The sequence below is a fragment of the Chiloscyllium plagiosum genome, unplaced genomic scaffold, assembly GCF_037043375.1.
Source record: "Chiloscyllium plagiosum isolate Xiang-an unplaced genomic scaffold, Cpla_swu_hap1 HiC_scaffold_22, whole genome shotgun sequence".
Taxonomy (NCBI): Eukaryota; Metazoa; Chordata; class Chondrichthyes; order Orectolobiformes; family Hemiscylliidae; genus Chiloscyllium; species Chiloscyllium plagiosum.
In genome coordinates this window covers 15,404,150-15,548,328 of record NW_028270160.1, presented here as the reverse complement: position 1 = coordinate 15,548,328, position 144,179 = coordinate 15,404,150, and the positions used below count along the sequence as shown (strand labels likewise).

Below are 144,179 nucleotides of genomic sequence, written 5' to 3'. Positions count from 1 at the left end.
AAAAATGCTCTGGCTCCCCCAAGTACTGATAGATCTCATTAGTAACAGACAGCTGTGCATGTGCAAATGAGCTGAACACCTCTTTGTCTGCTGGGCACATATTGTGGTCAATGTCATCAAAGAGCAGTGCGTAAGACTTGCATCCAAACTGTGACACCTATAAAACACAGACTTTCAGAGCCTATTGCAGCAGACTAAAAACAACAAATGGACTTTTTTAAAGATGCATGGAATACAACAAGATCAGTTTTTAAAAAGTTTACTTTTCTGTTTGAAGTGCAATAAAAACATCGATGTTTTAAAACTGGCAAGGCACCCATCCCAGAAGGTGCCATCTCAAACGGGGCTGGGGTGGGTGGGTGGAGCATTTAAATGAGATAAAGAAAAAGGGAAAAAAAAAATCACATCAACTAAAGCAACTTATAAAGACTTCGGAGCACTGAGTCGCAATTCTAACACACTTCATAGAATCTCTAAATTGTGCAGCCCGGAACAGGGTCCATTAAATCTGTTCCACCAAAAACTATACTACCCTACAATATGGGTCTCGTGTAGGAAAGTAGGACTAACCTTCAAACATTGTGACATTTCAAGTATTCAGTCAAGTATTTTTTAAATGTTTGAGGTTTCTCACCTTAACTACCCTCTCAGCCACCACTCTGGTGAAAGAGGTCTTTTCCCTCAAATCCTCTCTGAACCTCTTGTCTTGCACTTTAAAATTACTCCCTCTTGCTTTTGACCATTTGACGAAGGCGAATAGTTGCTTTCTACTCACCCAGCCCACACCCCTCAATCTAGGTCCCTCTCAGCCTTCTCTGCTCCAAAGAAAGCAACCTGAACTTATCCTGTCTTTCTTCATAGCTGAAGTGCTCCATCCAGGCAATAGCTGATGAATTTCCTTCACATCCCCTCTAGCGCAATCCATTCTATCTATCAAGTGGTGACCAGAACTGCACACAATACACCAGCTATGCTGCAACAGAGTTCTGCATAGCTCCAGTATGATCTGGGTTCTTTTAATCTATGCCACAACTGGAAGTCAAAATGATCCACATACCTCAACCATCCTATTAACCTGTCCTGCTCAAGGATCTATGGATCCCTCTTCCTCTGAGCTTCCTAGTGTCTTGATATTCATTGAGTAATCCCTCACCATGAGGATTTTTCCAAAAATGTCTCACCCCAGATTTATCAGGGTCAGGTTCCATCTGCCATTGATCTGTCCATTTCACCATCTATATTCTCCTGTAACCAAACACCTTTCCTCCTCACTATCAAACCTACAACCAATCTTAGTATCATCCATTAACTTACTTAGCAACTCCCTTACATTCACATCCACATTTATAAATATCACAAATAAGGGACTCAGCACCAACCCATGGCACACCGGACTCCAGTCACACTAGTAATGCATAGCAAGAATTTACTCCACTCTCCACCAACTGTCTTCTGCTACCGCAAGGAAAACCAACCGTCAGACACACAAGAGAAAACCATAAACAGAAAAGATGAGTACAAGTCCAGGTGAAAGAAGCATCATTGAAAATGCCTAACAGTCAAGGTTGAATGGATACACCTGAACAGACTAAGAGGAAAAGCAGGTAAACAAATGAATGCGAAGAGCATAGAGACACAGGTAAGGGAGAAGAAAAGAAAGAAAGTTGAGCATTACAGCATATGAGAAAGAGAGAGAGAAGTGCCAACGCCAGCTCTAATACACTCCCTTCAATGGCTTAAACAGCTCAAACAATATTCCAGTGGCTTACGTGCATAATTTATCAGTGTTGCACTGTGTTAGAAATAGGGTAAAAGTGTTGTTTTTGCAGATATAGAAAAAGCATACAGAAAAGGGGTACAGCAAGCGAACTACTAACTCTGCAGGTATCGAGGGAAGAGTATCTCTACTTTTCAGTGCATAATTATGGATAATTAAGTACCAACTTTAATGTAGATTTATTAAAGAAAATAATTCCTTTACCATAATGTTTAAAACAACAGTTTCAGCAAAAAGCTAAGATTACTGGAACATATAAGCAAGCATGAAAAAGATACATTGTTAAGATGTACGTACAAGAATGGAATGTATCTATGGATAATGAAAGAAGTTACAAAGGGGAATATTGAGATAAGAGTTTAGCCTTATGACAGCACGTGCAAGGGGGAAATTGCCAACTTGGAAAGAAAGGGGCAATGGGTGTGGAGGCGAAATAGTGAGAGAGATTGGATAATTAGGATTTGGAGAGATGACCTCACTCAGCTCAAAAGGGTATAACTGTACACTAACCCAAGTTCTAATTTGCTTTCATTTGCTTATGCAATTGAAGCCCTTCCTTGCAAGTTTGGAATAAATTGTCTTGTTTCCAGTTTTGGTGGTCTCATCTAAATTTTATTGAATTTTGTTTCTAACGACTGGAACAAAATTACTATCCACTATGTACACATCAGCAGGACATACCACAGTTTTGTATTCAACCAGCAGTTCATGTCTCTCTCCTCCTCACTGCCATCCTACCCACCACCCCCAACCCTCAGGTGAGCATTAGAGATCCATGACACAAGATAAATCTATAAAATTCTCAAATATTTGTGTGAATTACCAACTTGTGCCAAAGTTATTATAATCACTCACTTCAAGAATTAAAAAAAAGGTTAGAAAAATACTCACCTGATCCAATTTACGCTTCAGGGTAGCAACTTCTTTCTGATTTGAGAATGTGATATCAAGACCAGGTGATATGGCATAGACAAACTCAATATCATGTTCTTTTGCAGCAGATATTAACTGCATCAATTGTTCTGGAACAGATGAGATCACATTATGGACAAGCAACAAGACAGGAAATAATCTCAATGCTAGAAAGGAGACAACAATGCAGAGCCAACTGAGTAGACGTATAAAAGCCTTTATAAAGCATATGCTGGCAAATGCTCAGATTCCACTGGTAGTGATGGGTAAAGGCAATACAATTTCCACCCTCATCCACTTTTGGACAGAAAAGATATAATCCCAACATCAAACAAATACGGCAGTTTGCAAAGGATGGTCAGGTTAGCTTTTTGGAAATCTCTTTTTAGACATTAAATGGTCTCAGAACAGGAGAATTATATCCATGTTTTACAATGTTGCTGTAGAATTCACTACTTGACCAAATTAATGATATAACAAACATGAAGGACTGCTGACATTCTGTCTGTAGTTTGCTCAATGGTGTCATGACAGAGAACCCTTAATTGCTGCTTTCATATTAGTTACCAATATACAGATTAAGTTTAACTCATAGCACAAATCTGTAACCTTAGCTCAAAACAGGTGACCTACCTCCTCAAATCCTAGACATTAAATATCACCTCCTCTGTACTGGTTTCACTGTAACACATGGCAACTTCATTGTAACTGTTACCAAACCTGAACTCTTTTTAATAGTCAATTAAATAAATATTGATACAGAAGCCAAAAAGACAAGTCATTCACACTTTGATGGACAGTATTACTTTGAAATTTCACTATTGCACATAAAGCTGTTTTCATAAAACTGTTGCTTGTTACTATAAGACAAGTACAGCCTAAATAAGAAGTTAAAACTGGTGGATTGTCTTGGTCAAATATGTTCTTTTGAGTGCCAGTTTTAAGAATTTACTCCCGTAATGCTCATAATGGGGAGCGATGTCAAAATGGAATGTCAGATTTTTGAAGAGTTATGTGGATAGAGTGCAAAAATGAAGATGTGATCCAAAGTCACTCAGCAGATTACTGAGAGAAACAATAGGCTCAAGCCATTATGCGGTCTATTGCAGCCTTTTCTTATATTGCTCATGCCTTCAGCAATATCTTCAAACTAAAAAGATAACTCCTGTTTTTATTAAAAAGAGCTAACATGCAAAGATGTGGCAGCAATTCTGGGAACACCACACTATAGGGCTCACCTGCTTCTTCAACAGAGTACATTTCCCGCCAGAACATCCTGTGCTTGTAATCATCCTTTGGTGCATACAGATAGGTGTTCAAGCCCCACTTGCGCATTCTGTTGAATGAGGTGACCAACATTAGATGTACAAATGAAACTCCCTCATCAAAAGCACCCAAAGCGAAGAGTACTGAACACAAACTGGGTTACAACCACTGATGACAGGAAAGATTGGAAAAACCCAAGATATTCACTCCTAACAGTGGCAATTTAGAAGGGATTATTGTGTAACTATTGAAAGAGGAAAGTAGTAAGTTCAAAACATGCTAGCCAAAATTAGGAGAAACACAAACGTAACACAAGCTCAAAAAGTAAACTAGCAAATTTAGGACACTTAAGATATTCATGCAGGAAAGTGGTCAAATTTCAAATTAATTTCCCAGTAACCAAAATAGGTGAAAGTTTTAGAATCAAGTTAGATAGGTTTAAATGGAGCAAGTAGCTTTTATCATTCATCTTGTATTATCAAAGCATAGATTTGGTTAAGACATCTAGAAGGGAAAGCAAGTTCTCTTAAAGGTTCTATTCTAACACTATTCGGAGATGCCGGTGTTGGACTGGGGCGTACAAAGTTAAAAATCACACAACACCAGGTTATAGTCTAACAGGTTTAATTGGAAGCACACCAGCTTTCGGAGCGACGCTCCTTTATCAGGTGATTGTGATGAAATGCCGTTCAAACACTATTTTGAGAATTCTTGAACAGTCACCTATTAAGCTTATTTAGCTATGTGCAATTAGAAGGCTACGTGGGCACTTATACTGGAAACCTTACCTTCGGAACAGTTCCTTCCTCTGTTCCATGCTCCAAGGACGGCCATAAAATCCTAAGAAAAAGCAAAACTGGACATCAAAATGAATTCAATTATTTAAGATAATTCAACTTAATTTGATTAATAGAAGTCCCCAAAAGATTGAAACTCTCAGTAACAGTTTTAAATCGTAATCAGGAAGGAAAAAGTACAAAGCAAAATAAAGCTGTCACATTACAGAATTGTGACAGGGTGCTACGATGGCTCAGTGGTTAGCATTGCTGCCTCTCAGCATCAGGGACGTATGTTTGATTCCAACCTCCAGAGACTTGTGGAGTTTGCAGATTCTCCAGCATCTGCGTGGGTTTCCTACAGTTGCTCCAGTTTCCTCCCACAGCCCAAAGATGTGCATGCTAAATTGCCCATAGAGTTCAGGGATGTGTAGACCAGGTGCATTAGTTAGGGGAAATGTATAGTATGTTAGGGGAATGGGTCTGGGTCGGATATTCTTTGGAGGGTTGATGTGGACCTGTTGGGCCAAATGGCCCATTTCTGCACTGTAGGGATTCTATGATTATGGTGAAAACTTTTACATGATTGTACAAGCTCAGCAAGAACCACAAAATAGAAGTATCAATACATTTGCCATCGTACTTTATTTTCAAATCCACCTTCAGAAAATTGATGCTTCGGTGCACTAATGTCATAGCCCAAAAGGTTAGTTACTAAATAGAACAATTTTCAAAAACATTTTCATGAGCATTTTGCTGTAATGTTACACACAAAGCATTTGGCTCCTAACCCAACAATTAAATCTTGTTTAATAACCTGGATTGTCAGGACTGCCATCTTTCAGATGAAGACTGAGTGCCTCAGTTCAACAAGTGTCTTGTCCAAGTCACTAAGTGTGATGGAATACTTTTCACTTGCATGCATGAATCCAGCTCCAACAGCTTACAGGATAAAGCATCCCATTCACTACATTAAACAACCCCACGCTCCATTTCAATAGTGGCAGCCATGTGCTACCATTTAAAAAGATAGTGCTATAACTTTGGTAGCACCTTTGAACCTCTATCACCAGGTGGGACAGAGGGTGCTGAAACATGGGCATACCATCACCAAGCCACACGTGGATCTGCATGGACATTTCTTCATTGCCGCTGGGTTAAAGCCTTGGGACACCCTTCCTAAAATCACTTATCAAATACTTTGACTAAAGTGGCCAGAAAGTTCTAATGATGCGGAATTTGCAGGTTCACTGTCTATTACTGACATGGTTGCAAAGGTTTACTGCATATTCTCAAACCTTTGAAGGGGGCAGGCAGGTTGATATGATGCTCAATAAAACACATGATGTACCTGTCTCTTTATTCAGTACCCTTACTTACAAAAAAGGTAATAAAAGTAATTCTAGACTTTTATAAAACACTTTTTGAAGAAGGGCTTATGCCCGAAACGTCGATTCTCCTGCTCCTCGGATGCTGCCTGGCCTGCTGTGTTTTTCCAGCATCACATTTTTCAACTCTGGTCTCCAGCATCTGCAGTCCTCACTTTCTCCTCCTTTACAAAATACTTGTTAGGCCTTGCATAAATATGCACAATTTAACCACCACAGTTCAGAAAGTACATCAATGCCTTGGTCAAAGTACAGAGCGGGTGTCCCAGGGTTAAGCACTTGGCTCCAATGAAGCAGTGCGAGATGCTGGGTTTGTTCTCCCAAAGAGGAGAGATATCAAGGAGACTTAAAGGTAGAGGTATACAAACTATCGGTAAACAGGTATCATAACCTAACATGACAAAAAACTAACAGAAAGTTAAGAGAAATCTTTAGGGCGTGATATGGTGCAGAATGTTTTCCAAAAGGATGGTGGACAGAGATGGCAACTGACTATGAACTTAATCAGAACTAATTTGCAAAGTTATGATGGTGAGGCTGGAATGTGGAGTGAAACTGGACAGCTCTTTCAAAGAATGAGTCAGGTGACTTCCTTTTATGCTGATTTGATATGATTAGTAATTGATACTGTCACTGGAATATCTAGACAGGATTTTCAGCTGCATTTTGTACACATTACAACCTGATTTAAACAATGATCATCCACAAATATCCCTAAAGACAGAAGTCATTATTTTGTCAATCAATTAAAACACCAAGTTCAACGTCACCATTCAGGAAGTCACCAATGACCCGTTAAGTTTATGTTTTGAATCCTGTCACAAATAGGAAAAAGGGACGCACAGCACGCACAAATTGCCTATGTTCAAATTACTCCATTCTTACGTGTATTTTATACTTTAAATGAAAACTACTATTACTTCCCCAACTGTCAAAAGGAAAAATGCTGAAATTTTAGTTAATAGCAGCCTTTCAGTCACATCTGCTTCATCGAACTTTGTCACTTGAGGGAAGAAAACATTTCTCTATGCTTCTGCAAAATAAGTCAAATATCCAATAGAAAAATAATTAGCATCTTAATATCACTGAATGACTCAGTGGCAACATGAAAAATTATAGTTCACAGAATCCTAAGTTCCTAACTGTACACTGGATAGATTTGTACCTGATGAGATACTCTGGTGTTAGATGTCAACAGTGTGTTGAATTAGTGATCGAGTGGTGGAAATCTATTCCACTTCTGCACTCAAACAATACAAAAGCAACTGCCCTGTTTATCAAACACTTGAGAGATGCAACTTGCCCAAGTTTGGGAAAGAAAGCAATAGATAAAACAAATCAACCCAATCTCTCCAGCTTTGTTACATGTTGTGAACATAGAAAGATTATCCTACATCATAATACAGAGAAACCTCGATTATCCAGCATTTGAGTATTGTATTATCCGGCAAGAGAGAAAATTCAAACCTTTTTGCCCCAATCTAAGTATTTCCACTTCTAAATCAAGTTTCAGTACTGACATTTGTGATGTGTTCTTTATTCCCCCCATTAAATATGCACCTGAAGTTAGAAAGGTATGGAGAGACTTGATCGAAACAAAAGGTCCGGAGAGGTCTTCGATAGGGTGGACATGAAAAAGATACTTCCTCTAGGAAGTGATCTAGAACAAGAATTCGCCATTTGAGCAAGGATAAGTCATAATTTCTCAGGGTCATGAGTATTTGGAACTTGCCAAAGGCAGCAGCAGCAGAATTCTTGAGCACTTTTAAGGCAGAGGTAGATGGATTCTTGATGAGCCCTAATCCTATTGAATGTCAACCTCTACTACCTTCACCCGTTTGTTACTACAGAATATCAAATCCAAAATTTCTTCCATAAATACTGGGAAGAGCAACCTCCAACAGTTTTATAGTTTGCAACGCTAATGGGGAATACCATGAAACGGTCAGGTTCCTGCTACAAGGAAGGAGGAAACTGAATTGATGTTCCAATCACAGTACTGGGCATGATTCACAAAATAACTAAGTGGCCACAAACAGTTTTGTACTAGTAAGCAGAAAAGGAAAATAAACTTATAAAACATGACAGCAATTGAATACATGACTCCAACTCAGGATAAAGGCAGCTCAATAGGTTGATTATTTCTCTCAATGAAATAAACTACAGTAATCATGGTGTAATCACGAAAATGTTTGATAGACAAGACAAAAAAATGTTGCCAATTATTTATGATTTCTCACCTTTAAAGCCTAATCGAACAGATTTTGGCAATGTGACAATGTCACTGGACAAGCAATTCAAACGTCCAGTTTAATATTCTGGGGACATGGGTTCAAATCCTAACATGGCAGATAAATTTGAATTCTATAAAAATCTGCAATTCAAAAACTAGCCTGATGGATTTTTGTTTAAATATAAACCTGGTTCACTCGTGTCCTGTGCCTGATCTGCCTGACACATGATCCCCAAAGTGGTTGATTCATAATTGCCCTCTGAAATGGTCCTGCAAGCCATTCAGTTCAAGGGCAAATAGGGATGGACTCAGAGAAGCACTATGTAAGGAAAAAAAAAAGCCCAAGATGATGGCTGCCTGTAATAAATTCAACAGAAGCTTCAAAAATATTTAGAGGAAGTGTTTTCACCTTTTAAGTCAGCGTATTTTACGCCAAGAAAGTTTTGGAAGTGAATTTTCCTCAGAAATACAGAAGTAGAGATTCTTTTGGCATTCTACATTCAACCACACCAAGAACAAAAACAAACAAACAAACAAACAAACAAACAATCTGCAGTCAGAATTGAGAGTTTTGCTTCCACACGAAAGTCTTAGGAGTATTTAATTTACAGGCAGGATAATAGTTTGTCCAATAAAATATAAATCAAAATTAGCAACTGGCAGATTATTTGAGGTAAAGCAGTCAACCAAGAGGGAGCCAGCATTCTTGCCAATGCCAGCACAGAAAACAGGTATATCCCTATGGGATGGGGGGGGGGGCGCGAGAGTGGGAATAAAACAGACGAAAAATGTATCATTTCAGATCACATTTGTATGTCACAGCAACACTCCAAATAATTCACACAATGAGCATTACCAACAATAAAATAGTTTGAAGTCAAATGGCTCAATTGAGGAACATTTTATGTGATAGCTTCTGTTAGCAACAGGATTAGTTCGCATTAGGTAAAATCAGTAGTTGAGTTTTACTTTCAAAGTATAGCTGAACTAATACAGCAAATAAACATAGAACAATTTGAATAGCTTTACATGCAACAACACACACTATATGGCTTTTTGTCAATTGAAGCGGTCAATGGAATTACAGTCTTGTCACCTATATCCGCTGGTCTACAGAAAGTCCCCAGGTTACGAACGCCTGACATACGAATATTCTGTACTTATGAACCGACCTCCTGCTTCTAATTTTTAAAACATTATTTTCAAAAATCTGAGTTACGTATATGTTTCATCCTAACGAACAGGTGGACTAATTAGACCATATCTATTCTGACTTAGGCACAAATTTGGATTACGAACAGCGGAAAAAACGGAACTGTCATAACCAGGCGATTTCCTGTATTTAGAATAGCAATTGTATTATGGGAGTTCACAGACATAAATATTATGCTGTTTGGGATTTTTGATGTCATGAAATAAATTGGCAATGGTGACCCATCGAGTCAGCATAACTATCACAATGCAGGACAAGAGCCTGAAGCAACAAATCAAACAGTATAATTCGAGTATTTGATTACTAAGGCCATGATTTGTAGAATGAATATCAAATGGAATTGGCATAAAGGTTTTGAAAGGAAAACCAACTACTAATACATGCTAATTTAAAAATCAGGAATCCTTGCAGCTCATTTTACTGACAACTGTCATTGCAAGCCCGTGCATTCCAATTCCATTACTAAGCGATCACTACCCATGACAATATAATTGAACTACATAACACGCATAATTTGAATTGACCTATGATCTTTACAGAGGGCTGAAATTAAGATGTCAAGCCCGCTCAATGATTCCTGATGAAGGGCTTTTGCCCGAAACGTCGATTTTGCTGCTCGTTGGATGCTGCCTGAATTGCTGTGCTCTTCCAGCACCACTGATCTAGAATCTGGTTTCCAGCATCTGCAGTCATTGTTTTTACCCCGCTCAATGATTAGCCTATTCTACAGTACACAATATCACAATTTTTGTCGCCTGTCAAAACAAAATGCAAACAGCAATGAAAGCATTTTTTTTTAAAAAAACTACAAATGCAACGGGTATATTGGATCAAATTTGATCCATTCTACAATTCTACCTGCACAACCGTAAGCACAATTAAAAGCTATTCTCAGTCGACACTACAAAAACTTTAAAGATAAAGTATGCAAAACTTTAGAACTCCTCGAATGCTGCCTGAACTGCTGTGCTTTTCCAGCACCACGCTAATCTAGACTCTGGTTTCCAGCATCTGCAGTCATTGTTTTTACCCCACTGAAACATGGCTCATGTTTCTACCAACAGATTTGATATAGAGGGAAGAAACACAAAAAGGCTAAAAGTCAGAATTTCACTGAATGGGTTATGATGCAAAGTTAAGGAACGACACAGGAAAAATTCTCTCCCTCCATCTTTTCATTTTACACTATCGTGCAAGTTTTTTCAAAAATTAATTAAAGAGACATGGAGAACTGAACTACCGATATTTGCTTAAAAACTACACGACGAAGAAAGATAGAGTCATACAGATTGGAAGCAAACCCTTCAGTCCAACTCATCTGCGATGATCACCACTTCCTCTGGCAGGTCATTCCATACATGCACCACCCTCTGCATGAAAATGCTACACCTCAGGTCCTTTTAAATCTTTCCCCTCTCATCTTAAATCTATGTCTTCTGGTTTTGGGCACGCCCCATCCAAGCGCAGAAACTTTGGCTATTCAGGTTATGCATGCACCTTATGGTTTTAAAACCTCTACTCAGGCAAACGCTCCAGGTTAAAAAACATCCAGGCCTATTCAGCGTCTCCCTTGAGGTCAAACCCTCTAGTCCCAGCAACATCATGGTAAATCTTTTCTGAACCCTCTCTAATTTAATATCCTTCTTAAATGCAGGGCGACCAGAACTGTACACACTACTCAAAGAGTGGTCTCAACCACAATATGACATCCCAATTCCTATAATTAATCATCTGAGGAATGTAGGCAAGCATGCTAAATGTCTTTTTCATCATGGTCTACCTGTGATGCAGCTTTTAAAAATTTGTGTACCTGAACCCCTAGATTTCTCTGTTCAGCTCTACCATTAACATCACTCCTGCCTTTGTTTTACCCAAATGCAATACCTCACAATTATCTAAATTAAACTCTACCTGCCATTCAGCCCAGCAAACAGTTCAATAACTTTGCCTTATTTTCCTGTCAAAATTCAGAATGTACGGTGAAAGCAGAGACACTGAAACGGAGACAATTTGAAACCACAATGACAATTTTTAAAAATAAGCTCGTGAGGCAGGATATACTAAAACTGATTGCTCTCAGTAGTGGCTTGGACTTGATAGACTAAATGACCATGACTCAATTATTCTGACTCAAATTGCTAAGATCTGACAACTTTAAAAATCACAATATTTCATCAAACCACTGAAATATTCAAATAAACAATCCGCAAATCAGAGGGTCAATGACAGTACAAAATAAATTTGCTTCAAACAGATTAAAAACATTCCGAAATATTTATTAAAACATCCTGAGAAAGGAAATTTGAGATCCAACAGTATACCTGATTTTAAATGATATAACCTATATTTTGCAATAAGACTATAGTTTTTTGCAGTTTAAAAAAATCTAGATCTCAAAACAGAACATTAGCTCCTGGGCCTTTTGTTTTTACTGTTAGTCAAATACTATTGGCTCAAGACTTCAGAGCAGACATCTTGTGAGCTGTCCTGTCTCTTCCCCGTCATCACTGAAGCAGAACTTTGTCGTCACAGCAAGGGAACTTCAAACAAAATGTCTGCCTCTGAGCTGCTAAAAGCCTAATAATCTGGAAGTGGCTAACACAAGGGAAAGATTTGCTAATCAGCACAGAGATAACAAGATTATCTGAGAATTCAGTCCAAAGTTTTTCCCTTTTAATTCTACAGTCAAATGTTCAGTGTCTAAACTAACGCGTAATTTTATGCCAAATTGTTCTCATATTTCTACAAGAAACTACTCCTTCAAATATCAACATATTTGTGTTGGTTTAATTTCACAGAATGACCAAAGGTGCAAAAAACTTTTATATACTTAATTTTATTGATGAATAACCCAATACATTAAAATTAGGATTGCTTCCTATCACTGTGAGATATGTGGCAAAATCTTCCTTTGTACATAGATCCAATAACCTAAAATGTCTATTTTATTTCACCGTAGTACAGCATTATTCCATTCAACAATATCTAACAGAACAAGCAATACAAAATTTAGCCCAAACACAAGGAGACTTTTCACAGGAAAAGATGCATCAAAAGTTACAACTCAAATGAAAACAACTTTTTCCACACAGGGGGTGGTACTTGTTGGAATGAGCTGCCAGAGGAAGTGGTGGAGGCTGGTACAATTGCAACATTTAAGAGGCATTTGAACAGGTAGATGAATAGGAAGGGTTTGGAGGGATATGGGGCGGGTGCTGGCAAGTGGGACTAGATTGGGTTGGGATATCTGGTCGGCATGGACAGGTTGGACCAAATGGTCTGTTTCCATGCTGTACATCTCTATTACTCTACAGCAATAAAACTCTCTCTTGCAGGAGCACAATAGAAAATTACTATGCATTTCATTACTACCATAAAATTGATAAAAAAAGTGTTTGCCCATGCTGACTCAGCAAGATCAACCTGTGACTTAAAATACAGGTCTGCAAATTATGCATTATTAATTTGGTTTTGGCCAAATGGTGTCACCCTCTACTTCCCCTAGATCACAAGTGAGGAGTTCCCCATTAAATGTGGGACATGCACGATTATAGTCAGGTTCAGTAGCCCTACTAGCATTTTAGCATCCACCAACGATGACTTACTGTGCTCACAATTAAAAAGAGATCTTTGAACTTTTCTTTCTCTTTGACCTTGGAAGTGGCGATATCAAGTTAAAAGACTTACCCAAGTTAGTACATGCAAAAAAAGGAAGACCTGCAGGGCTACGTGAGTCTAACGCAGGTAGTACGTGCCTCAAAAATAATATTCATTTCCCCCGGGGTCGGGGAATGCAGGATAAGAATAAAAGCATACTGATCAATACTGAAAAGAAAGTGAGATACGCACAACTGCATATCACGCCAGTCAATTAACCCCAAGCATTGACGATGAACAGCTTATGCTCGAAACGACGACTCTTTCTCGGATGTTGCCTGACCTGCTGTGCTTTTCTAGCGCCACCCTTCTAGAGTCTGATCTCCAGCATCTGTAGTCCTCACTTTCTCCTAATTAACCCCCGACAACGGAGTTAAGAGAAATGGAGCAGACATCACCTTGCCCAGGGACAGGACCATTATTATGATGTCACAAGTAACCACCGCCCTACCCTCGCATCAAAGAAAACAGCTTAACACCAAAACAAATCGCACTTTCGACACCATGTCGAAGAAATTTTGAAAACTATTAATGCCTTCCATCCAGTTAGCGGTAAAACACAGCTAGCATCAAGACACAGAGCGGGTGTCGACCCTTACCTTCCACGACGCCGCAGAGGAATTTCTTCTTCTCACCACCGACAGGATCAGGCCGTTGGGGCAGAGGGCGGTTATCAAGCCCGCCATTGGCCGTGACCGGCTCTTGGGGAGCCGGCTCGGTAGAGGCGGCCACTGCATCGCCAGCCGGGCTGGAGTGGCTGGTCTCGGAGTCTGGAGGCCCGGGTGCCGATGCGGGAGCTGGGCTGGAGTCGGTGGGGGGTACAGAATCGGTGTCGCCCTCCTCCGGCCCTACGGCCACCTTCTCTTTCTGCACCATCGACAGCTCGGGATGAGCGGATCCGCGCATCAAACTCAGGCAATTCCCTACACTGCGCCTGCCCACGCAAACAACAGTGTAACTTTAAAAATAAAAATAAACTTCGAAATATGCTTATATATGAAGTAATATTATCCCGTTCTATTATCGATATTAATTTTTTTCTCTTCAGACGCTCGCAACTCTTTGCCTTCCGCCCCTTGTTGTCCCGCAAAGCACGCTGGGACTACCCCGTCCTCCGCATGCGCAGTACCGTCAACTGCCCCGCCTCAACACAAAAACTACTATATTTTTTCAGTCGGAGCTTCGCCTTTTAACGTTCCTGCTACGTTCACCCCGAAAACCTCCAGGGTTGTTGTTTATCTTAATGTTTTACTGTGGCTCATTGTCTCCGGTGAGGGTTGAATGATCAGACTGCGCATGTGCGTCATCGCTAGCGCCTCGAAGTCGTGATAGAAAATTGATTCTTTCCCCAAAGTGATTAGAGATTAATACATTCCTGTTGCTTTCATCCAGTCGTCCATGTCTGTTTTCTATATTCCTCTCCAGTTTTTAAAAAAATCGATAATTTTGTTGTCCTGAACAGGATGCTGGGAATTGGGTGTGATTCTACTGCGCAAGTGCGGAAACCGCCTGAAACCAGTGTCAACCGGTTTATTAAAACGCCCATTTTTATTCGCAAACACTTCTTCATTTTTCGCAAAAAATGCTTTACAATTCATCAATTGCCTTCTTTTTAGTAATAATTCTTGGTTGTGATTTTCTGAGCGTCTGAAAGCCAATTGTTTCGAGATCCGCGTATATTAACGTTCTTTTTTAATGAAAGTGGTGTTTGTCGCTTTGAAATAGTACGCAAGCGCGGCAATCGGGGCGTCAACAATCTATTGCGCATGCGCTTCAGTCTCATTCTCCTCGGGGGGAGTCGGGTATGTGCTGTTGAACGAATCCGGAATTCATTGTGCGCATGTGCACGGAGTCCAACGGTGCCTCCAGTGACCTATATATGAAACCGAGGGAGGGGGAAATGCTCAGTTGTTATTTAACTTGCTCCTTCGGCAATTACCATAGCAACTGATCTCTCCTTTTTACTCCTCCAGTCACGAACTTGCTGTGCTTTGCATTAAGTCATGTGGAAGTCCGTTTCCCGTTTTCAAAGGGCAATGTATTCGGCGGCGGGAGGGGGTGTTATAATATAAACAAACTTTATGCAAGAACTCGAATCGATGGATAAAATGAAACTATTTAATCATCGTTTTATATCTTTTTGTAATTGTAATCATAATCATTTGTATTTTACAAAGCAAACGTTTTTCGTTGGCAGAGATTGGAAGTTTTCCTGTCCTTGAGTTATTTGCTAAGTAATGTTTACTCCCAGATGTAATTTTATTTAATAACTTTATTATGATTAATGGTGTACATTTACTGAACTGTGCAACTTTTGTAGAGGAATAAAACGGGAAATATATTAAAGCATCTCCCGTTCTTCTTACCTCTCCTCCCCACCACCTAAAATAGTTCGAAGACATAATATTGAGGTGCAAAACCTAACCAACCATGGAATTTTTTAAAGTGAATAAATCCCCAACGTTAGATGGAATGTATCAATGTGGGGAGACCCAAGATTTTTAAGGCTGTATTTCTAAAGCAGTCAGTGGATGCTGGAAAGTTCTGAATTCAAAAGCAGGCTGATGAGATGTCTGCATTCAAAAACTAGAAAAAAATGCTTAAGTCTGATTCAAATTCGATGTAGGATGTGGAATTAATTTTGAAAAGTAAATTGACGATTAGCAATCAAATAGCTTTTTGATGGGGAAGATCCTGCCTTCCTGACATAGAATTATAGAGATGTACAGCAGGATACAGACCCTTCTGCTGACCAGATATCCCAACTCAATCTAGTCCCACCTGCCAGCACCTGGCCCATATCCCTCCAAACCCTTCCTATTCATATACCCATCCAGATGCCTTTTAAATGTTGCAATCATACTAGCCTCCACCACTTCCTCTGGCAGCTTATTCCATACACGTACCACCCCCAGTGAAAAATTAGCCTCTTAGGTCTCTTTTATATCTTTCCCCTCTCACCCTAAACCTATGCCCTCTAGTTCTGGACTCTGCCACCACCAAAGTCCTGTATAATTGTCTATTTATCCTATCCATGCCCCTCATTATTTTATAAACCTCTATAAGGTGACCCCTCAGCCTCCGACGCTCCAGGGTAAACAGTCCTAACCTAATCAACCTCTCCCTATAGCTCAAATCCTCCAACCCTGGCAACATCCTTGTAAATCTTTTATGAACTCTTTCAAATTTCACAACATCTTTCCAATAGGAAGGAGACCAGAAATGCACACAATATTCCAACATGGCCTAACCAATGTCCTGTACAGCCGCAACATGACCTCCCAACTCCTGCACTCAATACCCTGACCAACAAAAGAAAGCATACCAAATGCCTTCTTCACTATCCTATCTACCTACACTCCACTTTCAAGGAACTATGAACCTGCACTCCAAGGTCTCTTTGTTCAGCAACACTCCCTAGGACCTTACCATTAAGTCCTGCTAAGATTTGCTTTCCCAAAATGCAGCACCTCACATTTTTCTGGAATAAACTCCATCTGCTATTGGCCCAGCTGATCAAGATCCCATGTAATCTAAAGTGACCTTCACTGTCCACTACACCTCCAATTTTGGTGTCATCAGCAAACTTATTAACTATACCTCTTATGCTCACATCCGAGTCATTTAGATAAATGATGAAAAGTAGTGGACCCAGCATCGATCCTTATGGCACTCCACTGGACACAGGCCTCCAATCTGAAAAACAACCCTCCACCACCACCCTCTATCTTCTACCTTTGAGCCAGTTCTGTATCTAAATGACACGATCTCCCTGTATTCCATGAGATCTAACCTTGCTCACCAGTCTCCCATGGGGAACCTTGTCGAACGCCTTACTGAAGTCTATATAAATCTACCACTCTGCCCTCATCAATTCTCTTCGTTACTTCTTCAACAAACTTAATCAAGTTTGTGAGACATGATTTTCATCTTTGAGGAAAGTTACAATCGAAGAAACTAGTAAATCCCACAGTTGTGCTTAAACTTCAACTTTAAAAAATAATCATTTGAGAAAGTCACACATAAAAGATTAAAACTCAAAGCATTTGAGATTCAGAGAAAGTATTGTCTAAGAGTAAGGAGAAAACCTGTTCATATATAAGTTCCTTTTCTCTTACAACGTTTGGATGTCACAAATGCTTAAAAGCCAAACAAATACTTTTTGCATGCCACCGTTATTGTGGGACAGAAGACTAACAAGTGTTTAGAAAACAACAGATTTACACTTTGGTAGAAAGAGCAGATGTCCAGAGTATTTTTTAATGGTGTGAGATTATAAATTGCAAATATGGGGACCTAGGCTTCCTCATTAGCAAGGCTCTGAAAGCTAACATATCAATGAAGCAGGCAACTAGGTAGGCTAATGTTATGTTAGCATTTATTGCAAAAGCATTTGAATACAGGAGGAGTTGATGCTTGCTTAAAGTCTACAAAGCCTTGATTAGGCCACAATTGGAGTATTGAATGTGGTTTTGATCTCCTTATCCTAGGAAGGATGTAATTGCTGTCGCAAAGGTTAGCCAGACCTGTTCCTGGGATAGTGGAATTGTCCTATGAAGAGAGATTGGACAAACTAGGGCTGTATTTTCTACAGTTTTGAAGACTAAGAGATGATCTTGTTGAAACCTACAAAATACTTGAAGAGACAGATGCAGATAGTATATTTTGATTGGTCGGGAGTCAAGCACCAAGGGGCACAATTTCAGAATAAGGGGAAAATCATTGAGAAGAGAGAAGAAGAGAATTTTATTTACTCAAATGGTGGTGAATCTTTTGATTTCTCTATCCCATAGGGCTATGGAAGCTCAGTTATTGAATATGTCCAAACAAGAGATTGATAGATTTCTAAATACCAGTTACAGGTTGTTCTGCTATAATATGCATTTTGTTAACATGAATTCGCTATAACATAATGCACAAATTGGGACACTGTTTCTAAAGCATGAATCTTTAAAATGTGTATTGGTTATAACGCGAATCCAGTCGTTATAATGGTGCTGCTATTACAGGATTTTCTTATAACATGATTGCACGAGAACGGAACAACCGCTTTATAGCAAGTGTTGCTGAACAACGAGACCTTGGAGTGCAGGTTCATAGTTTCTTGCAAGTAGAGTTGCAGGTAGATATCAAAGTGAAGAAGGCTTTTGGTATGCTTTCCTTTATTGGTCAGAGTATTGAGTACAGGAGTTGGGAGGTCATGTTGAGGCTGTACAGGACATTGGTCAGGCCACTTTTGGAATATTGCATGCAATTCTGGTCTCCTTCCTATTGGAATGATGTGAAACTTAAAAGGGTTCAGAAAAAATTTTCAAGGATGTTGCCAGGGTTGGAGGATTTGAGCTATAGGGAGAGGTTGAATAGGCTGGGGCTGTTTTCCCTGGAGCGTCGGAGGCTGAGGGGTGACCTCATAGAGGTTTATAAAATCATGACTGGCATGGATAGGGTAAATAGTCAAGGTTTATAACTGACTGAGCGTAAAGGGATATGATGTCAGAAAAACTCATTGAAGCAGATGATCATCTTTGACTATGTTGAATGCTCGAGAGGGTTTCTCAGACTTAATGGCCTACTCATGCTCCTTTGTTCCTATGAGGTTAGACCTCTCTCAAGGTCAAATACAGAACCAAGGGAAGGCCATTTGCTGTTTTGCTTTTGCGTAACCAATGTCCTGTACAGCCTCAACATGACCTCCCAACTTCTGTACTCAGTACTCTGACCAATAAAGGAAAGCATATCAAAAGCCTTCTTCACTATGCTATCTACCTGTAAATCTACTTGTTTTGCTGTTCGTTGAGATAATGGCTGATCTGCAACCTAATTGTTGATGCCTGCTTTTGGTCCATTGCTTAACAAAAATCTATTAATTTCAGTTTTCTAATTTCACTTCTGAAAATTTCGACTCTCATTTTGAACTTATCTCCTAATCGAAGCAATAGATTCTCCCTATCTAGTATATTTATTTGTTCCTCTTGGTACCATCAAAACCTCAATTGTTAACATTCTGAATTCCAGCAAGTACAAATCTAGTTTGTGAAATCTGCTCTCATGAGTTAACCTTTTGAGCTTGGTAAATCTAAGCTGTACTCCCTTCCTGAAGTCTACTATCTTGAACTCACAGTAATTCCACGTGTGGTCCAATGAGAATGATCTGAGCAAAGTAAAATGAAAAGAAAGGTGAAATTTCAGATCATCAAGTTAATTTAACAGTTGATAATTAGTCTTGAAACTTGCACAGTGGAAGTTTAAGAAGATCCATGGGATGTGAATAAACTCAACAGACCCAACCAAAACAAAACAGCATTCAGCAAAGAATGTTAAAAAAATACAGTGGCAACAACTTGTATCCATTTAAACATCCCTAGGATGCATCATAAGAACACTATCAAATAATCAACACTGGTTCAAAGAAGAAATTAATAAAATGAAGGAACAAAAAACAAGACTGTTTTAAGGAGCATCTCAAAGGAGGATAGAGAAGCAGAAAAAATCATAGTCATACAACACGGAAATAGACCCTTCGGTCCAACTTTCCCATGCCGACCCAACACCCCATACCAAACTAGTCCCATTTGCTTCTGTTTGGCTCATATCCCTCTGATCTTGTCCTATTCATGTACCTGCCCAAATGTCTTTTAAATGTTGTAACTGTATCTGCATCCTCTGGCAGTTCATTCCACATATGAATCTCTTCAGATTCCTTTTAAATCTTTACCCTCTCACCTTAAACCTAAGCTTTCTAGTTTTGAACTCCTTGAGGGAAAAGAGCTTATTTATGCCCCTCATGATTTTATAAACCTTGATAAAGTCAACCTTTGACCTCCTATTCTCAAGGGAAAAAGACCTAGTATGTCCAGCCTCTTCTGATAACTCAAACCCTCCAGTCCTGGTAACATCCTTGTCAGTCTTTCTTGCAACCTTTCCAATTTAATATAGCAGGTTGACCAGAACTGTACACAGTACTCCAAAAGTGAACTCACCAACATTCTATACAGCTGCAATATGACCTCCCAACTCCTATACTCAGTGCTCTGACCAATGAAGGCAAGCATGCCAAACTCCTCCTTCACCACCCTGTCTACCTGTGATGCCACTTTCAAGGAACTATGTACCTGAATCCCAAGGATTCTCTGTTGGACAACTCTACCAACAGTCCTACCATGAACTCCCAACAGTCTTGCCCTTGTTCATCTTACCAAAATGCAACACTTTGCACTTACCTAAATTAAACTCCATCTCCCATTTCTCATCCTAGCTGATCAAGGTCCCGCTGCACTCTTAGATAACCATCTTCACTGTCTACTGTACCACCAATTTTGGTGGCATTCGCAAATTTACTAACCATGCCTCCTAAATCCTCATCCAAATCATTTATATAAATGACAAACAACAGTGGATCGAGCATCAATCCTTGTGGAACACCACTGGTCAAAGGCCTCCAGTCTGAAAAACAATCCTCCACCACTACCCTCTGTCTCCTACCATCAAGCCAATTTTGAATCCAATTGACAAGTTTTCCCTGAATCCCATGTGATCTAACTTTACTAAGCAGTCTACCATGTGGAATCATGTCAAAGGATTTACTAAAGTCCATGTAAACAATGTCTACAGCTCTGCCCTCATCTGTCTTCTTGATCACGTCTTAAAAAATCTCAGTCAAGTTTGTGAGACACAATTTCCCACAAGCAAAGCCATGCCTACTATCCCTAATCAGTCCTTGCTTCTCCAAATGCATAAATCCTGTCTGTCAGAATTCCCTCCAACAACTGCCCACCACTGGCTTCTTCTTGCAGCTTTTCTTAAATAAAGACATAGCATTAGCTATCCTCCAGTCTTCTGGCACTTCACCCGTGGCTGTAGATATTACAAATATTTCTGCTGGAGGACCCACAATTTCTTCCTTTGTTTCTCACAAAGTCCTGGGAAGCACTTGATCATGTCCCAGAGTTTTATCCACCTTTATGCTTTAAAGCCCTCTAGCATCTCCTCTTCTGTAATGTGGTCTGTTTTCAAGGTATAATGTTTATTTCACTGAGTTCCCTCACTTCCATGTCTTCTCCAAAGTAAATACTGACACAAAATATTCATTTTATATCTTTTCCCATCTTCTGTTAACGTCGTTTGCCTTTAAAGGCCCCTATTCTCTGCACAGTTGCTCTTTGGCCCTTTTTTTTAATAGATATTTTTATTAGAAATTTAACATTTTTACAAGTTTACAAAAATAAACAAAAGTCTCAAATACAAACATTGATATGCAATTAAATCAAATATACAATAGCCAAAATTTAACAAAAGAAAAAAATACCGAAAAAGAAAAAAAAACTCAGCTGTCTACTAATCTAACCTAAAAACTAACCAGAGTGTATATTTAAGTCTCTTACATGCTCGGAATGTGTTAACATCAAATGTAAAAAAACCCGTATTCGTGCGGGATTCCTCTCCCAAGGGGCCCCGGACCAGCCAGGTTTGTAATCTCAATTAAATAAAAGCCCTTGTTAGGATAGCCGAAATATCTGTATTTATGTAATTCAAGAAGAGCTGCCATATTTTATAAAATAATTCAGTCTTTCGGTGCACCATATTTGTAAGGAAGTCAAGGGGAATACATTCCATAATTAATCTGTGCCAATTTGAAAGTCCGGGAGGCCCTCAGCCACCCAGTTCACCAAAGTATTTTTCCTTGCACAGAAAGAGAGAATAGAAAATAGTCTCTTCCCGTACATGTCCAGGGAGGGAAAGTTCGAAAAGCCCAAAAGGAGAGATACAGGGTCCACTTTAATTTCCGTTCCTAAAATTTCTGTCAGGGTACTTGCTACTTTAGTCCAATATCTACGGATCTTATGACAGGTCCATAGGCAATGCCCACCTCTATTTTACATTTGGGACACATTGGAGATGCTCCTGCCTTAAATTTTGCCAATCGAACCGGTGCTATATGGGCCCTATGAAGTAGCTTCAGCTGGATAGCCTGGGTTCTGTTACAGATAGTAATTCTTCTAGCATTTTCCCAAATATCATTCCATGTTTCTATAGAGATTTCTAGTCACAAATCCTGATCCCATGTACTCTTTGGCCCTTAATGTACTTGTAGAATCCCTTAGAGTCTAGAGTCATAGGGATGTACAACATGGAAGCAGACTATTCAGTCCTACCCATCCATGCTGACCAGATATCCCAACCTAATCTAGTCTTATTTGCCAGCACTTGGCCCACATCCTTTTAAATACTTCCTATTCATATACCCATCCAGATGCCTTTTAAATGCTGTAATTGTACCAGCCTCCTCCACTTCTCTGGCAGCTCATCCCATACACACACCACCCTCTGTGTGAAAAAAATTGCCCCTTAGGTCCCTTTTAGATCTTTCCCCTTTCACTCCATACCTATGCCCTCCAGTTCTGGACTCCCCCGCCTCAGGGAAAATACCTTGTTTATTTATCCTATCCATGCCCTTCATGATTTTATAAACCTCTATGAGGTCATCCCTCAGCCTCTGACACTACAGGGAAAACAGCCCCAGCCTGTTCAGCCTCTCCCTTTAGCTCAAATCCTCCAACCCTGGTAATATCCTCGTAAATCTTTTCTGAACACTTCCAGGTTTCACAGCATCCTTCTGATAGGAAGGAAGCCAGAATTGCACCAATATCCCAAAAGTGGCCTAATCAACATGACCTCCCAACTCTTATACTCAATGCTCTGACCAACAAAAGAAATCATACCAAATACCCTCTTCACTATCCTTTGGATTCTCCTTAACTTTATCTGCCGAGGCAATCTCATATTCCCTTTTGCCCTCCTGATCTCCCTCTTAAGTGTATCTCTCCTGCCAGTATACTCCTCAAGAGATTCACTTGATCCCAGCTGTCTATACCTGACATATGCCTCCTTTATCTTGACCAGAGCCTTAATATCTCTAATCATCCATTGTTCTCTACTCCTACTAGCCTTGCCCTTCACTCTAATAGGAGTATACTATCTCTGAACTCTCATTATCTCACTTTTGAAAGCCTCCCATTTGCCAGTTGTCCCGTTACCTGTGAACGGTCCACCCCAGTTGACTTTTGGAAGCTCCTATCTAATACTGTCAAAATTGACCTTGCTCCAATTTAGAACTTTAATCAAGGCCTACTCTTTCCCAAATGATTAGAATTATGATCACTGGTCCCAAAGTGCTCTCCACTAACACTTCAGTCACTTTCCCTGCCTTATTTCCCAAGAGAAGGTCAGGTCTTGCTCCTTCTCTAGTAGGTACATATACATATTGATAAAGAAAATTTTGTTGAACACACTTTAGAAATTCCTTCCCATCCAAGCCCTGAATACTTTGGCAGTGCTAATCTATGGTTTGGAGAGTTAAAGTCCCCTACTACTACAACCCGATTATTCTTACACATATCCGAGATCTTGAAAAAAAAGTTTCAAGAGGGAACTTTTAATTCATTCATAGGACTCTGGCATTACAAATCCTAATTGTCCTTCAAAAACTGGTGGATCTGTCACTTCCTTTTACTGATGCAGTATGTGGTGATACATTTCCAAGTTTCTGGTGTCAATCATAATCCAAGGTGAAGGACGGGAAAAATTTCTGGCTGTAAGAGCTGCTCCTTTTTTGGGGGGGTATTTTAGGTGTTGGAGGTGATTTCCTCGAATTCCAGGAGCAGCAATTTCTGTTTTATATGCTGTTGCATTGTTTTGGAACTTTGGAAAAAAAAAGTCAAAACAACAGCAGTTTAAAAGGGAGAAGGACAGACAAAGGAAGCACATGATGAGGACAGTGCAGGAAAGAGAGAGAGAGAGAGAAAACCTGCACAGTTGCCGCCTTTGCTGTTTGAATTCGTGTATCGCTGGACATCGGAGTGCATCTGGGAAAATTAACAAACAGTGAAATTCACAACTAATCTTGGAGGAACTGTTGGGCGAAGTTCACAGTACAGAATCAGATAAGTTAATTGTTGTTTTAAGTCTGTCCAATAGAAAGGCTGCAGTAGTGGGTACAGTGGATTCTTTCTTGACTATATGTTTTTGGAGGTAAGTCACTTAATTAAACTTAAAATATAAGCCATAGCTATTAATTTAACCTGGGGCAGTGTTTGAAGAGGAATAAGACGGTGTTATTTTCTGGGTCTGTAGATTGTGAAGGGGCAAAAATGGCCTTTGCAGAGATATGTACTTCTTGTCAGATGTGGGAGTTTAAAGAGAGTTTAAGGGTTACTGTGGATTATATCTGCTGTTGGATGCAAATCTTATCAGATTGAGTGGATCGGTTGGAGAGACAAATAGAAGCGATGGTAAATTTGCAACAGCTACAGTATGTGATGGCTGGCAGTTATAGAAAGGGGGGAAAGTCTCAGATACAGTCACATAGATGAGTTAACTCCAGGAAGGGGAAGAGAGGTAGGCAGCTAGAGCTGGAGTCTTTTGTGGATATACCCGTTTCAAACAGTTATGCTGTTTTGGAAAATGTAGGGGGTGATTGATTCTCAGGGGAACGTAGCACAAACAGCCAAGTTTCTGGTATTGAGACTGGCTCTAATGCAACGAGGGGTACGTCGGCTTCCAAGAGATCAATTGTGTTAGGGGATTCTGTAGTCCGAGGTACAGACAGACGTTTCTGTGGCCAGCAGAGAAAAAGCAGAATGGTGTGTTGATTCCATGGTGCCAGGATCAAGGATGTCTCAGAGAGGGTGCAAAATGTTCTCACAGGCGAGAGGGGCCAGCAGGAGATCATTGTCCACATTGGAACCAACGACATTGCAAGGGAAAAGGTTGAGACTCTGAAGGGAGATTACAGAGTGTTAGGTAGAATTTTAAAAAGGAGGTCCTCAAGGGTAGTAATATCTGGATTACTCCCAGTGATACGAGCTAGTGAGGGCAGGAATAGGAGGATAGAGCAGATGAATGCATGGCTGAGGAGCTAGTGTATGGGAGAAGGATTCACATTTTTGGATCATTGGAATCTCTTTTGGGGTAGAAGTGACCTGTACAAGAAGGACGGATTGCACCTAAATTGGAAGGGGACTAATATACTGGCAGGGAAATTTGCTAGAACTGCTTGGGAGGATTTAAACTAGTAAGGTGGGGGGGGGTGGGACCCAGGGAGATAGTGAGGAAAGAGATTGATCTGAGATGGGTACAGCTAAGAACAGAAATCAGTCAAACAGTCAGGACAGGCAGGGACAAGGTAGAACTAATAAATTAAACTGCATTTATTTCAATGCAAGGGGCCTAACAGGGAAGGCAGATGAAGTCAGAGCATGGTTAGGAACATGAGACTGGGATATCATAGCAATTATGGAAACATGGCTCAGGGATGGGCAGGACTGGCAGCTTAATGTTCCAGGATACAAATGCTACAGGAAGGATAGAAAGGGAGGCAAAAGAGGAGGGGGAGTGGCATTTTTGATAAGGGATAGCATCACAGCTGTGCTGAGGGAGGATATTCCCGGAAATACATCCAGGGAAGTTATTTGGGTGGAAATGAGAAATAAGAAAGGGATGATCACCTTATTGGGATTGTATTATAGACCCCCCAATAGTCAGAGGGAAATTGAGAAACAAACTTGTAAGGAGATCTCAGCTATCTGTAAGAATAATAGGGTGATTATGGTAGAGGATTTTAACTTTCCAAACATCAACTGGGACTGCCATAGTGTTAAAGGTTTAGATGGAGAGGAATTTCTTAAGTGTGTACAGGACAATTTTCTGATTCAGTGTGTGGATGTACCTACTAGAGAAGGTGCAAAACTTGACCTACTCTTGGGAAATAAGGCAGGGCACGTGACTGAGGTGTCATTGGGAGAGCACTTTGGGACCAGCGACCATAATTCTATTTGTTTTAAAATAGTGATGGAAAAGGATAGACCAGATCTAAAAGTTGAAGTTCTAAATTGGAGAAAGGCCAATTTTGACAGTATTAGGCAAGAACTTTCAAAAGCTAACTGGAGGCAGATGTTCACAGGTAAAGGGACGGCTGGAAAATGGGAAGCCTTCAGAAATGAGATAACAAGAATCCAGAGAAAGTATATTCCTGTCAGGGTGAAAGGGAAGGCTGGTAACTATAGGGAATGCTGGATGACTAAAGCAATTGAGGGTTTGATTAAGAAAAAGAAGGAAGCATATGTCAGGTACAGACAGGATAGAACGAATGAATCCTGAGAAGAGTATAAAGAAAGTAGGAGTATACTTAAGAGGGAAATCAGGAGGGCAAAACGGGGACATGAGATAGCTTTGGCAAATAGAATTAAGGAGAATCCAAAGGGGTTTTACAAATATATTAAAGTCAAAAGGGTAACTAGGGAGAGAATAGGGCCCCTCAAAGATCAGCAAGGCAGCCTTCGTGTGGAGCCACAGAAAATGGGGGAGATACTAAATGAATATTTTGCATCAGTATTTACTGTGGAAAAGGATTTGGAAGATATAGACTGTAGGGAAATAGATGGTGACATCTTGCAAAATGTCCAGATTACAGAGGAGGAAGTGCTGGATGTCTTGAAATGGTTAAAGGTGGATAAATCTCCAGGATGGGCAAAGTCTTTTCCCTGGGGTTGGGGTGTCCAGAACTAGAGGGCATAGGTTTAGGGTGAGTGGGGAAAGATATAAAAGAGACCTATGGAGCAACTTTTTCACACAGAGGGTGGTACGTGTATAGAATGAGCTGCCAGAGGATGTGATGGAGGCTGGTACAATTGCAACATTTAAGAGGCATTTGGATGGGTCTATGAATAGGAAGGGTTTGAAGGGATATGGGCCGGGTGCTGGCAGGTGAGACTAGATTAGGATATCTGGTTGGCATGGACGGTTTGGACCGAAAGGTCTGTTTCCATGCTGTACATCTCTATGATCTGATCAGGAGTACCCGAGAACTCTGTGGGAAGCTAGAGAAGTGATTGCTGGGCCTCTTGCTGAGATATTTGTATCATCGATAGTCACAGGTGAGGTGCCGGAAGACTGGAGGTTGGCAAACGTGGTGCCACTGTTTAAGAAGAGTGGTAAGGACAAGCCAGGGAAATATAGCCCAGTGAGCCTGACGTTGGTGGTGGGCAAGTTGTTGGAGGGAATTCTGAGGGACAGGATGTACATGTATTTGGAAAAGCAAGGACTGATTAGGGATAGTCAACACGGCTTTGTGTGTGGGAAATCATGTCTCACAAACTTGATTGAGTTTTTTGAGGAAGTAACAAAGAAGATTGATGAGGGCAGAGCAGTAGATGTGATCTATATGGACTTCAGTAAGGCGTTCGACAAGGTTCCCCATGATTAGCAAGGTTAGATCTAATGGAATCCAGGGAGAACGAGCCATTTGGATACAGAACTGGCTCAAAGGTAGAAGACAGAGGGTGTTGGTGGAGGGTTGTTTTTCAGACTGGAGACCTGTGATGAGTGGAGTGCCACAAGGATCGGTGCTGGGTCCTCTACTTTTTGTCATTTACATAAATGATTTGGATGCGAGCATAAGAGGTACAGTTAGTAAGTTTGCAGATCACACCAAAATTAGAGGTGTAGTGGACAGTGAAGAGGGTTACCTCAGATTACAACAGGATCTGGACCAGATGGGCCAATGGGCAGAGAAGTGGCAGATGGAGTTTAATTCAGATAAAAGTGAGGTGCTGCATTTTGGGAAAGCAAATCTTAGCAGGACTTATCCACTGAATGGTAAGGTCCTAGGGAGTGTTGCTGAACTAAGAGACCTTGGAGTGCAGGTTCATAGTTCCTTGAAAGTGGAGTCGCAGGTAGATAGGATAGTGAAGAAGGCGTTTGGTATGCTTTCCTTTATTGGTCAGAGTATTGAGTACAGGAGTTGGGAGGTCATGTTGCGGCTGTACAGGACATTGGTTAGGCCACTGTTGGAATATTGGGTGCAATTCTGGTCTCCTTCCTATCGGAAAGATGTTGTGAAACTTGAAAGGGTTCAGAAAAGATTTACAAGGATGTTGCCAAGGTTGGAGGATCTGAGCTGCAGGGAGAGGCTGAACAGGCTGGGGCTGTTTTCCCTGGAGCGTCGGAGGCTGAGGGGGGACCTTATAGAGGTTTACAAAATTATGAGGGGCATGGATAGGATAAATAGACAAAGTCTTTTCCCTGGGATCGGGGAGTCCTGAACTAGAGGGCATAGGTTAAGGGTGAGAGGGGAAAGATATAAAAGAGACCTAAGGGGCAACTTTTTCACGCAGAGGGTGGTATGTATATGGAATGCGCTGCCAGAGGATGTGGTGGAGGCTGGTACAATTGCAACATTTAAGAGGCATTTGGATGGGTATATGAATAGGAAGGGTTTGGAGGGATATGGGCCGGGTGCTGGCAGGTGGGACTAGATTGGGTTGGGATACCTGGTCGGCATGGATGGGTTGGACTGAAGGGTCTGTTTCCATGCTGTACATCTCTATGACTCTATTTGAATGTTTTTTGAGCTGCATTATCCACACAGGTGGAAGATATTCAAACCCAGTTCATTTTTATGTCTTGTAGATAGTGGAGAGTTCTAGGAAGTCAGGAGATAAAATGGTTCACTGCAGAATGCCCAGCTTCAAGTCAGATTTTCTTATCATAGCATTTATATGTTTGATCCAATGAAGTTTATGGTAAGCGGTGACCTCCAGATTTAAATGATGGAGAATTTGATGATCGTATTGCTATTGAATGTCAAGAAAAGGTGATTAGACGAAGTGATTTGTTAGAGAGGATCATTTCCCGATATTTGTGTGACATGAATCTGTTAAACCCCTTGCAATAACAGCAAAATTCTGTAGATGCTGGAAATCTCAAACAAACAGAAAATGGAGGAAAAACTCACTAGGTCTGGCACCATCTGTGGAGAGAGATTCAGAGATACATTTTGAGTCCAATATGACACTTCTTGAGAAATCTCTTTGAGACGTTTTACTCTGTTAGAAGTACAAGATAAATGCAAGTTCTTGTCGTGCTGTTGCAGCAATGGAGAAATTACTATTAAATAACATGAGACAGAATTGTTGTGACTTTTAACGTGTGAATTGTCTCACTTTAAGCATAAGAATTGCTGGGCAGTGGATTGAGATTTGGAGAGAAATGAGTTTGGATGTTGAAGATGTTAAGTTTTTAGTCAAATGTGCTGCATCATAAAATGAAGAATATTGGATAATGAATGGAAGCCATAGTTCAAGGGGACCAAAGGGATGTCAGTGCTGGAATGATTTTGCTTTCTGGTAACAGTAAATCAGAGTGATTGAGGTTGTATCTAATTATGTCTTGGAGATATCATAACACAGCTTTCACCATGAGATCAGGACTTCTAGAAGGTAACAACAGAAGATTTAATTTTGCTTTACAACAAACTAACAAGTAGGATGTCTGAAAAAAATGGTCTAGTTGGAACCCGAGGGTGTTTTTGGGAAATTATCTGAACGTTTTAAGACAGTCGCAAGTTGGGAGAGGGATACAGACTGCAAGGTGACTTGTTGAATTTAAATTAATTTCCTAAATTGGACAGGATTTTCCATCAGGTTTAGAAGTGAAAGGATAATATATCCAAGTATATACAAGTCTCTGCTCAAGTAGGTTCCATGTGGAAAGGTAGAAGTTCCTGAACCAGTGCAATCATTAAGATGGTTCAGGGCATAGAATTAAATGTAATCCATGTGTTTGGTTAATTATCTACTCAACTGCACAGAATCATTAAATAAGTTGGGTGGAATCAATCTCAGAACATATTGTGTGAAGTCTGTGGAACAATTAGCTCTGAAAGACAGCACTGTATTGTTTCTTGCTTTCTTATTCCTTTGTTGATCACTAAATGGCAAATTGCATTTCCTTTAGGGACAGAAACACCTTTGAGAGCAAATATCAGTGGAGTTTTTCACCACAATCCCCATTTAGTTTTAACATCCCTAAGGAAACACTTCCAGATTGGACAGTGCCTCAGCACTTCTAAAATTTCCAGTTGAAGAAGTTCAAGTTTATACCCTTGGGGGAATTGAATGAGAGTTTAATCTTCTGATGGGTAAAATCAGCATATCTCTAAATGAGAGTATAACACTCCAGCACATATTGTACAACAATACAACATTTCATTTGCTATATACGTTTTGCAAAATCTTAGAGTTACTACGGCTTAGAAAGAGGCTAATTGGCCATCATACCAACTCCCTGCAGAGGAATGCAAACAGCCACTACCACCAACACCAATCCCACCACCCCACCCCATACCCCTCCACACACATGCACACACACATACTCAACAACTCCCTGACATCCTGCAAGTTTAGGTGGGATATGGGTCAAGTAGGTGGGACTAGCTTAGTATGGGATTATGGTTGCCATGGACTGGTTGGACTGAAGGGTCTCCTTCCATGCTGTATCACTCTATGACTCTATAAATGTCCATTCAGGTTCCTTTGGGAAAAGAATTATCATTGCACTTTGACCATGCTGACAATGATTAAGTTCCAGGTTGTGCCCATTCTCTGCATCAAAAGACTCCTCTCATGATGCCCCACATTTTCTCAGTGTCCCTTAGTCTTGGAAGATTTTTCAAATCAACCTGTTCAGAGTAGTTATTGCACACTTCTGGAACAAATGGGGTTCAAACCGAGGTATTCTGGCTCAGAGGTAGCAGCATTATCATCAGCTAATGATGACAGGGGAAGGAGATATGTTGCAGCTGAATTCGAGTGTGATTGACAGCAATCACTTCTGCAATGCGTGTCTGTGGCTCAAAGAACCTCTGTTACAAACTGAAAAACAGGAGCAAAGCATCAGAGGTGTAAAGTTACAGAAAAACTGTTCCAGAATCCAATTTCACCCATTAGGCAATGTTGGAACAGAAGTAGGCTATTCAGTCTATCAAATCTGCTCTAGCTGAGCATTTATTAAAATGCCACTTTTCTGGGCGGCACGGTGACACAGTGGTTAGCACTGCTGCCTCACAGCGCCAGAGACCTGGGTTCAATTCCCGCCTCAAGTGACTGACTGTGTGGCGTTTGCACATTCTCCCCGTGTCTGCGTGGGTTTGCTCCGGGTGCTCCGGTTTCCTCCCACAATCCAAAAATGTGCAGGTTAGGTGAATTGGCCATGCTAAATTATCCATAGTGTTAGGTGAAGGGGTAAATGTAGGGGAATGGGTCTGGGTGGGTTGCGCTTCGGTGGGTCGGTGTGGACTTGTTGGGCTGAAAGGCCTGTTACCGCACTGTAAGTAATCTAATCTAATCTATACTGTATCCTTATCCCTTGATTATATTAGTTCATAGCGATCTATTGATATCTATCTTGAACATATTCAACAGTTGAGCTTTTGCAGCCTCTGTGAATGAGAATTCCAAATATTCACCATCCTCTGAGTTTGTCCTTATCTTAGTTTGTCCTTATCTGGAGATTCTAGCATCACCAGTCAGGGGAAACATCCTATGTTATCTACATCCATGCATTCTAATAGAGGTCAACATCAACACAGTCATTTCAGTGATTGCTGAGTTAGTCTTTAACAAAATTTGCTCTGGATTCCAATTCTTAAGTGTGTGCAAGACCTCAGCCAGACTGAGAACCTATACCATGGACTTTTTACAGATTAAGGGTACAACTTCGGTTCTGGTCTCTTAAGAGAAATAGCTGGTTCAGTTACCACTGATTGTAGTAAAAGGCTCGGGCCCAAGCTTTATAGGATGAAATTGGTTGAGAAAAGTTCACCTAGATTGGCTCAACATTTTTAAATTGGAAAATGACTGCCTGAGTGAATTCCTAATTAAGTACCTGGAAGTTTTCCAGGTAATTCTTGGGACTATCTAAGGAGCCATGGCTACCTTGCATGTTGATTATGAAGCAATTCCATGATATTGCAAAGCTCACCCAAGTGCCATCAACATAGAGGCAGAAATCAGACGGCTGGAAAGCAAATGAATCATCAAACCAGTTCAGTTAGCAGAATGAACAGCAATAGTCATATCGATTGTGAAGACAATGAGTTGGTTTGCTGTTGGGGGGATTTTAAACAAATGTTAGACTGCTTTTTGCAGATGAATAAATACCTAATCCCTCACATAGTGGATTTGTACGCAAAGCTGACAAGGGGGCTGTCTTTCCTGGACAATGGACATGAACCATGTGTACTTGCAATTGCGGTTAGAAGAGGATTCCCAGAAGTATGCTACAATTAACACCCATAAGGATTTGTACCAATATACAAGACTGCCATTTGGGATATCATCAACCAGTGCAATGTTTCAGCAGACGATGGAGAATATTTTACATGGTCTATCCCAGGTTGCCATTTATCTATAGAATCCATCTACCAGCACTGTCAAGGAAAGGCCGTCAGCATTCTCAAAGATCCATCCCACCCTGGTCATGTATTTCTACAACCTCTACCACTGGGGAGAAGGTACGGAAGCCTGAACACATGAACCAGCCGGTTTCGAAACAGTTTCTACCCTACTGTTATTAGAATACTGAATGGACTCACAAAGTTTTAGCATTCGCCTGTACCTGTGTTTTGGTTTTTGCTGCTGTTTACCTATTATTTACTTATCTGTGCTACTTAACTCTGTGATCTGCCTGTATTGTTTGCAAGACAAAACTTTTCACTGTGCCTCCGTACACATGACAATAAATTCAATTCATCTAGAAAACATGCTAATAACAGGGGAAATCAATAAGGAGCACTTAAAGATCTTGGACATAGTCCTTAGATGTTTCTCCCAGGTAGGCACGTGCTTTAGAAGGGAAAAATATGTATTCCATGCACCCCAACTGACCTACTTGGGCTACAGAGTCAACAATATTGGGTTCCACCAGTTGGAAGATAAAGTGAGTATGATCAAAGATGTTCAGGTCCCATATCTGTACAGGTCTTGGGTTTGGCTGGTGAGTTTTAACAGAAAGTTCCGACATGAGAGCTGGCCTCCATCCTGGCATCTTTGTATCAACTCTTAAAAAGGGTCAACCTTGGAAATGTTCACAAAGTCAGGCTGATGGGCCAATGGGCTGAGAAGTGGCAGATGGAGTTTAATTCAGATAAATGTGAGGTACTGCATTTTGGGAAAGCAAATCTTAACAGGACTTATACACTTAATGGTAAGGTCCTGGGAGTGTTGCTGAACAAAGAGACCTTGGAGTGCAGGTTCATAACTCCTTGAAAGTGGAGTTGCAGGTAGATAGGATAGTGAAGAAGGTTTGATATGCTTTCCTTTATTGGTCAGAGTATTGAGTACAGGAGTTGGGAGGTCATGTTGCAGCTGTACAGGACATTGGTTAGGCCGCTTTTGAAATATTGCATGCAATTCTGGTCTCCTTCCTATTGGAAGGATGTTGTGAAACTTAAGAGTGTTCAGAAAAGATTTACAAAAATGTTGCCAGGGATGGAGGATTTAAGCTATAGGGAGAGGCTGAACAGGCTGGGGCTGTTTTCCCTGGAGCGTCGGAGGCTGAGGGGTGACCGGTGACCTTATAGAGGTTTACAAAATTATGAGGGGCATGGATAGGATAAATAGGCAAAGCCTTTTTTCTGGGGTCGGGGAGTCCAGAACTCGAGGGCATAGGTTTAGGGTGAGAGGGGAAAGATATAAAAGAGACCTAACAGGCAACTTTTTCACACAAAGGGTGGTATGTGTATGGAATGAGCTGCCAGAGGAAGTGGTGGAGGCTGGTACAATTGCAACATTTAAGAGGCATTTGGACGGGTAGATGAATAGGAAGGGTTTGGAGGGATATTTGCCGGGTGCTGGCAGGTGGGACTAGATTGGGTTGGGAATCTGGTCGGCATGGACGGGTTAGACCGAAGGGTCTGTTTCCATGCTGTACATCTCTATGACTCTAAGTGAAGAAACAGCTATTACCCTCTAAGGTGTTGGCACACTATGATCCTGAGCGAGATCTGGTATTGACAGGTGATGCCTCTCCATATGGAATTGGGGTAGTATTAGCTTGTAGGTGGCCCAAGTATAGGAGTTGGGAGGTCATGCTGTAGCTGTACAGAACATTGGTTAGGCCACTGTTGGAATATTGCGTGCAATTCTGGTCTCCTTCCAATCTGAAGGATGTTGTGAAACCTGAAAGAGTTCAGGAAAGATTTACAAGTATGTTGCCAGGGTTGGAGGATTTGAGCTACAGCTGTTTTCCCTGGAGCGCGGAGGCTGAGAGGTGATCTGAAAGAGGTTTATAAAATCATGAGGGGCATGGATAGGATAAATAGACAAGGTCTTTTCCCTGGGATGGGGGAGTCCAGAACTAGAAGGCATGGGTTTAGGGTGAGAGGGGAAAGATATAGAAGAGACCTGAGGGGCAACCTTTTCACACAGAGGGTGGTGAGTGTGTGGAATGGGCTGTCAGAGGAAGTGGTGGAGGCTGGAACAATTGCAACATTTAAAAGGCATCTGGATGGGGGTATGAATAGGAAGAGTTTTGAGGGATATGGGCTGGGTGGTTTCAGATGGGACTAGATTGGGTTGGGATATTTGGTCGGCATGGACGAGTTGGACTGAAGGGTCTGTTTCCGTGCTGTACAGCTCTATGACTGTATGACTCTATGAATGTCCAATAGTGTCTGCATCCAGGACTTTGGCTAATATAGACAGTAAATACACTCAGGTAGAAGAAGGAAGGTTTGATGGTCATATTTGGAGTCAGGACATTCCAGCAATACATTTATGGACGTAAATTGATCATAATAATGGGCCACAAACCACTTCTAAATCTACTTAAAGGGGACAAAGCAGTGCTGCCCTAGATTCAGGCCGAATTCAGCGGTAGGCATATAATTACAAGTTGCAACACTGTTCAGGAGGCTAAGTAGCTTTTGCGGATGCATTGAGCTATCTCCCGCTGGCAGATACACCACTGGTGGTACCACCATTGGAAGAGTCCATTCTGGTTTCAAATATTCTGAACACGCTTCCAATCACAGCTGACAGTATCAGACTTTGGATGCAGAAAGATCCAATCCTGGCAAAACTGAAACAGCCGGTTGTGATGGGGAGGATACCAAAGGGCCATTAAAACCAGAATTGAAATCTTTTTGGACGAGATCACAGGAGAGGATGGCATATTATTCTAGGGAGCAAGAATGATTGTCCTGAGCAAAGGTCACCGCCAGATACTGGCTGAACTTCACCAGGGTCATCCAGGAGTTTCCAAAATGAAGATGTTGAGAAGTAATGTCTGGTGGCCAGATTGGATGCAGACATTGGTGCATTGGCGGAGCAGTGCCAACAAGGACAAAAATTACTGCCAGCAGCTCCCCCGATTCATGGGAATAGCCAGGTAAACCCTGGACTCAATTATACATTGACTATTGCAGATCATTTCATAGGCTCAATGTTCTTAGTCATTGTAGATGCCCACTCAAAGTGGTTGGACGTGCATAGAGTTCATTTGTCAAACACAGAGATGACAATAGAAAAACTGCGCACACGTTTTGCAATACACGGACTCCTGGAAGTCTTGGTCATTGGTAGTAGGTCATTGTTTGCCAGCAGGGAATTTGAATATTTCCTAAAGTCAAATGGTATTCAACATTAAGGACAGCTATTTATACTGTCCACCATCCAATGGTCTAGCAGAAAGAGCGGTCCAAACTTTGAAGGCAGGCTTAAAGAAACAGCCTACAGTTTCACTCGGAGCCAAACTGTCCCAATTCCTATTTGATTGTAGAAGCACCTCTCATGCAACTACAGGGATAACTCCAGCAGAGTTGCTAATGCACCAGGTTAAATATGATCTTTCTGGACCTGGGGGGAGGATTGTAGTCATTGGAATGATGTCAGCTCGGTGTATCTCATAGAATATGAGTTCCCTGATTGGGACAGTTAACCTTATCCAATCAGGGAGTCCTCGCTGACAGATATAAACAGGAGTGTCAGAAGTTCTGCTCACTGTAGGCATAGGTTAAAGGTTACAGGAAAACGGTTCAAAAGGGACCGAAGGAGCAACGTTTTCACACAGAGGGTGGGGCATGTATGGAGTGAACTGCCAGAGGAAATGTTGGAGGCTGGTATAATAACAACATTTTAAAAGGCACCTGAATGGGTATATGGATAGGAAGGTTTAGAGGGATGTAGGTCAAATGCTGACAAATTGAACTAGATTAATTTAGGATATCTGGTTGGTATGGACAGTTGGTCTGAGGGTGAGTTTCCATGCTGGGCATCTCATGACTTGAAAAGAGTATGACAGAAAGCAGGAAACTATTGACCAGTAAGTCAAAGTGTATCAATAGAGAAAATGCTCAAATCCATTTTTAATAAAATTGCAGGACATAATACAATCAGGAAGAGTTACATGATTTTGTGAAAGGCAAATTGTATTAGCCAAATTTATGATTTGATGATGTATCATGTGGGGTGGATAAAGGGGAAAGCAGTAAATATGTGTTTGAATTTCAAAATGACATTTGCTAAAGTAGCACATAAAAAGGTACACTGCAAGTTAAGAACTCATGATGTTTCCGTGTGATAATTTAGCATGGATTACTTAGTGAATGGGAAACAGATTATGGACAAATGGGTAATTTTCAGGTTGGCAAACTACTTGTGGAATTCGAAAGAAATCAGTGGTGAGGCCTCAACTATTTGCATTCTATGTTCATGACTCAAATGAAGGAACAGACTGTATTGTATCCAAATTTGCTGATGATACAAAGATAGGTAGGAAAGCAAATTCTGATGTAGTTATGAAAAAGACGGCAAAGAGTTATAAATAGATTGAGTGAGTGAGCAAAAAGTTGACAGAGTATATTGCGGGAATTTGTGAGGTTGTGTACTTTGGCATGAAGAAGACAAAAGCAGAATACTATTTAGATCAAGAAGTTACAGAATAGAGGGATCTGGGCTTCACAGTTATTGTGGCACAAAAGGGAGTCATTTGGTCCATTTGAGTACACGCCAGCTCACTGCCCAGCAATCAAATTGACCCCATTCCCCATTGATATCCCTGTAGTCTGAAAGTGTACTTCCCTCAAGTGCCAATCCAATGTCCTTTTGAAAAAATAATTGCCTTACTCTGATCATGTTTGCAGACTGGAAAGTTCCAAGTCATTTACACTCAAGTTTAAGAAAGTTCTTCCTCACATTCATGTGGCGATGAAAACGTCTCTGGCTCTACAACCGAGCAACAAGTTCAAAGTGTGGATAAGAACAAGGACTGCAGGAATGAAGAGTGAACTGATGACAGTACTGTGGTGCAGGGAGCCATTCCAATGCTGACAGTAAAAGGCATATAGTTGTGAAGGGACAGTGAAATTGGGAGGAGAATTAACTATTCTCTGCATCTGAGAGGGAGTCCTGACAGCTGTGTTAACTGTCCTCTGACAGGTCTGAACACATCTCCTCTGGGTTGAAAAGGAACTTGGGGAGAGAAAGGATCCAGTTGTTGTGGTTTACATGGGTACCAATGATACTAAGGAAGAAGTTCTGCTGAAAGAATATGGACAGCTGTAGTCTATGAATCAGAAAAGGATAGCATGCAAGTGCAGCAAGTAGTAACAACAAGCAAGGCAAGTGGAATATTTACTTTTATAGCTAGGGGTATGGAATACAATAGGGAAGGTCTTCCACCAGCTATACTGTATATTAGTGGACATCATACTTGGAGCATAGGGTTGGCCTCCATACTTACGGAGGGGCACATACCCATTAGAAGCAGTTCAGAGAATGGGTTGATTAATGGGATGATACTTTACGATGAAAGGTTGAACCTGTATTGATCGGAGTTTAGAGGAATGAGAAAACATCAGATTCTGCGGGGGCTTGACAGAATAGGTATTTCTTCTCATAGGAGAATCTAGAATTATGTGGCACAGTTTAATCTGGGATCTCCCATTTGAGATGGAGATGAAGAGTGTGTTGTACAATAAGTTGAAGTAAAATCTAAAAACATGAAAAATATTAGACCAGAGTAAAGCAGTGTATTAAATCAAAACAAACAATTTTTTTTCCAAAGCAGCATTAAAAGCAACCCAAAAACCTGAGGCCAAAATTCATCAGTGTCACAGCAAGCAGCTTCACTGATGATTAATTAGTTTGCTTGAAGCAATGTCCAGGGGATTGACCTTGATGTCTGGATATTCCAGATCAGTTCTGGAAGTTTGGCAGCCCTGCTGGCTCCATCCTATTTATGTAGTTATTCAAAACTCTGCAGGTACATTGTTATGTTATTATGGATCAACCTTGGATCAGTGAGTAGCTTTGTCTTTGGTTCAGAAAATCATAAGTTCCATGTTCAACTCCATAAGCTTGAAAACAGTGATTCAGGCTGACACTGCAACACAGTACTGCGGGAGCAGAGCAATGTTGAAGATGCTGTCTTTTGAATGAACTATTAAACCAAGGCCCCCTGTTTTCTCTCATGTGTTACAAAATATCCCATTACCAACATATGGAGAAAGGCATGGAACTGCATAGTGTGCTGGTTAATAATTACCCCCTGAACTGCATCATTTTATATGAAAAAAAATGATCACACTGCTATATGTGGGAGCTTGCTGATCTCCTACTCTATAACATTGTCTACATTTCAAAAGGGTAGCATTAGCCATTAAGGGCTTTGGACATCTCAGGGTCATGAAAGGCACTAAATAAAACATGCAGATTATTTTTTAAAAGAAAGCTCAGAAATTTCCACTGCTCCTAGCTTGATGTGCAGTGTGAACCCTGGAATTCTTACACCAATGGGCTCAAAGAAATCAGAAATTCCCATGCAGCTGAATGATAATAAATCACTTGCCTCCAGGGTATGATCAGCTGGAGACAATCTGCTGCAATCGGCATTTTGCATTTATAAATGACTGTGTGGAGCCAGCTGTCCAGGACACATCCTGAAGAATGGGCTGGCATTGGTGAATTTATTGTCCAAAAGTCCCTTCTGTGTCCAGGGTCCCATTTATTTTTATCTCTACTAGATAAGAATCATGTTTACAAGCACTTGTCAGGCACTCCCAGGATAGCTACAGCACAGGATTATATACACTCCTAGGGCCGATACAGCAAAAGTCAACACTAAACAAATCTCACTTCACATTGATAATTAGATACTCCCAGGATTGGTACAGCACGGATTAGACCTTGGAATGGGAAGAGGCCATTCTGCCTCTTGAACATGTTTTGCCATTCCATAATCATGGTTGACCTGCACCTAAATTCACATGATACCCTTATCTGATAAATAGGGCATAAAACATGCCTATAGATTTGTTCTGATTTTTGTCTCCAAGTAAAATGTACTTTGGTATGTAAAATACTAAAACATGACTGGGAAAGATATATTCATTGCTAGAGTGGCTAATGTACTTCATAGCTTACTAACCTTTTCTATCTCCTGCTCACCTTACCTCTAGCTCGCTGCCTCTCCCAATCACGTCCCATGTGGCTCACTGACCTGCTCACTTGCTATCTTTCCGTTGCACTGACCCTCCTCTTCACTGTTTTGCCCCGACCCTTCCAATCTTCCACCTCTGTCTTGCACATCAGCCCTCTAGTTTGTTGCCTATCTCATGCTGGTTGCCTCTTCCGCTCATCACTTCCCTTCCTAAATCCTCTGGCCGCTGCCCCTTCCTCACACACAACACTTTCTTCTCCCAGATCCAAGCGGTGAATGACGGGTTTAGTGAGGGGCACAAAGAGGCAGGAAGCAAGCAGAGGGTTGGTGAACAGGAGAGATGAATGGCAAATGAGGAGTGAGGCAGTGAGTGTTAGGGTCAGTGAGCAGGCCAAGGGAAAGAGGATCTTAATTGACATGTCCAAAGTGTAGTGAATACTGCTATTCGTAGGAATCTGAGCTACATTTGTGCAATTTGGGCTCATAACTGCCTTCTCATTACTTTCATGAAATTCCACTGTTTCCATTCCAATGCCAGTCCATCCTCCCAGTGTCAGTCAGACCAGGTTTTCAGATAAACCTTGCCAAAAAGCCTGAAGTGACATGCAAAAGAATAGTTAACTGTGTTAATGTGAGCAACACATATTCTTCCTGTTAGAAGAAAACAAATTAGTAGAAATATCTCATTTGAGTAACATGACAGGCATATTTTCTTATCAGAGGACTATCTCTGTCTGCATTTGGTACCATCTTGCACTGTGATTAGCTGTTAGCTGGATGATAATTAGTTTCTAACACTACTATCCTGTGTAAACTGTCTTGATATTCTGTGTTTTTCTTTCTGCTGTACTGTCCAGGTTCTGTTAGAAGTATCTTGCTGATCTATCTTGCTCTGCTGTGTTGCTCCATATTCATCAGGTGTGGACCTTCTAACTTTCACATGGGGTGGCAGTGAGAACAGTGTAACATTCAAATAATACTGCTCCTGCTGTGTAACACACTGTACAGTATGCACAGATCTCCCTGTTTAACATATCAGTATGCACAGATCCCTGTTTAAGACACTGTTCAGAACACACAGATCTCCCTTTTAAATGTACTTTTCAGTACACACAGCTCTCCCCATTAACACTGTTCAGTACACACAGCTCTCCTTGTTTAACGTATTGTTCAGTACCCACAGCTCTCCCCATAGTACACACAGCTCTCCCTGTTCAACGTACTGTTCAGTACACACAGCTCTCCCTGTTTAATGCGCTGTTCAGTACACACAGCTTTCCCTGTTTAACGTACTGTTCAGTATACACAGCTCTCCCCATAGTACACACAGCTCTCCCTGTTCAACATACTATTCAGTACACAGAGCTCTCCCTGTTTAATGCGCTGTTCAGTACACACAGCTCTCCTTGTTTAACATACTGTTCAGTACACACAGCTCACCCCATTGTACACACAGTTCTCCCCATTTAACAATGTTCAGTACACACAGCTTTCCCTATTTAATGCACTGTTTAGTACACACAGATTCTTGATTGGCCAAGTCTTTAGCGTGTACTGCTTATGGATACTTTTTTCCCTCATGTGTTATGTAATGCCTAGTCTTATAAGGAGGCCTCCCACTGTGTAATGCAGCGCTGGCCCTCTGCCCAAGGCAATCAGTTTGAACAGAACTTTCCTTGTGTGCGTGGGCAAAATTACTTGAATGTCCATTATCCTGAGGAATGTCTTGTTTGAATTGAGAATCTAACCTTGAGGAAAAAAAGCCTCAACTCTAGGCAGGAAGGGAGAACTGAAGATGATTAATTTAAGTTTGAGGAGAGAATACTGGAGCAGAGACATGACTTCAAACCCTGGGATCACATTAACCTGTGTGTCTCTGGACTGAGCTGAAAATGTGTTGCTGGAACAGCGCAGCAGGTCAGGCAGCATCCAAGGAACAGGAGAACCGATGTTTCGGGCATCAGCCCTTTTTCAGGAATCTGGACTGAGCACTGTGAATGCCCGCAATATTTGTAATTTAAGGTGTTAGTCACCCGTACGACTCTGTTTCGTCAGATGGTTGTGGATTCACATTCAATCCCAGGGATTTGATAGCATATAATATGTATTGACAATCCCAACACAATATTTAGAGAGTGCTGCATATTCAGAGGGGCTATATAGAAGGAGTACTCTACTCAGAGCTGCTGAATGCCCTCAAAGGTGAAGCTAAAGAATTCTTTTTCGTAAATGAGGTCCGCCTTGTTCTATGCTCAGTACTTATCCCTCAAACAATATTGTTGAAACTGATATCTGGTCAAAGTTAAAAATCACACAACACCAGGTTATAGTCCAACAGGTTTAATTGGAAGCACCTGGTGTTGTGTGATTTTTAACTTTGTACACCCCAGTCCAACAACGGCATCTCCGATATCTGGTCACTTATTGTAAAGCTGTTTGTGGGATGCATGTGTTGGGTGCAGTATTCTCTGTGTTGAAATGTTGGCTAGACCTCTGCCCTTAATGGGAGGAAAAAAACGAGGTAAAAACAATGACTGCAGATGCTGGAAACCAGATTCTGGATCAATGGTGCTGGAAGAGCACAGCAGTTCAGGCAGCATCGAGAAGCTCCTCGATGCTGCCTGAACTGCTGTGCTCTTCCAGCACCATTGATCCAGAATCCTTAATGGGAGGAAGGCCTGCCCTTGTTAATTGATGACTGACTATCAAAAAAAGTCATCATTCCCCATATTTCCAGGATTCTAAAAACAAAAAAAGCATCAAGTGTTGAAAAAAAAATCATAATTTTATTATAAAATTTAGAAATTGCTGGAGAATACACAGGTCTGGCAGCTTCTGTGGAGAGGGAAACAGTTAATATTTTGAGTTTGATATGCCTGTTCTTCAGCTCTGACCTTCCAGACCTGCTGTGTTTCTCCAGTAATTTCTGATTTGATTCCAGATGTTCAGCATCCATAGTATTTTGCTTTCTCATATTTTTATCAAACCCCCTTTGACTTTTCTCAGGGATTTTGACGGCAGTAGTGTCCTGGAGATGACCTTCAATTCAAGGAGACTCCAGGGTCATCCTGGTCGGTTTGCATCCCCGAGGAGCCGGAACACTGTTGATTCCTCTCTTTAATCCCAAGGGCACATGGGTAAGACCTTTTATTAGTTAACCCAAAGCTGAAATTAAAGATGGGACTTTGTAATTTGTTATTGCCAGTGCAGCTGTGGGCAGCACAGTTACTGGATTCGTATTTTTTGACCTCTGAACATAAGCACAGGGAAAACAAAAAAAAATGTGGACTATGGTTCTGAAAGGGTTAACATTCTCATTTTGTCGACTGGCAGTGGGGGAGAGGAGAGAGGGAAGGAAGGAGCAGGGTAGAGAGGGGGGAAGGTGAATGACTTCTATTCGATGAATAAGCACTGCAGATCTAGCTGAAAGGGGTTAAGGTTTCTCCCTGTCTAGAGAGCAATGATGGATAGCGAAAGGAATTTGATGGGAGCAGGCTTTTTCAGTATAGAAAACAACCTTTTAGAGAGAGCGAGAGAAAAAAATCTGGGTCACATGCTTGTTGTTGCTTTGCCATCTCTTGTTTCCTGGGTTACCCTGCCAGACACACACTCCACCCACTGAATTTAGTATTTGCATATTAATGAGTGGAGGCATTCCGCCTTTGAGGGACGAATAATTTCTGCTTCCTGTTTCTCTGATGGTCCCTCTTTTTTTTTCTCCTTCCCAGAGATTTCAGTACGTGACATCAACACACACAGGACACCATGAAGTAGAGAGAGGCTGTGCTGTCTGCTTGTTGCAACCAGAAGAGGAAAAAAAAAGGATTAAACAAAAACATATATACGTATAGGAAGGGAGTTCAGAGATGTGAAAAATGTCAGGAGGTTGTTCATGTCCTGGTGAGTACAGTATACTCCAGTAACTAATGGGTAACCAATTAACTTTATTGATGTGGAAATTTGTGATTTATGTGGGGCTGGGTTGAGGCCTGTGGTTCCACATTATTTTCAGTTCAAGCATAGCTGTGGAAGCAGAGAGAGGGAAAAAGATCCTTAATGTGTTTCTTTTTGTGGTTGAACCATTTTAGATCTGATCTGCAAGAATTGTTTTTCCCTGCAGTAGCACTCGTAGTGTGTAACAAAATGATGCCTGATTGTTTTATTTTAGATTTCTGTGCACACACACACACGTGTGCGTTGCACTTGTGGTTATTGCGTATTTAGTAATCTTGTAAAACACAAAGTAAAATGGGTTTTATAATATCCTCCAGTAGGCACATCATCAGTAAACTTTTACATTTGGTTTTGTAAGAGTGTGGCACAAAACTAATAATTCTCATTTGCTTTTGTAACTGTTATGCATACCTGCCATTTCATTCCAATAAATATTGGAGATATTTACTTACCATGCTTTTTAAAACAATTAGTGAGCTTTCTGGAAGCAAACATTTGTTGGTGGCTTGGTACAGACCAGGAATTTATGTAAGCTTGTACACCACAAGTATTTGGGTTGCTTGCGCCATGCCTTAAAGACGACGAGCGTTCCAGATTTGGCTCCCTATCTGCCAGGAGTCTCACAATTGTGTTGAACAGTTTTGAGCTAGTGAAGGAATAAGTTAGATTGGTTTATTGCTTAACTTTGTTTTCAAGACTTCCTAGGCTTCACCCACTTCTAAAGTCTCCTCCAAGGTACCAAGGGATTGTCAGCTGGAGGAGGCTACAGAGGTAACGTGGACTGGAGACCATGGATGTATTTGAAATCTTATTGCCTCAACTCTGAAAGATGTGCCTTTAATTCCTGAGTCCTTAGCTCTGCAACTCCCTCCTTAAACATGTTGAGATATCTTTATTCCATCAGCATTTTCCTTAAAACCTACGTCTTTGATTGAGCTTTTGGCCACCTGTCTAAATATCTCCTTATGCAAGGTATCTTTGTTTATGAGGAGGCAATGACCTAGTGAAACTATTTAAAAAGGGTAAAAACAATTACTGCAGATGCTGGGAACCAGATTCAGGATTAGTGGTGCTGGAAGAGCACAGCAGTTCAGGCAGCATCCGAAGAGCAGCAAAATCGACGTTTCGGGCAAAAGCCCTGCATCAAGAATACAGGCAGAGAGCCTGAAGGGTGGAGAGATAAGTGAGAGGAGAGTGGGGGTGGGGAGAAAGTAGCATAGAGTACAATTGGTGAATGGGGGAGGGGATGAAGGTGATAGGTCGGGGGGGAGGGTGGAGTGGATAGGTGGAAAAGAAGCTAGGCAGGTAGGACAAATCATGGGGACAGTGCTGAGCTGGAAGTTTGGAACTGGGGTGAGGTGGGGGGAAGGGGAAATGAGGAAACTGTTGAAGTCCACATTGATGCCCTGGGGTTGAAATGTTCCGAGGTGGAAGATGAGGCGTTCTTCTTCCAGGTGTCTGGTGGTGAGAGAGTGGCAGTGAAGGAGGCCAAGGACCTGCGTGTCCTCGCCAGAGTGGGAGGGAGAGTTGAAATGTTGGGTCACAGGGCGGTGTGGTTGATTGGTGCGGGTGTCCCGGAGATGTTCCCTAAAGCGCTCTGTTAGGAGGCGTCCAGTCTCCCCAATGTAGAGGAGATCGCATCGGGAGCAAAGGATACAATAAATTATATTGGTGGATGTGCAGGTAAAACCTTGAAGGATGTGGAAGGCTCCTTTAGGGCCTTGGATGGAAGTGAGGGAGGAGGTGTGGGTGCAGGTTTTGCAATTCCTGCAGTGGCAGGGGAAGATGCCAGGGTGGGAGGTTGGGTTGAAGGGAGGGCGTGGACCTGACCAGGTAGTCATGGAGGAAACGGTCTTTGCGGAAGGCGGAAAGGGGTGGGGAGGGAAATATATCCCTGGTGATGGGGTCTGTTTTGGAGGTGGCGGAAATGTCGGAGGATGATTTGGTTTATGCGAAGGTTGGTAGGGTAGAAGGTGAGCACCAGGGGCGTTCTGTCCTTGTTACGGTTGGAGGGGTGGGGTCTGAGGGCGGAGGTGCAGGATGTGGACGCGATGCGTTGGAGGGCATATGTAACCACGTGGGAAGGGAAATTGCGGTCTCTAAAGAAGGAGGCCATCTGGTGTGTTTTGTGGTGGAACTGGTCCTCCTGGGAGCAGATACAGCGGAGGAATTGGGAATACGGGATGGCATTTTTGCAAGAGGTAGGGTGGGAAGAGGTGTATCCAGGTATTTGTGGGAGTCGGTGGGTTTGTAAAAAAATATCGGTTTTAAGTCGGTCGTCATTAATGGAGATGGAGAGGTCCAGGAAGGGGAGGGAGGTGTCAGAGATGGTCCAGGTAAATTTAAGGTCAGGGTGGAATGTGTTGGTGAAGTTGATGAATTGCTCAACCTCCTCACGAGAGCACGAGGTGGCGCCAGTGCAGTCATCAATGTAGCGGAGGAAGAGGTGGGGAGTGGTGCTGGTGTAATTACAGAAGATCGACTGTTCTACATAGCCAACAGAGAGACAGGCATATCTGGGGCCCATACGGGTGCCCATGACTACCCCTTTGGTCTGGAGGAAGTGAGAGGATTCAAAGGAGAAACTGTTAAGGGTGAGGACCAGTTCGGCCAAACGAATGAGAGTGTCGGTGGAAGGGTGTTGTTGGGGACGTCAGGAGAGGAAGAAACTGAGGGCTTGGAGGCCCTGGTCATGGCGGATGGAGGTGTAGAGGGATTGGATATCCATGGTGAAGATGAGGCATTGGGGGCCAGGAAAACGGAAGTCTTGGAGGAGGTGGAGGGCGTGGGTGGTGTCTCGAACGTATGTGGGGAGTTCCTGGACTAGGGGGGATAGGACAGTGTCGAGGTAGGTAGAGATGAGTTCAGTGGGACAGGAGCATGCTGAGACAATGGGTCGGCCAGGGTGGTCAGTTTTGTGGATCTTGGGAAGGAGGTAGAACTGGGCAGTGCGGGGTTCCCGGACTATGAGGTTGGAAGCTGTGGGTGGGAGATCTCCTGAGGTGATGAGGTTCTGTATGGTCTGGGAGATGATGGTTTGGTGATGGGGGGGTAGGGTCATGGTCGAGGGGGAAGTAGGAAGAGGTGTCCTCGAGTTGGAGTTTGGCTTCAGCGGTGTAGAGGTCAGTGCGTCAGACTATCACTGCGCCCCCTTTTATCTGCTGGCTTGATGGTGAGGTTGGGATTGGAGCAGAGGGATTGGAGGGCTGCGCGTTGTGAGGGTGAGAGGTTGGAGTGTGGGCGGGGGGGTGGACAGGTTGAGGCGGTTAATGTCCCGGTGGCAGTTGGAAATGAAGAGGTTGAGGCCAGCGGAGGGTTTCCAGGTGGATGCAGTGTGTTGGAGGTGGGCGAAGGGGTCCTCGGAAGGTGGGCGGGAGTTCTGATTGTGAAAGTAAGCTCGGAGGTGGAGGCGGCAGAAGAAGTGTTCGACGTCACGGCGTGTATTAAATTCATTGATGCGTGGACGGAAGGGGATGAAGGCGAATCCTTTGCTGAGGACTGATCGTTCGTCCTCAGTGAGGGGAAGGTCTGGAGGAATAGTGAAAAATCGGCAGGGCTGGGAGCTGGGATCTGGTGTGGGTGTGGAGTTGGGAGTGGGGGCGGAGCCTTCCAGCACCACTAATCCAGAATTTAGTGAAACTATTGCTGGACTACAAATCCAGAAACTTAGCTAATGTTCTCGGGATCGAATTCGAATCCCATCACAACAAATTGTAGAATGTGAATTGAAGAAAAGAAATCTGGAATTAAGCATCTACCGATAACCATGATCTATTATCAGTTATCAGAAAAACCCGTCAGGCCTTCAGGGACGGAAATCTGCCATCCTCACCTGGACTACCATATGTGTGGCTCTAGAGCCACAGCAATGTGGCTGACTCTCAACTGCCCTCTGAAATGGCCTAGCAAGCTGCTCAGTTGTATCAATCGCTACAAAATCTCAATGAAGAAACTAGACCACTTGGCATTGACCTAAGCATTGGAGATGACAATGGCAAAAACAACACAGTGGCAAAGTCCACCTTACTAACATCTGAAGGCTAGTGCCAAAATTGAGAGGGTAGTCTTACAGACTAGTCAAGCAACAACCTGACTTAGTTTTGCCCACAGAATGATACCTTCAAGACATAGACACAAACACCACCATCATTATCCCTGGATATGTCCTGTCCCACTGGCAGGAATAGACCCAACAGAGCTGGTGCACAGATGGGTGGGAATTGCCCAGGGAGTCCTCAAAGACTCACAACCCCATGAAGTTTCGTGGTTTTAGGTTAAACGTGGGCAAGGAAACCTCCTGCTCTTTTCCATGTAGAGTTCTCCATTGGCTGATGAATCAGTACTCTTTAATATTGAACAAGATTTGGAGGAAGCACTGAGGGCACAAAATATAATCGGAGTGGGGGATTTCAATGTCCACCACCAAATGTGGCTCTCCATCAGCAGTACTGATGGGTAAGGTCTTAAAGGATGTAACTGCAAGATTTGTCTCTGTGGCAGTGATGAGGAAACCAACAAGGAAACCACCAGGTTGCAAATGCATATTTCCATGACAGTATAGATAAGAGTGATCACTGCATAGTTATAGAGATGTACAGCATAGAAACAGACCCTTCGGTCCAACCTGTCCATGCCGACTAGATACCCCAACCCAATTTAGTCCCACCTGCCAGCACCCGGCCCATATCCCTCCAAACCCTTCATATTCATATGCCCGTCCAAATGCCTTTTAAATGTTGCAATTGACTTTGTGGAGACGACATCCCACCTTCACATTGGGAATACCCTCCAACCGGTTGTGTGGCACTAACACTGTGCTAAATAGGGCACACTTGGAACAGATCTAGCAACTTAAAACTAGGCATCACGAGGCTCTCAACAGCAGCAGAATTGTACTTCAGCACAACCTGCAACCTGCTCATCAGACAGTGCAGGAGGCATGATAGGAGCAACATCAGGCATACCTAAAAATGGCATGTCAACCAGATGAAGCCACCAAACAGGGCTACTTGCATGCCCAACAACATAAGCAATAAGTGATAGAGCAAAGTGATCTCACAACCAGTGGATCAGATCTAAACTCTGCAGTCCTGCCACGTCATCCATTCATGTCTGGTGATGGACAATTAAACAATTCACTGGATGAGAAGCTCTGCAAATATCCCCATCTTCACTGTCAGATAAGCCCAGCACATCAGTGCAAAGACATGGCTGAAGCATTCACAGAAAACTTCAGCCAGAAGTGCCAAGTTGATGATCCATTCAGCCTCCTCCAGTGGTCCTCGACATTTCAGATATCAGTCCTTGGCCAATTCACGTGATATCAAGAAATGGTGCAAAACACTGGATAGTGCAAAGACTATGGGCCCTGACAACATTCCAGCAATAATACTGAAGATTTGCTGCTCCCCGAACCAAGGTATTCCAGTACTGTTACAACACTGGCATCTACGTGGCAAGGTGGAAAATTGCCCAGCTATGTCCTGTACACAAAGGCAAGTCAAATGCTACATGGCTAATTACCATCCGATCAGTCTACTCTCAAGCATCAGTAAAGTAAGGGAATGTGTCATCAAAAGGGCTATCAAGTAGCACCTGTTCAGCAACAACATGCTCAGTGATGCCCAGTTTGGGTTCTGCCAGGACCACTCAGCTCCTGACCTCATTTCAGCCTTGGGTCATTCATGGACAAAAGAGCTGACTTTCAGAGGTGAAGTGAGAGTGACAGTCCTTGATATTAAGGCTGAATTTGACCAAATGTGTCATCAGGGAGTCCTGACAAAAGTGAACTTGATGGGAAGTGGGGCAAGCTCCCTGCTGGTTGCAGTCATACCTAGCATACAGGAAAATGGTAGTGATTATTGGAGGTCAGTCATTGCAGCTCCAGGACATCTCTGTATCAGTTCCTCAGGTTAGTAGAAAAAAGTATAAAATATTTTTAAAAAAGGATAAAGTAGAAAATATTCTGACTCTTACAAAATAGATTCTTTTTGGGGAGTTTGGAGAGGGAACTGATTGATAAAATGATCAAAAAGAGACATTTGAGCAGGTTTATAAAGGTTGCAGAAAGTATGCAATTCTACAGTGCTTTTTAGGCCCTCAATATGTCTCAAAGAACTCTACAATGATGAAATATTTTTGAAGTCTCCATGATTTTTGTTAATGGCAGAAATGCAGCAACCTCCCATAAACACCTATTCTGTAAGAACTTAGTTGGGGGATAAATATTATTCAGGATGCCAAGGAAGCTATCCCGTTGTGCTTCAAAATAGTGTTCTAAGATCTTTTACGTTCACCTGGGAGGAAGACGGTACTGCACTGGGAATGTCATTCTGTATTATGTTCTCCTGTCTCTGTGAGCATACCTGAACGCTGAACCTCTGACTCCGAGGCAGGTGTGGTGCCTACTGAACCATGTTTGACATGAAAGGTCAGTGGGGAGGAGGCTTTGAAGAGGGAATTCTAGGGAGTGGGGTCAAGGAAAGCACATTTGGGTTCACTAGTGTTGTGGGCATGGTATTGAATTGGTAACCTTGAGTTCAAATCAGTGGCGAAAGTGAATTAAGAATAAGTCTGCTAACTTATGTACTGCCAGGGATAGAATGAAAATGAAAACTGATGGATTATTGTTAAACAGGGGTGGAAACCTGCCACCCACTACAACAACAACCTAACTGTTTGTAGCACATTTTAAAATCTGTGAAATCAATGGTGGTCCCTCAGAGTAGCATCACTGTTTAGTTATGAGTTTCATGGAATCCCTACAGTGTGGAAACAGGCCCTTTGGGCCAACATCTCCACACCGACCCTTTGAAGAATAACCCACCCAGACCCATTTCTCTACCCTATTACTCTAGATTTACCCCAGACTAATGCACCTAACTTACACATCCCTGAACACTATGGGCAATTTAGCATGGCCAATTCACCTAACCTGCACATCTTTGGACTGTGGGAGGAAAGTAGAGCACCCAGAGGAAGCCCACGCAGACACTGGCAGAATGTGCAAACTCCATGCAGACAGTCGCCCAAGGCTGGAATTGAACCCGGGTCCCTGGCGCTGTGAGGCAGCAGTGCTACCCACTGAGTCACGGTGCCGCCATGGTGTTGTTTTAAATAGAGACTCTGGAAAGGTGCAAAATGAAATTTGCAAAAATGGCATCTTCTAACAGAAAGATTACAGATTGTATGGGTTAGTTAGACAGCATCTAGGAGTCTAAAGCCCTAGGCCATAAATGCAAGATAATCACTAAAAATCGTCTACACAACTCAGGAGAAACCTTCTTTGATCAGGTGAGAGTATGATACTTGCTACTGCAAGGAGTGCTTGAGGTGAAAAGCATAGATGAATTTAAGAGGAAGCTAAATAAGTGCATGAGGGAGAAAGAATTAGAAGGATATGGTGAGATAAAGGGAAGTTAAATGGCCTATTTGGAGCTGAAATGCTGTCATACACTGACTTAATTGGCCTGTTTCTTTGCACGTTTAATGTAACTTGATCGTATCAAATAAAATTTGACAGTGAGCAACATAAGGAAACTTTATAACTGGTCATCAAAATATTGCTCAAAAAGGTAGATTTTAAAAACTTTCTTAAAGCAAGAGAGCTGATTGAAGAGGCAGAGACATTTAATGGGAGAATTCTAGGCTTCTGAGCCTTGACAGCTGGAGACATGGCTGCCAAAAGTGAAGCAATTAAGATCAAGAAAAACTGAAAGAACTGTGGATGCTGTAAATCAGAATTGAAAACAAATTGTTGGAAAAGCTCAGCAGGTCTGGAAGTATGTGTGGAGAGAAATCAGAGTTAACGTTTTGGGTCAATTGACCATTTCTCAGAGCTGAGGAAAGGTCACTTGACCTGAAATGTTAACTCTGATTTCGGTCCACACATGCTGTCAGACCTGCCTAGCTTTTCCAGCAACATCTGCTTTTGTTTCCAATTAAAATCAAGGATGCACAAGAGGCCAGGACTGGGAGAGTGTAGAGATCTCAAATATTAAAAGGGATGCAGCAAGTCAAAGAAAAAAGGGTGAGAATTTTAAAACAAAGGCATTCCCAATAAAGGTTGGTGGGTCCATCAGATGATATGTGAGCAGACCTCTAAGGAATAAAGGGAACAGCAGGCAATTTTATTTAAAGTTCATTCTTTCGATGTAACAAGCCTGACATTTATTTCATGAACGTAAGTGCCCTTAAAACAATGGCCACACTTCTTTGAGACCCTGTAGTATATGTATTGCGGGGCTTCCCACAGTGCTCTTGGTTAAAGGATTTTGACTGTGTTGGAAGAGATTGCAGTTATGTGGTGGGAAGAGGCTACAGGGCAAAATGGTTTCTCATCAATGTGTTAAGGATTGGGAGCAAGTGGAGACAAATGAGCAGGACACAGCGTGAACGAAATTTGGGTGACGGGAGGTTTGGAGAAGTTGAAGTTTAAAGAAGATAAAGGATGTAAAGATAATTTTGAGATACTTTTATCACATGTATATTACTGGGCCAATAATTATGACACCTGGACATGCTTTCAAATTCCAACCTTTCACAATCAGTTAAATCTAATTCTGGTGACCATGAAATTACCAGATTCTGGTTAAAAACCCCATCTAGTTCATTAAATGTCCTTTAGGGAAGAACATCTGCGTTATCTGGCCATGCCCATGTCTCCAGCAATCTCTTTTTATTCTTTAATATTGAATTGGCCAAGAAGACAAAAGTTGTATTCAACAAGGTGGCTAACGATCACATTTACAAGGGCATATGGGTGGGTAGTAAATGCTGGATGTAGCCAATGACATTTGTAGCCCGTGAATGAGTAAATTAGGAAATATAACATGGAATGGTGAGGGTCTGATGAGCTAATGGACTAACCACAGCTGCTACTTAATGTTAGACAAAACTTCATTTTTGTACACCTCTCATGCCCAGACAGTGTAGCATATTCAAATCTGTGCTGTTCTCAGGTCTTTTTTAATCTTCACAAACCATTTACACACTGAGTCCACTAGCACTCTTCACAATTTCAGCAAGATAACCATGTTTTAGAATGAGCAAATTACCATGAATGTTGGACATCTGATCTAAAAGCTCATTGTTTTCATGTGAGCTTGAAAAACAATTGTCAGCTGTGACTTAGAAGTGGCATTATTCTCTTTTGAGTTGGAAGGTTATGCGTTAGAGACCCATTTTCTGAGACTTGAGTATAAAATCCATATATTCCCAGCACAGTACTGAGGAGAGCTGCATTGTTTGAATGTGGCATGAACCTGAGACTGTGGCTGTCCTCTCAGATGGGCAGAGGTGTACCACCCAAGACTTGGACCCTTCATGGTCGATATCTGAGGAATTCCCCGTGTTTAGCTGTTTAGGCTTCAAAGGATAATGGTGCCGTGATGAGATGATGGAAGGCGTAGAGCATCCACACAGTCCTGAAGATCGCTCTCCTTGACTTTTCATTATGTTCTGAGTGAGGTGTTCCCTGTGTTTTTCCTGCTGTCACTGTTAAAGGCTGTAATTCTTCTCCTTTAATTAAATGTCTCTCTTCCTGAAGTTTTAACAGTCAAGCAGGGTGGAAGTCTGCTCTAGAACGTGACCCTGCCAAATGAGGTTGTTTAACTATCAGCTGAGGATTGCAGAGCCAATTTTTTTTTCCCTTTAGTTTTGGAAAAGTAAAAAAGCCATAGTACAACAAGGAAGTTTTCAAAATTCCTGAGAGGCAAAAGTAAGTTTTGGTAACAATAAAAGGTGAAACCTTCCCCATCCCATTTGTCATTTCCTGAATTGTCAGATTGAGAATGTTTTGCGGGGGGGGGGGGGGGGGGGGGTAGGATGTGGCAGGGTGCAGCAGAGATGGGGGCATTTCCAAATAGACTGGAACCACTCCTAAATAGGCATGAGGCAAAACTTTACCCAAAAGCATTTCATGGTCGGCCCTTGTTTGGTTATTGGATGTATTGTAAGTCTGTCTGTCTGGGAAGGGGTTATGTTGAAGAGTGCACACTTGCAGGGTTTTTGGGAATGAAAGGGAGGAGTTAGACCAAATTAAATGGCTCTTTCTGAAATGAACATTGGTCCTTTTAAGAATAAGAATGGGGAGTTGATAGTGGGAACACAGAAATAGTGAAGTCAGTAAATCAGTATTCTCTCTCATTCGTGATGAAGGGCTTTTGCCCGAAACGTTGATTCTCCTGCTCCCCGGATGCTGCCTGACCTGCTTTGCTTTTCCAGCACCACACTCTCTACTCTGATCTCCAGCATCTGCAGTCCTCACTTCCTTCAAATCAATATTTTGTTTCAGTTTTCACAGTGGAGGACACCCATTCCAATAGTAACAGGTAATATGAGGCTATAGAAAGTGAAGAATTTAAAACAATCCTCATCACTGGGGGAGAAAAAACTACTGAGTTATCTATAGATGGCAAACCTGTCCCCAGGGCATGTTGGCCTACATCTCAGGGCCTTAAAGGAAGTGGCAGCAGAGCTGGTGGATCCAAAATTCCCTGAATATGGGAAAGGTTCCAGTGGATTGAGAAAATGCCAATATAACACCCTTATTCAAAAATGGAAGGAGTCTGAAAGTAGAAAACTATAGACTTTTTAGTTTAACATGTATCATTAAGAAATTGTTAAAAATTCGTTATTAGAATTAGAGAAGTAATATCAGGACGTTTGGAAAATCCAAATGCAACCCATCAGAGTCAGTATGGTTTTATGAAAGGTAAATCGTGTTTGACTAATTTGCTAGAAGCTGAAACTGGGAAGATAGATCATAAGAATTCTGCAGATGTAGTACATCTGGACTTCCAGGAGGGATTTGATAAGATGCCATACAAAAGGTTAATCCAGAAGCTAAGATCACATGGGGTTAGGAGTAGTTTATTAGCTTGGATAGAGAATTGGCTAATCAACAGAAAGTGGAGAGTTGGAATAAGTGGTTCTTTTTCTGGTTGGGGTGCCACAGAATTCAGCCCTTGGGCCCCAATCATTTGCAATATATATTAATGACTTAGATGCAGAAGTACTGCAACCAAATTTGCTAAAATAGATGAGAATATAAGTTGCAATGAAGAAATAAGAAATGTACAAATGGGTATGCATAAGAGTGGTGAATGGGCCAAAGTTTGGCAAATTAAGTTTGATAAGTTTGGAATACTGTATTCAATTCTGATTCTCCTGCTATCAGAAAAATGTAATTGAGTCCTACAGCATGGAAACAACAGGCCCTTTGGCTCAAAGTGGTCCATACCAACCAAAATGTCCATCCACGCTAACTTCATTTCTCTGCAATTGGCCCATATCCTTTTAATCCTTTTCTATCCACAAAAGTTGCCCCTTAGGTTCCCTTTTATTCTTTCCCCTCTAGTCCTCGATTCCGCAATCCGAGGAAAAAGACTGAGTGCATTCACCCTATTCGTGTTTCTCATGCCATTTAGCTTGACAGGGTTCAGAAAACATTTACAAGGATGTTGCCAGGGTTGGAGGGTTTGAGCTAGAGGGAGAGGCTGAATAGGCTGAGGCTGTTTTCCCTGGAGCCTCAAAGGCTGAGGGGTGACCTTTTACAGAGGTTTATAAAATCAGAGGGGCATGGATACGGTGAATAGCCAAGGTCTTTTCCCCAGCGTAAGGGATTCCAAAACTACAGGGCATACATTTATGGTGAGAGGGCAAAAATATAAAAGGGACCCAAGGGGCAATTTTTTCACACACAGGGTGGTGTGGAATGAGCCACCAGAGGAAGTGGTGGAGGCTGGTACAATTATAACATTTTAAAAGGCATCTTGATGGATATATGAATAGGAAGGGTTTAGAGGTTTATGGGCTAAATGCTGACAAATGGGACTAGATTAATTTAGGATATCTAGTTGGCATAGATGAGTTGGACAAGAGGATCTGTTTCTGTGCTGCATATCTCTGTGGCTCGATGAATTTATGTGGATAAATATGAGGTTATCAGTTTGGTCAGAGGAATGAATCTGACCTAAATGGAGTGAAACCTCTGAAAGCTTTGGTGCAGAGGTTTCTGTATGTCCTTGTACATGAGTTGCAGAAATGGAGTATGGAGGTACAGTAGGTAATAAGGAAGGCAAATAGAATTTTGGCATTTATTGCGAAAAAAGTAAGGTATGAAAGTAGGGAAGTGTTGCTGTACTGTGCAAGGCATTAGCGAGACCGCACCTGGTGTTTTATGTACAATTTTGGTCCCCTTACTTGAGGAGTGATATAGTTGCATTGGAGACAGCTCCGAGGAGTTTCACTAGATTGATTCCAGAGATAAGGAATTTGTCTTCTGAAGAGACATTGAACAATTTAGGTTGTCTGGGGTTTGGAGGAATGAAATCTATTTGAGGTATATAAGATGCTAAAGTGGATTGACCCAATAGACATTAGAGATGATGTTTCCTCACGTGGGCAGTAAAAAGCAAAAGGTTTTAGGGCAAGGAATAGCAAATTTAAAACCAGGATGAAGAGAGGTTACTTCTCTGTGTTGTAAATCTGTGACCTCTATCTCAGGGTATGGTGGAAACGGGAGCATTGAGTAAATTTAAGGAGGGGATAGATAGATTTTTACTTAGTACTGTGTTGAAGGGTTATAGTGAGTGGGCAGGAAAATAGATTTGAGGCTGAGATGAGATCATCAGTCACGATCATATTGAATGGTGAAGCAGACTCGAGGGGCTGAATTGCCTATTCCTGTTTCTAGTTCTCCTGCTCAAATGGCCTCCTTAAGTGTTGTAAGATTCTACAAGTCTAGGATAGTATCAGGTTTGGTTGTGATGCCTAATATGGTTTAATGCTTAGTTGGACTAACAAATGGGCGGCACGGTGGCACAGTGGTTAGCACTGCTGCCTCGCAGCGCCAGAGACCCGGGTTCAATTCCCGCCTCAGGCGACTGACTGTGTGGAGTTTGCACATTCTCCCCGTGTCTGCGTGGGTTTCCTCCGGGTGCTCCGGTTTCCTCCCACAGTCACAAAGATGTGCAGGTCAGGTGAATTGGCCATGTTAAATTGTCCGTAGTGTTAGGTAAGGGGTAAATGTAGGGGTATGGGTGGGTTGCGCTTCGGCGGGTCGGTGTGGACTTGTTGGGCCGAAGGGCCTGTTTCCACACTGTAAAGTAATCTAATCTAATCTAATCTAAATCATGAGCAGTCAACAGTGTGAGAGATCAGTAGTTGTCACAGAGCAATAAAACAAATCTAGGACGTGAATTTAACTCTGGGCACACAAAAGGAGAGAGAAATCTATGTTTATGCAATACTGCGTCATCCTCAGGAACAGTAGGGTACAATGGTAAAACGGCATTTTTAATGGATTAATAATCCTGAGGGTATAGGTTCACAATCTCACCATTGTATTAGAGTCACGGAGATGTACAGCATGGAAACGGACCCTTCGGTCCAACCTGTCTATGCCGACCAGATATCCCAACCCAATCTAGTCCCACCTGCCAGCATCTGGCCCATATCCCTCCAAACCCTTCCTATTCATATACCCATCCAAATGCCTTTTAAATGTTGCAGTTGTACCAGCCTCCACCACATCCTCTGGCAGCTCATTCCATATACACACCACCCTCTGCATGAAAAAGTTGCCCCATAGGTCTCTTTTTATATCTTTCCCCTCTCACCCTAGACCTATGCCCTCTAGTTCTGGACTCCCCGACCCCAGGGAAAAGACTTTGTCTATTTATCTTATCCATGCCTGTCATAATTTTGTAAACCTCTATAAGGTCACCCCTCAGCCTTCGATGCTCCAGGGAAAACAGCCCCAGCCTGTTCAGCCTCTCCCCATAGCTCAAACCCTCCAACCCTGGCAACATCCTTGTAAATCTTTTCTGAACTTTTTGTTTTCAAGTTTCACAACATCTTTCCGATAGGAGACCAGAATTGCACGCAATATTCCAACAGTGGCCGAACCAATGCCCTGTACAGCTGCAACATGACATCCTAACTCCTGTACTCAATATTCTGACCAATAAAGGAAAGCATACCAAATGTCTTTTCACTATCCTATCTACCTGCGACTTCACTTTTATGGAGCTATGAACTTGCACTCCAAGGTCTCTTTATTCAGCAACACTCCCTAGAACTTTACTATTAAGTGTATAAGACCTGCTAAGATTTGCTTTCCCAAAATGCAGCACCTTACATTTATCTGGATTAAACTCCATCTGCCACTTCTCAGCCCATTGGCCCATCTGATCAAGATCCTGTTGTAATCTAAGGTAACCTTCGCTGTCCACTACACTTCCAATTTTGGTGTCATCTGCAAACTTATTAACTGTATCTGTTATGCTCGCACCCAGATCACTTATATTAATGACAAAAAGTAGAGGACCCAGCACTGAGCCTTATGGCACTCCACTGGTCACAAGCCTCCAGTCTGAAAAACAACCTTCTACCACCACCCTCTGTCTTCTACCTTTTGAGCCAGTTCTGTATCCAAATGGTGAGTTCTCCCTGTATTCCGTGAGACCTAACCTCACTAACCAGTGTCCCATGGGGAACCTTGTTGAACACCTTACTGAAGTCCATATAGATCAAATCTACCACTCTGCCCTCATCAATCGTCATTGTTACTTCTTAAAAAAACTCAGTCAAGATTGTAAGACATGATTTCCCACAAAGCCATGTTGACTATCCCTAATCAGTCCTTCCCTTTCCAAATACATGTACATCCTGACCCACAGGATTCCCTCCAACAACGTGCCCACCACCGAGGTCAGGCTCACTGGTCTATAGTTTCCTGGCTTGTCCTTACTACCCTTCTTAAACAGTGGCACCACGTTAGCCAACCTCACCTGTGACTATCGATTCTACAAATATCTCAGCAAGAGGCCCAGCAATCACTGCCCTAGCTTCCCACAGAGTTCTAGGGTACACCCGATCAGGTCCAGGGGATTTATCCAACTTTATGCGTTTCAAGACATCCAGCACTTCCTCCTTTGTAATATGGACATTTTGCAAGGTGTCGCCATCTAATTTCCTACTTTCTATATCTTCCATATCCTTTTCCACATTAAATACTGATGCAAAATACTTGTTTAATATCTCCCCCATTTTTCTGCAGCTCCACACAATGGCCGCCTTGCTGATCTTTGAGGGGCCCTATTCTCTCCCTAGTTACCCTTTTGTCCTTAATGTATTTATATAAACTCTTTGGATTCTCCTTAATTCTATTTGCCAAAGCTATCTCATGTCCCCTTTTTGCCCTCCTGATTTCCCTCTTAAGTATACTCCTACTTCCTTTATACTCTTCCAAGGTTTCACTCGATCTATCCTGTCTATATTCCTGAAGAAGGGCCTATGCCCGAAACGTCGATTCTCCTGCTCCTTGGATGCTGCCTGATTTGCTGCGCTTTTCCAGCAACACATTTTTCAGCTCACTGTTGATATCCCATCCAAACAGCTAGTGTGATAATGCCTGGTGTCTGACAGTGTGTGGCTGCAGGTTAATTTATAAAGGAAAAGGGTTCTCATAAACCAGCCTGTTACTGGACCCGATTTACTGGATCCCAAGCTCATCAACCCAGGATCACCACCTTCCGACTTCACAGTGGAAGTTTTACTGTTGGATCTACCTTGGCATCACAAAAATGAAACTTTGAAACATTTGTTTTTTTTTTGTGAGCAGCCTCCAGATAGTCCTCTCATTTACATCACTCAGCAAATCTTGAGTAGACCTAGTAAGTGCATTCTTTCTCAGTTTGTTATTCTGAATTGAATTCAAGGTTCACAACAGGCAGTTAGAATTGGCTTCAGTATCTGTAACTGATCACTGTTTAGCAGTTAACCCAGATAGAGCTCCTAAAACAGCCCAGCAGATGGCAGAATGTTCACACAACCATATACATTTGCACACAAACATGTATCACAACCACAAATACAAAGGAACACAAAAATATGGTTATGTACACTCATGTGTGCACACTCATGTACAGACAAACATGCATTCGAACATGCCCACACAGGCAAAGTACAGCACCAGTGGTCACACATATACATAAGTACTGGTATTGCACTTGCTCATCTTCCTGTTTATGACCAGTACAGGATAAACAATGCCATGCACGCATAAACTGTGATCCCCTGCAACTCAAAGCTTTTCTTTGCGGAACTGGGGAAAGGTAGAATTATAGAATCCCTGCAATGTGGAAGCAGGCTATTCAGCCCATCGAGTCCGCACCGACACTCTGAAGAACTTCCCACCAGACCCACCCCGCTACCATATCCCTGTAACCCTGCATTGCCCCATGGCTAATCCACCTAGCCTGCTCATCCCTGGACACTATGGGCAATTTAGCATGGCCAATCCACCTAATCTGCACATTTTTGGACTGTGAGAGGAAACTCGTGCAGACATGGGGAGAATATGCAAACTGCATACAGCTGCCTGAGGGTGCAATCAAACCCTGGTCCCGTCGCTGTGAGAAAGCAGTGCTAGCTGCTGTGCCACTAGATTTGATTAAGAACCATCTTAATACTGTCGCAAAATGCGGGGAACATCAGATTACCTGGACTGCATGATTTTAAAGAAAAACCTGCTCACAAACTATGACATTGAAACAACAGCAATATTACTGTAATAAATCAACTCCAACACCAGGGATTAGAGCTTTAGACTTTGTGCTACAAAAATAAACACACACGGTGCAATGTAAAGACTAGAATATTTAAACTTTTTATTTCCTCATCCCTCATTCTCTTGTTCTCTGTCCAACTTCTATTCCTTTTTTAATTTTCAATTTTATCTTTTTGTTTTCTGACTAGGGCATACATGCTTAGTTTTCTTAAAAATGCTCATAAATTCTTACAGTAGAAAAAATTAAGCAGTGGTGAACATCAGTCATAATCTAACTGAATGGAAGAGCAGAGTCGAGGAGTTGAATGGCCCACGACCTTACGATTCAGAGGTAAGAGAGCTGATGAGTGAGCCATGGTTTTTATTGGTGGGAGGAAGTGAATCTCAATAAATGTGCAGAGAAAACCTGGGTGGAGGGAACTGCCAATTTGTTGTCTTGCAGTGAAATGTTTTCACCGTACCAAGGTCTGATACAAGGTTGTGTTTGAGATTCTCTGTATTCTGACTAATCACAACTTTTGCTAAGTCTTTCTCCGTCCCTCTATCCGAGCACACTGCATCAATAATTTCACATAGCCATTATATATTTAACAAAAGGTTTCCAACCCTTCACAATGCACTCCAGGAGGCATGCACATCATTATCAAAGATTTATAGAACTCAGTCCAGCCTCACTAAAGTTTTCCTATTATGAAATAGATTCCTATCAGGTACTGAATTTAATGTTAAATTAAGACTGGGCCTCATCTGTTTTCATTCCTTTTTTTAACTGAAAGCGTCTGCCTCTACAAACTTCCTTTATCTCCACAAGTTTTTATCTTTCCAACTCTGACTGGATTGGGCTACTAGGACTACTAATCAATAGTTGATTAAAGCAGAAGGTTTTAGTGAAAGGAACCATAGTTTGAGACAACTGTAGGCTGCTTTCTCTCATTAAAGTGACAATTGATGAATTTAACCTGAGAGTCACATGCCTCAAGTGAGGGGCGAGATTGAGAAGTGGGGGCTTCATAGTGACTTCAGTTGGTATGGGAATTGATCCCATGCTTTTGGCATTACTGTCCACCACAAACCAGCTGCCAGTCAGCTGAGCTAATGAAGGGTCCGAAAGGAGGAGAGAGAAGTGGAGATGTTTAATAAGTCAATTTCAGAGCTTCGGGACCAATACATAAAGGATGGCCACCGATGTTGGAGTGACGAAAGCTGGGGATACTCTTGAGTCTAGAGCTGGAGGAATGCAGAGATATTGGAAGGTTGAGGGATTAACAGTTCATGAGAGGCAAGGCCATGGAAGAGTAGAATATAAACATATGGGTGAGGCTTTTAAGATCTAAGTGTGAAAGAGGAGATTATTGCTGGCTGGTGAACACACAATTAGAAGTCTGTCATGATGAGTCCGACCTTGTGCTGTCCGCAGAACCTAGTAACAGGGAGACAATGCTGTCCTTGAGAGGGGGACGGGACAACATGCAGGAAGATTCTAAGAAAACCAAGCAAGGCCATCTGTAGAGAATTGTGGAAGGTTGAAGTAATTTAATGGGATATTATCTTCAATTTCATAGAGAAATGGCCACTCATCAATGCATTAGGGGAACCTCAATTGCTAAACCTAATTGTACAATTCTTCTCACTGTTTATTCATAACTTTCAACACACATCTGAGTCTGCATTTTCTCCTCTATTCTATTTTGTATTTTAAACTCCAACTCTCAATTCCCAGTTCCAAGGTTCAGTCTTTATTGACTTGCCTTCACTACCGTTCCCAGTTTCTCCCTGATGCTGCTGACACTCCAAGGAGTTAGACCGCTGTTTATTGTGGCCAGATCAGAGAACAATGACGGAGACCAGTAGTAACATTTAAGGGTACAACACAAAGAAAGGTCCTAATTAGTCAGTGTTGCTATTTATATTTCACGCAGGCCTCCTCTCCTTCACCTGACCTTATCAGCCTACACTTTTATTTTCTATTCGATCATGGGCAGCATGGTGGCACAGTGGTTAGCGTTGCTGCCTCACAGCGCCAGAGACCTGGGTTCAATTCCCACCTTAGGTGACTGACTGTGTGAGTTGCACATTCTCCCAGTGTCTGCGTGGGTTTCCTCCGGGTTTTCCGGTTTCCTCCCACAGTCCAAAAATGTGCAGGTTAGGTGAACTGGCCATGTTAAATTGCCCATAGTGTTAGATGCAGAGGGGAATGGGTCTGGGTGGGCGCGCTTCGGCGGGTCGGTGTGGACTTGTTGGACCGAAGGGCCTGTTTCCACACTGTAAGTAATCTAATCTAATCATATGCTTATCTAGCGTCCCCCTGAATTGCATTTATACTATTCACCTTAATCACACTCTGTGGTAGTAAATTCCACGGTCTTGCCATACCCTGCTTAAGAAGTCTCTCCTGAAGCTCCATTGGACTTCTTAGTGACCATATTACGTTGATGGTGTCTGGATTTAAAGACCTCCCAGAGCTTTTTCTTTTTGTCTATCCTGTCAACTAATCTTTTTTTCTCTAAGACCGCTATCAGATTGCACTTCAGCTTTCTCTTTTCTGGTATAAGGAATCTGCAAAGGGACAGTGAGAGGTCACATGAGTGAATAGAGTGACTGATAAGAGTGTGGAGCATAATGTGGGAAGATGTGAACTTGTCCACTTTTTGGCTGGGAAAATACTTAATGCAGTATTTTATCTAAATAGAGTGAATCTGCAATATTGAGGATTCCGGGATCTAACAAACAAATTAGTCTGCAGGTACAGCAAATGACTAGGAAGTTTAAATAGAGTATTGGTATTTATTGCAATGGGAATTGAATATAAAAGAGGGAAGTTTTGCTAAAGTTGTACAGGGCATTGGTCAGACGATATCAGGAATACATTGAATAATTTTGGGCTCCTTACTTAAGAAAGGATGCAACTGTGTTGAAAGATTAAATTGTCTGATTCTTGGAATGAAGAGTTTATCTTCTCAGCAAAGTTGTTTTCAACAAGTTCAGCCTGTAACCGTTGGAGATTGGAAGAGTGGGAGGTGGTCTTTTTGAAAGTTATAAGATCCTGAGCGGACTTGACAGAGATGAGAGCATGTTTTCCCTTGTGGGAGAAACAAGAACTAGGGGTAACAGGTTTAAAATGAGCGCCTCCCATGAAGTGAGATAGAGATGAGGTAGTATTTTTCTGAGTGTTGTTAATGTAGAACTTCCATCCCCAGACAGTGGTAGAGACAGGATTGTTCACTGTATCTAAGTCAGCCTTCAAAACATTCTTGATTGACACAGTTATGGGGCTAATCAAGAAAGTAGAGTGATTTAGGCTCAAGGGCAAAATGTCCCACTCCTCCTAATTTGAGCGTTCATAGCAAAAAAAAGTTCCTCAGTCCCGGTATCATTCTTGTGATTTATCTTTGCACTCTCCAGTGCCTTTTATTCTCTTTTATTGTAGTATTCCAAGCATGGAGAAAGTGAGGACTGCAGATGCTGGGGATCAGAGCTTAAAAATGTGTTGCTGGAAAAGCACAGCAGGTCAGGCAGCATCAAAGGAGAAAGAGAATCGATGTTTCGGGCATAAGCCCTTCTTCAGGAATGAGGAGGGTGTGCCAAGCAGGCTAAGATAAAAGGTAGGGAGGAGGGACTTGGGGGGAGGGGCGTTGGGAATGCAATAGGTGGAAGGAGGTTAAGGTGAGGGTGATAGGCCGGAGAGGGGGTGGGTGCGGAGAGATAGGGAAGAAGATTGCAGGTCAAGAAGGGGGTGCTGAGTCTGAGGGTTGGGACTGAGAAAAGGTGGGGGGAGGGGAAAATGAGGAAGCTGGAGAAATCTGCATTCATCCCTTGTGGTTGGAGGGTTCCGAGGCGGAAGATGAGTCGTTCTTCCTCCAGGTGTCGTGTTGCCATGGTCTGGCGATGGAGGAGGCCAAGGACCTGCATGTCCTTGGCAGAGTGGGAGGGGGAGTTTAAGTGTTCAGCCACGGGGCAGTTGGCCTCAAAGCCCTCCGCTTCTTCCTTTCCCGCCGAACCAACCATACCCTTCCACTGACACTCTCCTTCGACTGACTGAACTGGTTCTCACTCTTAACAACTTCTCCTTCCAATCCTCCCACTTCCTCCAAACCAAAGGAGTAGCCATGGGTATCCGCATGGGCCCTAGCTATGCCTGCCGCTTCGTTGGATATGTGGAACAGTCCATCTTCCGCAGCTACACTGGCACCACCCCCCACCTTTTCCTCCACTACATTGATGACTGTATCGGCGCTACCTCGTGCTCCCACAAGGAGGTTGAACAGTTCATCCACTTTACTAACACCTTCCACCCCGACCTCAAATTTACCTGGACCATCTCAGACTCCTCCCTCCCCTTCCTAGACCTCTCCATCTCTATCTCGGACGACCGACTCAACGCGGACGTATACTATAAATGACTGATTCTCACAGCTACCTAGATTACACCTCCTCCCATCCTGCCCCCTGTAAAAATGCCATCCCATATTCCCAGTTCCTTCGCCTTCGCCGCATCTGCTCCCAGAAGGACCAATTCCAATACCGAACAACCCAGATGGCCTCCTTTTTCAAAGACCGCAATTTTCCCTCAGAAGTGGTTGACGATGCTTTCCACCGCATCTCCTCCACTTCCCGCTCCTCTGCCCTTGAACCCTGCCCCTCCAATCGCCACCAGGACAGAACCCCACTAGTCTTCACCTACCACCCCACCAACCTCCAGATACATCGGATCATCCTTCGTTATTTCTGCCACCTCCAAACGGACCCCACCACCAAGGATATATTTCCCTGTTGTGGTTCTGTTCGCCGAGCTGGAAATTTTTGTTGCAAACGTTTCATCCCCTGTCTAGGTGACATCCTCAGTGCTTGGGAGCCTCCTGTGAAGCGCTTCTGTGGTGTTTCCTCCGGCATTTATAGTGGCCTGTCCCTGCCGCTTCCGGTTGTCAGTTTCAGCTGTCTGCTGTAGTGGCCGGTATATTGGGTCCAGTTCGATGTGTTTGTTGATGGAGTTTGTGGATGAGTGCCATGCTTCTAGGAATTCCCTGGCTGTTCTTTGTTTGGCTTGCCCTATAATGGTAGTGTTGTCCCAGTCGAATTCATGTTGCTTGTCGTCTGCGTGTGTGGCTACTAAGGATAGCTGGTCGTGGCGTTTCGTGGCTAGTTGATGTTCATGGATGCGGATCCTAAACTTTGATCTTCACCCAAACTTTGATATATTTCCCTCCCCACCCCTATCAGCATTCCAGAAAGACCACTCCCTCTGCGACTCCCTTGTCAGATCCACACCCCCCACCAACCCAACCTCCACTCCTGGCACCTTCCCCTGCAACTGCAAAAAATGCAAAACTTGTGCCCACACCTCCCCCCTTACTTCCCTCCAAGGCCCCAAGGGATCCTTCAATATCCATCAGAAATTCACCTGCACCTCCACACACATCATTTACTGCATCCGCTGCACCCGATGTGGCCTCCTGTACATTGGGGGAGACAGGCCGCCTACTTGTGGAATGTTTCAGAGAACACCTCCGGGATACCCGCACCAACCAACCCAACCGCCCCGTGGCTGAACACTTAAACTCCCCCTCCCACTCTGCCAAGGACATGCAGGTCCTTGGCCTCCTCCATCGCCAGGCCATGGCAACACGACGCCTGGAGGAAGAGCGCCTCATCTTCCGCCTAGGAACCCTCCAACCACAAGGGATGAATGCAGATTTCTCCAGCTTCCTCATTTCCCCTGCCTCCCACCTTTTCTCAGTCCCAACCCTCAGACTCAGCACCGCCTTCTTGACCTGCAATCTTCTTTCCGACCTCTCTCCCCCCACCCCCTCTCTGGCCTATCACCCTCACCTTAACCTCCTTCCACCTATCGCATTCCCAACGCCCCTCCCCCAAGTCCCTCCTCCCTACCTTTTATCTTAGCCTGCTTGGCATACCCTCCTCATTCCTGAAGAAGGGCTTATGCCTGAAACGTCGATTCTCCTTCTCCTTTGATGCTGCCTGAGCTGCTGTGCTTTTCCAGCAACACATTTTTAAGGTCTATTCCAAGCATGGTCCAATCAATGTTTGATACAAATTTAACATAACTTCTCTGCTTTTTAATTGTATCTCTCTGTAAAAGTAATTTGCTTTTCTTATAGTTGTATTAACCATCAATACTTTGATCTGTAAACATGTATCCCTGGATTTGTCAATTACTCTATCTCATTCAAACTTCCAGGATCCAAGTAATAGTTGATCTCCTAATTCTTCCTAACAAAATGGTACCATCTCAATTTTATCTATATATTGGACTGTTATCCATTTATGTGCCCATTCTGCAAGTTTACTGCAGCTTTTGTGTATGTTGCAGCATTTTTTTCTTTATGTAAATACACCTTTCCAATTTGGCACAGTTTGTAAATTGTGAAATTATACTTCTTACTCCTGAATACAAAATATTAATGTAAATTGTGAATGGCTGTGGTCCCAGCACTGACTTTTTTTTATATTCACTCTGGAATGTCACTTTCCCACTTATGTCAGTCTGTATAATTACCTCTTAACCCTGCTCTCTGTTTTGCAGGCAGCTTGTTGTTTATTCTGCTAACTGTTTCCTGATTCCACATGCCCTGAACTTAGTCATAATACTTCTATGCAGTTGGTATCTTTTATCAAAGATCTTTTATTGCATCTACTACATTACCCTTATCCACCCTTTCTGTTATTTCTTTGAGGAATGCAATGAGTTTCATCAGGCATGACCTTTCCTTTTCAAGTCTGTTGCTGACTGCTTCACTACGTTTCTGGTTTCTAGGTGGTGATTTGCTAGTCCGTTTTAGATCTTATCTGATTTCCTTTATTATTGATAATCCATTCCATGCAAACCAATTTCAACCAATATATGTCTTAAACACTAACAAAATAAGATTTCCAGCCAAGGGTACTCCATTAGTGAGGTGTGTGGTGCAATAAGTTTAAAAACAATTAGGTATGTGTGAAGAGATGAGGAGTTGAGAAATGTGGTAAGAAGACAGATGAAGTTGATTGACATAGTGAGTGAAATGTAATGAGAGGATAGATATATGGAATTAAGAGATGTGATGAGAATGTAGTTAGATGGGTATGTGGTATATGGCAGCAAGGTAGGGTCAAGAGAAATGGTGGTACTGAGAGATACAAGGCTGGATTTTCATCTTTGACCAAGAAAATTCCTGATTTTGCATGCCTGCCTTGCATGCTGGATGTGTGTAGGGATGGAGTAGTGGCTGAAATGGATTGAGACTACAGTGGCTACAGACTCCAGAGGGATACCTTTCATTGCAATGTGTGGTTGGGAGGTGCAAGAAGGTTAACCAACTTTGGAAAGAATTTAGAAGCAAACATGGGCTTCTGATTGCTGAAGTTGGCTGTTTGAAAAACTCACCTCCAGTGTTTTGGAAGTTGAGTAATAAAACCATTGTGCCCTCTAGCACTCACCCTAGCAGTCTCTCAATCCCCATATTTGAGTGCCACACTTAGCATGGAGGATCTGGGGTTAGAGCTCAGTAATCCATTCAAGTGTTGAAGCAGCTGAGCCCCAGGGATAACAATGTTTGATTAACAGCTGTGGCTGTCTGATCTATTCTGTGAATTGCACCTGTTTTTTACTCGCATGATGTGGTTGTTCATGTACTTGTAATTTCTTCTGTTGATATTTTAAAAGTCTGAATGACTGACACTTTCATTGACTGGTAGTGAAAAGAGATTTAAGAAATTAGCAAGTTATGAAAGAATGACTTTTTTTTTGAAAGAAAGTTGTTTTTGTTATGGTAAGATTAATTGGTTATATGCAGTGGGTGAATGGGCATAAAAGTGAAATTACTTAACGTGAAGGATATGACAGGGCCATAGGGGTCACTAGGGGGCAGAGCTTGGCATGAGGGTTATGAGCAAAATCTTTTGAATGTAGCTTTCAAAAGGTTCCCTCAACCAGACTGTGATTCGTGACAATTCTGAAGTGCTGTGAATTAAGTCATTTGAAAGCTGGCCTGACTCCCAAGAAAATTATCAAGGACTCTGACTGGCCTATCTACTCAATAGTGCAGACCATATTTGGATGCAGGAAGTGGGTCTTGAACCAGATTATACCATTAATTGGCATGGACAAAGATCAGAAATCCTAAGATTGGGGGGTTAGGAATCCAGGAAGTAGCTCCTGGCCACCATTTTTAAAATCCTTCTTGACTAATGGAAAATGTACTCACCATAGAATACATGGGGTAAAGAGATATTGGGGGGAAGCTGGGGTTGAGGGATTTGGAGGGATTATATGGGGCAGTCAATGTGAGATTTAGGGAGTTGGGGGTTGTGATTGGCATATATAGTTGGTAGATAAATGCTTGTGATCAAGATGAAACATTGTTAGGCCTAATGCCAATTTCCTTGCAAACATTTGCTGAGCTGAAAAATGTCAAACTAGTTCTTAGGAACTAGTTATACATGAATGTCAGAAAGCTGAGTGCTGCTCTGAACTTAATTTGCACTGATAGGATCTTTAACTCTGAGGTTCTAGGGAAGAGATTAATAATCCAGCTGCAGCTGGTTTGGTAATTAGGCATCAGTTGCCATGGAAAGGAATAAGATGGTGTTTATTGAAGTGAACTCTTGACTTCCTCTGAATTTAGCTTTAATTTGCTCTCTTTCCCTCCCCTTCATTTATTTATTTGCTTTTCTGTATTCAGCCCCTGTTCTTTTTATAATCTGTTTGGGAATATGGGGAAGATGTTCAAACTATGTGGAAGTTCAGGTTGCTTTTTCTTAAGATATCCATGCTTCAACAATTCTGACCTCTTGTATATCCCTCACTTTGACCATGTCTTCCTTCAGCTGATTAGGTTCTAAACTCTGGAATTTCTTTTGATAAATCTCTCTCCGCCTTTCCATCTAAGTCACTCCTTAACAACAATAACCTTGATCACCTACCCAAGTATCTCCTTATGTAGCACAGTATCAAATTTCACACGGTGATCACTCCTATGGAGTGCCTTGGGAAGTTTTTCATGCCTTATACTCCATCCAGAATCTTCAAATGGGAAGGAAACACATCATTTAGAAGTCTCCCACCTGGTTCTGCACTTGCCCTTGACTTGACCTTCTCTCCAATTTGTATTCTCCTTCACTGCGCAGAAGAGTTTCCAATGGGTAGCACCTTTGTTTGGATCAGAAAGTCCAATATTTAAGCCTTACTCCAGGAATCTGAAGCCACAGATTCTCGGCTTGTTTTTTGTTGTTAGGATATGGATATCATTATGAGGCCAGTATTTATTTCTCATCCCTAATTGCTCTTGAGCAAATCAGTGACTCATTCAGTACAGTACTGAAGGAGTGCTGCACTGTCAGAGGCACTGTATTTCACATGAGACATTTAACTGAAGTAATATCTGCACTCTTCCTCATCTTTTTTTGAGTTTTGTGCAAAGACCAGTCTGACTCAGAACCACGGTTTCCATACATAGGGCACAATCTATCCTCTTAAATGAATGTAAGGATTTTGTGGATGCAGCTAGTAGTGTGGATAAGAGGGAAACAGTGAATGTGGTTTACTTAGATTTCCAGAAGGCTTTTAATAAGGTCCAATATAAAAGACAAACATGCAAAATTAAAATGTATAGGGTTGGAGGTCGTGTTCTGAAATGGATTGAGAACTGGATGTCAGGTGACAAAGTGTAGGAATAAATGGGTCTTTTTTCCGAGTGGCAGGCAGTGACTCATGGGATACCACAAGGATTAGTCCTTGGACCCCATCTGTTCACAATATATATTAAAGATTTAGATAAGGAAACAATGTGCCATAAATCCAAGATTGCAGATAATAAAGAGCTGGGTGGGAGGGTGAATTGTGAGGAGCATGTAGTGAAGCTTCACTGTGATTTAGACAAGTTTCAGTGGGCATATACATGGCAGATGAAATATGGTTTGAATAAATGTGAGGTTATCCATTTTGGGAACAAAAACAAACAGGCAAATTATTATCTGAATGGCGAGGGGATTAGGAATGGGGGATTTGCAATAAGACCTGGATATCCTCATTTACTGGCTGCTGAAAGTAAGCATGCAGATGCAGCAGGTGGTGAAGAAAGCAAATTATTGTTGGCCTTCATAGCAAGAGGATTTGAGTACAAGAGCCAGGATGTCTTGCTGCAACTGTGTCGGGCATTGGTAAGACCACACCTGTAGAATTGTATGTGGTTTTGATCATCTTATTTGAGGAAATTTAGAGGTTACTAAAGAAAGGTTACCAGACTGGTTCCTGGATAGTAGACTGAAGTGTGGGAAGAAGCTAGAGTAGTAGAGGAGGGAAGTCCCTTTTCCTGTTGACTGTTGAAAGAGGACACAACACCAAACCTTTCCAGACTGGATACAAATTTCACCAAGGTCAGTGCTGAGTCCCAACCGAAAAGGGACATGCAGCAATGCTGAAAGGAGGTGAATGCTCTTCTGCACTTTACAAAGGGAAATGCCACTATCTTCTCTCTGCTACCTCACTCTTGAGGGCTAGTGCTCACTCTAACTCTGCCTCTGCACCCACATTTCATTACGACCCTTTATATTCTAGTCAAGGGCTTTCACTCATTTTATCCTCCCAAAGTACCAACCCTTCCTGTCCTTTGTGCTTTGTATGCACTCACTTGGGACACTTCTTCAACTTTCTTGCTCCTGCATGACCACTAACTATGCTTGCATCTATTTTCACCATATTCAGTCCTTCTCTTTGTCTCATTGCAGGGAAATCTGATACACCCATAGTCTGATTTCTCAAGAGCAACCTAACTGGCACCCCGTGATCTCCATACTGCTTGCTCTTGATTTGCAGGACTGAGCATGGCCATCTCTCTGGACCGCAATAGTACGAGCCACTTGACTGACTGTAATAGTACCCCCAACGGAGTATAGTCTCCCTTTGACTTTCACACATCAACATTTTGCTTGAAGCACATATGCAGTGTGTTTCCTGTGTCAGCTGCTGGCACATGCTATAGTTGTAACATTGATGTAGCACAGTGCAGTAAAGTGACATACTCATCACCTATATGGCTGATCAATTGACTGTTTGGTGATCCCTTTGGTCAAAGGTGCCTGCCCCTTGCTTAAAAAAAGCAAGATGAACCGCAGAGCCTAACAGCACGTAAATTGACTAAGACTGTATCTGCTGAGAGGCAGTGTTATCCAGACAGAGGCTGCCAGTTTTCAAGTAAGCTGTATATTCAATAAGCACTAAGAAAGCAAGCTAAACGTCATAGGATCCATATGTACATATCAACACAGAAGTATCCTATGAAGAAGCTTCAAATACATGTCTGTCACAGCATGCAAAGTAACCTGGCAGAAGCATGCAAATGGTACATGACCCTGAGTTCCACAATAAAGTATTGAAGGCCTGCGAGGTGGCTAAATTTGTATGAGAGCAGGCATGGTGATGTAGTGAGGTTGGTGCGTTGCCAAGACTGAGTTGTGTGGATGAAGGGTCTAGGACGACGATGACCATGAAACATGCAGAGATATTGTACACAGAAAAACCCCTATTGCATGATGGCTAGAACAGACATTCACCCATCAGGTACCTGCTCTGTTTCACCCCTCCGATTTATGCGCCATTCATTTTCCTCACTGGAGGAGAATAGAATTGGATGTGAAATATGAATAGAGCGAGTTGGGGTTTTAATGAGATCCAAATTCATGGAAATAAGCTACCCACCACTTTGAATGTGAGATACTGAATTTGCCATTTAAGGGAAATTTGCATGATTTTTTTTCTCAACAATGAGATCTAATTTTTACATTGTACCCCTATTTTGCCATCTTACTTGCCATCACCCTTGCCAAATTGAAGGGGAAAGTTATGTCAGTTACGCATTAGCCTTGGGCTTCTGACTGGGAGCATGTCTGACCGGGCAAGACTTCTAAATGGAGTAAGCAAACATATTTGTGTGTTTTGAATCTTTTCCTGGATAGTCCTAGAGCTTGTGCGTGATTTTTTTCTGAGAAGATAATAAAAAGTATTGCTCAGAGAGGGGCACAGATCAAAAACAAGAGCCAGCCTTTTCAGGAGTGGAATTAGGAAACAATTTTATTTTTAATCATGGGATATGGGAATTGCTGGCTAGGCCAGCATTGATTACCGTCCCTAATTATCCTTGAAAACGTGCCTTTTTGAACTACTGCAGTTCATTTGGTGTCGGTATACACCCACAGTCCTTTTAGGGAGGGCATTTCAGAATTCTAAGCAAGCAACAATGAGAAATTAAGTTATAATTCTAAAGCAGGATGATGAGTAACATGATGGAAAACTTGCAGGTAATGGTGTTTTCATGTATCTGCTGTCTTTGTCCTTCTGAATGATAGAAATCACAGGTTTGGAACGTGCTGTCTGTGGAGCCTTGGTGATTTGTTGCAGTGCATCTTGTAGGATAGATGGGGTGCCAGTCAAGCTACTTTGACCTGGATGGTGTCAAGTTTCTGGAGTGTTATTGCAGCTGGATTCAACCAGGCAATTGGGGAACATTCTATTATACATCCTGCGTTTTGAAGGTGGTGAATAAGCATTCAAGGAGTTATTTTGCAGTGAATTACTCTTTACAGAATTCCCAGCCTCTGACCTGCTCTTCTAGCCAATGTATTTATATCACAGAATTGTTACAACATAAAGAAAGACCATTTCACCCATTGTGTCTGCAGCAGCTCTTTAACTGAGCACCATTGCCTCATGTCAAACTCCTGTTTTATCCCCATATCCTTGCACAATCTTACTATCTAAATAATTATCCAATGCCCTCTTGAATGCTTCAGTGAACCTTTCTTTACCAAATTTTCAGGCACTGCATTCCAAACACTATCAATATTACAGAAGGAAGTGCTGGATGTCTCGAAATGCATAAAGGTGGATAAATCCCCAGGATCTGATCAGGTGTACCCTAGAACTTTGTGGGAAGCGAGAAAAGTGATTGCTGGGCCTCTTGCTGAGATATTTGTAGCATCGATAGTCACAGGTGAAGTGCCGGAAGACTGGAGGTTGGCTAATGTGGTGCCACTCTTTTAAGAAGAGCAATAAGGACAAGCAAGGGAACGATAGACGAGTGAGCCTGACCTCGGTGGTGGGCAAGTTGTTGGAGGGAATGCTGAGGGACAGGATGTACATGTATTTGGAAAGGCAAGGACTGATTAGGGATAGTCAACATGGCTTTGTGCTTGGGAAATCATGTCTCACAATCTTGATTGAGTTTTTTGAAGAAGTAACAAAGGGGATTGATGAGGGCAGAGCAGCAGATGTGATCTATATGACTTCAGTAAGGCGTTCGACAAGGTTCTCTATGGGAGACTGGTTAGCAAGGTTAGATCTCATGGAATACAGGGAGAACTCGCCATTTGGATACAGAACTGGCTCAAAGGTAGAAGACAGAGGGTGGTGGTGAGGGTTGTTTTTCAGAATGGAGACCTGTGACCAGTGGATGACCACAAGGATCGGTGCTGGGTCCTCTACTTTTTGTCATTTATATAAATGATTTAGATGTGAGCATAAGAAGTACAGTTAGTAAGTTTGCAGATCACACCAAAATTAGAGGTGTAGTGGACAGCGAAGAAGGTTACCTCAGATTACAACAGGATCATGATCAGATGGGAAAATGGGCCGAGAAGTGGCAGATGGAGTTTAATTCAGATAAATGCGAGGTACTGCATTTTGGGAAAGCAAATCTTAACAGGTCTTATACACATAATGGTAAGGCCCTAGAGAATGTTGTTGAATAAAGAGACCTTGGAGTGCAAGTTCATAGCTCATTGAAAGTGGAGTCACCGGTAGATAGGATAGTGAAGAAGGCATTTGGTATGCTTTCCTTTATTGGTCAGAATATTGAGTACAGGAGTTGGGAAGTCATGTTGCAGCTGTATAGGACATTGGTTAGGCCACTGTTGGAATATTGCGTGCAATTTTGGTCTCCTTCCTATTGGAAGGATGTTGTGAAACTTGAAAGGGTTCAGAAAACATTTACAAGGATGTTGCCAGGGTTGGAGGATTTGAACTATGGGGAGAGGCTGAACAGGCTGGGGCTGTTTTCCCTGGAGCGTCGGAGGCTGAGGGATGACCTTATAGAGGTTTACAAATTCATGAGGGGCATGGATAGGATAAATAGACAAAGTGTTTTCCCTGGGTTGGGGGAGTCCAGAACTAGAGGACATAAGTTTAGGGTGAGAGGGGAAAGATATAAAAGAGACCTGAGGGGCAACATTTTCACGCAGAGGGTGGTACGTGTATGGAATGAGCTGCCAGAGGAAGTGGTGGAGGCTGGTACAATTGCAACATTTAAGAGGTATTTGGATGGATATATGAATAAGAAGGGTTTGGAGGGATATGGGCCGGGTGCTGGCAGGTGGGACTAATTGGGTTGGGATATCTGGTCGGAATGAACGGGTGGACCGAAGGGTCTGTTTCCATGCTGTACATCTCTATGACTCACTGTTTGAAAATTATTTTTTCCTCACATCACTCTTGCTTCTAGAGTCATAGTCATACAGCATAGAAACAGGTGTTTTGGCCTACCATAACCAACAAACAACCCATTTACCTGTACTTGCTCCATGGTGTGCTGTGCCCTGGTATTTAAAATGCTCATCCAGATGCTTCTTAAATGTTGGAAGTGTACCTATCTTCACCATTCTATCAGAACGCACATCCCATATTTCTACCAATTATAAAAAAAACATTCGTTAGGTCTCCTCTAAAATACTTACACCTCAACTTAAATTTAAGCTGTCTGGTATGAGACACTTCTGCCATAGGAAAAAGATTCTCATGGTTTCTAAATTTTATATAGCTATATCAGATCCTGCCACCCAGACTCTGTTCCAACTTATCCAGTTTCTCCTCATAACTGAGTCTTCTCATCCCAGGCAATCTGGGGTGTGAATCTGCTCTCCATCCTCTCCAGTGCAATCACATCCCTCCAATAGTGTGGTGACCAGAGCTGCACACAGAATTCCTTCTGTGGTTTAATCAATGTTTTATGAAGTTGTATCAAGACTTCCTTCTTCCCATATTCTGTGCCCCAGCTAATGAAGGCAGGCATCTCATTTGCATTCTTCACCACCCTGTCTATCTGTGCTGACAACTTAAGGGATCTGTGGACTTTCATACCAAGGTCCCTTTGTTCCTTAATACTCCCTAGGGTCCTACCATTCATTTGTATAACTCTCTTTTCCTTAATAGCCCTCCCAAAATATATCACCTCTCACTTATCAGAATTAAATTCCATCTGCCATTGCTCTGCTCATGAGTCCATGAGTGGGTTTTGAAAATTGGGCCAAGAAACTAATATTTGTCTGGAAAAATACATGGATACAGGAATATGGGGAGAAGGTTGGTAGATAAGATTGTGGGATATTTGAGTGGGAAGCTGAATGAGGTTGAAGGATGTGGAAGAAAAAGTTGGATAGATAAGTTGAAGGCCTGCCGTTTCTCATGAAAGGGAAGTGGAGCAAAAAAGGATAAATGGATTTCGGGTCCAGACCATTTATGATCTAGCTGAATGACAGTACAAACTCAATGGATTGAATGACCACCTGTTCCTATGTCATCCTTAAATAACTTTGTCATTGCATTTATCTGAGTAAATGTTACAGACGTTAGATTGGCCTTCTTGAGAGTGAATCCACAGACAGTGACTGGCCTGGTTGGAATCCCCAGCAATGCACTCAGATCCTGTGTGGACAAGCTGGTGGGAGTATTCACAGACATCTTTAACCTCTCCTTACTATGATCTGAAGTGCCCACCTTTTTCAAGAAGACCACCATCATCCCAGTGCCAAAGAAAAATCATGTGGCGTGTCTCAATGACTACCATCCAGTGGTTCTGACCTCCATAATAATGAAGAATTTCAAGAGGTTAGTCATTGCATCATGTTCACTCCAGCCCACCAAATGGCTTTGATTCTTTGCAATTTGCCTACTGGTGCAACAGGTCCACAGCAGACACCATTTCCCCGCCCCACACTCATCCCTGGAACATTTGGAGAACAAAGATACCTATGTCAGGCTCCTACTATTGACTACAGCTCTGCCTTAAACACCATAGTTCCAAACATGCTCATCTCCAAACTCCAATGCCGAGGCCTTGACTCCCTCCTCTGTGTAACTAAATCCTTGACTTCCTGATCCAGAGACTGCAATCAGTAAGGATAGGTGACTAAACACCTCTATGATAATCTTCAACACTGGTGCCATGCAAGGCTGCGTACTCAGCCCCCTACTATAATGTTTTGTACACTTGCGACTGTACGTCCAAATCCTGCCCCAACTCCCTTTACAAGTTTCCTGAAGACACCACCGTTATAGGTCGGATCTCAAACAACAACGAGATAGAATATGTATTATAGAAATACATGAATTGTCAAAAAAGAGATTGAATGCTTAGGGCATAGTGTAAAGACAACAATCTATCCGTCAACATTGGCAAAATGAAGAGCTTGTCGGTGACAATGGTGATGAGGTGGAGATGGTTGAGACTGGCAAGTTCCTCGCACTGATGATCACCAACAATCTGTCCAGGTAAAAACAATGTTGATTTTAACCCCAACAATCTGTCCAGGAACACCCACGTCGAGACGACTGTCAAGAAAGCACAACAACGCCTCTACTTCAGGAGGCTAAGGAAATTTGGCATGGCCACAAAGACTCTTACAAATCTTTATAGATACATTGTAGAAAGCATCCTGTCTGGATGCATCACAGTGTGGTGGCAACTGCTGTTTCTAAGACCAGAAGAAACTACAGCCCAATCCGTTATGCAAACCAACATTCCATCCATTGACTCCATCTATACTTTCTGCTGCCTCAAGAAACCAGCATCAAAGACCTGTCCCACCCCAGTTATACTCTCTTCCATCCTCCCATTGGACAGAAGGTATAAAAGTTTAAAAACACGTTCAAACAGATTCAAGAGCACCTTCTTACCCTCTGTTATCTGACTTTGAATGGATCTCTCATATGTATTAAAGTTGATCTCTCCCTCTGCACCTTCTCTGTGGCTGTAGTACTGTATTCTGCACTCTATTCTGCTATCCTGATGCACTTTGTATGGTACGATCTGACTGTATATTATGAAAAACAATACTTTTCACTGTGGCTCAGTACATGTGACAAGAATAAATCAAACTCAAAATGTATTGAGACACAGGGAAATACAACATTGAAAAATCATATCTCAATCCTCATTCATAAAGTCAGGAAGTATGAGATACAGGGAGATTTGGTTATCTGGATTCAGAATTGGCTGGCTGACAGACGGCAGAGAGTGGTTGTAAATGGAAAGTATTCTGCCTGGAGGTCAGTGTTGAGTGGGTCCTGCAGGGCTCTGTTCTTGGGCCTCTGCTCTTTGTAGTTTTTATAAATGATTTGGATGAGGAGGTTGAGGGGTGGGTTAGTAAATTTGCAGATGACACAAAGGTTGGAGGTACCGTCGATAGTATCAAGGGCTACTGCAGGCTGCAGTGCAACATAGACAGGATGCAGAGCTGGGCTGAGAAATGGCAGATGGAGTTCAACCTGGATAAATGCAAAGTGATGCATTTTGGAAGGTTGAACTCAAATGCTGAATATGGGATTAAAGACAGGATTCTTGGCAGTGTGGAGGAACAGAGGGATCTGGGTGTGCAAGTACATAGATCCCTCAAAGTTGCCACCCATGTGGATAGGGTTGTTAAGAAATCATATGGTGTTTTGGCTTTCATTAACAGGAGGATCGAGTTTTAAGAGCCGCGAGGTTTTGCTGCAGCTCTACAAGTCCCTGGTGAGACCACACTTGGAATATTGTGTCCAGTTCTGGTCGCCCTACTATAGAAAAGATACAGAGGCTTTGGAGAGGGTGCAAAGAAGGTTTACCAAGATGCTGCCTGGACTGGAGGGCTTGCCGTATGAAAAAAGATTGAATAAGCTTGGACTTTTCGCTCTGGAGAGAAGGAGGAAAAGAAGAGACCTGATTGAGATGTTCAAGATAATGAGTGGAATAGACAGAGTCAGTAGCCAGAGACTATTAGGTAAAAACAAGGACTGCAGATGCTGGAAACCAGAATCTAGATTAGAGTGGTGCTGGAAAAGCACAGCAGGTCAGGCACATCCGAGGAGCAAGAAAATCTCTCCACTCTGCAGGCACCCCACCTCTATTTCTGATGAAGGGCTTTTGCCAGAAACTTTGATTTTCCTGCTCCTCCGATGCTGCCTGACCTGCTGTGTTTTTCCAGCACCATTCTAATTTAGCCAGAGACTATTCCCCAGGGCAGGATTTACTGGTACGAGGAGTCATAGTTTGAAGATATTAGGAGGAAGGTATAAAGGAGACGTCAGAGTTAGGCTCTTTACCTAGAGAGTTATGAATGCATGGAATGCGTTGCCAGCTGTGGTGTTGGAAGCAGAGTTATTAGGGACATTTAAGTGACTGCTGGAAATGCATTTGGATAGCAGTGAGTTGAGGGGTGCGTAGGTTAAGTTATTATATTTTACATTAGGATGAAATCTCAGCACAACATCGTCGGCCAAAGGGCCTGTTCTGTGCTGTACTTTTCTATGTTCAATTTATATTTTTAAAAATTCCATTCTTGAGATCTGTGCATTGCTGGCTGATATTTATTGCCCATCCATTTTTCCCTGAAACGTTGACAGTGAGCCTCTTTCAAAGAGAAGTTAAGAGTCAATCACATTGCTGTGGGATTAGAGTGATGAGAAATACAGAATGAACAAGGACATCCTGAATGTTTGTTTACTCAGAAGCAAAACTGAAAACAGTAACTCTTGCATGTAATCTGCACATACTCAAATGTTAACCGCTTTATTTATTTATATATATATTTTTAGGTTGTCCTACCACGCTTGCACTACTTATGCCATTGTGTAATTGAGATACAGCAATATGATTGAACTGTTATCAGTACGGACCAGGCTTCTGCCTGCGGTTTTCCAGCTCAATGTCTGTGAGAAGTTGGAGCCCGGAGGCCCCATTGTGGTCTTGCTTACTCACCCTACCTCTGTGGTGCAAATACTAATCTGATAGTACCCAATTGGGTAGTCAGTCCTATACACAGAAACACTCAACTACCCCTGCTCCCCACCCCTGTTCCCACCCCTTCATCACCCTATCTGTAGTCTGAAACAGTCAACAGTTGGAACGGTGGAAGCCATTACAGTTGTATGTCCAATAGTAGATAAAGACAAATCGACACTGAGCAAATTAAATTTTGAAAAAGTGTTGAAAGGAATACTTGTTGCAGGAGCTGTTTTGGAGTCATGGAGGAGGAGTACAATGCTGGAGGTATGTAACCTGAATGAAAGAAAGAATTACATTTATATAGCACTCTTCACAAATATTGGATGTCTCAAAGTGCTTTACAGCCAAAGAAATATTTTGTGAAGTGTAGTATGTGTTGTAATGTGGGATCTACACTCTGCAAACCCCCACAGAGCACAGTGTGACAATCTGTTTTCAGTAATGTTTGTTGAGGGAAGGCACTGGGGAGAACTCCCTCTGCTCTGCTTCAGAATGGGATCTTTTATATGTCCCTGAGCGGGCAGATGAGACCTCAGTCAAAAGACTGTGCCTCCGACAATGTAGTTGTGGTTAATTGAATGCTAGAAACAGGATTCTCCTTCACTCTCCATCTGTCCAAGGGGGGCACTGGCAACAATGCTATCTAATATCGCCCCTCTCCCACTTAGAGTAATTAACCCTCGTCCAAATAGGACAAGAAGCAAACAATAACAAATTACTGGAGAAACACAGCAGATCTGGCAGGATCTGTGGAGAGAAAAACAGAGTTAGCATTTTGGGTTTAACTGGAAGCAACAAGGAAAAGATGGTATTTAAGCTGATTAACATGGGGGTAGGGGGAAGGCAAGGAGTGAATGGATAGGTGGAGAGGGAGCCGAGAGAGACAGTGAGGGAAAGAGACAAAGAAATGGATAGGCAGACAAAGGGATTGTTTATAGACCTGGGAAGAAGTGATGCTAGATCAATGATAATGGGGACTATGAGTCCCCATATAGAGCACAGAAACAGGCCCTACGTTCCAACTCGTCCATGCCAACCAGATATCTTAAATTAATCTAGTCCCATTTGCCAGCACTTGGCCATACCCCTCTAAATCCTTCCTATTCATATGTCTTTTAAATGTTGTAATTGTACCAACTTCCACCACTTCCTCTGGCAGTTGATTCCATACATGCACCACTCTGTGTGAAAACATTGCCTCTTATGTCACTGTTATATCTTTCCCCTCTCACCCTAAACCTATGCCCTCTAGTTCTGGACTCCCCACCCCAGGGAAAAGACCTTGTCTATTTACTATATCCATGCTGCTCGTTTATAAACCTCATTCAAGTCACCCCTCAGCTTCCGATGCTCCAGGGAAAATGGGCCTAGCCTATTCAGCCTCTCCCTATAGCTCAAATCTTCCAACGCTGGCAACTTCCTTGTAAATCGTTTCTGAACTCTTTCAAGTTTCACAACATCTTTCCAATAGATGGAGACTGGAATTGCACACAATATTTCAAAAATGTCCTAACCAATGTCGCAACATGATCTCCCAACTCTTATACTCAATGCTCTAACCAATGAAGGAAAGCATACCAAAGGCATTCTTCACTATGACTGTGACTCCACTTTCAAGGAGCTATGAACCTGCACGCCAAGGTCTTTGTTCAGCAGCACTCCCCAGGACCTTACCATTAAGTGGATAAGTCCTGCTCTGACTTGTCTTTCCAAAATGCAGCACCTTACATTATTGACTGTACTGAAATCAAACCACTTCATTCTAGGACTTGGGGTTGTGCAAGTAGGTAATAGCTAAGGAACAGGGTGTTCATGCTCTGAAATTGTTAGACTCAATTTTGAGTGCTGAAGACTCACTTCTTCCATTTCTTCACCCCACATCATGCCATCATCATAAGTAGCACCTTTCCCTCGCTGCTTTTAGTACTGAAGAAAGGTCCAAGGTCGACTCTGTTTTCTCTTGTCAGATACTGCTAGACTTGTAAAGCTTCTTCTGCAATTTCAATTTTTGTTTGTTTCAGATCTCCAGCACCTGCAGTTCTTTGTTTTATTTTATGGAAAATAAGTTTCTCTCTCATAGAGACACAGTTTTACAGCACAGAAAGAGGCCCTTTAGTGCATTGTGTCTGTGCCTGTCATCAAATATATATCTGTTCTAGTTCCATTTTCCAGCATTTGTTCTGTAGCCTTCTACGTGATGGCCTTCAAGTGATCATCTTAACTACTTCGTAAGTAGTATAATAGTTCCTGCCTCTACCACCCTTTCAGGTGGTATGTTCCAGATACCTACCACCCTTTTGGGTGAAAACATTCTTCCTTAAATTCCCTCTAAGTTTCCTGCTGTTTACCTTAAATCTGTGCCCATTGGTTATCGATCCCTCCACTAAGAGCAAAGGTTTCTTTCTGTCCATCCTATACTTGCTGCTGATAGAGTCAACATCACTTTAGAGTGATACAGTTGTATATCTTTAGCTTGAGGTGGCATTCTCTGCAAATATGGGATAAATTGAGGAGATAGCACTCCATGAACTATAATAACAGGTACAGTGATTTACCCTGAGCCATTGGCATCATTCTGGATCAAACATTGGCCAACTGAGCAAACTGATCCCTACCTCCTGGCCCAACCACCACCGCCACAAGCTTAGGGCTTGATCATCTAATGCGGTACAATTGGACATAAGGGGAAAAAAAACAAAGAACTGCAGGTGCTGATAATCAGAAACAATAACAAATCATTGGAAAAACTCATCAGATCTGGCAAATTCTGTGGAGAGAAAGCAAAGTTAATATTTGTGCCCAGTGACCCTTCTTTTCTGATCAGTTGGTCTCTGAGAGCTGATATCAATGGCTAAATATCCCATGTTGTAAAATGTACTTCCTGGCAAATGATGTCGCCCATTCTGTGGAGAAGATCCACTTGTAGCAGTGATTATACTAAGTTAGGGAGCACTGCGCTGCTAAAATATAGCATTATAATACACTAGAATGTAACATGCAGTGTGGTAATCCACTGCTAAAGAACTGCTCTGTCACTTGACATCTCTATCATATTGTCTGTATCTGTCTTGCTTGGATTGTCTGCTGCTGAAACTTACATCCATGCCTTTACCTCTAGACTTGTATTATTCCAATGGTCTTGTGCCAGCTTTCCAATTTGCACCCTCCATAAACATAAGCTCATCCAAAATTCTGCTGCTTGTATCCTATGCTCCGTGTTTAATCCAAAACATTGTGTTTCAAGAAGGAGGTAGATATAGTTCTTCTGGCCAGAGGAATCAGGGAATATTGGGGGAGGACAGGATTAGGGTATTGAGGTCAATGATCATCCATGGTCCTATTGATTGATTGGTGGAGCAAGCTTGGGGGTCAACCTACATTAATTCCAATCGAGCAATATCTCAAAATTAAAATTCTTATTTTTGTCAAATCCCACTCCATTCCTATCTCTGTAATCTCCTACAACTCTCAGATCTCCTTGCACCTTTATCTTTGGTTTCCTATATTTCCAATTGAGAACCATTCCAGCATTTGTGCCTGTACCTTTAAATGCCAATAGCCTAAGGTCTGGAACGTTTTTTTCTAAATATCGCCACCTCTCTACCTTCCTTTTCTTCTTTTAATATATTCCATAAAATCTACTTCCTTGACTAAGTCTTTGTAAGTGATGCACACCTGTGAAGTGCCTTGGGACATTTTACTCTGTTGAAGGTGCTACATAAATGCATGTTGTTGCTTAGGTGAAGGTCAGGTTTCCTGTAGGTAATTTGAGGAATAATTGTTTCTTCATAGACTGACAGTTGCTTGTAAATTCCAAGGTCAGACAAAGTCACACAAAATGATGGCTTTCTTCTAAAGATTGTTTTTTTTTTATTATTTGTACTGTATGTCACATTTTGAAGGTAGTAATTTTATATGTATCTTTGTGATTATAATGTCCTAATATGATTGCAATTTACATGTTCATATTTGATTCTTTTCTTTTCTGAAAGTTTTACTGTGATCTTTGCAACAGAAGGGAGGGGAACATCCCCTTATTTTTAATTGAATTTGTCCTCAGCAACTAAGTTGATGTGGTCCTATAAGCCCAAACTACTAACTGGTCTCTCACTTAATCCAGTGGCTAATTTTCACCTGCAAATGCCATTAATGAATTTCAGAGGGCAATCAACCATAGGAGGCATCACAGCAGTACCTGATGGTCCACCCAGATGAGCTTTATAGTTGCACATCATTCAGCTAAAGTTGGAAAGCTGACGAGAGTGGAGCTTGCTGGATGAAGACTGGTTTGAACTGTTGGTGGTTATGATAAGACAAAGACTGGATAATGATTGGGGAAAGGGAGGGTTAGTTGATGACTGACAGTAGTGATCTGGAGAGAACGATTAATGGTGTCAGTGGAGGTTGATCAGGATGAGGGCTGGATGTTGGTGGGGATGAATATTGATGGTGGATTTAGTGAATAGATTTCTTGGAGTGGGCTCAGTGAATATTGATCAGTGAAGGGCGATGGATATGGTGGATTTGAAACAGGTCTGCTTCTGTCACTGTGTCTGTAGCCTCGGGCTGCACAATGGCAATGTCACTTGGATAGGAAAGAAAAATTGCTGGATTAAATTTAGAAAACGAGGCTGCTCAGATGTAATTTTCAGGGCAAGGATATGAGTGAAGGAAAACAGAACAATTTTAGATCTTGACAAAAGATGAATAATGGGTGACTGCCATTTTAATTTCATTATCTTTTTTTTCTCCATTTGTTTCTTTTTGCAAGAACCTTTTTAAAGACAAAAAGGCATATTTTCATTTCATTGTCTGATTCATTTTCACACGTGACAGTAACATTCAGAATTGTTTCAATTTATTTCTTATTACTCAGAGGCAGAAATGAAAGTAAGTTTGACCTGATATAGACAGCATTGAATATCAACTCTTATGATTTTTTAAATGTAATTTTGGTCAGCACAGAGAATATAAATTTGTCACTTTGATTCTCACCAGTAATAAGGAAGGCTGATAGCAGTATCCCTGTGAAGGCCTGAATGCAGTTTCTTTTATATTTAGGAGATATGATTTTAGCTCCTTTACTTAAACGTGCATTTTCTTTTGCATTTGCAGATGTATACATGTTAGTTCTTTCTTTGTCTTGGAAGCTCTGTGCAAGCAGACGGAGAGGCAGCTTGTCTCCCCTGGGGAGTCAGAGTGATTTGCTGCTGGAGGTTTGGGATGTGAGGGGTGGGGTGGGGTGGGGGTGAGTCATATCCAGGATCCCTGGCTGGTATTGTGTGCCTGGGAGCAGGGGGAGGTGCTGGGAATGGCCAGCTGTCTGCCACAAGCCTCTGTGATTCAGTGTAAACCAGGGCCACATACACACACACACACAGACACATAGTGAGAGGGGGGGAGAGAGAGAGAGAGAGAGACCGGGCCTTTCCACACGCCTATTGTTGTTTGCTGACAGCTGCCTGCCCCCCCACCCCCTCCACAGAACAAAAGACTTGGGAAGGCTCGCAGAGAGAGCAGACATTTCCTCCTCACTTCAGGGCTTTGACTTGAAGGAATAATAAATAAATAAGATTATATTGCTGAAGTGTTTTATTCTTTGGGGGAGGGATTTCTCGGTTTCCCAGCCCCCCTCTTGGATCAGCTTCTACCAAGGTAAAAAGAAAGCTTCTTTTTACTGTTTCTTGTTGCTCTGTGTGTGTGTGTGTGATTGCTCCTCACAATTCTTGGCACTTCTGTTTGTTTTAACTTGGTACTGCTGCTGAAAGACATAGAGTGGGAACGTAGGCCTGAGGCTGGAGTGAAAGATTCCTTGTTGTTTGGTGTGTGTGTGTGTGTGTGTGTAGGAGGTGGGGGGGGGGGGGGGGGGGGTGGAAGAGAAAGAGAGCTAAAGGGGGTTGGTTCACTGGTCTCAGGCCTGCTAGAGGCTCGGTGCTGCAGAGAGAAAATAAAATCTGAAATGCTGCTTGCTATTTGTAGCTAGTTTTATTTTGAAAGTTAAGTATATTGAAGCTGGTTTGGCAGCCTGGGAGGAAGCTGTAAAGTTGATGAAAAACGAGCTTTGAGGCCTGGTTAGAAAGGCACGCCTGTCAGTGATGAGACAACAAAACAAAAATGAGTAAAGGGGTTGGAGATGGTGCTGGTCCGTGTACTGCTTCCCATGTGATGTATTAAACAGGCAATGTTACAGGAGTTATTAAGCAGATAATCTTGGACACGATAATCGACAAGAATCTGTAGCTGGGTATCACAAGTGAGCTTTGCACTATTATATCCCTCTAGTCTCCAGTCGTGTCCACTCTCATTTTCGTGCTCCTTTCTAAAAGGTGTATTAACCCGTTAACTGCACAAGCAAAGACTGAGTTGTGTTGAGGAAATTTTGTTTTGCTGGCTTCTTAAACTGTACAGGGTGCAAGCCTGTTTTCTGTCTGTGGCAATGAAAGACTTGGGATTTTTGGAGTGCTGCATGAAAGCAAGATCATTTTTATTCATTTCCTACTTGCGAGCCACTTAGTACCAACTGTTTCATGTATTGGTGTTAGAGAAACAATAACATTAACTCATAGCGTTCTCAGAGAAAGATAATTCAATCTCTGGTTAAAGCAGTACTACTTTTTTCAATGATTATTGTATGAGGTTAGAAAAATACTTAATCATGTTGGTGAATCCTAGACCAAGTGGAATTTACAAATATTATATGGATTCACTGTCTGCATTGATTGCTTGCAGGTTCTGTATTATTTTGAGCAAAACAGAGTGTATCTGCAAATACAAATTCACCCCATAAACTTGTGTGGGAGAGAGAGAGAGAGAGAGACAGACAGACACAGAGTGAGTGAGTGCATGTGAGTGTGTGTTTTAGTATGTATACAAGTTTGGTAAAGTGTCTGAGTGTGATGGGGCACAAGCCTGTGAGAGGGTGCGTGCATGGGTATGAATGTGGGAAGTGTATGTGTGTACGTATGAGAGAGAATCTGTGTGTCTATGTGAGAGAGATGTATAGTGCAGTGTGGTCACCTGTAGTGTGACATGAACCCAAGGTCCCGGTTGAGGCCATCCTCATGGGTACCAAACTTGGCTCCCACATTATCTTGAAAATGTGACTTAAAAGAAGTTCTGGGATTTACATAATCAAGAACCGAAACCAGCAATCCATTCTAAAAGATGTAACTATCTAGATTTGTTCAATGTATTATTGTATCACTGTAATCTTTTGCTATAAATTCTGTCTCTTATGGTCTTGCTTCACAACTACCTGATGAAGAAGCAGTGCTTCGAAAGCTAGTGCTTCCAAATAAACCCTGTTGGACTATAACCTGGTGTTGTGTGATTTTTAACTTTTGCCTGTGTGGAGTTTGCACATTCTCCCCATGGTTGAGTCGGTTTCCTCTCACAATCCAAAGATCTGCAGGTTAGGTGAATTGGCCATGCTAAGTTGCCCATAGTGTTCAGGGATGTGTAGGTTAGGTGCATTACTTAGGGGTAAACGTGGAGTGGTAGGGAAATGTAGTAGACTGATTCGCAGGGTTAGATAACATGGAATACAGGGAGAACTAGCTATTTGGATACAGAACTGGCTCGAAGGTAGGAAACAGAGGGTGGTGGTGGAGGGTTGCTTTTCAGACTGAAGACCTGTGACCAGTGGAGTGCCACAAGGATCAGTGCTGAGTCCACTGCTTTTCATCATTTATATAAATGGTTTGGATGTGAACATAGGAGGTATGGTTACTAAATTTGCAGATAGCACTAAAATTGGAGGTGTAGTGGACAGCAAAGAAGATTACCTCAGAGTACAAAGAGATCTTGATCAGATGGGCCAATTGGCTGAGGAGTGGCAGATGGAATTTAACTTAAATGTGAAGTGTTGTAATTTGGAAAGGCAAATGGTAAGGTCGTGGGGAGAGTTGCACCTTGGAGTGCAGCTTCATAGATCCTTGAAAGTAGAGTTGCAGATAGACAGGATAGTGAAGAAGGTGCTATCGTTTGCTTTTATTGGTCAGAGGCATTGAGTATAGGAATTGGGAGAACATGTTGAAGCTGTACATTACATTTATTAGGTTACCTTTCAAATACTGTATTCAACTCTGGTCTCTCTGCTATAGGAAAGATGTTGTGAAACTTAAAAAGGTTCAGAAGATAACCTTGGTTTCCAGGATGTTTCCAGGGTTGGAGGGTTTGAGCTGTGGGGAGAGGCTGAATAGGCTGGACCTTGCTATTTCCCTGGAGCATTGGATGCTGAGGGGTGACCATATGGAAGTTTATATTAAAAAAAAAACGAGGGGCATGGATAGGGTGACTAGACTAGATCTTCTCCACACGTTAGCAGAGTCCAAAAATTGAAGGTATAGGTTTAAGGTGACAGGGGCAAGATTTAAAAGGGACCTCAGAGCAACTTTCTTCACACAGGATGGTGAGTGTATGGAATAAGCTGCCAGAGGGAGTGGTGGAGGCTGGTGCAGTTACAACATCTGGATGGGTATATGAATTAGGAAGGGTTCGGAGGTATATGTGTCAAATGCTGGCAAATGGGACTAGATTAATTTAGAATATCTGGTCGTCATGGACAAGTTGGACCAAAACGTCTGTTTCCATGCTGTACAGCTCTGTGACTATAATGGATTATCTACTCTGTGGGAATTTGCTGTCTGCAAGTTGGCTGTCCCATTTCTGACAATCAAAAAACATTTTGCTGCCTAGTTGAAAGAAATAAGCCTCACATTGTTCATTTAATGCCATCGACTGACTTTATACATAAATTCTATTTTTTCTGACCAATCACCATATCCCCAGTTTCTCCATATATGAAAATCGATTGATCTCAGTCTTAAATATATTAAATGACTAACTATCCTTTGGCCTGAGCTGTAGAGAATTCCAAAGATTTTGAACCTGCTGAGTGAGGAAATTTCTCATCTCAGTTCTATATAATCTACCCCTTTAAAGCATTTTGGGATTTCCTGAGATGGTGAAAGGAGTTTTATTTTCTTTACCTTCAGTGGAACTAAATTTATCCTGTAGTTCATGGATATGAAAGATTGACCTGGACGCACATCCGTAATGTTAGGCAGGTGATTTTGGGTCAACTGCATGAAGCAACTTGGCTGATTTGTTTTTCATCACAGCTGGAAATCGTTTGTTTCCACTGCTTTTCAGTGTAAGATAATATAAGCTAAATTGACTGGACATTGGCATGCATGAATATTGGGACCTCAGGAACAACAGTAGCATATAAATGGAAATATCATCAACTGCAAGTTTCCCCCTAAACCACATGACTTGGAACTATATCGCTGTTCCTTCACCATTGCTCAGGAAAATCCTGAAATTCCCTCCCCAACAGCACTGTAGGTAACTGACATCATATGGACTACAAAATTTAGAGAGAACAGCTAATCAGCACTGTCATGAGAATTTGAGATAGCAACAGATGTTGGCTTTGGCAGTCAATTCCACAAACAAATGAAAAAAGGAAAGAGCCAAGTAAGAGTGTACACTTGGCATTTTTGGAGTTACTCTCCATACATTGATACCAAACTGGCAAGGCAAGCTTCCGTGGATGACCATATGAATGACTGGTATGGAAATGAAAACATGTAACACTAGTTAAACTTGATATGTTTCCAGGGTTCAGAGTGTAGAGAAGCTTATTCTGTATCTAACATTCTGCTGTCTCTGGTCTGGGAGTTTTGATGGGGACAGTGTAGAAGTCGCTTTACTTTCAGTTTAAGAGTAGAGGAAGCTTTCCTCTGTATCTAACCCCATGATGTCCCTGTCATAAAAGTGTTTGATGAGCTCTACTTTGTATCTAACCCTGTGCTGTTCCTGTCTTGGGGGTGTTTCATAGGCATAGTGTAGCCAATGAATGTTTTTCTGACATACCTACTCCTTGCAACTTGGGAAAATTTCCATAGTTTAATGGGTCCATCATGTCTCTTGCTTGTACACAATTAGCATTGTTGCTAATGGCTGGTGAAATAGAGTAATTAAACAAATTTAGGTGAATCTGTCACTTGTGATTCTGAGGCAGAGCAGTTGGTTCCTATGGATTTTGGAGGAGGTTCCTCATCAGGCATTAAGGAGATAATTTGTAAATGTCAACTAGAGCAGTTAATAAGGCTCTGCAGAAGAAATAATCAAAAATAACAAAGTATGTAATTGGAGGTAACTGGTGATGTGAGTTGGTATTGGTTGGGAGCTACGATATGCAGCATGGATAAAGGGCTTGGTGTCTTTTTTGTGGAATGTAGCATGTGACGCTCCTCAGGGAAGATGTTCTTAGCCCATTTTTTTCATCATACTTATTAGTACCTGAAATAAAGGAAAAAAAAATTCCTCATCCAAATTTGACACTAAATTAGCAGAAAACAGTTTGCCACTGCAACCCACTGGTCTGCAGGTTGAAAGTATCACTTTGCTGTGTTTTTCAAAAATGTTGTGAGAGAAAACTAGCAACAGGTGAAGGCTATTTTACCCTTTCTTCCTGTTCTGCTACTCTGTTAGAATCATGGCTGATCTGTATCTCCAATGTATTTGTTTGTGCTTTGCTATCTACCAGTGAAAATCTATCGCAGAATTTTAATGTTCTGTTGATCCCTCGCATCAATAGCCTTTTGGCAGAATGGATTTGAAATTCCCATTGCCCAAAGCATTTTTTCCCAATATCACTTCTAAATAGCCTAATTCTAATTCTTAATTCCTCTAACATAGCAATAATGGGCCAAATAGTGTCTTTTTGTGCGATGTCATTCTACAAATTGATCTCATTTTGTCATATGGAAAAAAATATTAAGAACATTGGAACAGCTCTTAAGCCTGTTCTGCCATTCTTTGAAAACCTAATTGATCTGCATCATAAATGCATCTATCTGCCTTAACCCCATATGCTGTAATCCCCTCTGTCCATGAAATATCAATCGATCTTGGGATTAAGTTATCAATTAAGCTTCTGTTTACTGATGTTGTGTTGAAGCTCCATAATCCTACCATCCTTTCTGTGGAGAAATGTTTCCTAGATCCTTGCCTGAACGGCTTTCTTCTGAGTTTATGCCCTCTTACCATAGACTTCCCTATCAGCTGCTTTCAAAACATTATAAGCTCAAACCAATGATCTCTGCAGCAAATACCAGCCTGCCTTCTGTAATCTCACTTCATAATTCGAACCTTGGAGACCTAGAAATGTTCTGGTGACTTTGTACTTTGATGCAACAAATTTCTATACTGTGTGAAGTGGGATAGAAATAGGAGTCCAGTTGCTAGGATGAGTTGGATAAGAGAAGACTTGATGCTTGTTGAGGATAAAATCTGAATTGCCTGAAGATCTCACTGTAATTACATATTTGTATTTAATTTATGTTTATCTGTCTTATTCCAGGGTGCTCGTCTAAGTCATTCAAACTGTACTCGCCAAAGGAACCCCCTAACGGCAACGCATTTCCCCCCTACCACCCAGGCAGCATGCTGGATCGCGATGTCGGGTAGGTGTCAACCTCCTGGGAACAGAGATGCTCTTTACGTTGTTTAGAGTAGAGTTTTTTTTTTAGAGTACATTACAGTGTGGAAACAGGCCCTTCGGCCCAACAAGACCACACCGACCCGCCGAAGCGCAACCCACCCATACCCCTACATTTACCCCTTACCTAACACTACAGGCAATTTAGCATGGCCAATTCACCTAACCTGCACATCTTTGGACTGTGGGAGGAAACCGGAGCACCCGGAGGAAACCCACGCAGACACGGGGAGAACGTGCAAACTCCACACAGTCAGTCTCCTGAGGTAGGAATTGAACCCGGGTCTCTGGCGCTGTGAGGCAGCACCTAAGTGGGCGGCATGGTGTCACCTAAGTTTCTGACAACTTAACATGGTCTGACTCCCAGCTCTTCTCCATGCCTTCAAGACAATCCCAATACAGTCTTTGCAAAAGTTGAAACTCACCAGGGTATAGGTACCATGCACATGACTCTCACTGGTGTACATGTCTCTCGCACACTCTGACTCTCACTGTTGCACAGGTTCCCACACTCATTGACTCTGGGTTACAGGTGCCACACACTGACTCTTGCTGAGGTATGGGTGTCACACGCACTGATTCTTACTGGCATCCGGGTCCCATAAACACCAACACTGTCCATGGTATAGGCCCCATGCACACTGATTTTCATTGGGGTAAGGGTCCTGCGCACACGGACTCTCACTAGGGTAAAGGTCCCACGCGCGCACACACTGACTCTCACTGGGGTACGGATCCCATAAACACTGACTCCCACTGGAGTACACATCTAACTGTTATTTGGATATGAGTTCCATAAACACACTGTGGTAAAGGTCCAGCCACACTAACTCTCAGTGTGGTAAGAATCCCACACGTACTGACTCTAACTGGGAACAGGTTCCACACACACTGACTTACACTGGAGAAAATATTTAATTGCATGTGAAGTGCTTTGGCACATCCTGAGAATATGAATAACCCTTCCTTCCTTCCAAGTTCAGGAAGTGCTGAAGTAATTTCAAAGAAAGTCTCCAATGGGAGAGTCTGATATCCCAACTAACGAATGTCACACATGATACTGGGCCACACTGACAGAAGGCTCTGAATGTGCTGAGTTTGTGGATCTTTGCTGACATTTGCTCTACATGGATCTACAATTCTCCACCAGTAGAAGAGGGTTGGAGAATGCTAGTCAGGGTTTCTTTTCGTCATGACTGAGCAACTCCACCTGCAATCAAGCTCATCTACAATGTACCCCATAAGGCTGGCAAACTCGAGTTTCATTCAAAAAGGAGCACTCTTGCCCAGTTGGATAAACTACCAAAAAATTTGGATTGTGAAGAAAGTCAGCATCTTCAGGAATGAGAACGCAAGGGAGATTAATAGGAGCACGGAGTATTGGTGAAGGCTGAATTCTGGTTTGAGAGTAGTGTTGTCAAGCAGGTTTTGGAGGTATTGGAGCAAGCAGGTTTACTCTCTGGCTGACCAAGGTTGGTGGAGTCAGAAGGAAACAAAACATTGGATTAGTGAATTACAAAAGCAAATGTTGAAATTAAGTACGTGTGTAAAATTTTAGGAATTTTGCAAGTTTCTGCATCAGCATTTGAAATCAAACCACACACTAATGACACAGTGAAACTATGTGCAGTGATATGAAGTAACAATAATGAAATGGAATGTGATTTGGTATCATAGATTAGATTCCAGCATAATTTACTCCTGGGTACTTGTTATTCTAAATATAAACCACCCAAAGTTGCATGACTTTGATCAGAGTACATGTATTGGCAGATGAGTTCTTGACCCCTTACAAGAACATTTTTTTATATTGTATTTCACATTTAATATTTAACTATAAGCAAGCTTTATGCTTGACAGCGACTGAGGTTAGTTAATTAAGCAAACTGACTGAACCTGCGTTTTCAGTACCTGGGGTTGAACTAACTCTTTTTAGTGTCACTTCATATAAATACAGCCATCTTCAGAGTCTCCTGGCATTGAATATGACAGAGTGCTGTGTGTTGGCTGGGTAAGGGAGTTACAGTAAGAAGGGAAGAAGGTTGTCTTTTGTATTTTCTTTGAAGAGAAAATGAGGTCTGCAGATGCTGGAGATCAGAGATGGAAATGTGTTGCTGGAGAAGCGCAGCAGGTCAGGCAGCATCTAGGTTACAGGAGAATCGACGTTTCAGGCATTAGCCCTTCTTCAGGAATTTGTATTTTCTACCTTTTTCACCCTGTAGGAATTTGTTCTTGATCTGTTACAGGGGAGGAAGTTAACTGTTTGAGTATCTGGGAAATGATTAAGGTTTGTCTTATTCCTGAGTTGTAACATAGTTTAAGAATTGATGATTAAAGTTTATGAAATATATAAAAAGGAAAAAAAATTAAGTAGTTAATTATAACACATTAAGAATACTTTCTGTCGTGTTGCGTGATACTCCCACGATGCTAAATGGGAAGTGTTTCAAATGCATCTAGCACCTGAAGCCAAGACATCTATCATCATCCAAACCCAATCTGTAACCTCATGGCCCACTATATCCCCCATCCTTCCATTAGCATCAAACCAGGTGATCAAGCCTAGTTCAATGAAGACTTCAAGAGGACATGCACAAGCCATAACTGAAAATGAGCTGTCAACCTGATAAAGCAAAACCGAGGACTAGTTGCATTCAAAACTACAAACCTAGTGGTCAGTTTGGGTTCTGCCATGATCATTCAGCTCCTGACCTCATTACAGTCTTGGTTCAAACATGGACAGAAGAGCTGAACATCAGTGAGGTTTGAGTGTTTGCCATTACCTTAGTGCAGGATTCAACTACATGTAGCATCAAGGGCATTGTCTTTGATATTTGCAAACATCCACATCCTCCATCATTGATGCTCATGATCAGGAATATGTACCATATATAAGATGCATTGCAGAAATTGACCAAAACTCCTTAAACAGCAGCTTCCAAACTCATGACCACTGCCATTGAGAAGGACAAGGTCAGCAGATACAAGGAAATACCACCACCTGCAAGTTTCCCTCCATGTCATCCATGATCCAGACTAGAAATATATCGTTGTTCTATCGGTGTCACTCGGTCTAATTCTGGAATTTCCTCTCTAATGGCATTGTCAGTATATGACAGCAAATAGGCTGCACCAGGTCACCACCACTTTCTCAAGGGTAACTAGGGATAAGTAATAAATGCTGGCCCAGGCAGTGACTCCCACATACTTAAAAAAAAAACTCGAAAAATCAGATGGGCAAAAATAGCTAGATGAGGAATTAATAAAATGTTTTCAGGATAATTTCTTAAAACAGCAAGTTCTGTTATTACTAGACTGGTATTATTTAACAAGATAGGATTAATTAGTGACCACCATGAAGATGCCCCTTTATAGCGGCAAGTAACATGATTGAATTTTACATTCTGTTTAAGAGACAGAAGACTATGTTCAAGATAAGTGTTTTCAATTACTTGAGGGCAATTATAAGGCAAACAGAGCTAGCTAAAGTGAACTGGAATATTAGGTTAAGGAGTAGGTCAGTTGAGCTGCAGGGACAGACATTTAGAAGATATTTCAGAATATGCAGAACTGATATATTCCAACAGAAAACACAATTTTCAGGGAGAGGCCCTGGTTAGCTAACAAGTTTGAATAGGTATGACAGAGCACATGCTTGTTCAGGATTATGTGAAAGCTGCAGACTCCAAATGATGCTGGAGCAAAATGTGCCTGGTTCATCAACAGCCTTTCTGACTGTTACGGAACCCATGGGTTGTCCCTCTCTGTTAATCATTGAAGACACCTCAGAATCTGAGGTGGGATATGGCAGATGTCGCTGCCTTGATACCTTTTCCACCTGAAGAAGAGACTCTCTGGGCTCAAGAAGTGAGCTACTGTGCGTTACACATAGCCCAAGGCAGAGTTGGAGGAATCTGGCTCTGTGCAGCTTATGTCCTCTGATTCGGAGGGTAGGGATGTAGTGATGGTAACAAGGTCAGCCAGGTGGATCTGTCAGAATATGAGTTCCCTGATTGGATCATAATCAACATCCCAAACGGGGAGCCCTGGCTGACAGATATAAGCAGGAATGTCAGAAATCCTGTTCACTCTGAGAGCTGGCTCTGAGGGAGCTGGATCATTGTTAAGGACTCTCCACATGTAAATAAAGGGTGACTTGGTGACGGGATGTGAGGTCTCTTACTCAGTTTAGATCTAGTGGGACTTGGTATGCAAACCTGAGAAAGCATACATCAGCAACTACAGTGGCTTCCTGGCCCAGATCATGACCATTTTAACAATTTGGATGAGGCTTGGTTTGTTTTGGGGTTTTGCTATGGGCTGACCAGTGCCTTCACCCAAGTAGTGTGCCCCAAGCCCAGTCAAACTGGCAAAGGTATCTACTTCCATTGAATACCTTGAAACTCATTTGCTCCTCTTGCTACACATTCCAATGATAAAGCCAGTTGTAGTGCCTGTTTGAAGTCCAGTTGGGCTTCAGCCAGTCGGCAGCTTTTGACTGGTTATATCATCAATCCCACATACCAAATGGTCTCTCAGCACCTCATTAAGGGTTAAACCAAAGTCACATGCTACTGCCTGTCATCTTAATCTAGTCAAAAATTCTAATATTGGTTCCCTTGGTTCTTGAATTGCCAAGTAAAACTGTTAGCATCTCAGAATTAGAGGAGGCTTGTAGTCATCATAATCCTTAATTAAATTGGTCAACTCTTGAAAGGTTTTAGTATCTGGTGCCTCAAGAGAAAGTTAAACTCATCATAATTGAAAAAGCTGCGGGTCCACAGGCTGTCAGAATTACTTGTTGCTTTTAATGTCATTTTTTTTTCCTGGGGGGACAAAAATGCATTCTTTCCACAGACTGAGCCCAGTCTTTGACGACAGAATCGAACGAGTCAAGCTTCCCAAATAAAGGCATGATGTCAGAAATGCTTACCCCAACTCAAAGATGACTGTCGCGAGTGAATTTCTTTAAGAACATGCTTTTCTTTCATTGCCCTGAAATAACTCCACAGAGGCCGGTATCCTCTCACTAAGTCACCCTTTATTCACATATGGAAAATCCTTGACACTGATCCAGCTTCCTCAAAGTGGACAGATGTCTGACTCTCCTGTTTTCAACAGTCAGCTAGGGCTCCCTGTATAGGGCTGTTAATCTAGTCCAATCAGGGAGCTCACATTCTATGATATCCTCCTGGCTGACCTCATTACAATAACTACATTTAATAGTTGTGTAGACACCATATTTATGTAAACATCTGAAATCTTATCAAAAAGAGGAACTGTGGGAGTTTAACTCACTTAAAGTCATAGAAATATATAGCACGGAAAGATCAAACTCCTATGAAGGCTTTAAGAAAGCTGTTAGAGTTAATGAAGTTCAAGTTGGCAAATCTCCATAAGATGCCATGTTCCCTTTGGTTGTGAAATTCTCCGCCATTCTAAATCAGAATGAACCACTGAGGCTAGACAAACATACTGATGGACAAAGAAAGGCGTGGGACTAATTTGTTTATAGAATGGAGCTGAGGGAAATTCAGTCCAAGAGGAGGGATATGGGCCGGGTGCTGGCAAGTGGGACTAGATTGGGTTGGGATATCTGGTCAGCATGGACGAGTTGGACCGAAGGGTCTGTTTCCGTGCTGTACATCTCTCTGACTCTATATGTCGAGCTGTTACTCACAGATGTTTATACCACAGAAGGAGGCCATTCAGCCAATCATATCCCTGTTGGTCAATAAATATCTGTCTGCACTAATCTCATTTTCCAGTTTGTAACTGTAACCCCAGAGGCGACAGCAACACAAGTGAAGATCATAATGCTGCATAAATGTTAGGGTTTCTGACATTTCATAGAATCTCTACAGTGTGAAAACAGATCATTTGGCCCATGGAGTCCACACCAACATTCTGAAGAGCATCCTACCCAGACCCACCTCCACTTGTCCTATCCTATCCCTGTAAACCTGCATTTCCCATGGTTAATCCATCTAGTCTGCACATCCTTGGACACTATGGCCAATTTGGCAAGGCTAATCCACCTAACCTGCACATCTGTGGACTGTGGGACGAAACTGGAGCACCTCAGAGGAAACCGACGCAGACAGGGAGAATGTGCAAACTCAACACAGACAGTCACCTGAGGGTGGAATTGGACCCAAGCCCCGGTGCTGTCAGCCAGCCATGCTAAGCACTGAGCCACAATGCTACCACCAAAATCCAGACCGCTCAGCCACACTACCTGTAAAACACAACCACCCTTTCAGGCAGTGAATTTCAGTCACCCATTAGGTAAATCTAGGTAAATCTACAACTTGTCTCTTAGTCTTCTACCTCCTATCCTAAAATGCCCCTTTCCCCATCCTCTCTTTTGACCCCTCTACTGGAGAAAGTGCCTTCCTAGCCACCCCAATTGTGTGGTTCATAATCTTATACATCTCTGGCAGGTCCTCTCTCAACCTTCATTGCTCCAAGGAAATTAACCCCAGCAAATCCAATCTTTCCTCATAGGTCAGACCCTTCAGCCCAGGCAACATTCTGGTAAATCTCCTTTGCACCCTATTTTGAGCAATCTCATCCATCCTACAATGTGGCAACCAGCACTGCATGCAGTACTCTATTTGTGGCCATTCCTGCATTTTATACAGTTCTAGAATGACTTTCCTGCCCTTGTACCTGTTCATAATTCCCAGGCTTTATATAGCTATCAGTCTTCCTAGTTCATGCTTCAAAAATAATTTGTAGTGCACACAAGGGGCATAATTTTAAGGTAAAGGGCAGAAGGTTTTGCTGGGGGGGCATTGAAGGACAAAACTTCACCCAGAGCATGGTGGGAATTTGGAATACACAGTCTGCAAGGTTAGTATAGTTGGGAAGCCTCATAACCATTAAAAATTACCTGGATGAACACTTGTATCATATTCAAGGCTATGGGCCAATGCTAGAAAGTGGAATTTGTTTTAATAAGTGACTTTTTATTTGTTGGTAGAAACTCAATAGGCTGAAAGGCCTTTAACTCTATAGCTACAATTGCTTCTAATACGCACAGAAAAATAGAATATGAAAGGTTATTCTTTTATTGACTTGCAATACTACAGCTGCCTGATGGTGGGGCTGCTGACTCGGCAACAATAATGAATGGTACGCCACCTCCTGGCCACACTTGGTAACGTGGTTCCAGAATTCACAGCAGCGCCACAACCTGGCATGTAGTTGTAATGCAGTTCTTGTGTTGTAATGTTGCAATCTATTTCTAAATTTCAGAAAGTTTGGAAAATATTCTGTATCATTTTCTTTAAACACATATTGAACTATCTGCCACTGTTTTCCTAACTAATTTACTTATTAATGACTGGAATTATTCCTCAGTTAATTCCTAACCAGGTCAGTAATTTGCCTTCAATTCCATGAGTTTAACTTTAGTTCATGGTGAAGCATTCAGTCCAATGTCTTCTGTATGTTTGCAAATAGCATCCACAATATTTCCCCGATTGCTAATTTAGTCACCTCCAATGTAAATTAAACAAGTGTTTGTGGCCACACAGCCTCATGTAAGGTAGAATGCACGCTGCTCATAAGTTATCCCCTTAAGGTGCTTTAAAGCTCCCCTCCAAGCAACAAATCATCATGACTTGAAACTATATCACAGTCAAAATGCTCAAAATCCTGGAATTCCTTTCCTAACATCAAGGTTACCAACATTACTCTAGTCACTGATCCTCTAAATTGAAAAAGTGCTGGGGTGGCACGGTGGCTCAGTGGTTAGCAGTGCTGCCTCACAGTGCCAGAGACCCAGGTTCGATTCCAGCCTTGGGTGACTGTGCAAAGTCCACACGCATTCTCCCCATGTCTGCATGGGTTGTTTCTGGGTGCTCCAGTTTCCTTCCAAAATCCAAAGATGCACAGGTTAGGTGAATTGGCCATGCTAAATTGCCCATAGTATTCAGGGATGTGTAGGTTAGTTGCATTAGTTAGGGTAAATAGAGGATGTAGGGGAATGGGTGTGAGTGGGTTACTCTTTGGAGGGTCGGTGTGGACTAGTTGGGCCAAAGGGCCTGTTTCCATACTGTAGGGACTCTTATGATCGGCCGTGTTAAATTTCACGTCCAGGGATGTGTTAGATGGACTAGCCGTAGGAAATGCAGGGTAACAGGGATAGGGTAGGAGTAGCAGTGTGGGTCTGGATGGGATGTTCTTTGGCGAGTCAGTGCGGACTTGTTAGGCTAAATGGCCTGTTTCCACACGGAAGGGATTCTATGGTGATCCACATCTTAACAGCAACATTACCTGAAGAGGACATAAGGATCCTACTAAGAAATATGTGGATAGTTTAAGTGAATGGACAAATATTCAACAAATGGAGTACATTGTGGGAAAATGTCTATTTTGGCAGAAAGAATAAAAAGAAGCATATTATCTAAATGGTGATAGATTGCAGTGCTCTGAGATAGAGAAACCTGGGTGATCTAGTATGTGAGTCACAGAGGTTTAGTGTGCAGGTCAAGGAAATAAGCAGGAAATCTAATAGAATTTTATATTTTATTGCGAGAGGAATTGACTGCAAGTGTAAAGAGATTGTGCTTCAGCAGGGCATTCATGAGAACGCATCGGGATTACTTTGTGCAGCACTGGTCACCATACTTATGGAAGGATGTTAATGCATTAGGAGCAGTCTATAGAAGGATTACTAGATTAATACTCTGAATGAACAGGTTGCCTTATGAGAAAAGGTTAGACAGACTAAAAATAAGGTATCACGCATTGAAGACAGGGATGAGGAAACAATTTTTCTATCTTATAGCATGATGAGTCTTTGGAATTCCCTTCCTCAAAAGATAGTGATGCAGAATCTCTAAATGTTATTAAGGCAGAACAGATAGATTCTTGATTACCATGGGGATGGAAGGTTATTGGGGATATGCAGGAGTGTAAAGTCGAAGTTAAAATCAGGTCAGCCATGATCTTTTTGAATGGCAGAGCAGACTCAAATGGCCAGGTGGCCTAGTCTTATTCCTTGTTGTATGATTGTACCCCAAGGACTGCAGTGGTTCACGAAGACGGCTCTTCACCACCTTCTCAACAGCACTTCGGGATGGGCAAAAAACACTAGAGAACCAGGGGAAGGCCCATCCCATGAAAGAAACAGACAACATGCCTGTGTGGTTGCATAAAAATTGTCATTAAAATGAATAGGCTGCATGCAAAGAAGACACCGGTCACCTCTTCAAAAAATTCAAGTCAAGTTTGTCAAGCATTACCGATTTTGTACCAATCTATGATGCATCTCTCTGAGCAGCTGAAGATTTCAGTCCTAATTATAAACGGTGATCATTTCCTGACAGTATCCGTTAGGCCAACTGGTCTATAATTCCTCTTCTTTCCAAAACTCACCTTTCCTGAATGACAGAAAGCTGGCGTGCACAGCTTTCCGGTCTAAATGAAAATAGGACATCATCAGTATTCAAGAAAAGTGCAGTGGCCCTAATTCCTAACATGGGCTTCCCCCATGTTGGATCAAGGACGTATTGGGTGGAATTCTCAAGACCGATTGGCAATGTTTTCAGAGCAGGAAAATTGCAGAGAAAGACAATGAATTGTACTCCCACTTGTTACTTCCATAGCAACTTCCCAGGGAGAGGCGGATTGGGAACACAGTTCAGGCAGCATCCGAGGTGCAGGAAAATCGACGTTTCGGGCAAAAACCTTCAGGAATTGATGATGAAGGGCTTTTGTCTGAAACATCTATTTTCCTACTTCTTGGATGCTGCCTGATCTGCTGTGCTTTTCCAGTGCCACACTCTTGACCCTAATCTCCAGCATCTGCGGTTCTCACTTTTGCCTAAATTGGGAACGCAGTAGGGAATTCTCCTTGCTGAATTTAAAAGTCAATTAAAGTACTGAAGAATCAGTTTGGTGGAAGTTTGCACACAAGCTCCATCTTTGAATAGGGTAGTAGTTCCACACTGGACCTGCAACGTGACACAGAGGAGAAGGCAACAGCAAAGCAGTAAGACTTCCCACCAAGAAATTGACAAGCTGAGAGGGTTTTCATCAGTTACACTAAAGAGCTTATTATTATGGCCAGGTGAGAGGGCGATTTTCAAAGCGCTCCTTCTCTTGAGAGTTCTATCCTTGCTTGACAAATGATTTGTCGTCTGCTTGGAAGGCACTTCATCTATATAGTACTTCTTCAACTGTCAGTATTCTGAGCAGCATTGGGTAGCTGCACTGTCCGTTTCTGTTGAAGTAAATAGCAGGGGTATCACCAACACCAACAATTGCACTGCTACCTCACAGCACCAGGGTCCCAGGTCGATTTCAGTCTGGGGCGACTGTCTGTGTGGAGTTTGCACACTCTCCCCGTGTCTGCATGGGTTTCTTCCGGATGCTCCAGTTTCCTCCCACAGTCCAAAGATGTGCAGGTCAGGTGAATTGCTAAATTGCCCATTGTGTTAGGTGCATTAGTCCAAGGGAAATGGGTCTGGGTTAGGTACTCTTCGGAGGGTCGGTGTGGACTGATTGGGCTGAAGGACTTATTTCCACACTGTAGGGAATCTAATCAAATCTAATCCCTAAGTAGCAGGTGCAACAGCACCATCTGCCTTGTCCTCAGCCCCACACCCCACAGGCAGAAGAGTTAGACACCAGCTGGATAGAGATGAGACACAAACAAACACTCTGGACATGTCTGAGATCAGGGAGTCAAATGGCTCAAGCTTTCAGAGCAGGTCATTGCCAGAAAAGCAGCTGGGTGTGCATTGCCAGCGGTCATTAAGATGATTGTCACTGGAGTGTCTAATCCCCTACCTCTCCCATCTTGCATCTTTGTCTGTCACCGACATGTGTTGCAACCTGCAAGGAGATAAATAAGAGGTCTGAGTGCTGTTAATGGCTTGTGTGCAGAGGAGGGAGGGATACCTTTTGTGAGCAGGCATTTAGAGGCATGGTGTAAAGGGCAATAGACTGTGGGCAAACATGAATGTTAGCTTCTCGGATGGGGATATGAGGAACCTTTAGATGGAGGAATGAATGGAGTGCAGGGGATGTTGACCTAAAGCGTGCTGTGCAGAAGACTGCTGGACAATTCTGAGAATGAGGATTGGCAGTTGTTAGTATTATACCATTCACCTGTCCTGTCCTCTCTGAGGTCCTACATCCTCTTGGTACACACTCTAAGGTGAGACTTCTTTAGTCACTTTACAACCATGCTTGCTTGGTTGGAGAAGTGGTCTCTTTCTTATTTCCAACCTCAGTTGCTGCTCCAGGCAAAAGTGAGAGACCTGTGGGAGGTGGGCAGCCTTTCCAGATTTCCATTCACTATGGCTTCTGCAGTCACAAATATCCAAGTGCTGCTGAGATTTTTCCGAAAGATGTTTTGGTCCCTTTAAACAGAAACCCTTCCTCTCGTCAAATAGTCGTAGAATTGTACAGCACAGAAACAGATCCTTCGATCCAAGTCGAACAGATATCCTAAATTAATCTTGTCCATTTGCCAACATTTGGCCCATGTCCCTCTAAACCCTTCCTAATCATGTACCCATCCAGCTGCCTTTTAAATGCTGTAATTGTACCAGCCTCCACCACTTCCACTGGCATTTCATACACACACAACCCTCTGCGTGAAAAAGTTGCCCTCTAGGTCCCTTTTAAGTCTTTCCTCTCTCACCTTAAACCTATGCCCTCTAGTTTTGGACTTCCCTACCCTGAGAAAATGACTGTGGCTATTCACCCTATCCATGCCCCTCTATAATGTCACCCCTCAGCCCCCACTACTCAGCCTGTTCAGCCTCTCCCTATAGCTCATTTGGCTGCATCATCCTACCAACTTTTCTAATTAATCAGAAGAAATTAGCTCTTAATCAGCTGACTCTGGTAAGTAGCACCATGAAGGACTGCTAACTGGGAGATAAAACTTGTCCCAAAAATGGCCCTGCCATTGTGCCAGTCATTAAGGTGATACAATTCCACCCATAGTTGCAGAAAACAATCTGCTTAAGAAATTCACTGCCTTGCTGGCATGTACTAGTCTACTTAGTCAATACAAAATTTTAAGTTACATTTCCCAATTTAAAGCACTCTGCCATTGCTACATGCTTGTCTAATCACTGAATTTATGCAATCAGCTGCTCACAGACTTGCCTGTGCACACCACCTTCTCCAGTCTAAAATCCTTTTCCATGTCTTCATGCTACTTGTCAGGTCTCCAGGGCCTGCTGACTTCTCATTATATTCCATTGTTCATTGAAGTGGTTTAATACTTAATCAGTGTCCACCGTTGCCTCCTACCATTACCTCTGTCTTTCCCATATATTTTATGACTTGATATAATCAGATTCCAGTCCTGACCGTCTTACAGAAACCTTCTCAGTGATTGTCTACCGCATTATACCTTCCAAGTTAAATTTTTGCTTGCAATTCAAATCTCCATGTTTGTGTATTAAATGCTTAGTTTTGGCCACACACTCTAACCTTTAGCTGTAATTCTTTTTCTCATCTATTTTCATTTCTCCCTTCCGGATTAATTAAATGCTTTAGTTTTTCCATGATGTGCAGTGGTTAATAAAACACAATTTCAAAATAACTAATCTAAGACTGTTGTAGACAATCTTATTTATCCTTTCTGTTTGAATTCTGGTGACAGACTGGTCCAGATGGAAGGACGCAACCTAACAATATAGTACAGTAGGCTTTTATTTTTACGTCCCCTGGTCAATCAGGTTTACTTTGGATATCAATAACCCAAGCAGTTTTAACAGTGGGATATACCCAACCCACTTTTATTGAAATAAAACAAAAACAGAAATTGCTGGAAAAACTCAGGTTTTTTGAGTAAATTCTGTTTTTGTTTTGTTTTTTGTTTTCAATTTCCAGCAGCCACAGTTCCTTCCTTTTTTTTAAACTTCTATTGAAGCAAGGTACAATACAAAACGCTGCCATCATAGTGACACATCATAAACTTACCCGCATAATGCTTACAATTGCTAGTGACTCGTTTACGTTGATTTATCTAAGACTCAGACCAAAACAGGTGGTCATCTCATCTGTCTGAACATCCAGTTGTTAATCAGACGTCATAAGCTAGCTATCATTCTGCAGCACACTTTCTCCAACCCCTCTTTCCATATGGACAGGCTGTATATTGAAATTTTGATACTGTCCACACTGAGCAATTTGATAACTTTGACCATCACAAACGTGTTATCCACCTCAGCTATTTGATCAATTGCTCCTTAAGACTTAATTGTTTCTTTTTGGAAAGAGGCATATCTTTTGGTTTTAACGAACTTTGACCTCAGCCTTAGCTTGCTAATGCTGTTGTAACCTTATGTCATCCGATTGATCATATAGTATTTACACAACATAATTCTATGATCAAGCACTCAGTTTAGTTGATAAATAATCGACATGGCATCTAGTTCATTGTCTTGGAATGAACTGACACATTACATTTATATTACTGCTGAGTTTAAAATGGTTTATAAAACACACACATGTTCCTTCAGACACGGAAACAGTAAATCCTTCTAATCAATAGGAACTATCTGACTGACTTTTTTTCAATAGGGCAAGCTTTATGTTTTCTCATTTCATTTTGAATAAACCAGTACATTTTAGGTTAATATCTACGTACCTTTTCCATTGCTGTACAGGCATGTTTTCTATTAAATGATACTGCTTTCCCTCTCACCATTCATTCACATTCCTAATTGGCTTAACTCATCCAGTTTGCAAATGGCTAGGATAATAATCAGGAAGTTAACATTCTTGAGGTCTTGCTTTTTACTTTAGTTCCTAGTTCTTGACACTCTTGAAACAGGACCTCTTGCCTACTCTTTTCTGTGTTGTTAGTACCACCATAAATCACGTTGTTCCAGGTTAACCAACATACCTCAAGGGACTTTCGGTTCTGCTTATGAAGATACCATTTCCCCCTAATTATTACATTTCCTGCACTTAACACATTAAGCTTTCCCTCCAATTTCTTGACATCTTCCCCCACCCTTTCTTTTGATGGCTTCCCGCTTCAGGGTGCTATGATTACTGTTTTGGCTGTCCTTATAGTCTTTACCCTGAGGCTCCCAGTTACATTCTGTCTGTTGGATAGGAACAATCTCTGTGAATCCTCATTCACAGTCTCAAATGAGCTCTCTTTCCTTATATCTCTTGATCATCCTCAATGAAATCCTATTCTGCTCTGAAAGGTGTGACTAAAGGCTGGAACAAATTGTCATCTCCCTCAAGTTTTGGAGTATTTCAAACTTACTGTCCAATTCCATCTATCAGAACCAAGAAGATTTAAAATGGAGACACCGGCTGTGTATCAAACAAACACAAAATGTTGGACAAACTCTGCAGGTCTGGCAGCATCTGTGCAGAGAGAATCAGAGTTAACGTTTTGAGTCTGGTATGATTTCTTCAGAACTGCCACTTTCTCAAAACAGAAGAAATAATGCAATATCATATGGTGATTCAAATAAGGATAAAGTATTGGCGATCCACACAGCTAGTTTGCTGACAAAGCAAGTTAGGTGGCAAAACCCTAAATGACCTAAAACTGAAGTTCTTAAGAAGTCAGACCAGACTTGAAGAGTTAACTTTTTTTTTCTCTCGATAGATGCTGTCAGACGTTTTGCTGAGTCTCTCCAGCGTTCTCTGTGTCTGTTTCAGATTTCTAGCATCTACAGTATTTAGCCTTTATTCAGCTTTGTAAGGTTTTATTAGAGGCTTATAAAATCATGAGGGATGTAGATAAGGTGAATGGCAGATGTCCTTTCCCTAGGATGGGCAATTTCAAGACTACGTTACATATTTTTAAGGTGAGAGGAGAAAGATTTTTAAAAAAAGGGGAATTGTTTCTTTACACCTGAGTGGTTCAAGTGTGGAATGAACTTCCAGAGGAAGTGATGGATACGGGTACAGTTACAATGTTTAAAAGACATTTGGTTAAGTACATAGATAAGAAATATTTGGAGGGATATGGGCCAAGTGCAGGCAGGTGGGACTAGTTTAGTTTGGGATTATGATCAGCATGGACTAGTTGGACCAAAGGGTCTGTTTCCATGGTTTTGGACTCTATGTATGAGCTTACTTGGGAAGGTTCCTTGTGCACAAATTATGACATTATGATGCAGACTTTTAACCTTTTTTTGTCCCATCTTGGACTAAAATATTTTTACCTAATTTGTTTTTCTATGCTGTAACTTCCAATAAGTGCTAAAACCCTTGACAAGTTTTAAACACTTACTGCCTTGAGCTTCCACAAACAAAACAGATCTATATTCCCTTGCACCAAACTTCTACTCTCACTAGATCCCTATCTTTGCATTCTGTTTACTCTGCTTGTCAATACTCTTCATCAGCAGCTTCTTATGCATTTATTTATTATGCATTTTACTTACTTATTTTAATCAACCTGCTCAAGCAAGTTATAACACAACTTTGCTGGATGACTGAAAACAGCAGTAAACAGTGAAGAAGACTCGAGGGGTCCAAGCACTCCTGCTCCAATAGGTTAAGTTCTTGGGTTAGCGAGTTTTGAGAAGATTTGTAGCTCAGATTTAGGCTTTGGATGTAGGTTTGCTCGCTGAGCTGGAAGGTTCATATTCAGATGTTTCATTATCCTCCTAGGTAACATCTTCAAAGGGCCTCAGGCGAAGCAATGCCAAATTCCTGCTTTCTATTTATATGTCTGGGTTTCTTTGGGTTGGTGATGTCATTTCCTGTGGTGTCACTCCATCACAGGAAATAACATCACCAACCCAAAGAAACCCAGACATATATATAGAAATCAGGAATTTTCAGCATTGCTTCCCCTGAGGCCCATTGAAGATGTTACCTAGTGCAGTAACAAAACATCTGGAAATGAACCTTCCAGCTCAGCGAACAAATCTACATCCATAAGTTCTTGGGTTCCTAAGATTGATCAACACAGCACAATAGATGAATATATGGACTTTTGATAGACATTCAACAGGGTATCATATTGGCTATTTATTGAGAAGATGGCAGTCCGTGGAATTAAGGGAAGTGGCTGTATAATACAAAATTGGTTCAGTGCCAGGAAACAGATGTGAGTGGTTATTTTCTGGAATGCAAGTGGCTTTGCAGTGGAACTTACTGTGGCTCAGGTAGGGTTAACAACTTTTTGATTTTGTTTTGGAAACTAAGTGTAGAGTTATGGCAGCGCAGGCAATGGAATGTTCCTCCTGCAGGATGTTTGAGGTAGGGGTGACCACCGATGCTCCTGCCGACTTCATCTGCAGGAAGTGCGGCCATCTCCAGCTCCTCACAGACCGCGTTAGGGAACTGGAGCTGGAGTTGGATGAACTGAGGATTAGTCTAGAGGCTGAGAGGGTGATGGATAGAAGCTACAGGGACATAGTTACGCCAGAGAACAGAGGTAGCTGGGTAACAGTTAGAGGTGGGAAGGAGAGGAAGCAGGCAGTGCAGGGATCCCCTGTGGTCGTTCCCCTCAACAATACAGCTTTGGATACTGTTGTGGGGCGACGGCCTAGCAGGGTTGAGCTGCAGTGACCAGGTCTCTGGCATGAGGTCCGGCTCTGAGGCTCAGAAGGGAAAGGGGGAAAGGAGGAGAGTGCTAGTTATAGGAGATTCTATAGTTAGAGGGACAGACAGGCGGTTCTGTGGACATGGGTGAGACTCTCGGATGGTTTGTTGCCTCCCGGGTGCCAGGGTCCGAGACATCTCGGACCATGTCTTCAGAATCCTTAAGGGGGAGGGTGTGCAGCCAGAAGTCGTGGTGCACATTGGCACCAACGACATAGGTAGGAAGAGAGGTGGGGAGGTCATACAGGCGTTCAGGGAGTTAGGCTGGAAGCTAAAAGCTAGGACGGACAGAGTCGTCATCTCTGGGTTGTTGCTGGTGCCACGTGACAGGCAAGGAATAGGGAAAGAGTGCAGTTGAACACGTGGCTGCAAGGATGGTGTAGGAGGGAGGGCTTCAGGTATTTGGACAATTGGACTGCATTCTGGGGAAGGTGGGATCTGTACAAGCAGGACAGGTTACACCTGAACCAGAAGGGCACCAATATCCTGGGAGGTAGGTTTGCTAGCACTCTTCGGGGGGGTTTAAACTAATTTGGCAGGGGGATGGGATCCGGACTTGTAGTCCAGCAAGTAGGTTAGCTGTTTTCTGCAATGAGGTGACCAGAACTCCATGCAATACTCAAGTTGTGGCTTGACTAGTGTATTAAAACTCCAGCAATACCCCTCTGCTCTATAATCTCTGCCTTGGCTAGTAAGGTAAAGGATTGAAAATGCATTCTTAACAGCCTTATAGATCTTCCCAGTTATCATCTGGGATTGTTAGACATTCATTCAAAGGTCGCTCACTTTCTCTATACCTATAAGACCATTCAGCCCATCGAATCTGCTGAGCCATTGAAGCGATTTATGGATGATCTGATACTTCTCAAATTCAATTTCCTGCCTTGTCCCAAAACCCTTGATTTCTTTTCCTGATTAACGAACTGTCCATTTCAGCCTTGATTATAACTAATGACCCAACCTTGAAAGCCCTCTGTGAAAAGAATACCACAGATTTAATACACTCTGAGAGGAAACAAAAAGTCTCCACTTCTGTCATAAATGGGCAAGCTAATATCTGACATATTGCTCTCTGGTCTGAGACTTCCTCAAGGGGAAATAACCTCTCTGCATCTAATCTGTCAAACCTTGTAGATGGTTTATTTATTTCAATAAGGTCTCCTGTAATTCTTCTAAAATCCAATGAGTCCAAGCGATCTCCTTTCATCAAGAAATCCCTCTATACTTGGAATTAACCCAGTGAACTTTCTCTTGACTGTCTCCAATGCTAATTTTGTTTACACAGATAGGGGACCAAAACTATTTACAGATTTCCACGTGTAGTCCAATTAGTCCCTTGTACAGTTTTAGCAAGACCTATTTTTACACACTATCCCTTTGAAATAAATGCTACCATTCCATTTGCCTTTCCCATTACCCGTTGAACTTGGATGCTAACATTTTGTGATTAACACACACAAATCCCTCTGAGCTACCGCTTTCTGCAGTCTTTCTCCATTTAACTGATATTCAGCTCCTCTATTCTTCCTGCCAAAGAACATATACTGCCATTTACCGACAGTATATCATGTATACTCATGTAAAAGTCAATCTCATGGAAAAGTCCACCCCCTATTTTTGGCCAAAAAATCTGGTATTTTCCATATATCTTGTGTAAAAGTCGACCCTACTATATTGCATTATAAACCTCTTAGAAAGGAAATTGTATGTTTCAATTAATCCACTTAAACTAAATCTCATTCACTCCTTCATTCATTCCGGTAACTCTACTCATCACTCTTTGTTTACTGTATTGCGTCTCCATTCATTCATTCATAACTCTACTTACCCCACTTAGTTTACCACACCCCACACTTTGATTCATTCATTCAGACTGGTACTAAGTCTATTGGTACTATTGCACTTTGTTCACTACACATCCAAAAGTTAATATTGTTAAAAAGTTAATCATTTTAATTGTGCCATTATATCAGAATAAAAGTGAGATATATTACCTCCATATATTTTAAATCCTTTGACAAATTTGTTAATGTTGCTGAGGTACATAACATAATGAGAGTAGATGGGAGAAAAATGGCAGAATTTGGCAGGTAAGTTCAAAATGCTTAGACATTCAAAAATGTTTCATTTTAAGTGTGTCATTATACCAAGCCATGATGATGTTGAACTGTGGGATTTTGCAGAATTTCAAAGAATCTTTGACATATTAAATTTTTGTACCGGTATGTATAAAGAAAATTTACTACAATTAATTCATTCTTGTTTCTCTTGCTTTTATCCGGTAATTACTTTTACCGTAATTCATTGTGTTTTTCTTCTTTGCCCGGGATTATTTGAGCAATCGAATCGACTTCTGCTAATAATACGGTATTTCAAACTGCAGCATGAATTTCAGCCCCTCAAAACTAGTGCCCGTAATCAACCCTACAAATTGAACTTTTAAGAATAGTCTAAAAAATTGGACTTTTACATGAGTATATACAATAATCCATCTGCCAAGTTTTTACCCACTTGTTTAACCCGTCTTTATCCTTCTGTAGACTCTTTGTGCCCTCCTTATTACTGACCTTCCATCTATTTTTGTGTCTTCCGCAAACTTAGATATAACACATTCACTTTACTCATCTAAAGTCATTAATTTATATTGTAAATAATTGTGGCTCCAATACTGGTCCCTGTGGCCCTTCAGTAGTTACAAGTTACCATCCTGAAAATGTCCCCTTATCTCAGTTCTCAGCTGGTGTCCAGTTATTGTTTGTTATATACACAAATGATATAGATGAAAACGTGAGCTGAATGTTAACTCTGATAAATGCAAGGTGATGCATTTTGGAAGAAACAATGAGATGAGGGAGCATTTAATGAATGGCAGTATACTAGGTAGCTTAGAGGAACAGAGGGATCTTGGGGTAGTTATTCAGATCCCTGAAGTCGGCAGAGTACTTGAATAGGATAGTTAAGAAGGCATATGGGATACTTGCTTTCATCAGTTGTGGCATTGAGTATAAGACCAAGGAGGTAATGTTGGAGTTGTACAGAGTGTTGTTCAGCCACAGCCTGAGGACTGTGTGCAGTTCTGGTCACCTCATTACAGGAAGGATGTGATAGCAATCGAGGGGTATTGAGGAGATTCACCAGGATGTTGTCTTGTATGGAGCAATTGAGCTATAAGGAGAGAGGAGATAGGCTTGAATTGTTTTCTTTAGAGTGGTGAAGACAGGGGAGACGTGACTTAGATGTATAAGATTACATCTTATATGTAATGGTATGGACAGGATGAATAGAGAGCAGCTGTTCCCCTTGATTGAGGGGTTAATCACGAGGGGACATAGTTTTAGGCTAAGGGGCAGGCGATTCAAAGGGGATTTGAGAACAAACTTTTTCACTCAGAGCGTGGTAGGAATCTGGAATGAACTATCTGGAAAGGTAGTGGAGGCTAGAAACTTTACAGCCTTTTTAAAAATAAAATCTGGATGAGCACTTCTAATATTATAAAATTAAAGGATATGGCAGAAGTGCAGGAAATTGGGATTAGTGTGTCTTTATGGTATTTATTGTTCATGGAGACTTGATGGGCTAAAGGGCCTTTTCTGCTCTGAATGACTCTATGGCTGTCCTGTTAGCTAGTCAGTTTTGTAGTTGCTTGTTTTTGGTCTCTTTCCTTTTTTTAAACTGAAGTTTTTCAATCCTCAGGAACTTTTCCATAATCTGTGGATTTTTGATAGATAACTACCCGTGCACCCACTATCTCTATGCCTACCTAGAGTCTTAGAATTAGAGAGGTATTCAGAATGGATACAGACCCTTGGATTCAACTTGTCCATGCGACCAGTATCCTAAATTAATCCCAGTCTATTAATCTAGTCTGAACAGCCTCTCCGTATAGCTCAAACACTCACCCCTGGCAACATCCTTGTAAATCTTTTTTGAACCCTTTCAAGATTCATAACATCTTTCCAACAGCACGGAGATTCTTTTAATAATCTTGAATGCATCCCATCAAGTCCAGTTATTGATCTTTAACCCAGTTCTGTGGTGATAGTTATTGCATTTATTTCCCCTTCTTTTGCTCCCCGATTACTTACATTAAATTTTGGTTCTTAAATAATCAGTCGTATTATAGAATGGCAGAGAAGACTTCTTGGGACTGAATGTTCCTCACAAAGGGTTTGGTAGAGTAGACTAGATTCTGTCTGGTGAGTGGGCCAATAATCAGATGTCATACATTTAAAACCGTTTGTAAAAAATCTAAAGAGTAGATGAGGCAAATTATTTGCATTCAGAGAATTGTCAAGCTCTGGAATGTTTTTGCTGAAAAGGTGCTGAAAACTGATTCCATAAATAATTTTAAAGAGGCAGAACCAAAAAAAAGGGGTTGTGGGACTCAAGTACAACTGCTCATTCAAAGAGAAAGCACGATGGGCCGAATGGCCTCCTGTGTGCTGAAGGTTTCTCTTGACGCTGTAATGGTAATATCACAACAGTACCAGTTGGTGGCGATATTGTATATCCAGGCATTATGTGTACCATAATGCCCTCAACCAGAGGTGGCACTATTCAATAAAACACTTGATTTTGTCTGACACTTCTGCAGTGTGCTGTGTGAAATGACTAATGTTCTTGTTCACAGTTCAAAATAAAAGTTTTGAAGGAAACGTCATCACTTCCAGGAATACAAAACTGAAACTTTCCATCTCTGTGCACAAAACAATTGCTGCAATTCAGCCTTTCATGCAAATTGTATTGAGATCAGAAACCTTATGACTGAAATTCCCCTGTTTCCAAGAATTGTCTGTGCATCACTGTCTTGAACTGATACTCCAATGGTCTGAGTAAAGTTTTCCAGACTAGAGAGAAATTCTGGGATACTTATATACTTGAGCAATAAAAATTCCTGAACTTTGTTGATTTGCAAAATGTAGGCTCGCCCAGCCAGTATTTATTACCAATCCTTAAATTGCCTTTGAGAAGCTGATGGTCTCCTTAAATGCCCACTGCCCTTGTCAGTCTCAATAGTTGAGGTCACAATTTTTAAAAACTTTGTCTGAAGAAACGTTGGTAAGTACTGTGGTAAGGGAGTAGAGGGTACTTATAATGTTGAGAATTAAAAGTGGATCCAGCTGTATTTTAAACTATCCTATTTTCTCTCTCTTCCTCTTAACAGTCCGACACCAATGTATCCTCCGACTTACCTGGAGCCTGGTATTGGGTAAGTGGCAGAATTGTAATCATAGTTTGACCATCAGTTGGATGGATCTTGTACTGGTGCATACAGAACTCAGAGTTTCCATGTTTAAATCAAAATCTATCTATGTGTTTGACTTCCCATTCTCACAGGCATGAACTGAAAATTGTGTGTATCGAAACTGAGGTCATTGCAGGCAGACCTGTAATCCATTCTTCATGCAGTGCTTACTTTGGAGTTAAATGGCTGTCCTGCTTACATTTTATTCATGATAACCAATCCTTATTTAAAGTAACAATGGCAGAATTAGATCTTTATATTTAATTAGTTCATGTCCACTTTCTAATAAACCACTTAATATGATTCCATTTAATTATATAATTCTTTAGCATCAAGGATGTAGATTTGCTCACTGAGCTGGAAGGTTCGTTTCTAGACGTTTTCATCACCCTACTAGGTAACATCTTCAGTGGGTCTCCAGAGGCCCACTGAAGATGTTACCTTAGTAGGGTGATGAAAATCTGGAAATGAACCTTCCAGCTCAGTGAGCAAACCTACATCCAGACCTCAACCTGAGCTACAAATCTTCTCAAGACTCTATAGCATTGAATTCATGATGCACTATAAGATGTCAAATACCATGCTACAATTCCAACATGACTTTAGCCAATAATGGTTTACTTAAATGCTTGCACCAATATTACCATTAATCTCTGTATTTCATACATGTTAACACTAAGCTGCAATACATCAAGGATACATCAATTCTGGCACAGATACCATGGATTATTTAATATCATTTTCTCCCAATTATGGTGCTACCTAGATTACATTGTCAACGTAAGCTCTTCAATTACTTTCTGGCAATAAAGTGACCAGGCGACATATGTAGGACTTCAAGACATGGATGAGTGATCTTCTCATTCCTTCGTTTCTGAGAAAAGTATACCAGTTCACCGGAACTGAAAGCTATTCGAAATCATTGTACACTAACTCCATAAACAACAAAGGGAGGTGATGGCCTAGTGGCATTAATCCAGACACTCAGGTAATGTAATGCTTTGTTCAACAATTATTCTCTTTTTTAACAGGAGACACACACCTTATATGAATCAAACTGACTACAGGATATTCGAGCTCAATAAACGATTGCAGAACTGGGCAGAGGTAATTCTGCTTATTAATGGAAAGAATTTTCGTGTGGCAGAATGTTACGCTTTCCATTTCTGATACTTGGTGCCAATGTTTAACACCTCCAGGACAGGTAACGACAAGTTTAGTTACAGAGCAAATTTTCCTCTACATTGTACCATTGAGCACTCCCAAGATCAGTACACCAGGGTCAATAGAGTTAAAGCTCTTCTAAGCTGTCCCTGTCAAAAAAGCTCCCAAGGTGGATATAGCACAGGCATACAGGAAGTTGTATTCTATCTATTGCTGGGCCGCAGGATTGCAATGTCTCTTGACTTTTTTCCAGGCCTCTGATCCATGAAGCTGTGTTTAAGAATGCCATTCAACCTTGTTCTGCTGAGGGTAATTAACTTCGCTTTTAATTGGAATTGAGCTGGGGCTACCCTTCTCAGTGCCATTCAGCTGGAATTTAGTGTGTTTACAGCACGGAACCAGGCTATTGATCCAATTGATGCTCATGCTTATGAATCACATGAGCCTCCTGCACTCCTACTCTGTCTCATCCTTTCAGCATGTCCTTTTAATAATTTCTTTGTGTGTTTATTTGTCTAACCCAAACCATGTGCCTGATGAGATTAGCTTGAAACTTCTCAATATGATAATAATGCAAGCTTGTTGTGAATTGATAAGATGCTGTTCAAGACTCTTCTGCACCCTGACCACTGACTGCTTGCAAACTCCTGACTGTTGGGTTTCTATTTTTGTGAGTGTTTGTTGAAGAAGGCATTTGGAAAACATTTTAATAAATGAGAAAGTAATGGTTTGAGTCCCAGGTAGAAAAATGGTTGTCCATGATCAGAGCTGCACAGGTGGGTTTGAAAATCATGGCTTGAGAAGGATATGAGAATACAAGGACAGGAGCAGGCCATTCAGGCCTTCGAGCCACTTAGTAATATCATTGAAATAACTGCACACAGGCTGGTCTCCTGTCACCAAATTTACATGTGCACAGTACACTGGTTGTGGCCAGCGAGCTTGGAGCCAGTCCCTGAAGTCAGGAGATTCTCTGAATTTCTTGTTCATTTCCCAGTTTCAATCCTTACAAAACAGTAACAATGACATTTGTACATATAAGACAGTCCAATTACATATTTTCCTGTTCATTTTTAAAAACTTTTATTAAGCAATTACAAATCAGTTTATAAAACACACAGTTCACAAAAAACAGTTAACATTTACAGCTGTATACAACAGCAATTTTACAAGGAAGTGGACCAGCAAAACCAGGCCCCAAGCCCTACTGTTCAACCAGTTTTCAGGGAAATGAGGACAAACCTCAAATCCCAGTTTCAATCCTTGCAAAACAGTAACAATGACATTTGTACATATAAGACAGTCCAATTACATAATTTCCTGTTCATGTCTGTCAGCCAGGCCTCCCTGATTGGCCTAGGTTAACAACTCCAATCAAGGATCTCTTGGTTCATCTCATAAGATCCACCTGGTCCCAATCACTACAATCACGGAGGAGTCAAGACATTTCTGTTTGTTATAAATGACCAGCCTTTCATTTTCAACTACCCCACCCTCAACTCAGTTTAGGACTCCCAGGTCAGGGATAACGTTCACCAAGTATCAACTCTATTAATCATCTTTATAAGTTTTTATGCTTCAATGAGCTATATCGGTCAACTTGTAGAGAAGCTAGGGCAGTGGTGACGGTCTTAACACCAGTACAGTCTGGCTATAACTTTCAGCAACTTGGGATGAGACAAAACATCTGCCTATCTTATCCAGTCAATCTTTCACCTAATTCATCTCATTGTTCACACAATATTTCTTATCCTCCCTCCGTTTCACACTTTGTCCCATCCGTCTCTCTTGTACCATCTTTATCAATCTTCTTCTATCTGCCTCTCAACATTTCTTTTGTTTTCTCTCATCTTTCGCTCATTCACTCTTTCTCCTTCTTATTCTCATACTTTATTACTTTCTTATTTGCTGTCTCTTAATCTTTCATTCATTTTGACCTCTCATTCATTTTGTTCTTCATTTTCATACTCTATCTTTCTGTGTCTCCTTTTTTACATTCTAGTCTAACTGAATCATGCTTTCTTCAGGAATGTGACAATCTCTGGTGGGATGCCTTTACCACAGAGTTTTTTGAAGATGATGCCATGTTAACCATCACCTTCTGTTTGGAAGACGGGCCAAAGCGATACAGTAAGTGAAGTAGTTCCATGGTTTAATTCGCTAAAACATTCTTACCGTCCCCTTCCCGATGCTATACTCTCCACTACTGATGACACCAGCAGTGAGCTCCTACAGTATCATTGGATATAAAGTTTCGCACTGGTTTAGCTGAATTCTCTCGAGTGCTATTTCTTCTAGTATCAGATTAAAAAATTGAAAGATCTGCAAACTTTCAGTGACTTGGAGATGGAGGCGTCTTCTCCGATCAGGACACTACCAGGTTCAATCCCTGACTTCCACTGAATTCAATGATTTGCCTTGGGTATGAAAATAAATCCCGCCCCCACCAAGGTTTGTTGCTGCTGATCACCATCCCATAACTCTGCAGAAACATGTAGACTTGAATGAAACAAGATTAGGTTCAGCCTTGATACTGTCCTGATTTAGCTCATTCAATCTGACACTCACCCTCAAGTCAGCAGGTTGTGGATTTAAGCCCTACAGCATTTAAAGTCACATTTCACTACAGTACTGACAGAGTGCTGCAGTGTCAGAAATGCTGTATGTTGGATGAGTCATTAAACTGAGGCCTTGTGTGCCTCGTGGATGGATGTTGTAAAATGACATGAAGCTGTTTCGTAGAGGAACAGGGGAATTCTCCCTGGTGGCCTGGCCAGTATTTATCCCTTAATCAACATGACTGAATGTGGAGCTGCTGGTGTTGGACTGGGGTGGGCAAAGTCAGAAATCACATGACATCAAGTTATTGTCCAACAGGTTTATTTGAAATCTCAAAGCTTTCGGGACACAGCCCCTTCGTCAGGTGAAGTGAAGAGAACAGCTCAATTTATAGGCAGAGAGATCAAGGGCAGAGAGATTAATAGAGCATACAAATGGTGTGAGTGAAGTGTCAAATAATAAGTCTTTGCAGGTGACCAAGTGTTAGATGATGTACTCTGTCTTGGTCACCTACAGAGACTTAGTATTCGACACTCCACTCACACCAGTTGTATGATCTTTTGATCTCTCTGCCTATAAATTCTGTGTCTGTGTGCACTTCACCTGATGAAGGGGCAGCGCCCCAAAAGCTTGTGCTTTCAAATAAACCTGTTGGACTATAACCTGATGTTGTGTGACTTCCAATATTACTGAAAAATAGATTATGTGGTCATTGACCTCGTTGCTGTATGAGAGAGTGGTTGTGGGCAAATTGGTTGATGATTTCTCATATCACAGCAACAAACTATACTTCAGAAATTAATTTGTGAAGTGCTTCAAAGTAGATAAATGGTGCTATGGAAATGCAACCTCTTATAAAGTCAGAAGTGGGGACATTTGCCAATGATTGCATAATGATCAATATCATACGCAGCTCCTCGGATACTGAAGCAGACCACGCTGAAATGCAACAAGATCTGGAAGATGTCCAGGCTTGGGCTGATAAGTGGCAAGTAACATCTGCGCCACACAAATGCTAGGCAATGACCATCAACAATAAGAGATAATCTAACCACCACACCTTAATATGCAATGGTATAACCAGTACTGAATCTCCCACTGTCAACATCTTTGGGGTTATCATTGACCAGAAACTCAACTGGACTTGCCACATAAACACAGTGGATACAAGAGCAGGTCAGAGGCCAGGAGTACTCGGGCGACTAATTCACCTCCTGACTTCTATTCTTCATCTTTAAGGCACGAGTGTCAGGGGAGTGATGGAATACTCCCCATTTGCCTAAATAGGTGCAGCTCCAACAACACTCAAGAAGTTTGCTATCTAGGACAAAGCAGCCCATTTGATTGGCCTCACAACCATAAACATGCACTCCTTCCATCATTGATGCTGAGTTGCAGCAGTATGTACTATCAACAAGATGCACTGCAGCACTTTGCCAAAACTCCTTAGACAGTACCTCCAAACCCATGAACACTTCCATCTAGAAGGACGAGGGCAGCAAACCACTACCAACAAGTTCCCCTCCAAGCCACTTACATCCAGATGTGGAAATATATTGCCTTTCCTCCACTGTTGCTGGATCAAAATTCTGGAATTCCCTCCCTAATAGCATTGTGGGTCAACCCACAGACTGAAGTAATTCAAGGAGGCAGCTCCCCACCTCCTGCTCAAGGGCGACTAGGGACGGGCAATAAACGCTAGCCAGCCAGCGACACTCATGTCCCACGAATGAATCAATTAAAAAAAGCCTCTGTTTTGACCGATTTTTTTTTTTTGGTGAATGGGTAAAGTGCTGGAGAAAGACTGGCAGCAGAGGAAGATAGTTACCTCCGTATCACATGTTAATTTCTATTTCTTCAAACTTTCTCACAGCCATTGGCCGGACTTTGATCCCACGCTATTTCCGCAGTATCTTCGAGGGAGGAGCAACTGACCTGTACTATGTCCTCAAACATCCAAAGGAATCATTCCACAATAATTTTGTATCATTGGACTGTGACCAGTGCACAATGGTGACACAACACGGGAAGCCAATGTTCACTAAGGTATGGCCTGACTCAGGAAACAAACGTTGTAGCCAAGGAGTCATATATGTGGGGCCTGTGATATGAAGGTGGGGAGGAGCTGAGTCCCAATTTCCTATTTTTCACAGGTTTGTGGAGGTTTTCAGATTTCACAGAGTTTGTGTCTCTACAGTAGCTCTAGACAGCCTTATGAAGTGAGGCAGGCTGAATTATGTGATGTTGCAATAGCTCAGAGGATCTCCTGCACTGGTGGCATGAACTCCATTTACGTATTTAGGTATATGTTCCTTATAGATTAAATTAGATTCGATTCCCTACAGTGTGGAAACAGGCCCTTCGGCCCAATAAGTCCACACCGACTCTCCGAAGAGTAACCCACCCAGTCCCATTTCCCTCTGACTAATGCACCTAACCCTATGGGCAATTTAGCATGGCCAATTCACCCTAACCTGCACATCTTTGTGACTGTGGGAGGAAACCCCCACAGACATGAGGAGAATGTGCAAACTCCACATAGACAGTTGCCCGAGGCTGGAATCGAACCTGGGATCCTGGTGCTGTGAGGCAGCAGTGCTAACCACTGAGCCACCGTGCTGCCCTTATATTTGTGACCTCTTGAAGAGTAATGCCAAATTCAGATTGTGCTGTCATGTTCTATGTTCTATGCTGTGTATCTATCTGCATTAAGAACTCCAGTGATGCTGTCCCAATTCAGTGTATAGGATTCTTGCAGTTAAACTTGTCCTCCCTCCAATATTCCGTGGAGTCCCTCACAATAGAAAGCTAATCTCTTGGACACTGTTGCAAGCAACCCAGAAAAACATTGCAACGGTCGTCTCATTGAACACTTTTCTCCATCTCCAACAAAAATACTTTGCTTGCCCAAGTGGTGAGGAAGGACGTTGGAGATACACTTAGATATATATTCAAAATAGGAGCAGAGGGATACCAGTTGACCCCATGAGCCTGGTCTGCCATTCAATAAGATAATGGCAAATCCATTTGTGTTTTGAATTCCACATTCCCATCTATTCCCGAATGCCTTTCAGTCTAACATGAATTTATCCAGTTCAGCCTTAAAAATATTCAATAATCCCACCTCCACTGCCTTATGAGACAAAAAATTCCAAAATGGTCCAACCCTCAGAGAGGAGAAAGTGAGGACTGCAGATGCTGGAGATCAAAGTTGAAACTTTATTGCTGGAACAGCACAGCAGGTCAGGCAGCATCCAGGGAACAGGAGATTCGACGTTTCGGGCACAGGCTGTGCTGCCCTTATATTTGTGACCTCTTGAAGAGTAATGCCAAATTCAGATTGTGCTGTCATGTTCTATGTTCTATGCTGTGTATCTATCTGCATTAAGAACTCCAGTGATGCTGTCCCAATTCAGTGTATAGGATTTATCCAGTTCAGCCTTAAAAATATTCAATAATCCCACCTCCACTGCCTTATGAGACAAAAATTTCCAAAATGGTCCAACCCTCAGAGAGGAGAAAGTGAGGACTGCAGATGCTGGAGATCAAAGTTGAAACTTTATTGCTGGAACAGCACAGCAGGTCAGGCAGCATCCAGGGAACAGAAGGGCCTGTGCCCGAAACGTCGAATCTCCTGTTCCCTGGATGCTGCCTGACCTGCTGTGCTGTTCCAGCAATAAAGTTTCAACAACCCTCAGAGAAACAAGTAATCTCTTCATTTCTGTCCTGGAAGGGAGACATCTGATTTTAAAACTGATCCCCCTAGTTCTGGACTGACCCACAGAGGAAATATCCTTTTCACATTCACCTTGTCAAGACTAATCAGAATCTCATACTTCAATCACGCCGCCTCTCACTCTTCAAATATTCCAGTGGAAACAAGCCCAGCCTCTGCAAACTATCCTCATATGATAATCTGCTCATGCCAGGTATCAATCTAGTAAACCCACTCTGAAAGGCCTCCAATGTATTTATATTCTTCCTCAAATTAGGAGAACAAAACTACACAGTATTCAAGATGTGATTTCACCCATGTCCTGTATAAGCATAACATGCTTTCAGCTCTTCTCATGGTAAAGGACAGCATCCCATTAGCCTTCTTGATTGTGTACTGTACCTGCACATTAACTTTTCATGACTAATGCATCAGAATATCTAAATCCCTTTGCACAATGAAATTCTACAGACATTCTCCTTTGAGTAATACTCTTTATTTATTCTTCCTGCCAAAGTGAGCAACTTCATATTTTCCCACATTTTATTCTATTTGCTAGATTTTTGCTCACTCACTCAACCTTTCTATATCTGTCTGCAACTTCCTTATGTCTCCTTCATAATATACCTTCCTACCTATCTTGGTGTCATCTGCAAATTTAGCCACTATGTGTGTCTTTGCTCCCTCATCTAAGTCATTGATGTAAGTTGTTAGAAGTTGAGTCTCCAGCATAAAGCTCTCAGAAGTCTACTTATTGCATCTTGTCAGCCAGTCAAAGACTCATTTATGCAACCCCTCCATTTCTGTCAGTCAACCTTCTGTGCATGCCACTATGTTACCCCCACACTATTAGCATTTCCTTTCGGCAATAACCTTATCAAATGCCTTCTGGAAATCAAGTATAGTACAGCTACAAGCTTTCCTGTAGCAAGTAGATACTCAATACTCCTTCAAAGAGCTCCAGTAAAGATGATTCCCCTTTGACGAAACCGTGCTAACTTTTCTGTAAGTGCACAGCTATAATTTCTTAACAGTTTTGTCTGACACCTACTTATGATGGACATTCCTGATGAAGATCTTATGCTGAAACGTCAACACCCCTGTTCCTCGGATGCTGCCTGACAAGCTGTGCTTTTCCAGCACCACACTCTTCAACCATGATGAACATCAAGCTAACTGAATTATAGTTTTCTGTTTTCTGCCTTCCTTCCTCCTTGATTAGAGTGGTTATGTTTGCTATTTTTCCAGTGTGATCTTCACTTTCCCGAATCTATGCAATTTTGGAAAATTTAACACCATTGCATTTACTACCTCATTAGCAACCACTTTTTTACAATCCTAGGATGAGGTGCATTGGCATCCAGAAACGTGTCAGGCCACAGCTTCTTAAGTTTGTTCAGTACCACTTCCTCTGTGATTATAATTTCACTAATGTCCTCTCTCCCAAATGTGCTTAGTAGCTCTTACTGGAGCGGGAGTGTTCTCTGTACATGCAGAACCAAAATGTTTGTTCAGTTCATCTGTCATTTTCTTACTATCTAATGTCAGCTTCCTATTGTCACTCTCTAAAGGACCATCACTCACTTTACTCTTTTTCTTTTAAATACCTACAGAATATCTGTTTTTACATTCCTAGCTAGTTTCCTCCTATATCCAATTTTTTCTTCTTCATTGAACTTCTAGTTATTCTTTGCTGTTCTCAATATTCTAACCAGTCATTTAACCTATGACTCATCTTTATGGAGTGAAATGCTTTTTTCTGAAATTTGATACTTTACCTAATTCTTTTTAGTGAACACCAAATGTTGAGTCCTCGCTTTCAGAATTTTTCTTCATGATAGGAATGTACTTATTTCTGAGTATTCTGAAATATCCCCTCAAATGTCTGTCGCAGTGTCTCTATTGGTCTGTCCCCCAGCCAAGTATACCAGTTCACTTCTACTTGCTCAGCATTCATGCCCATATAACTACCCTTATTTAGTTTTAAAACACTAGCTAGATGTAAAGTTCAATCATATTGTGTTTGCTGTTACCGAGGTGATTATTTAATCCTCCCTCATTAAACAATGCCAAATTTAATGTGATCTGCATTGGTCATTTCCAAAATGCGCCCCTGTAAAAAAAACTATGAACTTTTCATTCAGAATACTATTGCCAATTGGATTTTTTCAGATTATATATAGATTAAATGCACCCATGATTTTTGATGTCTTTTTTATCAAAACCATATTTCTTCTTGTCTACTTTGTCCAATATTGTGACTACTGTTTGGGGTCCTGTCGGCCACTTCCACTCGTGACTTCTTTCACACACTACTCCTCATCTCCACCCAATTCCACATTCTGACTCCTAGGCCAAGGGCATCATTAAATATTGCACTAAAATCACACTTTTATCAACAAGAAGTCTTAAGATAAAATCTTACTTACAATAACTCAACTTACATCAAATAAACAATTTGCATTTCCATCCAAATTAGAGATGCTGGTGGCAAACCCTGATTCTATAGTTGAATTTGCAGAGGTCTGGATCATTATTTGATCCCTCCTTTGCATTCTTTGTGTTGTACAACATTCTTTTAAAAAGGTGGGTAAATGATTTCCAGGCCCATCATTATCTTTCCAAGAGCAACTTGAGCTGGGTGACAAATGTTGATTTGCCAGTGATGAATGAGAAAAACTGAGGGTGTAGCGTAATAGATTTATAACGAAGCTGCAGCTATGCGGTGCAGTATGCTGTTGAAATTGGCGCATCTACCATTGTTATTCATCTAACCAATGATTGTATTTTTAGGTATGCGTGGAGGGGCGGTTATATCTGGAGTTCATGTTTGATGATATGATGAGAATTAAGACCTGGCATTTTAATATCCGGCAACACCGTGAGCTGATCCCACGCAGCATCCTTGCAATGAATGTGAGTATCTACTTGTCAAGGCTGTACTCATTCAGTCACTGAAATTTGTAAACTGTGGTCTTTATTCTCAGCATGCTTTAATAGTGGGGCATTTGCTGTTCAACTCTCCAACCCTCACCTTGCCATGCACCTTGAAATTCACAAGAGAATTTTCTTCAGAGATTTGCTTCCTATAGTTCCAATTCAAACACATTGAGTAAGAGAAAACCTCTGCATTGTTTGGAAGCAATAATGTGTTTAAAAAGTACCTACTGCTTCTAAAGACCATAAAGTGTGAGATCAGGAGTAGGCCGTTTGACCCATCATGTCTGATCCTCCATTAATGAGATCATAGATTACCTGTTAACCCTCAACTCCACTTTCTTGCCTTTTTTTCATACCCCTTTATTTCTGAATGATTCAGATTCACTATGCTCTGAGGGAAGAAATTGCTCATCATGTGTCTTACATGGGCAACTTCTCACTGAGGTTATGCCCTCTGGTCCTAGATGCCCGCAAGGCTTTTTTTATGTTTCACTAAGGTTTCTTCTCATTCTTCTAAACTGCGATTAATACAGGCCCAATCTACTCAATAAGAAAGTCCCTCCATACCTTGGATCAACTTTGTGAACCTTCTCTACTACTGCCAGTGTATCTTGCCTTAGATAAGAAAACCAAAATTGTTCAGTGTTCCAGGTGTAATCTGACAAGTGTCTTGTATAGTTTTTGCAAGGTGTCTCTATTTCTACACCCCATAACCTTTGAAATAAAGGACAACATTCCACTTGTCTTCCTATGTCTCCTGTAATTTGAATGATAACATTTTGTGATTTATGTACAGTAACGCCCAAATCTCTCTCTTTTGAGATTTCTGCAGTCTATCTCCATTAAATAATATTCAATTCTTCTTTACCTCCTACCACTGATCCCTGCGGTACTATAATAGTTATGAGTTGCAATCCTGAAAATGCCTCCTTTATCCCAACACTCTGTATCATCTATTATTCAGCCAATCCTGTATCCAAACTAATACACGACCTCAACATCTTATCTCATTAAGTATCCTTATGTGTGATACTTAAGCAAATCCCTTTTGGAAATCCAAGCGTGGTTCTCCTTTATCTATCCTACTTGTTATATCCTCAAAGGATTCTAATAAATCAGTCAGGCATGATTTTCCCTTCATCAAGCCATGCTGACTCAGCTTGATTACATTGTGAATTTTTAAATGCTCTGTTATTGCTTCCATTATAATAGATTTTAACATGTTCCCAATCACCAATGTTAAACTAACTACTCTATAGTTACCTGTTTTGAATTCATTCCCTTGTTGAATAAGGGTATTACAATGCCAGTTTTCTCATTTTCTGGGATGTTTTCCAGAATCTAAGGATTCTTGGAAGATTACTATCAGTAAATGAACTATCTCTGTAGTTACTTCTTTAAAATCCTATGATGTGACACACAAAGTCCAGGGGATTTAACAGCCTTAAATCCTTTAGATTTTCCTATTATTCTTTTCTCTATAATGTTGATATTACATTTGTTTCATCCTCACATTTTATTGCATGATTTAGTATTTTTGAACTGTTATTAAAGCCAGCCATCACGACAATTGATGCAAAATATCTATTCAGTCCCTCTGCCATTTGTTGGATTTTTACAGCCTTATTCTTTAAGGGGCCTATGTTCATTTTGGCCTCTCTATTCTCTTTTATATATTTGAAGAAGTGCTTGCTATGCATTTTGACATTACCTGTTAGTTTACTGAAGAGGTTGGTTTTCTCTTTATTATATTTTAGGTCATTTGTTTTTCTTTAAAACCTTCCCAGTCTTCTGGTTTACCCCTGATATTTTTGCCACGTTTTATATATTTGCATTCAATTTGGTACTATCCTTAACGACCTTGTCGATCATGTTATCCCTTCCTAGAATCCTACTTCCTCTGAGATCTATCTTTGTTTTGAATCATGAACTATGTTCTTAAATGTCTACCATTGTTTCTCAACTGTGTTTTCTACTAACCCTTTCCCAGTCCATTTCAAATGACTTTGTCTTCATTCCTTTGTGATTTTCTTTATTTAGGTTTAACACAGTTGTTTCCAACATTTGTTTCTAACTGTCATATTGAATGCCAAATTCCATCATGTTATGGCCATCGTTTCCAATTGGATAATTCACTAAACCTGCATCATTACACATTAACATTGAAAATAGCCTGATCCCTCAATGGATTCACAACATATATTTCTAGGAAACTGCTGAATACGCTCAGTGAATTCTTCCTTGAATTTTTCCAAATCAACATGAAGATTAAAATCACCATGATTAATATGCTATCTTTTTTACATGCCCTCATTATCTCCTACCTGGTGCCTATAGTTTACTTCCAACATGTTGATTGAGTTTTTTGAAGAAGTAACAAAGAGGATTGATGAGGATAAAGTGGTAGATGTGATCTATGTGGACTTCAGTAAGGCGTTCGACAAGGTTCCCTGTGGGAGATTGGTTTGCCAGGTTAGATCTCAAGGGATACAGGGAGATATAGAACTGGCTCAAAGGTAGAAGACAGACTGTGATGATGGAGGGTTGTTTTTCAGACTGGAGGCCTATGACCAGTGGAGTACCACAAGGATCGGTGCTGAGTCCACTACTTTTCATCGTTTAATAAATGATTTGGATGTGAGCATAAGAGGTAGTGTTAGTAAGTTTGCAGATGACATCAAAATTGGAGGTATAGTGGACCGTGAAGAAGCTTACCTCAGATTACAACAGGATCTTGATCAGATGGGCTAGTGGGCCAAGAACTGGCTGATGGTGTTTAATTCAGATAAATGCGAGGTGCTGCATTTTGGGAGTGCAAATTTTCGCAGGACTTATACACTTAATGGTAAGGTCCTGGGGAGTGTTGCTCAGCAAAGAGATCTTGGAGTGCAGGTTCATAGCTCCTTGAAGGTGGAGTTGCAGGTAGAAAGGATACTGAAGAAGGGGTTTTGTATGTTTTCCTTTATTGGTCAAAGTATTGAATACAGGAGTTGGGAGGTCATTGGCGGCTGTACAGAACATTGATTAGGCTACTATTGGAATATTGCGTGCAATTCTGGTCTCCTTATCAGAAAGATGTTGTGAAACTTGAAAGGGTTCAGCAAAGATTTATTTACAAGGATGTTGCCAGGGTTGGAGGATTTGAGCGATAGGGAGAGGCTGAACAGGCTGGGGCTGTTTTCCCTGGATCATCGAAGGCTGAGGGAGTGACCTTACAGAGGTTTACATAATTGAGGGGCATGGATTGGATAAATAGACAAAGTCTTTTCTCTGGGGTGGGGGAATACAGAACGAGAGAGCATAGGTTTAGGGTGAGAGGGGAAAGATATAAAAGAGACTTAAGGGGCAACCTTTTCATGCAGAGGGTGGTACATGTATGGAATGAGCTGCCAGAGGAAGCGGTGGAGGCTGATACAATTGCAACATTTAAGAGGTTTAGATGGGTATGGGCTGGATGCTGGCAAGTGGGACTAGATTGGGTTGGGATACCTGGTCGTCATGGTCGAGTTGGACCGAAGGGTCTGTTTCCATGCTGTACATCTCTATGACGATAGGACTCTGTGTTTTCTTCTCTTCATTGTTCTCACCTGCACCCATATGGATTCTACATCTTTGGATGGAAGATCATTTCTTACTATCATACTTATGGCATCTCATTAACCGCTAGGTTCCAAATCTTGTTCCAAATACTTTGGGCCTTTAAGTAAACAGCCATAAATTTTGCTATTTCCCTCCCTTCTTTCCCTTGACTCTATTTTTTAATGCTTGCAGATGTACCCTCTTGATATCATTATCCAAAAAGCTGCCCTGCAATGCTGCCATATTATTTAACTTTGTAAGCATGTGTTTCACATCTCCTGATTGCAGCTCTCACCCAATTAATTAAAAGCCGTCCCATCAGCCCCACATTTCTGGTGAAGCCCAAACAACTGGAACAACTCCCTTCCACTGCAGTACTGGTGCCGTCCCCATGAATAGAAACCCATTCCACCCTCACCAATCCTTGAGCCACACATTTAGCTCCTTGATTTTATTTACCCTATGTCAGTTTTCCCATCACTCAGGTAGTAATCCTGAGATTATTATTACCTTTAAGGTTCCGCTTTCTTAATTAGCTCCTAATTGTTCAAACCTGTTCTGTTTCAGTACAATCTTCTTTCTAGTCCTATTAGGACTATCAGTAAAGTAATTTGATTTCGTTCTTGTGCAAAGTTAAATTCAAGAATGCATTTTAGTTAATAGCACAAGCTTGATAAAATTACTTCCCATGGTTCTCAATAAACTTTTCCTGTCAAAATGAATGGTTTGAAAGTTTAAAAGCCCAACTAAATAGTTTCACTCTCTATTGTTTTGGCTAGTGTCTTTTGAAGTGTAAACACTTTGAATATTCTCTTCAATTAATATTTCAAATGAAATTTCTTTGCCTTTTTAATGTGTGATGTAACTTCCACAAGTTAATGTTACACTGTCAGTTTATTCTGTTGCGTTCTGCTCTAAGGAAGGTGGAATTGAGGTCAGAAATCAGCCATGATCTTACTAATAATGGAACAGCCTCAAGGAATTGAATGGCCTTGTGCTGCTCCTATTTCTTATGTACTTCAGTACAAGCCCCAGGCTCTCAGATGCAAAGGATTTGGTCCTTTTCAAAGTGATAGGCCATTGATGGCTAAGGTTTGTCACGTGTAATGACACCCAATCTGTCAGGTCAAATAAGTCAGTGGAGTTGCAGATAGACAGGGTAGTGAAGAAGGCACTTGGTAAGCTTGCCTTTATTGGTCAGTGCATTGACTTTAGGAGTTGGGAGGTCATGTTGTGGCTGTACGGCACATGGGTTAGGCCACTTTCGGAATACTGCATTCAATTCTGGCCTCCCTACTATAGGAAAGATGTGAAACTTGAAAGGATTCAGAAAAGATATTGCCAGGATTGAGCTACAGGGAGAGGCTGAAAACGCTAGGGTTATTTTCTCTGGTGTGACAGAGCCTGGGGGGGTGACATTATAAAAGTTTATAAAATAATGCAGGGCACAGATAGAATGAGTAGCCAGGGTTTTTTTTTCCCAGGGTAGGAGAGTCCAAAACTAGAGGGCAGAGGTTTAAGATGAGATGGCAAACATTTAAAAATAACCTAAGGTGCAACATTTTCACAGAGCATTATGCATGTATGGAATGAGTTGCCAGAGGAGATGGAGCCTGTTATAATTACGACATTTAAAAGGCATCTGGAGGGGCATATGAACAGGAAGGGAGATTTAGAGGGATATGGGCCAAGTGCTGACAAATGGGAATAGGTCAGTTTGGGATATCTGATTGGCATGAATGAGGTGGACCAAAAAGTCTCTTTCCATGCTATACGTCTCTGAGTCTATAAACTCCCTCACCCAAGCCAGGAGAACCTGAGTGTTGGCATTAGTAAGTCGATCCTCACCAACCAGTTAATTGATCTTATTCCATTTCTTTTCTTCACAGTCCCAGGACCCACAGATGCTGGATCAGTTGTCAAAGAACATCACAAGATGTGGCCTGTCCAACTCTACTCTCAACTACCTCCGAGTAAGAGCACTTCAAAGTAAAGCGTTCTAGTTTAAAAATACACTAGGAAGAAACAAGGCATCACAGTCTCTTGGTGACACTTCAGTCCTTGTCAGATATTAATGCTACACATCCCTTAGAAAACTGAAATTGAAAGAGAAGTTCTATTTCTAGCAAAATATATTTATTCTCTATGGCATTGGATTTTCCAACAGTACTTCATCATTTTTTGCTGCATTTCTGAGCACTTTATCAAAATAGCTCTGCTTCAGCTATGGAGCATACCAGCTATTAGACCACAGAAAGGCACCATTGTGGGAGCTAGCTATTGATTATAAATACAGCAAATACGTGTCCAAAGAACAAGTCCTTTGATTTCCTAAAGTGGTCCTTAGCTACTAAAATCAGTGCCATTCTCCCAATGTCCCCACCACGGACAGCTGTTTCAGGATAGACTTGTTGTGTCAAATTAAACAGGTTCAGTCCTCATCTTTGCTTTCTTTTCAACAGAGTAGCAGATTTAATTAGTACATTGAAACGTATAAGTTTGAGTTTGATTTATTGTCGCATGTACCAAGAGACAGTGAAAAGTGTTGTTTTGCTTGTCATATAGACAGATCTTACCATACAAAATGTATCAGGGGAGTAGAGCAGAGTGCAGAATACAGTGTCACAGCCGCAAAGAAGATGTAGAGGGAGAGATCAACATGAACATTTGAAAGGACCATTCAAAAGTCTAATAACAGTGAGGAAGATGATGTTCTTGAATCTGTTCATAGGTGTTTTCAAACTTTATATCTTCTGCCCAATGGAAGAAGGTGGAAGAGAGCATAACTAGGGTGGGAGAGGTTTTTGATTTGCTGGTTCCTTTATTGAGGCAGTAGGAAGCACAGCTGGAATCAGTGAATGGAAGGCTTGTTTGTGTGATGGACTGGGCTGAGTTCATGACTCTGTAGTTTCTTGCAGTCCTGGGAAGAGCAGTTGCCATACCACTTTGTGATGCATCCAGATCGGATACCTTCTGTGGTGCATCTATAAAAATTGATCAGAGTTTTTGTGGCCATGTTGAATTTCCTTAGCCTCTTGAGGAAGTAGAAATGTTGTGCTTTCTTGACAATCACCTCGATGTGGTTGGACCAGAACAGGTTGTTGGTGATCATTACTCCAGGAACTTGGTGCTTTTTGATTAGATTAGATTACAGTGTGGAAACAGGCCCTTCGGCCCAACAAGTCCACACCGACCCGCCGAAGCGAAACCCACCCATACCCCTACATTTACCCCTTATCTAACACTACGGGCAATTTAGCATGGCCAATTCACCTGACCCTGCACATCTTTGTGACTGTGGGAGGAAACCGGAGCACCCGGAGGAAACCCACGCAGACACGGGGAGAACGTGCAAACTCCACACAGTCAGTCGCCTGAGGCGGGAATTGAACCCGGGTCTCTGGCGCTGTGAGGCAGCAGTGCTCTTGACCATCTCCAACTCAGCACCATTCATGCAGACAGGAGCTTACCCGCCACTCTTCTTCCTGAAGTTAATGACTAGCTCCTTCATTAAGCTGACATTGAGGGAAAGCTTGTTGTCTTTACACCATGCTACTAAGCACACAACCTCTTTCCTGTACTCCATCTTGTCATTGTTTGAGATCCGACCTACAACGGTGGTGTCATCATCAAACTTGTAAATGAAGTCATGAGTGTATAAGGACTAGAGTAAGGGGCTGATTCCGCAGCCTTGTGGGGCACCATTGTTGAGGATTATTGTGGAGGAGGTTGATTGCAGTCTATGAGTCAGGAAGTTGAGGATCCAGTTACAGAGAGAGAAGCCAAGACCTAGGTCTTGGAGTTTAGAGATAAGTTTGTTTGGAATCATGGTGTTGCACGTGGAGCTGTAGTCACCTTGATGTAGCTATCCTTGTTATCCATATGTTCCAGGGATGAGCGCAGGGCCAGGGAGATGGTGTCTGCCGTGGACCTGCTGCGACGGTAGGGACATTGCTTAGGATCAAGGCAGTCTGATAGGCTGGAATTGATGTGAGCCATGACTAACCCCTCAAAGCTCTTCATAGTCAGGGAGGTCACTGGGTAGTAGTCATTGAGGCACACTGCATGATTTTCTTTGGCACTGGGATGATGGTGGTCTTCTTGAAAGAGGTGAGAACTTCAAATCAGAGTAAGGGGAGATTAAAGATGTCTGCAATACTCCTGCCAGCTGATCCACACAGGATCTGAGTGCACAGCTGGGGACCAAATGAGTGCTATGCAAACTGTGACATCCTACAGTAAGGGTTGCCAAATTGTGGCTGCTGAGCCTTAGTCCTCAACACCCAGGCTGCTCAATTCCATATTTATGTATAATTATTGTTTGTTTGTGGTGTAATTTACAGGTTCTGGGCCTGTAGATTGTGAAGGAGCAAAAATGGCCTTTGCAGTGATATGTACTTCTTGTCAATGTACAATGTATAATTTTGTGGTGTGGCACCAGGAAGAAATGATTACAATATGATTTAAAATGAAATGAACTGTACTGCGAGCAATTGGACTTCAGCTATAGGCAACTGTAGCCACATAATACATGATTTAAAATATTAATTCTTAGTTTGAGGGCATTACCTGAAGATGGCAGTTGAACCACTTTGTAAACCAGTGCAGCCCATGTAGTGTAGTTACTTCACAGTGCTGTGAGGGAGTTTGAGGAATTTGACCCAGTGATGATAAAAAAAATAGAGCATTACAGTGCGGTACAGGACCTTGGGCCCTCAATGTTGCACTGACCTGTAGAACTGATTCGAAGCCCATCTATCCTACACTATTTCAGTTTCATCCATATGTTTATCCAATGACCATTTAAATGCCCTTAAAGTTGGCAAGTCTACTCCTGTGCAGGCAGTGCGTTCCATGCCTCTACTACTATGAGTAAAAAAAAAACTACCACTGACAAAAATATCTGATATATCTCCAACCAGATGTAACCGAGCCAGATAGTTACATGATTGACTTTAAGCTATCACCTGTGGGATAATGAGCAGTAATATTCTACTACCAAAGCTAGTCCATAGCAATGTCTTTCACTGCAGCTCAAATGGAGTTTTGCTCTTGAATGTAATCCTTAAATTTATCTTGCCAGATCTTTGGCTGGCCCTGCCATCTGATAGTGTCCATTCAACTGCCCCTTTGGCGCACAATACCTCCTGGAGGTGAAGAACGTATACTGTCAGTCTCACTTATCTCTGTCACAATATCCTGCAGGCACTTCGTTCAGGCCTCTTAGCACTTCTTCATCAGTGACGCTTTCCCTCCATGTAACACTCAAGGTCTTAACGTAGGCAGGGCTTTTCAAAAATCCCCAAATACCAGAGTCTGTTACTATCAGCAATTATAAATTTATGCTATTAAAAATAAAGTTTATTTAAATTTTATATATGACTTCCAAGGTGTCAAGGTAGAAAGATGAAAAACATTGATTCCTTTGTTCAAAGTCTAATTATCAATTTGTTTTTGGGACATGACAGCATTTATATCCTGGATAATTATCATCTTACTATATTTCATCATTTCTGGGTGTGGGTGTCACTGGTAAAATTTTGAAATTTCTACAACAGATGGTCATGTTTGACTCAGTAAAATACAGTAATGATTACAACATTTCAATATATTCCAGATTGAGTGGTGGGAATTCTGGGTGAGTTTGAGTTTGATTTGTTGACACATGTATTGAGGTACAATGAAAACTATTGTTTTGCTTGCTATACAAGGAGATCGTGCCATAAATGTGCATCAGGGTAGCAGAACAGAGTGCAAAATACAATGTTACAACATGGTGAGGACAGTGCAGGGGAGAGAGAGAGAGAGAGAGAACCTGCACAGTTACCGCCTTTGCTGTTTGAATTCGTGTATTACTGGACATCGGAGTGCATCTGGGAAAATTAACAAAAGTGAAATTCACAACTAATCTTGGAGGAACTGTTGGGCGAAGTTCACAGCACAGAATCAAATAAGTTAATTGTTGTTTTAAGTCTGTCCAAGAGAAAGGCTGTATTAGTGAGTACAGTGGATTCTTTCTTGATTATATGTTTTTGGAGATAAGTCTCTTGATTAAACTTAAATTAATAGCTATGCCTTATATTTTAACCTGGGGCAGTGTGTGTAGAGGAATAGGACTGTGTTATTTTCTGGGCCTGTAGATTGTGAACGAGCAAAAATGGCCTTTGCAGTGATATGTACTTCTTGTCAGATGTGGGAGTTTACAGAGAGTTTAAGGATTACTGTGGATTATATCTGCTATAAATGCTGTTGGATGCGAATCATATCAGATCGAGTGGATGGGTTGGAGAGACAGATAGAAGCGATGAGGAATTTGCAACAGCTACAGTATGTGATGGATGGCAGTTATAGAAAGGGGGGAAAGTCTCAGATACTGTCACATAGATGGGTTAACGACAGGAAGGGTAAGAGAGGTAGGCAGCTAGTGCAGGAGTCTTTTGTGGATATACCCATTTCAAACAGGCTGTTTTGGAAAATGTAGGGGGTGATGGATTCTCAGGGGAACGTAGCACGAACAGCCAAGTTTCTGGTATTGAGACTGGCTCTAATGCAACGAGGGGTACGTCGGCTTCCAAGAGATCAATTGTGTTAAGGGATTCTGTAGTCCGAGGTACAGACAGACGTTTCTGTGGCCAGCAGAGAAAAAGCAGAATGGTGTGTTGCTTCCCTGGTGCCAGTATCAAGGATGCAAAATGTTCTCACGGGGGAGAAAGGCCAGCAGGAGGTCAGTGTCCACATTGGAACCAACGACATAGGAAGGGAAAAGGTTGAGATTCTGAAGAGAGATTACAGAGAGTTAGACAGAAATTTAAAAAGGAGGTCCTCAAGGGTAGTAATATCTGGATTACTCCCAGTGATACGAGCTAGTGAGGGCAGGAATAGGAGGATAGAACAGATGAATGCATGGCTGAGGAGCTGGTGTATGGGAGAAGGATTCACATTTTTGGATCATTGGAATCTCTTTTGGGGTAGAAGTGACCTGTACAAGAAGGATGGATTGCACCTAAATTGGAAGGGGGCTAATATACTGGCAGGGAAATTTGCTAGAACTGCTTGTAAGGATTTAAACTAGTAAGGTGGGGGGGGTGGGGGGGGTGGGGGGAGTGGGACCCAGGGAGATAGTGAGGAAAGAGATCGATCTGAGACGGGTACAGCTGAGAACAGAAGTGAGTCAAACAGTCAGGGCAGGCAGGGACAAGGTAGGACTAATAAATTAAACTGCATTTATTTCAATGCAAGGGGCCTAACAGGGAAGGCAGATGAACTCAGGGCATCGTTAGGAACATGGGACTGGGATATCATAGCAATTACAGAAACATGGCTCAGGGATGGGCAGGACTGGCAGCTGAATGTTCCAGGATACAAATGCTACAGGAAGGATAGAAAGGGAGGCAAGAGAAGAGGGGGAGTGGCATTTATGATAAGAGATAGCATTACAGCTGTGCTGAGGGAGGATATTCCCAGCAATACGTCCAGGGAAGCTATTTGGGTGGAACTGAGAAATAAGAAAGGGATGATCACCTTATTGGGATTGTATTATAGACCCCCCAATAGTCAGAGGGAAATTGAGAAACAATATTGTAAGGAGATCTAGGGTAGTTATGGTAGGGGATTTTAACTTTCCATACATCGACTGGGACTGCCATAGTGTTAAAGGTTTAGATGGAGAGGAATTTCTTAAGTGTATACAAGACAATTTTCTGATTCAGTATGTGGATGTACCTACTAGAGAAGGTGCAAAACTTGACCTACTCTTGGGAAATAAGGCAGGGCACGTGACTGAGGTGTCATTGGGAGAGCACTTTGGGACCAGCGACCATAATTCTATTTGTTTTAAAATAGTGATGGAAAAGGATAGACCAGATCTAAAAGTTGAAGTTCTAAATTGGAGAAAGGCCAATTTTGACAGTATTAGGCAAGAACTTTCAAAAGCTAACTGGAGGCAGATGTTCACAGGTAAAGGGACGGCTGGCAAATGGGAAGCCTTCAGAAATGAGATAACAAGAATCCAGAGAAAGTATATTCCTGTCAGGGTGAAAGGGAAGGCTGGTAGGTATCGGGAATGCTGGATGACTAAAGAAATTGAGGGTTTGATTAAGAAAAAGAAGGAAGCATATGTCAGGTACAGACAGGATAGATCGAGTGAATCCTTAGAAGAGTACAAAGGAAATAGCAGAATACTTAAGAGGGAAATCAGGAGGGCAAAAAGGGAACATGAGATAGCTTTGGCAAATAGAATTAAGGAGAATCCAAAGGGTTTTTACAAATATATGAAGGACAAAAGGGTAACTAGGGAGAGAATAGGGCCCCTCAAAGATCAGCAAGGCAGCCTTTGTGTGGAGCCACAGAAAATGGGGGAGATACTAAATGAATATTTTGCATCAGTATTTACTGTGGAAAAGGATATGGAAGATCTAGACTGTAGGGAAATAGATGGTGACATCTTGCAAAATGTCCAGATTACAGAGGAGGAAGTGCTGGATGTCTTGAAACGGTTAAAGGTGGATAAATCCCCAGGACCTGATCAGGTGTACCCAAGAATTGCTGGGCCTCTTGCTGAGATATTTGTATCATCGATAGTCACAGGTGAGGTGCCAGAAGACTGGAGGTTGGCAAACGTGGTGCCACTGTTTAAGAAGGGCGGTAAAGACAAGCCAGGGAACTATAGACCGGTGAGCCTGACCTAGGTGGTGGGCAAGTTGTTGGAGGGAATCCTGAGGGACAAGATGTACATGTATTTGGAAAGGCAAGGACTGATTAGGGATAGTCAACGTGACTTTGTGCGTGGGAAATCATGTCTCTCAAACTTGATTGAGTTTTTTGAGGAAGTAACAAAGATGATTGATGATGGCAGAGCAGTAGATGTGATTTATATGGACTTCAGTAAGGCGTTTGACAAGGTTCCCCATGGGAGACTGGTTAGCAAGGTTAGATCTCATGGAAAACAGGGAGAACTCGCAATTTGGATACAGAACTGGCTCAAAGGTAGAAGACAGAGGGTGGTGGTGGAGGGTTGTTTTTCAGACTGGAGACCTGTGACCAGTATAGTGCCACAAGGATCGGTGCTGGGTCCTCTACTTTTTGTCATTTACATAAATGATTTGGGTGCGAGCATAAGAGGCACAGTTAGTAAGTTTGCAGATGACACCAAAATTGTAGGTGTAGTGGACAGTGAAGAGGGTTATTTCAGATTACAACAAGATCTGGACCAGATGGGCCAATGGGCTGAGAAGTGGCAGATGGAGTTTAATTCAGATAAATGTGAGGTGCTGCATTTTGGGAAAGCAAATCTTAGCAGGACTTATACACTTCATGGTAAGGTCCTAGGGAGTGTTGCTGAACAAAGAGACCTTGGAGTGCAGGTTCATTGCTCCATGAAAGTGGAGTCGCAGGTAGATAGGATAGTGAAGAAGGCGTTTGGTAAGCTTTCCTTTATTGGTCAGAGTACTGAGTACAGGAGTTGGGAGGTTATGTTGCAGCTGTACAGGACATTGGTTAGGCCACTGTTGGAATATTGCATGCAGTTCTGGTCTCCTTCCTATCAGAAAGATGTTGTGAAACTTGAAAGGGTTCAGAAAAGATTTACAAGGATGTTGCCAGGGTTGGAGGGTTTGAGCTACAGGGAGAGGCTGGACAGGCTGGGGCTGTTTTCCCTGGAGCGTCGGAGGCTGAGGGGTGACCTTATAGAGGTTTACAAAATTATGAGGGGCATGGATAGGATAAATAGACAAAGTCTTTTCCCTGGCGTCAGGGCGTCCAGAACTAGAGGGCATAGGTTTAGGGTGAGAGGGGAAAGATATAAAAGAGACCTAAGGGGCAACTTTTTCACGCAGAGGGTGGTACGTGTATGGAATGAGCTGCCAGAGGATGTGGTGGAGGCTAGTACAATTGCAACATTTAAGAGGCATTTGGATGGGTATATGAATAGGAAGGTTTTGGAGGGATATAGGCCGGTGCTGGCAGGTGGGACTAGATTAAGCATTAAGGTGGATAATGTAACATTCTTCTTGTCTTTGTCTCCTATCTAATTCTGCTCCTTACTCATCAAATCCTCATTCTCCTTCTGCTACAAATTCATTCTTCCCTCCTCATGCTTCCTATTGCTCCCTTCTCCTCTCTCTGGCAGCTCTGTGTTATTTTAGAGCCAATGCAGGAGTTGATGTCCAGGCATAAAACCTACAGTTTAAGCCCAAGGGATTGCCTCAAAACATGCCTGTTCCAAAAGTGGCAGCGGATGGTTGCTCCCCCTGGTAAGTCCATGAGAGACTTTGTTGTTTTTTCATTACTATACATCTGTCAACAGTGGTAGAAAATGAGAAAAACAATGATTCCTGTTTACAAAAACATTCCCATGAGGAAGTTAGTTGCACTCATTTAGAGGGTGTAACAAGGAATCACTTCAGTAATCAATGGCCTGCACCCTGAGGACCTTTCTAAGGCTGGGCTTGACCATCTAAAGAAAGCATTGGGCAATCTTGGTTAAACTTTGGTGCTCTAGCAGTTCTTCCTTGACATACAATTACTGAGAAGACAAGGATTTTGGCATTCATGTTTTCAAAATGGATGAGGTGCATGTGGAGGTACGGCAGGCACTGACAGTCTCCCTAAAGAATGATAATGAGGCTCGAAGCCCTGTTTTCGGTTAGCTTCAAGCCTGTAAACATTCATAAGGGAATGCCCATCACATAGTATAAATGGCAGTACTTGTGTTCCCTAATACTTCCATGAGTAACTTGAGACTACAAAGATGCTCAGTTGAATTATTTATGAGTTTATATTTAAACTGATGTATGATTCATTAGAAGAGGGAGGGGAGAAAAACAAGTTTTGCCTTGCTGGACAATTTTGTGTGTAATATGCTTGAAGCTGAGTGACATTAATCATCAGCATTCACATGGCTATCAGTAATTGAACAGGCTTTACAATGATATAAACCAGGGTGGCGAAATAAGATAATGCTTTCTGGAAATGATGTCCAAACAAAAACTGATGAGAAGTAAACCATTTATATCTATCAGCCTAAGTGAATAGACACACACCCATTTCGTACAACTTTAAACAAGCACCAGGACAGCTGATGCAGAAATAGAAAATTGTCACTGACAGAGTAATATATCTGAATGCGGTAGACCTACACTGGTAATAAATGATTGGGTTTCATTCCCCAAAACAATAGACCAATAAAAATTATCTGTAGGGTGAGAGTTGAGGTGAAAATACCTCTTAAGCAAGTTTAAGGAGTTTTGGTAAAATTACTAATTATAATTATTATTATTACTATTTCATAATATAAAACTAATAATTATTATTATGATTATTATTAATTGATACTGATTGCTTGTTTTGGCAGCTGAACCAGCCAGGCAGGCACCAAGCAAACGCAGGAAAAGGAAAATGTCTGGGGGCAGCACCATCAGCAGTGGCCCAAATTCCAATGCCAACAGCAACAACAAAAAGAAGAGTCCGGCTAGTAGCTTTGCGCTGTCCAGTCAGGTACCTGTAAGCATCCACGTTTCTTTGCCCTTCACTCACTGATCCATACGAGGACAGGAAATGAGCTGATTTTCCACTTTTTCTGAGAGATTTTCTTTGGATTTTACGTTGTTGTTATCACTTTGTTTCACTCTTTCTATGAAGTGTCAGCTTTGAACACTAAGCTAGTTACCACTGGTACTGCTTGGTCTAGGGTGATCACTCAGACACCTTACCTAAGGGCATGATGGTGGGACTGTGCACCCCACAACCACAGTCAGTAAGTCATATCTTCAAGAGCTGGAGGTGGGGGGGGGGGATGGGAATTTAAGTGATGGGGAGGGCAAATAATAAATAGAGAAGTGTTGGCATATTAGATACATTGGTTATTGAACTTTTCCAAACTTCACCGAATGGATGAGTTTCTGACCATCTGGATTTGCTGGAGTGAATTGGAAATTCTATTTGGGAGAAAGAGGAGGAATGTCCAGCAGACCTGGTCCCAGCTGCGATTTGGGTTGTCTACCTTTTTCTTGACAAAATGTTATGTATATGGGAGTGTGAGAGATGGAGCTGTAGATCATGAGGGCAATAAAAGAAATGAATGTCAATGGTGGGTAGAATATACTAACAAATTGACACATGAATTCCAACACTACTGTCAACTGTAGACTCATGTGAAAATCATACGCAAGAGTTCTCTGTTGTAGGTACCTCTAGGTGTGTGTCTGGAGTTCTGTGTGTTCGGTTTAAATTTGATTGTGCGCATTTTGTTGTTTATACCCATATGCCTCAAATTTAAAATTTTCATTCTTGGGTTCAAGTCTTTCCATAGTCTCTCCTTTCACTAACTGAACCATACAACCCTCCAAGATCTCTGCGTTCCCCAGTTCTGGTGTCATGTGCTTCCTGGATATTGTTCTGCCTCATCACTGGCAGACATGCCTTCAGCTGTCAGGGAACTTCCTTTTTAAATCTCTCCTCCTCCACATCTACAAGGCCATCACAAGAGGATAAAGGACAAAAATTGACATTGAGCCACACAATAAATACTTGGATAGGTGACAAAAGTCTTATTCAAAGAGTGGATTTCCAAGAGTGTTTGGAATTTCTTCCTAAAGCTCCCACCTGTATTCCTCTCTCTTTCTATAAGACTCTTCCCACTAAAATCTGTTTGTTTGACAAAATATTTAGCCAATTGTCCACTGCTGCCTTATTTGGCTTGGTGTCTTTTTTCTTGCTTTGCCCTCCTGTGAAGCACCTTGGAATGTTTTTACTGTGTTAAAGGCGCTATATAAATGCAAGTCATTGTTGTGTTCAGGTGTTTATGTGCATGTGCGTGTTTGTATGGGTCTGTTTGTCTATCCTGTCACAAATTGTTCTTTAAATGAGCTGAGGTCACCTCCCTGTTACAGGACGTGATGGTGGTGGGTGAGCCCACCCTGATGGGGGGCGAGTTTGGCGATGAGGACGAGCGGCTTATCACACGTTTGGAGAATACACAGTATGATGCAACCAATGGCATAGACGACGAGGACAGCTTCAACAACTCCCCTGCGCTGGGAGCCAACAGCCCCTGGAACAGTAAGCCTCCATCAAGCCAAGAGAGCAAGTCAGAGAACCCAACATCACAGGCCTCACAGTAAAGATGTACAAGACAGCCAGTGCCGTTCCAAAACCCAAAATAAATCTACCTTTCAAAGTAAAAAACAAGTGGAGGTACCGGGGGCTGGTTTGTCACTGTGCAACCAACTTGTGCCGCCAATGATGCAAGCATCAATCACTGATCTCTCCTTCCCAAACTATCACTAATTATTGGATATAATACCTGCTTCTATAGATTTTCTTAGCTACTACAAAGTATTTTCATTTTAACTATCTGTCTTTGAAAAAAAGTGTTAATAAACAGCTTGCTGCTGAGAAGATTTAAAACCTGCGCCAATTCTAGCTCCTCTCTGTTCCTGCTGAGCGTTCTGTCATTTGGGCTTTGGACAGGAAAAGAAATTGCTGTTCTAGAAGCTTCCACAGCTGGCACAGTAGACAAATGAGCCACCTGTGCATTCTGGGTTGTACGGACCAGGATTTTCCGAAGTTCGGTCTCCTGGACTGTGCTGCGATAACTGATTTCAGCAGAGAATATGAGCGGGGACGGGTTGCTACAGTTGGCCTCAGTTAGGGGCCCCACTCGTCTGTATGATCACTATCTGGTGACATAGAAATGATACCATTGCATGATTGTTGAGTGAAGATGGCACTGTGATGCCCAATGTGGTTGAACAGCGCACAGCCACATACTCTCTTAGATTTCATGAAGAATGGAACACCTGGACAGGCAATTTGTGCCAATGGCACTGTAAGTGATAAGTGAGAATGGGGTAAACACTGGGGATGGGGGAGGGGGTGTTGATTCTTGGTATCCAGATTTTTTGCTTCTTCATCAATAAGACTTCTAGAAACCACATCCCCACATAAACTCCTTAGAGTGAGTTTCCAAGACAAATCTACAGTGGCACACACATCTGAATCCGCCAAACCCCTGCATTTTTAAAGCAGCGATGGACTCCATGGCTTGTATATTCTTTGAAAGGATATTGGTGATTTTATTGCATGGTATTCAAAAAACATTTAAGCTTATTTGTTAGTAAAGTATTCATAGAAATTGTGATGATTCTCTCCAGACCTTCAGAAGCTGATTCAATGAATAGATAAGTTCTGTAAATCAGACACATCCCAGGTGTGTCACTCCTGGGCAAAGCTGAATTTGGCATCTTGCTCAGGGCAGTACCATGGGCACTACACTTGGCCTCAGCACTCTTGGGCTGGAGGGGCAAAAACACCTGGTCATGACTGATACTCCATGGAAAATTAGCGTGTCTGGATATAATGTGAGGACAGAATCAGTCTTGGCTGTGATAACTCTCTTAGTTAAATACCCTGCTACCACTCACTGTCTTAGCATGTATGTGAAGACTGGCTGTTTAAATGCGGTGCTGGAGACCCCTCCAAGTTCTGACTGATGCTGACAGATCTTCTGCTGCTTTCTGATGTTTCAGATTTCATACATAGATTTGTCATTTCAATTGTTGGTCTTTGGCCATGCTTAGACATTATTGTCCCATGAGGTAGGTATCTTGTCAAGTTTTATTTTAATACAGGATGCCTCTCATGGTTTGGAGTGCAAATATTTCCAAATCTGCTCTTTAACTAACGCAACAAACTAGTTCTCTTTTTAATGTGCATTGTGAAACTAGTCAAGGATCACACAAGTTCTTGACCTGAATCAACTGGGACAGTGAATCCATTGTTTTGGGTCCTGTGAGCTAGAGTCTAGAACCTCACAGTGGATCTATTGGTTATGGATCCTGTGAACTGAGATCCAAAGTGCTCCTCCGTACAGTGCAGTACTTTTACACACTCTTGGGGAGATTGCTCAGCTTTGACTGTAGCCTGCACTTCAATTTTAAATAAAAAGAACTTGCATTTATATAGCGCCTTTCACAACTTCAGGACATCCCAAAGAGTTTTACAGCCAATTACTGTAAAGTTTTGAAGTTTAATCACGATTGAAATGTAGGAAAATTAAGTCCTAATGGTTGTAGAGTCTGCAGGTCTGTATTGGACAAATGCATCTCTACCTAGTAGATTTCTGATTATTAATACAAAAATAAAGAAATAGTTAATATAGTCACTTGGTGGTACAGATCTAGAATATGGGAGAAAGTGAGGACTGCAGATGCTGGAGATCTGAGTCAAAAAGTGTGCTGGAAAAGCACAGCAGGTCAGGCTTCTCGGATGCTGCCTGACCGGCTGTGCTTTTCCAGCACCACGTTTTTTGACTCCGATCTAGAATATGCTGAAAAAAGAAATTTAGTGCAAGATAAAAAGCTTTGGCAACGTGTCTCTTTTCAGTAAGATTCAAACAGATAATATATGAAAATCAGACTTAAAAACAGGAATTGTAGGAAAGACATAGTAAAAGTATAAGAATATATTTTGGATGTCCAGATTGCAAGTTTTGGCATGGAGTGGTATTAGATTGTGAAAAGGGGTCCATACCCAAAACATTAACCTGCAATTTCTCTTTACAGACACTGACAGATCCACAGTGTGTTTCTGGTGTCTTTTCTTTCCGTAATCTGATAAAAATGCATTCCAAATGAGACAGTTTAGAACCAGTCCTGAATCCTAGCACTGTGATCCAGTTGATTGATGTCAATGCTGTTACCTTGCTGGATTCAGTTGGAAATGCCATGGAGATGAACTACTGGTTGCTACTTCCACATCAGAATCAATAAATAAGTCAATCCTGTGCTGTGGGGTTGTGTTAATGACCTTGGAAAGGCTTAACTGAACCATACATTGATGTAGACAGTCAACAAGCACAGTATGCATGTACAAACTCTTGACAGTAGCACTGTCAATCAGATTTGCCCCTTCTCCTCATCCCCACCTCTTAAAAGGGAATACAGTTTCTGGAAAATGTATATCTGTAATAGTTCCTTTTTAAACAAAAATGTTTTTGAAGTTAAAGTTTTGCCAGAATGAACTTTACCCGCCACACCTAACCCCTGGTACCTATTTGAACAGAGACAGTGAGGTGGAAACAGAGAATTCTTGGCTGCTTGACATGATTTTCTACTTGGCTGTAAATCTGTAGAGAGACAGTACAAATATAAGATGCACATTGTCTTGTTTTATACAGCAAAAGAAATCTGGAAAAAAATTAAAAAGGCATAATGCTGAACAATTTCCCCTCAAAATTGTTTGTAATGTTTTTTAATGTTATCTTGTGTAGGGGAAATGTGTTTTATTTTCTTTGTTTCAAAGCCTTTCCTTGTTCCGTGTATCTCTGCTTGTATATTAAATGCTAGTACTTAACGATCTGTATTGCTGTCATTAAACGTTATGTAAAACTTACAATAAATGCCTCTGGATTTTCTTTTCCTCATTAAACAGAAGAGAAAACTTAAAAGTGCACAAAACTTGATGGACCATTATGACATGCATTACAAATTGGTTCCATGATAAAAGATACAGAAGGGATAAGGGGAGGAGGTTATCTCTCTGATGGGACATGGCAATTGCCATGGACCTCTATTGGGGCTTCAACTTTTCACCATATTTATTGATAACTGAATAAATTAGTTGTATGTCTAAGTTTATGGTTAAACTAAGAAAGGACAGTAAGCAATGATAACTTGCATCTTTTAATATAGCCAAATGATCCAAGGCACTTCACAGAGATGGCATTCAGTCACAGGTGTTTGGCAGGTAACCAAAGGTTTTATGTATAAATGTTGCAGAAAGGAACAGAAGTTCCCTATCTCTGTAACACCTCCAGCCCTGAGAACACTTGAGATATCTACAAATTCTGATCCATTTTATCCCTGATTTTATTCTTTACATTTAACTGCCTGAATTTCTGAGTTCAGGAATACCCTTTGTAAACTTCATCTTTCTGCCTCACTTCCTGCCACCTTTAGAGCAGAGAGGGTACATAATTGAGATGTACATGATTTTGAGGGGCATAGATAAGGTGGATGGAAAGTAGTTGTTCCACTTAGTTAGAATTAGGATTAGAATCCCTACAGTGCAGAAACAAGCCCTTCTGCCCGACAAGTCATCAATGATCCTCTGGAGAGTGACCCATTCCCCTACCCTATATTTACCCCTAACTAATGCACCCAGCTTACACATCCTACACCAACCTACTATGGGCAATTTAGCATAGGCAATTCACCTAACCTGCACATCTTTGGATTGTGGAAGGAAACCCACACAGACACTGGAGAATGTGCAAACCCCACACAGACACTCACCAGAGGCTGGAATCGAACCCGGGTCCCTGGTGCTGTGAGGCAGCACTGCTGCGCATAGTTGAGGGCTCCGTAGCAAAGGGCACAATTTTAAAGTAAAAGGCAGATATTTTTGAGGGAATTTTTGAGCTTTTTTTGCAGAGGGCATGGAATATTTGGAATGCACTGCCTGGGAGGGTAGCTGAAGCAGGAAACTTCACACCTTCAAAAAATACTTCAGTGACCACTTAAAATGTCAAAGCATTCCAGGCAACGGGCCAAGTTCTGGAAAGTGGGCTTAGTGTAGATTTAGTTTTGTTGGTGCAGACTCGATGGACTGAAGAGCCTCTTCTGTGAGATTCTATGATCTCCTAATTTAAAGTTAAGAATCACACAACACCAGGTTATAGCCCAACAAGTTTATTTGGAAGGACTAGCTTTTGAAATGCTGATCCTTTATCAGGTGGTTGTGGAGTGTAAGATCATAAAGCACAGAATTTATAGCAAAGTTTACAGTGTGGTGTAATTCAAATTGTATATTGAAAAAAGACCTGGATTGTTTAAGTCTCTCCTCATTCATCAATACA

The 144,179-nt window shown here is 41.8% G+C and overlaps 2 protein-coding genes across 8 annotated transcripts in view; one reads left to right on the top strand and one right to left on the bottom strand.

The window, feature by feature from the left end:
- Window positions 1-14,321, bottom strand: part of oga (O-GlcNAcase) — a 53,878-nt gene extending 39,557 nt beyond the window's left edge. For 2 of the 3 annotated variants that reach the window (XM_043712930.2, XM_043712931.2), the window contains exons 1-5: window positions 13,822-14,319; window positions 4,744-4,795; window positions 3,928-4,025; window positions 2,669-2,799; window positions 1-157 (exon numbers count right to left, since the gene is read on the bottom strand). The exon at window positions 1-157 is cut by the window's left edge and continues 15 nt beyond it. In XM_043712930.2, coding sequence (XP_043568865.1) covers window positions 1-157; window positions 2,669-2,799; window positions 3,928-4,025; window positions 4,744-4,795; window positions 13,822-14,128 — 745 coding nt within the window. In that variant the 5' untranslated portion in view covers window positions 14,129-14,319. Of the gene's footprint in view, window positions 158-2,668; window positions 2,800-3,927; window positions 4,026-4,743; window positions 4,796-13,821 lie in introns of all 3 variants that reach the window. The other variant, XM_043712932.2, reaches the window with a different exon arrangement.
- Window positions 14,322-43,016: 28,695 nt separating this feature from the next.
- ldb1a (LIM domain binding 1a) lies at window positions 43,017-139,733 on the top strand. 5 transcript variants are annotated; one of them, XM_043712933.2, is made up of 11 exons: window positions 43,017-43,396; window positions 90,423-90,525; window positions 112,288-112,332; window positions 113,400-113,475; window positions 115,560-115,662; window positions 117,965-118,137; window positions 122,600-122,722; window positions 128,215-128,298; window positions 136,452-136,575; window positions 137,676-137,824; window positions 139,213-139,733. In XM_043712933.2, exons 1-11 carry the CDS (start codon window positions 43,372-43,374, stop codon window positions 139,441-139,443), a joined length of 1,236 nt encoding a protein of 411 aa, XP_043568868.1. In that variant the 5' UTR covers window positions 43,017-43,371; the 3' UTR covers window positions 139,444-139,733. The 5 variants fall into 5 exon arrangements, with proteins under 5 accessions (XP_043568868.1, XP_087854914.1, XP_043568869.1 ...); XM_087998788.1 differs by lacking the exon at window positions 43,017-43,396 and adding an exon at window positions 60,336-60,357 and having other exon boundaries at window positions 137,676-137,818; XM_043712934.2 differs by lacking the exon at window positions 43,017-43,396 and adding an exon at window positions 79,175-79,315.
- Window positions 139,734-144,179: the final 4,446 nt, after the last annotated feature.

Bases quoted from the DNA above. Each gene is read 5' to 3' on its own strand.
- ldb1a (XM_043712933.2), top strand. From the start codon at position 43,372: ATGTCAGGAGGTTGTTCATGTCCTG. The intron at 90,526-112,287 runs GTAGGTGTCAAC...TCCTCTTAACAG, and splicing joins ATGCTGGATCGCGATGTCGG to TCCGACACCAATGTATCCTC. The intron at 113,476-115,559 runs GTAATTCTGCTT...TGCTTTCTTCAG, and splicing joins GATTGCAGAACTGGGCAGAG to GAATGTGACAATCTCTGGTG.